This window comes from Mobula hypostoma, chromosome 2 (genome assembly GCF_963921235.1).
Source record: "Mobula hypostoma chromosome 2, sMobHyp1.1, whole genome shotgun sequence".
Lineage (NCBI taxonomy): Eukaryota > Metazoa > Chordata > Chondrichthyes > Myliobatiformes > Myliobatidae > Mobula > Mobula hypostoma.
Genome location: NC_086098.1, coordinates 183,650,269 through 183,794,447, shown reverse-complemented (window position 1 = coordinate 183,794,447; position 144,179 = coordinate 183,650,269). Strand labels below are relative to the sequence as shown.

General features: G+C 42.8%; 2 long non-coding RNA genes across 3 annotated transcripts; one reads left to right on the top strand and one right to left on the bottom strand.

The window, feature by feature from the left end:
* Positions 1–63,253: 63,253 nt before the first annotated feature.
* On the bottom strand, positions 63,254–127,006 carry LOC134360290 (uncharacterized). Its single transcript, XR_010021309.1, has 3 exons — positions 126,891–127,006; positions 87,450–87,635; positions 63,254–64,240 (listed from the first exon to the last, which is right to left on the bottom strand). It is a non-coding gene; the product is annotated as an uncharacterized LOC134360290 (long non-coding RNA).
* Positions 115,320–129,940, top strand: LOC134360284 (uncharacterized). Of its 2 annotated transcripts, none has more exons than XR_010021305.1 (3): positions 115,320–115,434; positions 125,703–125,841; positions 129,550–129,940. It is a non-coding gene; the product is annotated as an uncharacterized LOC134360284 (long non-coding RNA). The 2 variants fall into 2 exon arrangements; XR_010021308.1 differs by lacking the exon at positions 115,320–115,434 and adding an exon at positions 121,601–121,727.
* The last annotated feature ends 14,239 nt before the right edge of the window (positions 129,941–144,179 follow it).

Here is a 144,179-nt window from a genome sequence, read left to right as displayed (position 1 = left end):
GTTTGGCTCACCAGTGTGGGCCAAAGGACCCGCCCTGGACTGTTCTGTTCTATGTTCTATGCTCAATGTTCTATCACAAGGATTCCAATTTGCATGATAATGGAATTGGATTGCTTGTAGCAGGGCTGTTAACTGCACTTATGTTCAAAGTGACATGATTTAATGCTTGCTTATCTTCATTTATATCAACAGGAAATAATTAGAATAGTGATATCTAATTACTGATTACTTCAGATAGGCCTGTCTTTTAATAAGTTAATTTATTTTTATTGTTCTGCTTAAATCTTAAAATTAATTTCAGTTGCTGAACTTGACTGCAGAATTTGTCAGAGTAGACTTTAATGCAAACATTGTCACAGATTACAAGACTTGCATTTTGTTTTTGGATGCAGATGTTAAGTCAATGTCACAGGTACAAGTTTAAGTGTAGCAAGGGTTGCTTCAGGTTTACCCACGAGCTTCAGGAAGCTGCTCAGCTTCAGGAGAAGATTTACAGCTGATACTTAGGTCCTTCTCTCACTGTTAAGGAGAACCACAAGATTGACAAAGACTTGCTTTCAGTTCAGTGCGGGTCTGAAGGGGTTGATGATGAGGCCAATGCCACAGACAGAGAGGGAGTACATAAGGAGGCAGGCAGGTGGGTTCTGGCATCTTTGCACCCTTTTTATGCTGGACCTCCATCTGCTCCTGTTTAGGAGACTCAAGTTACTCAGTGCTTTCCTGTATATTCCTCCTTTGTGCCAGAAGTTCCCAGGGATTAATGCAGATATTATATTTTTGAAAGGTCTTGGCCCAAAACATCAGCTGATCATTTTCCTCTATAGATGTTGCCTGGCAGCTGAGTTCCTCCAGTATTTGGTGGAACGCAGCAGACCAGACAGCATCCATAGGAAGAAGCACAGTCGACGTTTCGGGCCGAGACCCTTCATCAGGACTAACTACTATCTCTTCTTTCAGTTAGTCCTGATGAAGGGTCTCGGCCCGAAACGTCGACTGTGCTTCTTCCTATGGATGCTGTCTGGCCTGCTGTGTTCCACCAGTATATTGTGTGTGTTGCTTGAATTTCCAGCATCTGCAGATTTCCTCGTGTTTGCGTTTTTAATTTCCTCCAGTATTTTATGTGCGTATGATGCTCCAGATGGACAGCATCTGCAGAATCTCTTGTGTCCTGTTGGAAGAAACTTTACTCTGTCCTCTTGTTCTGCACTTTAAAGAATCTTATGGTAAAGTCATTGCAGCCATAAAGACATTAGCTTAAAAAGGTCTGGAGTAGAATAGAGTGAAGGGGAGCTGTTTGGAGAGAGGAGAACAAGCTAGTGAATGCTGACAGATTTTTTTTGTACAGGCAGATAGTGATCTTAGTAGTGGCAATGATTACTCCCTGTTCCTTCTGGTTCCAAAATAAATTTCTTTAAAACTGAATACCCACATTTTGGCGACAGTTTCCGCCAACCCACTACATTGGCTATATCATTATATTAATAGAGTAAATCTCCACTCAGTGTTGACCTTTTTCCAGGAGGTGGTCGCTAGACAAGCATGAGGACCCTTATTAATACATGTATAGTAGCCACCAGCATCGCCTCAATGTTGCCTGCTCCATTGGAGGTATTTACTAACACACTCAAAATTCTGGAGAAACTCAACAAATCAAGCAGCATCTATAAACTGTTGATATTTTGGGCCATGACCCCTCATCATGACTCCCTAAATGTTGATCATTTATTCCCCTCCAGAGCCACTGCCTGATTTGCTATGTTCCTCCAACATTTTGCGTGTGTTGCTCTGGAGTTCAACATCTGGAGAATCTCTTGTGTTTATGGAGGTATTTATCACACCCTTGGACATAGCATGCAGTAAAGTAAAATTGCCAATTTTTGCTAGTGTACTGAGATAGAAGGAAAATGTCTCTGTTGGCCTTTTGATTCCTATTCACTGTAGTTACAACTCAGCAAAGTATTCTAAAACAATGGCTAGCACTGAGCAAACAGATTGTACCCTTGCTAAAATGTTGCCATGAGACATTAGGAACAACAAGAAGTGAAGGAGAATGGAAGCCACAGACAGAGGGGCTGAGTAATTCTCTGCAGAACTGTGCAATAGGCTCCTCATGATAGCAGAATCACCAGCTGATGTTGAGGAGATTGAGCAGCTGCAATTTGGAGTCCTTAGGAATGCAGTTAACATGGGTGGCAGGCTCAGTATTCTGCTTCTCCAGAGACGGGGTGGGGGGAGCACATCATCCGAGAGTCCCTGGACCACCTCCCTAAATAAATAAGAGGCAACACAGGGAAATGGAGAGATTCCACCAGACCCTAGGCTGTGGGGAATGACAGCTGATGCAACATCTTCCAGTCTGCCTATGGTCAAGGAATTTCGGGCATGATGCAAGTCAAGTTGAGTCAGTTCAGGTTTATTGTCATTTAGCTATATACAGGTATACAGCCAAAGGAGACAATGTTTCTCCAGACCAAAGTGGGAAGCACAGTAGTACACACAAGGCACGTATAATACACAATAAATTAGGAAAGTAAGAATAAAATCTACAAATGAATTACACATAGATAAACAAAGAAAAGTGCATAACTTAATATTGTACGGTACAATTATCTGGTGACACTTTGAATGCGATGCAGCAGGGAGTTCAGAAGCCTAATGGCCTGAATAAACTGTTTCCCATTCTGACCGTTCTTGTCTTTATGCATCAGAGTCTCCTGCCTGATGGTAGAAAGTCAAAGAGGATGCTGGATGGAAGGGTGGGATCCTTAATAACACTAAGGGCCGTGCATACGCAGTGCTCCTGATAAATGTCCCCGATAGATGGTAGGGAGACCCCAGTGATTCTCTCAGCCATTCTCTCAGTACTTTGTAGGGACGCTCCCATGCCAGTTAGAGATACAGCTTGTCAGGACACTCTCAATAGTGCTCTTGTAAAATTCGGTTAAGATATGGGGAGGGGGAGCCGCACTTGTGTCAATCTCCTAAGGAAGTGGAGACGCCGCTGTGCCTTCTTATTCAGGGAGGTGATACTGAGGGACCAGGTCCGTCATGTGAACTTCCAGGTATTCCCAATGTCCTGCTCATGAAATTTGCTGTTTGTCGGTCACTGGGAAGAAAGGAATTTTAGTCTTCTTTCATGTGGATATCTTGGAAGAAGATGCAGCTTCAAGTTAATTCACCGGTCTGTGCTCTTGAGGAAATGCAATACATCAGTATAGTGCCACTGTTGACATCGTAATGTCCAATATTCAAGATTCAACAATCAACGTTGTTTTATGTCTTTTCCAGTACATGACGAAATAATTGTGATTCTAGATCCAATGTAGCATTAAAAAAACACAAGAATCAAAAAATAAGTAAATATAAATACAGAGATAGCTCATAAATATAGATTGATTTTATGCCCATAATGTGATACGGGGCACACCGTATCGATAATATAGTGGTGGTGGGGGGTGTGGAGAGTTGGGTTATTGGGTGGGGGTGTTGATCAGCCTTACTGCTTGGGGAAAGTAACTGTTTTTGAGCCCAGTAAGCCCGGCATGGGTACTACGTAGCCTCCCTCTGATAGGAATGGGACAACGAATCCACAGCCAGGGTGGGTAGGATCATCATGATTTTACTGGCCCTTTTCTGGCACGTTTATGTATATATGTCCTTGATGGCAGGTAATCTGGTGCTGGTGATGCGTTGGGAAGTTTTGACTACCTGCTGTAGAGCCTTCCTGTCCACTGCAGTGTGGTTTCCGTATCATGCGGTGATACAGCATGTTAGGATGCTCTCTACTCTGCACCCATAGAAGGATATGGGTACAGATGTGCAAAGTCCTACTCTCTTCAGCCTACTCAGAAAGTAGAGGAGTTGGTGAGCTTCTCTGATTGTGTAAAATGTGTTCTGGGACCATGAAAGTTTGTGCAAGATCTCCAATGCCAGGAGTTTGAAACCATTCACAGATTCCACTGCGAGTAGAATGTTGATATTGATCCTTACCTGATCCGTGTTGCCAAATTCATAATCAGAATCAGAACCAGACTTATTATTACTGTCTTATGCTGTGAAATTTGCTGCTTTGTGGTAACAGTATAGTACAAAGACATTACTACAAATTACAAAATAAAGAACAGTAAAAAAACAATCAATAATGAGGTATTTTTCATGGGTTCATGGACCGTTTAGAAATCTGATGGTGGAATGGAAGAATTTGTTTCTGAATTGCTGAGTGTGGATCTTCAGGCTCCTGTACTTCCTCCCTGATTGAAGTATCAATCCGGGAGAAGGCACAGGAGCTTGAAGACTCATACGGCCAGATTTGGGAACAGCTTCTTTCCAACTGTGATAAGGCTGCTGAACGGATCCTGACCCGGATCTGGGCCATACCCTCCAAATATCCGGAACTGCCTCTCGGTTTTTTTGCTCTACCTTACTTTCCATTTTTCCATTTTCTATTTATGATTTATAACTTAAATTTTTAATATTTATTATCGATTTGTAATCCAGGGAGCGGGAAGCGCAGAATCAAATATCGCTGTGATAATTGTACGTTCTAGTATCAATTGTCTGGCGACAATAAAGTATAAAATAAAGTAATGAGAAGAGACCACATCCTGGAAGGTGACAGTCCTTAATAATGAATGCCACCTTTTTGAGGTGCCTCTTTTTTGAAGATGTCCTCCTTGATGGGGAGTGTTGAGCCCATGACAGAAGTAGCTGAATCTACAACCCAGTGAGGCACTTTGCAATCCTGTGAATTGACGATGGCATACCAGATTGTGATACAACCAGACAGAATGCACTCCACTGTACATCTGTAGAAGGTTGCAAGAGTCTTTGATGACATACCAAATCTCCTCGAACTCTTAATGAAGTAAAGTTGAAAGTACATTTATTATCAAAGTATGTACGTATACATTATGCAGCCTTGATATCCGTCTCCTTTCAGGCAGCCACTAAACAAAGAAACCCAATAGAATCCATTAAAAAAGAAGACTGTCAAACACCCAATGCACAAAAAAGTACAAATCATGCAAATAATAAAACGTAAGCAAATATCATTCAGAACTAAAGTTTGAGAAAGTTAGTTCACAGCCTTGGCCAGTCTTTGTTGCTGTCAGTCTAGTTACAGACCACAGCTTCAATTCAGTGCAGAGATGAGTAAACCTCACCAAACAGCAAGCTGAATATCGGCCAGTCCCTCACCTCAGGCACTGACACCCTGACCTTTACACTCTGGGCCGGTGCTTGAATCGGCCAACTCTTGAGTCATTTCTCGTTCTGAAACCCAGGGCCTACCACTTCAATACACACTTGGGCCCAAGCTCCGCCACCTCAATTTGGCCCACATCCAACCCTTCCAATCTGGCCCAGCACTTAAATCTGCCAAACATCTCGGGCCTGGGTCCCGCTGCCTAGACCCTAGCTCACCTCAGATTGCTGCTTCTAATTGGCCCCAAGCCCACTCCAGTAACGGTCAAACGCTGGCTCATTCCCCACTCTCAGGCCTGGTATTGACTGCCTCAATTCAGCCCGTACACTCCACATCACAACCATCCTTCTCCTTCGAGATTTCAGTTCACACCACAAAAATGCCAGGTTGTATGCTGTTTTGAAAGTTCAAATCCAAAAGGGAAGTTACAGGCTACTGATTATAGTGATCTTTTTCCAGAAAAGTTGGGTTAAATCAAGTAGTTAGTAGTTTTCTTTGCTGCCAATAAGGCTTCACTGTGCTTCACCAGTGCCATCTTAAACCAAAAGCAAGCGAGCTGCTGGTGTGCTTTCTTTGTATCAATGTGGTGGGCCCAGGACAGACCTTCCGAGATGCTGACACCCAGAAACTTAAAATATCGGTGATCACCCTTTCCACTGCTCCCCTGCCCCCCAGTGAGTGTGTGTTCTCCTGGCTTCCCCTTCCTGAAGTCCACAATCAATTCCCTGGTCTTGCTGACGTTCAGTGTGAGGTTGTCATTGCAAAACCGCCTGATCTATCTCACTCCTGTACACCTTTGTGTTGCCATCTGAGATTCCACCATCATATTCGGTGGTATTTATAACTACACTGGCCACGCCTGGTTCAGTTCCAATTATCATATTTTCTGTAAAAGGTTAAAACTATGAGGCTTCATCATTGGGTCAGAAATTGGATGTTTGTTCATAATGGTAGGTTCAACTTAAACCTTATTGAAGGGTCACAACAGAAGAGATGTTGAGCCAATTCACACGCCTCTTTGAAATAATTAACTTATTGATCCTATTCTGCTATTTCTGAAGGAAAATCAGTCTTTTTCAACCACAGTTTACATTACTTAACATACATCTGTTTTTCAGAGTTGAAGATATAAATATTATTTTGATCTACTTGAAACCACACTGCTTTGAAAGTTAAGATCTGGACATTTTTAAAATGTTTTGTGTGTAGTCTGGTTTTATAAGAAGAATGTTTATCAGTCTATTAAACATGTTTTCAAAGAGAAGTTGAGAAGGTTTATATATTTAAAAGTCTGGGGTTTAGCCTATTGGCAAAGTGTTAATGTAAATTTTATGATGCAAACTCTTAGGAAATGGAGGTGACTACAAACAACAAGAAACAAGTTTGAAAAATAATGTATGTGTAATAAATAAATACAATCAGATCAATCGAGATACAATGGACTATACTGGCAATGATTTATAGCAAAGGGCTTGCAGAGATGTCTAATGAACATGCATTTTTAGCTTATGTCTATTGGAACCATATGTCAGCAAGCAATCCAATATATCTATGTTAACTCCAAGAGTACAGTAAAAACAGAGTTCCTTTCCAGAACACAAAGCCAATGAATCTTCCCACTTCTGCTCCCCAATAGTTTTTTTTAGGTCGTCTGAGCTTGAACATCTTGCAATGATGGGAAAAATTGACAGCGCATGTCATTCATGAGTTACATTAAGGGATGGACAGTCAAAGTTTTGAAGAGCTTATTCAAATTTGTCAGATTGAAAGACAGCTAATCTCCTGCGGCATACATGATGATGAATGATGATGATGAGCTTTTACAGATATATGGTGTGAGGTGATCAGGGAATCACCTGGTATACACTGACAGTCAGGATGTCACAAGGATTTAACTATTTGCATCAGGACCAAATTGGTGAAGTTTTTTGAACTCTGACTATGCCTGATGGAGACCCAAATCTCAGTAGCAGTTTCCATTTGCCCAGGTAACTCATCTTATACCCAATCTTGTTTCACTTCAAATTCAGCCCTTTATTCAGGATAATAGAGGCAGCAGAATGAATGGAACAGTCAGATAACCCCTATTCTGGCTCTCCTCTTACTCCTTCTCTACTCTTCATCTGCTCATCACCTCCCTCTGGTGCTCCTCTTCCTTCCCTTTCTTCCAAGGTCCAGTTTCTCTTCCTATCAGATTCCTTCTTCAGCCCTTTACCTCTTCCACCAATCACTTCCCAGCTCACTTCATCACTCCACCCTCACCTTTCCCTTCACCAGACTTCACCTATCACCTGCAAGCTTCCCCTCCTCCTCCCCCCCACACCTCGCCCCCATCTTCTTATTCTGGCCACCCCAACCCCGCCAGACACCTTCCTTTTCCTGATGAAGGATCTCACCCTGAAATGTTGACTGTTTATGCTTCTCCATAGATGCTGTCTGACCTGCTGAGTTTCTCCGGCACTTTGTGTGGGTTACTCTGGCTTTCCAGTATCTGCAGAATCTCTTGTGTTTACGAGTCAGCTAACCAAACTACGGAGGGTAAGGAAATCCATAAACTGAATCTAAGTGCTATGTTGAACCCTGCAACTGTGCACAACCTCTGCTCTCATAGTTTATATTTTGTGTGGCCAAAAAGGCAGCCTAATTACACAAACGGTACTAAATAACATTAGAAATACATTAATCTGGGGAGAGTGTGATTACATATCCCAGCAGAACAATTAATATTCCCCCATTGCAAGTTACATGCTGCAGCCTTTGTTAAGTAAGACCAGAGGTTTTATGAAACTATGCAGGTCCAATGTTTGAATGGCAGTTTGGCAGGAACTTCACAAAAGAAATGTTATTCTATTTTCCTCCTGCTGCTATTGCAGACTGATTACTGATTCTCCGACACATTGTTCTGCTTCTTTTTCCAACATTACACATTTCTTCTCATCAATGTGAACGTCCCGTGAAGTGCCTGGGGACATCTTACTACATACATAAGACAAATGTTATTGTTGATCTTCTCACATTCAGGGAAAATATAACACATAAGGATGGTTTTGTTAACGCTAAACTAAACCAAAATAAATTAAGCTAGAATGACTGCTTTACAAATCTGATTTTTATTTTTGTGTTTTCAAGCACATTCAGCAACGGTCGCTGTCCTTTTAAAAGGATTAAATCATCAGATCCACAAAATGCTGGAAGAACTCAGCAGGTTAGGCAGCACCTATGGAAAGGAATAAGCAGTCAACGTTTCGGGCTGAGACCCTCTTCTGAACTCAAGAAGGGACTCAGCCAGAAACGTCAACTGTTTATTCATTTCCATACATGCTGCCTGACCTGCTGAGTTCCTTCAGCATTCTGTGTGTGTTGCTGTGGATTTCCAGCATCAGCAGATTTCCTCATATTTAAATCACAGCATTTTTGCAGACCATCAAAATAAACTTTATTCATATTAACAAAAATCATATACAAGAATAAACTGTGCAATGCCTTTTCATTGTCAATAATCAATGTGTAACAATGTTTTATTGCATTCCTTAAAACCAATAGGGCTGTTGCCAATCATGTAGCCCCTTGGGGTGGTGAACTACTGACATAACTGAGGGGCTTCCTCACCCAGTCGAGCCCTCACTGTCCAATGGTGGAAGAACCCTGAACTGTAAACACAAAATAATCTGCAGATGCTGTGATCAAAGCAACACTTTCAGTACGCTGGATGAACTCAGTAGGTCAGGCAGCATCAGTTAGAAATGATGAGTCGACGTTTCGGGCCGGAACCCTTCGTCAGGACTGAAGAATGAAAGATGGGGAAGGATTTGAAGAATGCTTGTAGCCTCAGTTGAAAGACCAGTAATTTGAAAGACAAAGGGGTGGGGGAGGGGAAGCATTGACGTCATAGACCTGAAAACAATGGGTAGCAGAAAAAGGAGGCGGAACCATGAGGGAACTGGAGGAGGGGGTAGAGTGAAATAGGGATCGAGGAAGGGAGGGGGAGGGAATTACCGGAAGTTGGAGAATTCTATGTTCATACCAAGGGGCTGGAGACTACCTAGACGGTATATGAGGTGTTGCTCCTCCAACCTGAGTTTAGCCTCATCATGGCAATAGAGGAGGCCATGGATGGACATATCTGAATGGGAGTGGGAAGCAGAGTTGAAGTGGGTGGCTACCGGGAGATCCTATCTGTTGTGGCGGATGGACTGGAGGTGCTCGACGAAGCGGTCCCCCAATCTGCGTCAGGTTTCACCGATGTAGAGGAGGCTGCGCCGGGAGCACCGGATGCAATAGCTGACCCCAACAGACTCACAAGTGAAGTGTTGCCTCACCTGGAAGGACTGTTTGGGGCCCTGAATGGTTGCAAGAGATGAGGTGTAGGGACAGGTGTAGCACTTATGCTTACAGGGATAAGTGCCGGGTGGGAGATCAGTGGGGATGGACATGTGAATAAGGGAGTCGCGGAGGGACCGATCCCTGCGGAAAGCAGAGAGCGGTAGAGAGGGAAAGATGAAAGGGTCCTGTTGAAGGTGGCGGAAGTTGCGGAGGATAATGTGCTGGATCCGGAGGCTGGTGGGGTGGTAGATAAGGACAAGGGGAACTCTGTCTCTGTTGTGGTTGCGAGAGGATGGGGTGAGGGTCGAAGTGCGGGAAATGGAGGAGATGCGGGTGTGGGCATCATTGATGACAGCAGAAGGGAAACCATGATCCTTAAAGAAAGAGGACATTTGAGATGTCCTGGAACTGAAAGCCTCACCCTCAGAGCAGATGCGGCGGAGACGGAGGAACTGGGAATAGGGAATGGCATTTTTGCATGTGGCGGGATGGGAAGAGGTATAGTCTAGGTAGTTATGAGAGTCAGCGGGCTTGTAGAAGATGTCAGTGGACAGTCTGCCTCCTGTACTGTGGTCTTTCCCCACTGAGCCCTTGCCTTGGCATAGAAGACAATGGACCAAATCTAGGAGTTCTATCTTTCAGGGTCTATATAACAGTACAGCATAGGAACAGTTAAAAAAAAAATCGCTGCTGTGTACGCATTCAGCAGGAGATTGGCAGCCAGTTTGTGCAAATGGAGACAGCGCTGCCAACACACCCCTTCTTCTCAAGGTGACAGGAACATGCAGCAGCTTAATGGCCAACGAAACTTGTCTATTCTTCTGTGGTGACGTCGATTGCTAAATATCTTGGTAAAAAGGAGAGACATGCAAGGCTTTATTCTTATCAGCTGGCCCTGGTCAGTGTCCTGCTGTCAAGGCCTGAAGTAATTTATGTCAGAGCTGTGAGCTTTTACTTATCTTCCCCAGTTACTGGCTGGGCCCCGATCAGCCAGTCTGGCTCCTTAGCAGCCCACCCGTTCTTTCCTGCCAGCAGGGATAAGTGGGAACTGGGTGCTGTTTGCACCACTGCCAAGATTCAAGGCTATGGAAAAACAATATCACACAAGCCACGAGCTGTGGCACACACAATCCAGCGCGACCATTTATTTACCTCACGCCTTGTTATTGCCAGTTCGTCAAATGGGGGGAAACAACTGACATTTCCTCATTTTTGTCAAGATTTTCCACCACATGAATCAGTACATAAAGCAAAGCACGCCAGCTGTTAAACTAAAAAATGAATTGCCTTTCATTTCAATTACTGGTTTATCAAATGTTTAACTTACAGTCTCATGCAGCACAGACAAGATCGGGATGCACAACTGAAAAACATGCAATCTCATGCAATGGACGTCAAGCCCTGGCTTTGTATGAATGGTACTGTTGCCCTGTAAAAGGGTGAGGATGGGGTCACTGCGGAGCTATCAAAACATAAAAATTAAAGTAGAGATACGAAAACCTGGAGGAAATTCATCGCAACTAGTCGTGTTAAATGTTATGTCAGAGCCGACAGGACCAGACAAAATGGGGCCCTTTCCATTCTGATTAGGAAACAAAGTAAGTATAAATCAATAGAGTAAGACTCTGCTCTATGCAATGTGATTGGACTGAGAGAGTGCAGGTTAGAGTCAAAGAGTAAAAGAAAAATACGGCACAGACGCACGCCCTTCAGCCCATCTAGTCTGTGCTGAACCATTTAAACCGCCTACTCCCTTTGATCTGCACCGCGACCATTCACAACACAACACTCACAACACTCTCACAACCCTCTGAGTGAAGAAGTTTTCCCTTATGTTCCCCTTGAACTTTTCACCTTTCACCCTTAACTCATGACTTCTGGTTGTAGTCCCATTGAACCTGATGAAAAAGCCTGCTTGTGTTTACCCTATTATATACCCCTCATAATTTTGTATACCTCTATCAAATCTGCTGTCAATCTTCTACATTCCAAGGAATAAAGTCCTAACCTATTTAATCTTTCCTTATGTAACGTACCGTTATATTGGCTCGTATATGTCTAGGGGAAATCCCGCCCAGCACCTGCCTGAACGCTACCCACAGAGTCAGTCGCCGCCCGAATCAACCCCAAACATCAATCATCAGCCAACACACCTAGTAAATTTTAACAAATACACTTTATAGATATTATTAATTCTATGACATTAATATAAATTTGATACAGAGAGGAAAGTAATGGAAAAAAAAGGCGCCAACACTTATCAAAGTCCAAGTTCTTCGCGCGCTACGGTTGGAGCTCAATCGATTCCTGACGACCACCAGGATCCTGTCGACTCAAGGCTCGGGACCACCCAGAGTGATCAACCGGAGCCTTTCCACACGTCCGTGGTCCTCCCCGTCTCTCCTCTGACTCCCCGTCTCTCCACCGTCCTCTCTGTCTCTCCTCTGATTCCCCGTCTCTCCACCGTCCTCCCCGTCTCTCCTCCGACTCCCCGTCTCTCCTCCGCCTCCCCGTCTCTCCACCATCCTCCTCGTCTCTCCTCCGACTCCTCATCTCTCCACCGTCCTCCCCGTCTCTCCTCCGACTCCCCGTCTCTCCTCCGTCCTCACCGTCTCTCCTCCGACTCCTCGTCTCTCCTCCGACTCCCCGTCTCTCCTCTGACTCCCCGTCTCTCCTCCGTCCTCACCGTCTCTCCTCCGACTCCTCGTTTCTCCACCGTCCTCCCCGTCTCTCCTCTGACTCCCCGTCTCTCCACCATGCTCCCCGTCTTTCCTCCGACTCCCCGTCTCTCCTCCAACTTCCCGTCTCTCCACCGTCCTCCTCGTCTCTCCTCCGACTCCCCATCTCTCCTCCGACTCCCCATCTCTCCTCCGCCTCCCTGTCTCTCCACCATCCTCCTCGTCTCTCCTCCGACTCCTCATCTCTCCACCGTCCTCCTCGTCTCTCCTCCGACTCCCCGCCAAAACCCCGTCCACCGTCCTCCCTGTCTCTCCTCCGACTCCCCCCAAAAACCCCGTCCGCCGTCCTTCCCGTCTCTCCTCCGACTCCCCCAAAAACCCCGTCCGCCGTCCTTCCCGTCTCTCCTCCGACTCCCCCCAAAAACCCCGTCCGCCGTCCTCCCCGTCTCTCCTCCGACTCCCCCCAAAAACCCCGTCCACCGTTCTCCCCGTCTCTCCTCCAACTCCCCCCAAAAACCCCGTCCACCGTCCTCCCCATCTTTCCTCCGACTCCCCGTCTCTCCCTCCGACTCCCCACCAAAAACCCCGTCCACCGTCCTCCCCGTCTCTCCTCCGACTCCCTACCAAAATCCCCGTCCACCGTCCTCCCCGTCTCTCCTCCGACTCCCCATCTCTCCTCCGACTCCCTACCAAAAACCCCGTCCGCCGTCCTCCTCGTCTCTCCTCCGACTCCCCGCCTCTCCGCCTCTCCGCCATCCTCCTCGTCTCTCCTCCGACTCCCTGCCAAAAACCCCGTCCACCGTCCTCCCTGTCTCTCCTCCGACCCCGCTTCTCTCCTCCGACTCCCCGTCAAAAACCCGTCCACCGTCCTCCTCGTCTCTCCTCCGACTCCCCGTTTCTCCTCCGACTCTCTGCCAAAACCCCGTCCACAGTCATATGATACAGCATTGTATCCGAAAACAAAACGATACATGACCACCCATTGGTTAATAGCACCCTGCTATCTCTAATAACCCAAGCAACTGTCTAGTTAGAGACTGTCTCAGCATTCCCCAGTATAACATAACAAAAGAAGCCATTTTAACTTTAACAAGAAGATAGACCCCGTACACTTATAACTCAGGTCCTCTACACCCAGCAACATCCTTGTAAATTTTCTCTGTACTCTTTCAAACTTATTTACAACTTTCTTGTATGTGACAAAAACTTCACACGATACTCCAAATTAGCCCTCAGCAATGTCTTACACAACTTCAACATAACATCCCATCTCCTGTTTTTATATTCTAGTCCTTTTGAAAAGAATGATAACATCACATTTCCCTTCCTCACCACAGACTCAACCTGCAAGCTAAGGGAATCCTGCACAAAGACTCCCAAATCCCTCCGCACCTCAGATTTTTATACTTTTTCTCTATTTAGAGAATAGTAAACCCTTTCATTTCTTCTACCAAAGTGCATGACCATGCACTTTCCAACACTATATTTCATCTGCCACTTCTTTGCCCATTCTCCTAATCTGTCTAAGTCCTTCAGTAGCCTCACTATTTCGCCAAAACTACCTGCTCCTCCACCTATCTTCATATTGACTGCAAACTTTGCACAAAGGCACTTCCATCATCCAAATCATTGACATATAATGTAAAAACAATTGGTCCCAACACAGGCTCCTGTGGAACACCAATAGTCACTTGTAGCCAACGAGAAAGGGCTCCCTTTATTCTTACTCTGCCTCCTGCCAATCAGCCACTGCTTTATCCATGCTAGAATTTTTCCTGTAATACCATGGGCTCATAACTTATTAAGCAGCCTTGTCAAAGGCCTTCTGAAAATTAAAGTACACATCAATCAATTCTCCTTTGTCTATCCTGCTTGTTATTTCTTCAAAGATTTCCAACAGGTTTGTCAGGCAAGATTTTCCCTTGAGGAAACCATGCTGACTACGGCCTATTTTATCATGTGCCTCCTAACACCCCGAAACCACATCCTTAACAATCGACTTCAATGTCTTTCCAACCATTCAAGTCAGACTAACAGGCCTACAGTTCCCTTTCTTCTGCCTCTCTCCCTTCTTGAAGAGTGGAGTGACATTTGCAATTTTCCAGTCTTCTGGAACCATTCCAAAATCTAGTGATTCTTGAAAGATCATTACTAAAACCTCCACAATCTCTTCAGCCACCTCTGTCAGGACCCTGGGGTGTATACCATCTGGTCCAGGTGACTAATCTACCTTCAGATCTTTCAGTTTCCAAGAACCTTCTCTCTAGTAATGGTAACTTTACACACTTCATGACCCCTGACACCTGGAACTTCCACCATACTGCTAGTATCTTCTACAGTGAATTCTGATGTAAAATACTAATTCAGTTCGTCCTCCATTTCCTTGTCCTCCATTACTAGTCATAGTCATAGTCTTACTTTACTGCTCCCGGGGGAAATTGGTTTTCGTTACAGTTGCACCATAAATAATTAAATAGTAATAAAACCATAAATAATTAAATAGTAATATGTAAATTATGCCAGGAAATAAGTCCAGGACCAGCCTATTGGCTCAGGGTGTCTGACCCTCCAAAGGAGGAGTTGTAAAGTTTGATGGCCACACGCAGGAATGACTTCCTATGACGCTCTGTGTTGCATCTCGGTGGAATGAGTCTCTGGCTGAATGTATTCCTGTGCCCACCCAGTACATTATGTAGTGGATGGGAGACATTGTCCAAGATGGCATGCAACTTGGACAGCATCCTCTTTCCAGACACCACCGTCAGAGAGTCCAGTTCCATCCCCACAACATCACTAGCCTTACGAATGAGTTTGTTGATTCTGTTGGTGTCTGCTACCCTCAGCCTGCTGCCCCAGCACACAACAGCAAACATGATCGCACTGGCCACCACAGACTCGTAGAACATCCTCATTATCGTCCGGCAGATGTTAAAGGACCTCAGTCTCCTCAGGAAATAGAGATGGCTCTGGCCCTTCTTGTAGACAGCCTCAGTGTTCTTTGACCAGTCCAGTCTATTGTCAATTCGTATCCCCAGGTATTTGTAATCCTCCACCATGTCCACACTGACCCCCTGGGTTCAGCGGTGCCTTATCTCTCCTCAGGTCTACCACCAGCTTCTTAGTCTTTTTCACATTAAACTTCAGATAATTCTGCTCAGACCATGTGACAAAGTTTCCTACCGTAGCCCTGTACTCAGCCTCATCTCCCTTGCTACCTCTCCAGCATTGTTTTCCAGCTGTCCAATATCCACTCTCCCCTCTCTTTTACACTTTATGTATCTGAAGAAACCTTTCGTATCCTCTTTAATATTATTGGCTAGCTTACTTTTGTATTCCATTTTTACCTTCTTAATGACTTTTGTTGGTATTTAAAAGCTTTCCAATCCCCTAACTTACCATTAGTTTTTGCTCTATGAAATGCCCTCTTTTTGGCTTTTATGTTGGCCCTGACATCCCTTGTTAGCCATGGTTGAGTCATGTTAGTTCAAGTTAGGTTGAGTATCAAAATATTTATAAGGCCTCGATATGGGCTAAATGTTGAATTGGCCATGGTTGGCTTTTAATGTTATATACAAGCAGAGTTTTAAGAACTTCCCCATGGATGGTTCCAAGTCCCCCTGAGAAAAGAGGAGGGTTGGGCATGGGGCCAGCAACCCCATCCCATTAAAAAATACAGTGCTACAGAAGTGCCAACAGAAGCTCCAAAGACCTCAACCCTGGCAGAGTAAGGATACACCAAGAAGATGGGCTATACCTGAGGTCAACTTGAAAGATAGGATGAAGGACTCTGGTCTATGCCCCAGTAAGGATGTTGAGCTGAAGTAAGTAAGTAAGAAGTTTTAAGACTTGAAGTCAATTGCATTTTGGCTCCAAAATTTATTACACCAAAGTTAATGGAATGCCTCTCAGAGGCACAGCGTGGTTTACTGACGCTGCTACATAACACTATCCAGTTGTACTTAAATAAATTCCATAAGACCTACGCACAACTTAGGAGTATAGTTGATGACTTATGAATAAAAATTGACACTACAAGAGCTGGTTGGCAAGTAAGAATTCACGAAAGTCGATGAACTGCTGATAGTGCGATAAAATAGAAAATGTGGGAAGCCCTCGGTTTGTCAGGCAGCGTCACTGGAAGGATTTTCAATCTGAAACATTAACTCTATTTCCACATTTGCTTTCTGATCTGCTAATTGTTTCAAATATCTTCTGGTTGAGTATTTTTTTTAATTTAGTTTTATTTAGAGATGAGCAGGTCATTCCAGCCCATCTACCCCACACCATCCAATTACATCCATGTGACCAACTAACTTGCTAACCTGTACACCTTTGGAATGTGGGACGAATCTGGAGCACCCAGAGGAAACCTGTGCAGTCACTGGGAGATCATACAAAGACCTTACAGGCAGTGCTGGAATTGAACCCGGGGTTACCTGCTCTGTAACACAAACACAAGAAAATCGGCAGATGCTGGAAATCCAAGCAACACACACAAAATACTGGAGGAACTCAGCAGGCCGGGCAGCATCTATGGAAAAGAATAAACAGGTGACATTTTGGATCGAGATCCTTCATCCAGCATTTTGTGTACGTCACCCATGCTGCAATAGTTCTATGATAATCACTAGCCTACCGTGCCACTCCTGGGAACTAATTTCCATTTCCAAATAAAAATGAATATGCATTTCCACAATGGGACAGAATTTCAGAAGAGGAGTGGATTGCGTTGCTGCTAATATATCAGGCTTGAATCATTTACATGACAACATGACAACAAAGCACATTTAGCATAACTAGTCAAGACAACCTGGATACATTTGTAGGAAGACATTTGTTTAAAATGTTATTTATTATTTAATTCTTGTTGGCAACAAGCATTTAAAAGTACTTTTGAGTATTTCCCTCAGTTAACAGTTGAGGTCTTGTCAGGTTTGATATCGTAATTCTTGTGTTTTCTCTTATTAGTGCAGTAAGTGGTGTAGTTAGTACAGCCGTTACTTCAAAGCTCCTGCAACCTGGTTTCAAACCTGACTCATGGTTCCACTATTTTGAAATTTGCATATTCTCCCCAGAACCACGTGAGTTGTTAACCGCCACCCATGGCCAAGTTACTTCCAACATCCCAAAAAACGCATAGGTCGGTAGGTGAATTGGTCATTGTCTGAAGATGAGGGGTAGATCTTGGAGCAGCTGATGGTAAAATGGAAAAAATAAAAAGGGCTTTGATGTCTGCAGGGCCTGTTTCTGTACTCTGTAGGTCCGAGACTCTGTGACTGATGCACATCTGCTGAAAATATTTATTTTTTTAAGATATGTAAATAAAAATATATTTGCCATTGCCTCAAAATCCTCCCAATCTGCTGAGGAGGAAACGAAACTTCGTTTTCTCAATCAATGTTGTGACTTAGCCTGAGCAAATTTTATTGGGGATGTGTACAAATATACAGCAGGAAAGCAAATGACGAAAATATGTAATCTGAGTACCTCAGTTGCTTTGTGTGGAGGCTATTGTGAGCCCCAGTGTGAACATCCTGATTCTCATCACGAAATCCTGTGTTCCGTTCACAGCTGGCAATGGCCAATCAAATACCAGCTAGCTAAGGTCATCCTCTGAGCTGCCTTTTAATGGGGGGCCTTGTGATTTAAGTGGTTTCCCTTAGCGTTTTGAAGGGCTATTGTTGCCTGACAGTCTGGTAATGCTGCACTTAGAAACAAGAGCTTGTAAACTCTTGTCCCTTGGTCCAACACAATTCTCCTGAATGATTAATTTCACAAGGCATAGATTATATGTAGGGAGGGTTTTCTCTTTGATGCTTCCAGCAGTCCTATGGACTGATTGTTTTAAAGATTAGCTTTATTTGTCACATGTATATTGGAATATCAAAACATACAGTGAAATGTATCAAATTGAGAGAGTACAGAGGAGATTTACTAGAATGTTGCCTGGGTTTCATCTCCTAAGTTACAGAGAAAGGTTGAACAAGTTGGGTCTTTATTCTTTGTTCTTTGGAGCGTAGACCGTTGAAGGGGGGATTTGATAGAGGTATTTAAAATTATGAGGGGGATAGATAGAGTTAACATGGATAGGCTTTTTCCATTGAGAGTGGGGGAGATTCAAACAAGAGGACATGAGTTGAGAGTTAAAGGGCAAAAGTTTAGGGGCAACATGAGGGGGAACTTCTTTATGCAGAGAGTGGTAGCTGTGTGGAATGAGCCTCCAGCAGAAGTGGTTGAGGCAGGTTCGATGTTGTCATTTAAAATTAAATTGGATAGATATATGGACAGGAAAGCAATGGAGGGTTATAGGCTAAGTGCAGGTCAGTGGGACTAGGTGAGAGTAAGAGGTTGGCATGGACTAGAAGGGCCGAGATGGCCTGTTTCCGTGCTGTAATTGTTATATGGTTATATGGTTATTTGTGCCAAATCAATTTAGCAAGGACTGTTCTGGGCAGCCCGCAAATGTCACTATGCTGCTGGTGCCAACATAACATGTCTACAACAGAATAATCCTAAGCATGTATCTTTGGAATGTGGGTGCAAACCAGAGCAACCAGCAGAAGCACACATAGTCACAGGGAGTCACTGACAGAGAGCAGGTGGGAATTGAACTGGATCATTGATCGAAGGCTGGCAATGTAAAGCCACGTGCTAGCCACTGCACTACTGTGTCACCCACTTGCTTCCTGTGGAATAGAGGAATCAACGACAGCAAAGCAAAAATTTCATAATGTCAGAACACAGCATCATCACCAATTAAAGATGCAAGTATGTTTAAGAAATAGAGGAAAATGGAAGCATGAAAAAAATAGAACCAATCAAATTAATACTGATTCGATGTCTCAAATCAGCTTGATTGTTTGATCTACTGAACTAATTGAAGAACTTAAGAAACAGCAGTAGGGGTAAGCTGTATGGTTCCCAAGGCCTCCTCACCATTCAACTGGAAGTTTAAAATCTCTAGATGGGATTTGAACTCATGACATTGGGATATGAGTCTAGGCTATTTTATTCCTAGTCCTGTAGAACAGATATAAAAATACTACACTCTATAATTCTTCAAACTACATTTTTTTTATTTTTAACTCAGGAAACATTATTGTAGGTTTGGGATTATAAGAATGGTAACATACCTATTACAACACCTACTAATTAGGCTTGTTTCATTTAAATACATGTTTTGGGTTAGTGCAAATTTTTTTTGAACAACTACATTAAAGTGCATTTATGGATCATCTAACACAGCAAGCCAGAGTGTTCCGCAAGAATCTAATTGGAGTTGACCGCAGGGTTATAGCGGCACAATATTGTAACGGCTAGCATAACAATATTATAGCGCTAGCGACCTGTGTTCAATTCCTCTCTGTCTGTAAGAAGTTTATACATTCTCCCAGTGTCCACATGGGTTTCCACCAGGTGCTCCAGTTTCCTTCCACGCTCCAAAGACATACGTTTGGGTGGGTTAATTGGTCACATGGGTGTTGTTGGGTGACACGTGCCCAGAAGGGCCAGTTACCGTGCTGTCTCTCCAAATAAAAATAAAAGTTAAATATTGCATGCATGTCATCTTAATTTTATAATAATTGCCACACTGGATTTTGCCCCAAGTCAAAAAAACTTTGCTTAAAGAGAATGAAGTTCTTTTTATTGTCGATAGAAAACAACAAGTTAATCAGATATACCATTAGATCATGCACTATAAATGATATGTGTGGATTTGAACATCAAAAATGATGGCAGATGCCAGAAATTTGAAATAAAAACAGAAAATAATGGAAATAGCCCCACTCTCCGTCTTTATTTCGGCTGCTTTGAAACCTGCAGCTCAGCACCAAACACCAAAGCTCATTTCTAGGTAAGGTTGAAATGTATTTTGTTTTTAACCAATAAAGAGTAGAGAAAAATTCCATAATATCCAGGAAAATGAAAACATACTGAAAAGCTAGGCATAAAGTGTTTACAGTTACATGAAAGAAATTGTAACATTTGTCAAAAATGTAATTATTCTTTCAATTTATTGAGATACAGCACGGAATAGGCCCTTTCAGCCCCTTGAGCCATGCTGCCTAGCAACCCTTGAACCTGTTTGTTACTACAACCAATTTCAATTTGACTGGGGACTAAAAATCATTCCTTTCTGGGATTAAACAAAATAACACACACAAAAAATGCTGGTGAACGCAACAGGCCAGGCAGCATCTATAGGAAGAGGTACGGTCGTCGTTTCGGGCCGAGGCCCTTTGTTAGGACTAACTGAAAGAAGAGACAGTAAGAGATTTGAAAGTAGGAGTGGGAGGGGGAGATCTGAAATGATAGGAGAAGACAGGAGGGGAGGGGTGGATCTAAGATCTGGAAAGTTGATTGGCAAAAGGGATACCAGACTGGAGAAGGGAGAGGATCATGGGACGGGAAGCCTGGGGAGACTGGAGGGTGGAGACCAGGCAAGCAGTTATAGTGAGAGGGACAGAGGGAGAAAAAAGAAAGAGAGAGAGAAAAAAGGGGGGGGGGGAATATATATATATAAATTAAATAAATAAATAAGGGATGGGGTGTGAAGGGGAGGAGGGGCATTAACGGAAGTTAGAGAAGTCAATGTTCATGCCATCAGGTTGGAGGCTACCCAGACGGAATATAAGGTATTGCTCCTCCAATCTGAGTGTGGCTTCATCTTCACTGTAGAGGGGGCCGTGGATAGACATATCAGAATGGGAATGGGATGTGAAATTAAAATGTGTGGCCACTGGGCGATCTTACTTTCTCTGGCAGATAGAGCGTCGGTGTTTAGCGAAACGATCTCCCAGCCCACGTCAGGTCTCGCCAATATATAGAAGGCCACACTGGCAGCACCGGACGCAGTATATCACACCAGCCAACTCACAGGTGAAGTGTCGCCTCACCTGGAAGGACAGTCTGGGGCCCTGAATGGTGGTGAGGGAGGAAGTGTAAGGGCATGTGTAGCACTTGTTCCACTTACAAGGATAAGTGCTGGGAGGGAGATCGATGGGGAGGGATGTGGGGGGGGACGAATGGACAAGGGAGTCGCGTAGGGAGCGATCCCTGTGGAAAGCAGAAAGGTGGGGGACGGAAAGATGTGCTTGGTGGTGGGATCCCGTTGAAGGTGGCAGAAGTTACGGAGAATAATATGTTGGACCCGAAGGCTGGTGGGGTGGTAGGTGAGGACAAGGGGAACCCTATTCCTAGTGGGGTGGTGGGAGGATGGGGTGAGAGCAGATATGTGTGAAATGGGAGAGATGCGTTTGAGAGCAGAGTTGATGGTGGAGGAGGGGAAGCCTCTTTCTTTAAAAAAGGAAGACATCTCCTTTGTCCTGGAATGAAATGCCTCATCCTGAGAGCAGATGCGACGGAGATGGAGGAATTGTGAGAAGGGGATGGCATTTTTGCAGGAGACAGGGTGGGAAGAGGAATAGTCCAGGTAGTTGTGAGAGTCCGTAGGCTTATAGTAGACATCAGTAGATAAGCTGTCTCCAGAGATAGAGACAAAAAGATCAAGAAAGCAGAGGGAGGTGTCAGAATGGACCAGGTAAACTTGAGGGCAGGGTGAAAGTTGGGGGCAAAGTTAATGAAGTCAAGGAGCTCAGCATGCGTGCAGGAAGCAGCGCCAATGCAGTCGTCGATGTAGTGAAGGAAAAGAGGAGGACAGATACCAGTACAGGCTTGGAACATGGATCGTTCCACAAAGGCTACACCTTTAGTTTGGAGGAAGTGGGAGGAGCCAAAGGAGAAATTGTTAAGTGTAAGGACTAATACCGCTAGACGGAGGAGAGTGGTGGTAGAGGGAAACTAGTTAGGTCTGGAATCCAAAAAGAGGTGGAGAGCTTTGAGACCTTCCTGATGGGGGATGGAAGTATATAGGGACTGAACATCCATGGTGAAACTAAAGCGGTGGGGGCCAGGGAACTTAAAATCATTGTAAAGATTCAGAGCGTGAGACGTGTCACAAACATTGGTTGGAAGGGATTGAACACGGGGGGATAAAACAGTGTCGAGGTATGCAGAAATAAATTCGGTGGGACAGGAACAAGCTGACTGCCGACGGGACATCAACCGTCCTGACTTCACCATACCTTGTTCCCATTCCAGCCTCACTCCTTCCGAACTCTCTGCTCTCCACTCCCTCCGCACTAATCCTAACATTACTATAAAACCCGCCGATAAGGGGGGTGCTGTTGTGACCTCTACCTTGCTGAGGCACAGCGTCAACTCGCGGATACCTCCTCTTATTTACCCCTCGATCATGACCCCACTAAGGAGCGTCAGGCCATTGTCTCCCACACCATCACCGACTTTAACAGCTCAGGGGATCTCCCATCCACTGCTACCAACCTTATAGTTCCCACACCTCGCACTTCCCTTTTCAACCTCCTACCCAAGATCCACAAACCTGCCTGCCCAGGTAGACCCATTGTCTCAGCTTGCTCCTGCCCCATACTTTGATAATAAATGTACTTTGAATCTTTGACTCAATGGCGGGAAATAAACAGTCTACATTTGGGGCCAACACCCTTCATAAGGACTGGAAAGGAAGGGGGGGGCAAAAAGTTTCAAAGGAGCACTAGAGGGTGGTGATGGGCAGGTGAGGAGAAGGGAAGGATTATATTGGAATATTATATATTGAAATGTGGCTTATGGCGATCTCATTAAAAAATCATGTAAACGCAGATAAACAAACACTGCCTTTGGACAAGGTTTCACATTTATGGTGTTCTCTTTGGTTAAGCCATTATTTGGGTGTGGGGCTCACCAGCACCCGGCATTTATTATCTATCTCTAACACTTGAGAAGGCTGTGGTGAAATGATGTCTTGAATCACCATTTTCAAAGCTCATACTAAATAGCTTGATGGGGCATTCCAGCACCAATCTCACTGTTGTACATCTGAAGTCACATACAGGGCAGACCAGGTAAGAACAGCAGATTTCCTCCCCTGGAAGACAGCTGTGAACCATATAGGCTTTTACAACATTTTCTGGAGCTAGTAATGCTTTAAATCCACAATTATCTAATTTAAAGACAGATGGAAGACTATGATCACCCATATCATACAACACAGCACATAATGATGGTGATGATGAATTATCTAATTGACTGAATTTAAATTCCTTGAGTGATTTGCACTCCCATTGTGAGATCATTGGTCTAGTCCTGTCTATTTAACCAGTGCACCAGCACCATAGGTGGGCACTTGTACAGTAGATGAAGCAGCTAAAAGTAATGTTATGGCTTTGAATATTGAAATAAGTAGGCAAACAACTTCCACTCATTGGTATCAATGCTATATTTAGAACAATTCCTGTATTTAAGAGTATGATTCAATAAAACCAGCAATATTCAAGGAGAGCTGCCACAAGAAAGCAGCGTCCTTCATTAAGGGCCCCCCCCCCAACCAGGTCATGCTCTCTTCTTGTTCCTGCGATCGGGAGGGAGGAACAGGAGCTTTAGGTCCTATGCCACCAGGTTCAGGAACCCTCGCTCACCTTAACACTGAGCTGATCACTAAACCCACTATGGACTCACTTTCAATGACTTTACAACTCATGTTCTCAGTGTTATTTATTTATTGGATGTGCAGCTTGTTTTGCTATTTATGTATTTATTTATCTATATACAGTGTGGAATAGTCTTTTCCAGGCAGCAGCGGGAATTGAACCCAGGCCGCCTGTACTGTGAAGCATTGTGCTAACCACTATGCTACCGTGGCACCCAATGATTTTTCATTGATTCTACCGTATTTCTTCATATCTACTGTGAATACTGTGAATGCCTGCGCGAAAATGAATCTCAGGGTAGTATATGGTGACATTCTTGTACCTTGATACTAAATTTACTCTGAACTTTGAACTTTGATATTTTCTAGGACGGGACATTGCTCAAGGTTCAAAACATTTTGGAAATCATTGCAACATTCTTCATTATAAAAGGTACAGTCACTATAAATTCAGTAGCCCAGCCAGTTATCTTCATGGTTCACTAAATGAATCAGGGTTTTGTCTAACTTATTAGGAATATCTCTTATTTGTTCTTATGATGACAGTGAATGGTACCTGACCTTGTTGCAGAAAGTTAGAAACAATTGATTATCAGGGTTGTTATTAGTACCATCAGGAAGGAGGTACAGGAGCCTAAAAACACACATTCGATATTTTTGGAACATCTTCTTCCCATCTGCCATCAGATTTCTGAACCCCATGAATTCATGAACATTACCCTTATTTCTCTTTTGCACAATTTATTGAATTTTATTTGTAACTTATAGTAATTTTTTATGTATTGTACTGTACAGCTACACAAAGGATAAATTTCATGACATACAGTCCTGTGCAAAAGTCATGGGCACGTATATATGGCTAGAGAGCCTAAGATATTTGCACAATATTGTAGTAATTTTATGCATTGCACTGTACTGCTGCTGCAAAATAAAACAAATTTCATGACATGTGTGAGCGATGCCAAATCTGATTCTGATGTGGGTCTCTATTATGGACTGAAAGTGGAAAGGAGGCAAGGAGAGAGGGATCATGATTGGGAAAAGGGGCAGGGAGAAGAGACGGAGCTGGAAGCATCAGAGAGACTTTCTGTAATGATCAATAAACCAATTGTCAGAATCAGAATCAGGGTTATTATCATCAGCATGTGTCGTGAAATTTGTAAATTTAGCAGCAGCTGTTCAATACAATACATAATATAGAAGAAAAAAACAAATAAATAATTAATAAATAAATAAATTACAGTATATGTATATTGAATAGATTAAAATCATGCAAAAAAAACAGAAATAAATAAAAAGTAGTGAGGTAGTGTTTATGAGTTCAATGTTCATTTAGGAATCCGACCGCTGAGGGGAAGAAGCTGTTCCTGAATCGCTGAGTGTGTGCCTTCAGGCTTCTGTACCTCCTACCTGATGGTAACAGTGAGAAAAGGGCATGTCCTGGGTGCTGGAGGTCCTTAATAATGGACGCTGCCTTTCTGAGACACTGCTCCTTGAAGATGTCCTGGGTACTTTGTAAGCTAGTACCCAAGATGGAGCTGACTAAATTTACTACCCTCTGCAACTTATTTCGGTCCTGTGCAGTAGCTGTTTAGAATCAAATGACCCTGCCTATGTCTGCACCCACATCACATCCCTCCCACCCCTGCCACCTATCCCACACCCTTCCCACGGTGCTCCACCCTCACCATTCCCAGCATCCTTTGCTCCCACCAGACTCACTTTCCACTCCACCTTGTACAAATGCCTTAGGCACTCAAGCTCTATATGTGCCAAAACCTTTTGCACAATACTGCATGCCAATGATAATAAACTTGACTCTGATTCTAATTCTGAGCATCTGGCAATTCTTCACTTGAAGAAAGGAGTGTAAAAGTGGTCTTACAATAGGGTTTACACCAAATTTGTGTGAGGCCTCCAATGGTTACGTTCTATTGGGATAAGACCCAAGGCATCATGTGATGTGTAAATATAAACAGCAACTTTCCCCTGCGAGCTCCAGTGTGTGGGGAAATGGGACTCAGAAGGCCGCCAGTGGGCAGGTTGTCCAGGCTGGTAGAAAAGGCGGTTTGGTGCTTGTTGATGTCTGGTGCTTGTTGGTGGCAGCAGCTGGGCAAGGGAGTAGTGTTGGGGAGGAGATGAGACGGGCTGAATTCTGGGGTAGTGGCTGAGTGTGTGTTTGGACACCTGAGCAGTTTGGGGAAATTGGTCACACACACAAAGGCTCAATAGAGAGGGCGAAGGAGCAAACTTAAAGAAAGAAATACAGTACCTGCAAGTCCGACTCCACAGCAGATGACTAGGTAACAAGCACGGTCCTGAATCGTCAGCTATTTACCCCTCTCCATAGACGCTGCCTGACCTTTTGAGTTCATCCAGCATTTTGTGTGTGTTACTCTGGATATTCAGTGTCTGCAGAACCTCTTATGTTTATGATTTCCGACTCTTGATTATGATTTATGATTATGCTTATGACTCCACTGTGAAGTCTCTTCGATGGATGCCTACCCTAAAGGAGTTTAAATCTTCTCTTTAACGGGAGTTCAGTGAGACTCTCTTTTGACCATGTGCTCACCCAAACTTGCTACCACAGCCACATATCCTTCCTGGGAACCTATCTCCGATGCCATCTGCCCTGATGAAGGATCTCAACCTGGAACATCAGCTGTTCATTCCCCTCCATAGATGCTGGCTGTCCTGCTGAGTTCCTCCAGCATTTTACGTTTGTTGCACTGGATTTCCAGCATCTGCAGAATCTCATTGCGTACATGACTAGGTAAGCTTAGTTCTCTTGATCTAATGCTTATTCTAATTACGACACTCTTTAGTGAATGGGTCATGCAACTAAGTGCTTCAATTATGCAAAATAATTCTGGGCTGGCGACGTTAACATTAAATCATTGCACATGTATGGCACTCTCCACCAACACAGAGAAGCCCGAATAGCTTTACTGAGCTCATTACACACGTACAAATATTGTTCCACACAAGAAAATTTCCAGCCCAGTGTTAATAATCATGGTGCACCTGTTCCTGTCCCATGGAGCAAATTAATATTCTCCTGTGAATCCTGATTTACAGGGACCAAAGTCCCTTAAGTGCAGAACCAGTGTCCAAATGGCAAAGAGCCGTGTATTGAACAAACCTGTTAAGCCTGCGTCTGCTGATAGGGTGATTTGCAAGCTGCCTGGCGGTAAGCGCTGCTTGTTTTTTTGCATGGAAGTGCTATGTGGTCACTCTGGTGACCTCTGCTCTTCAACACTGGGCTCTGGTTGTCTGATCGGAAAGGGCAAAGGGCAGAGGTCAGCAGCATTAGTACACAAACCATGCATTCCTGAAACTGACCAGCTCTGTGAAACTTCAATAACTTTTCAAACTGTGTCACAAAGAATATGACTCTCTTTTTTAAATGTGGATTTGTTTGCTTGGATTCCAGGAGAAAGAAATTTAATAGTTGTAATTTGCAAGCTTTAATCAGAATATGGGGCCGCACAATATCGATTAGCCTAACACTATTACGGCGGCAGTGAAAAGGATTCAGTTCCCACCGTTCTCTATAATGAGGTTTTGCATTCTTCCCATAACTGTATGGGTTTCCTCTGGGTGCTGCAGTTTGCTCCTATATTCCAAAGACATACAGGTTAGTAGGTTAATTGGTCAGGTGGGTGCAGTTGGTTGGCATGGGCTCGTGATAAGGCCTGTTAGCATTCTGTATCTGTAAATAGATAAACTTGAGCTATACTCATCTGATTCTCTTTCATCCCTTAATCACTACAAAACCAAAGTCACTTTCCTCCTAAACTGTGGCTTAGATTAATACAATATGAGATTTCATGTTTGTATAAGTTAGATATTCTCATTTTACCTGCAGGCAGAACTGAATAAATTTTGCAGTGATTTTTTATGCTACACAGTTATATATTTCATATAAACTAAGCTCAATAATTGTTATGCAACTAATCCTATTTCATTAAACTCTCATTGACCAATGGGTCTGGCATCACCTTGATAAAATTCAGGTTAAATTCAACTTTAAGGATTTAACTAGATGATGGTTATCTTCTCAGTCCCATTAGGCAGGTGCCAATTTGAGCTGTGCCACCCCTCCTAAAATAAATATTCATTCCTTGTAGAAAATCAGAATAAATCCTCACCTGCATCGCTCTTCAGAGTTCAACAATGTCTCTAAAATGAGACTAGGGTCACTTCCCCACATCTGGCAATGATCAGAGCTTCCTAAAACTCCATGCATGCCAACAGAGCGTGGAGTGAGAATTTAATCAGTGTTACCTTCCACAATTTAATAGCAAGCACTTAGTCACAATCAAAAGTAAAGAAACTAGTTTCAGTGAGGCCCAATAATTAATTCAGTGACTGCCTTCCGTGGAGGCATTGAACAACAATGCAAATTCATAAATATTTCCATTGTTATGCCAAGCTCCATCTCTGTCATCAGCAGTGATGACACCTCCAAGGACAGGTGCACTGGAAGACTTCAACCAGCAATCGAGCTGTCTAAAAAGAGGGAAGTCGAGGTAGTTACAAGTCCTCATTTTATGGTATTCATAAAATAATAAAATTTATAATCAATACCAAACCTCAGGTTGTGCATATTTTCCATAAACAGGTCATGAATCACCTGAGAGCAACAGCTTTTCTGCTTATGTAACTTTTGAACTTTGGCGCTGAGAAACTATTGACGATAGTATTGGTTTATTATTCTCACATGTACAAAGATAGAGAAAAAAGCTTGGCTTGCATACAGATCAAATCAGTACACAGTAGATTGAGCTAGAATAAGGTAAAACAGTAACAATGCAGAATAAAGTGTAAAAGCTACCAAGAAAGTGCAGTGTGGTCCATCTTATTATACAAGAGATCTGCTCAAGAGTCTGATAATAGTGGAATAGAAGCCGTCCTTGAGCCTGCTGTTGGTACATACTTTCGGACATTTGTATCTTCTGCCCAATGGGAGAGAGAAGAAGAGAATGGACAGGGTGAAAGGGTTCTTTAATTATGCTGGCTGCTTTATGAAGCAGCAGGAAGAATAGACCATAGAAGGGTGTCTGGTTCCCATGATATGCTGAGCTGTGTCCACAACTCTCTACAGTGTCTTGTGGTCATCTGCAGAGCAGTTGCCGTACCAAGCCATTATGCATCCAGGCAGAATGCTTTCTGTGGCACATCAATAGAAGTTTGTAAGAGTCAACAGGGACTTGGCAAATTTATTTAGCCTCCTAAGTTTTCTTGACCTTGATATCAATGTGTTTGGACTAGGATAGATTATGGGTGATTTTCACAATTGGAACTTAAAGCTCTCAACCCTCTTGAACTCAATACCATTGATGTAGACAGGAGCATGTGTACTGCTGTCAATGGCCAGCTCTTTTCTTTTGTTGACATTGAGGGAAAGGTTGCCATGACTCCATGCCAGTAACTTCCCTATCCCCTTCCTGAACTTCAGCTCATTGTTATTTGAGATGCAGCCACCAGTGATGTCATCTCTGCAAACTTATAGGTAGAGTTAGAGCTGAAACTAGCCATAGGGAGTAGAGTAGGGTCCATAGACTGGCCCTGACTGGAAACTCATTTGTAAGTTTATATGAAAAATATGAGTGAAAAGGTTATAATTTTCACAATAAAATTTGCTAATAGCCTAATCCCCTTCATAAACATCAAAAACTGTTTAGTCAGTGCCCTTGACAAGTGTGCACCTTCACAATACTCAGAACTATTGACTAACCTGTCCTTCATATAATGTTCCATACCCCCCAATCTGCTTTCAGCCCAATTTAATGTAGGCTTTGAATTCTGACCGTGTCCCTACTTCCCACAACCAAAGTTGTGGGAAAAAAGTACCAAAAGCCACCTTTCTCCTATCATGTTGAATCAATGCACTGAAATTCAAAATAGCCACATCACATGAGGAATCCACCCACTACCATTTTCTGCCAAAACTCTTCAGATCTCAGTATACAGAAGTTATCCCACTCTACGCATACACATTGAATATTGTGTGCACTTATGTTTTTCACTTACAAAAAAGATAAGGCACTAGACAAAGTGCAAAAATGAAAAGAATGCAACTGTGGCCAAGAATTAGGACCATGAAGAAATAGTCAGTAGGTTTGGGGCTGAGATGGTTCTGGGCTGATCTTACATGAATATTTAAATTTATGAAGGAGTTTGATAGGGCCATTACAGAGCTGTTCTCACTTCTACATATCCAGGATTTTCCTTCTGGAAATACAGGTTGAATGTTTACTATTAAGTCCTGTAAGATATTCAGGAGAAGCTTCTTCCCCACTGAGTGGTTAGAACATTATATCTGGTTGAGGTAGATTATATGGGAAAAACTATCAGGCAGAATCATGGGTTGAATCAGTGGCAGTGAATCCAACTGATAACCTGGAGTTCAATTGTACTGGCTCACTTCACATTTCCTTGTTTCAATGTGTTCACATAGATGTCTGGAACCGATGGGACAGTGGATGACCTATAGCTAGCAGTTCAATATCAGATAGAAACCATAGAAACTACAGCACAGAAACAGGCCTTTTGGCCCTTCTTGGCTGTGCCGAACCATTTTCTGCCTAGTCCCACTGACCTGCACATGGACCATATCCCTCCATACACCTCCCATCCATGTATCTGTCCAATTTATTCTTAAATGTTAAAAAAGAACCCGCATTTACCACCTCGTCTGGCAGCTCATTCCATACTCCCACCACCCTCTGTGTGAAGAAGCCCCCCCCAATGTTCCCTTTAAACTTTTCCCCCCTCACCCTAAACCCATGTCCTCTGGTTTTTTTCTCCCCTTGCCTCAGTGGAAAAAGCCTGCTTGCATTCACTCTATCTATACCCATCATAATTTTATATACCTCTATCAAATCTCCCCTCATTCTTCTACGCTCTAGGGAATAAAGTCCTAACCTATTCAACCTTTCTCTGTAACTGAGTTTCTCAAGTCCCGGCAACATCCTTGTAAACCTTCTCTGCACTCTTTCAACCTTATTTACATCCTTCCTGCAATTTGGTGACCAAAACTGAACACAATACTCCAGATTCGGCCTCACCAATTCCTTATACAACATCATCATAACATTCCAGCTCTTATACTCAATACTTTGACTAATAAAGGCCAATGTACCAAAAGCTCTCTTTACGACCCTATCTACCTGTGACGCCACTTTTAGGGAATTTTGTATCTGTATTCCCAGATCCCTCTGTTCCACTGCACTCCTCAGTGCCTTACCATTAACCCTGTATGTTCTACGTTGGTTTGTCCTTCCAACGTGCAATACCTCACACTTGTCTGTATTAAACTCCATCTGCCATTTTTTAGTCCATTTTTCCAGCTGGTCCAAGTCCCTCTGCAGGCTCTGAAAACCTTCCTCACTGTCTACTACACCTCCAATCTTTGTATCATCAGCAAACTTGCTGATCCAATTTACCACATTATCATTCAGATCATAGATATAGATGACAAATAACAATGGACCCAGCACTGATCCCTGTGGCACACCACTAGTCACAGGCCTCCACTCAGAGAAGCAATTCTCTACCACCACTCTCTGGCTTCTTCCATCGAGCCAATGTCTAATCCAATTTACCACCTCTCCATGTATACCTAGCGACTGAATTTTCCTAACTAACCTCCCATGTGGGATCTGAGAAAAAAAACTGTTCCGAAGTTTCAAAGTAAAATTTAATATCAGAATACATACATGTCACCACATACAACCCTGAGAATCTTTCTTCTCCTGCGGGCATACTCAGCAAATCTATAGAACTGTCACCATGGTGGCGGCATTGGGAGCAAGGGTGGACCCAAATACAAGACACATCTTGTGTGGTTAATTAAATTTAGTTTATTGTTTGATATCAGGAGAGAGAGGCAGGAGCAGGAGTAGCGAACTGGACAAGGACTGAGGACTATGACTAGGCTGGAACCAAGGGTCTGGGCTAGGACTCGGAATCGGCTCCCAGAGCTAGAGGAGACATGAAGAGGCTAGGGTATGGACTCCGAGCCCGAGACTGGGCAAGGACCCAGTACCTGGCTCTCGCCTTGGGCTCAGACCCCAGAACCAGGCATGGACATGACTTGGCTAGGGAGAGGAGGAACATGGGAACACAGAGCCTTGGTCTCGGGAGAGCAGGTACATAGACATGGACACATACACAGAACACAGAGTCGGGACCCCTCCTTGGGTACAGGACATAGGACCAACACTCATGACCCTCCGTGGGGCAACAGCAAGACGGCCTGATCTACCCCATGGAGGCGAGGACAAGACACAACAAGACATGACCCCTCGTGGGGCAACGGCAAGACGGCCTGACTTACCCCACGGAGGCAAGGACAAGACAAGACAAGACATGACTCCCAGCGGGGCAACAGCAAGACGGCCAGACTTACCCCACGGAGGCGAGGACAAGACAAGACAAGACCAACACGAATAAACACCAGACAGTACCTATCTAGCTCCGGAGATGGAACTAGACCGAAGTGCAGGCGGGGGCTGCAGACGAGGGCTAGAGGCGAGAGGGGCAGAGAAGGGATTCAGACAAGGGGGTAGGACAGGAATCACAGACCACCAGGGCCAGGACTTGACTCAGAACTGGGAGGCCGCCGGGGCCAGGTCTTGACTTGATGTTTGAATGCCGCCAGGACCAGGACTTGACTTGGAGCCTCCGGGCAGAGGCGAGCTCTCGATTCGGCCCGGGAACAGTAGGCAGCAGTTCTTGATTCTCTCCGGCGGGTTAACTGACGGACCCACCTTGATGAGGAAACTTTGCAGGCTCGTTTCGGCGAGGTAACTGGACTGGGTTGCTCCGGTGAGGAAGGGCGAAATACCGGCATTCGCTTCGGCAAAGACTAGGCTTGCTCCGGCCAGATGACATTGGCACACCGTACCTTTGATGACTTTGCAGACGGAGACTATAAACTACCGGTTCAGCCAAGTGTTAGTCGCCTCTAATCACCAAAGTCGAGGGACACGGGAAAACAGGGAATCAACGGTCCGGATCGTAACATAAACAAGCTAAATTTAAAGGGACCCCGATCCGGACCATGACAAGAACAGTAACTGTAAACAGGATCAGTGAAAGAGTAGAGCATAAAAGATAACAAACTATGCAAATGCAGATATAAATAAATAGCAATAAATAACAACAGCATGAAATAACAAGATAAAGAATCATTAAAGTGAAGTCACTGGTTGTGGGAACATCTCAATAGATGAGTGTAGTTATTCCCTTTTGTTCAAGAGTCTGATAGTTGAGGAGTAGTAACTGATGGTGTGGGTCCTGAGGCTCTTGTACCTTCTTCCTGATGGCAGCAGTGACAAAGGAGCATGGCCTGGGTGGTGAGGATCTTTGATGATGGATGCTGCTTTCCTACGACAGCATTTCATCTAGATGTGCTCAATGGTTGGGAGGGCTTTACCGGTGATGTACTGGGCTGAATCCATGGCCTTTCGTAAGATTTTCTGCTCAAAGCCATTGGTGTTCCCATATCAGGCTATAATGCAAGAATCAATACTCTTTCCACTACACATCTATAGAAGTTTGGAGAACACTGCACCTAAGCTTGGTTTAGACCAATTTCACATCAAAGAGAGAGAAAAGATACTTGGTGAAAGTGTTCCACAACCTTGAGAATCAGAATCGTGGGAATATAGCACAATTCCCACATCTGAAAATGACTCAAACTTAATATTTAAAAGATGCAGTTCAATATCTATCACCTTTCAGAAACATCATGATAGATAATGAAAATAGCCATACAAGCATCAACAAAATCACATGAACAAAAAAAACTACCTGTTCCCATTTCAAGACTATAATACACTATTGTAAGCATTGTTTCACAGGTGAAAGTCCACCACAAATAGTGAAAGTTTCCCACAAATGAAGGTTAATCTCACATAGTATTGTTCCATATGAAGATTATAGGGTAAACCCACTGCTTCCACACTCCATATGAGTACCAAGTTCAGAGAGATCAAAGACAGCTACAATACTGATGTTAATTGTAGATAATAGATTTAGTGAATGTGCCCTATAGTAGGGCTGAAAAGAAAGCTTTTGGCACATTGGCCTTCATAATTCAATATATTGAGTACAGGAGATGGGATGTTATCTTGTTTTATAAAACATTGCTGAGGCCTAATTTGGAGTATTGTGTTCACTGTGTGCACTACTAGAAAGATGTTAATAAGGTTGAAAGAGTACAGAGAAAATTTACAAGGATGTTATCGGGTATGGAAGGCCCAAGTTATAAGGAAAGACTGAATAGGTTAGGACTTTATTCCTTAGAACATAGAAGGTTGAAATTTGACAGAGGTATACAAAATTGCGAAGGGTATAGACAGGGTAAGCACGAGCAGGCTTTTTCCACGGAGGTTGGAAGGTTCTACAACCAGAGGTCATGCATTAAGATGAAAGGTGAAAAGTTTAAGGGGAACATGAGAGGAAACTTCTTCACTCAGAAGGTCAAGAGAGTGTGGAAATCAACTGCCAGCACAAATGGTGCATGCGAGCTCGATTTCAACATTTAAGAGAAGTTTGGATAGGTATGTGAATAGTAGGGGTATGGACAACTATGGTTCCAGTACAGGTCGAAGAGAGTAGGCAATTTAAATGGTGTCAGCAAGGGGCCTATTTCTGTGCTGAATGATTTTATGACTCTAATAACCTGTCTGTACAGTAAATGCACTTATTTATAATTCAGGGAAAATCAGGGAAGATTGTATAATTATTCATTCACCGAATGCTTTGAGAATTTGTTTTCATAATTTTAAATCAATTATTTACCAGACCCAGAAATTAACCTCCTTTAATTTGTTGAAATTTAAGAAAAGTATTGTGCTGAAATACCTCTCAATCTCTTACTTCTTATCAATTAAAATGCCACCTAATCATCTTTAAATCCTGTTAACCAGTTAAAATAAAGTACACTCACAACACGCTGGAGGAACTCAGCAGGTCGGGCAGCATCCGTGGAAATGATCAGTCAACGTTTCGGGCCGGAACCCTTCGTCAGGACCGAAGAGGGAAGGGGCAGAGGCCCTATAAAGAAGGTGGGGGAGGGTGGGAAGGAGAAGGCTGGTAGGTTCCAGGTGAAAAATCAGTAAGGAGAAAGATAAAAGGGTGGGGGAGGGGAAGCAGGGAGGTGATAGGCAGGAAAGGTGAAGAAGAAACACAATGGGTAGTAGAAGGAAGCAGAACCATGAGGGAGGTACTCCTACCATTTGCAATTCGTATAATCTGGGTGAAAATTTCCTGCTGCCCAGAACGTAGAAGAAAGCAAAATACTGTAGCAGCTGTAAGGATGAACTAGGACTGCTGGAAACTCTTAGCATAAACACAAGAAAGGCTGCAGGTACTGGAAATCCAAAGCATCACGCACAAAATGCTGGAGGAACCCAGCAGGTCAGGCAGCATCTGTGAAAGTGAACAAACAGGGCCCAAAACTTCTTCAGAAACTCTTAGTAGATCAGATAGTTTCTGTGGAGAGAGGAAGCGAGTTAATGACCTGCTGGGTACTTCCTAATGATTTGTTTTATTACAGATGTTGGATCCAAACAAAGAGCAATGCATACAGTACATAAAGTTTGTTCCCAAGGGTCTCAGGTACCAAGAGCAATATAAAAAATGGATTAAATGTTCAAATCATCTACTGTAACTCTGATTTTGAATTATTCCATAAAAACAACAAGAAACGGAACAATGGGTTTTCTCTGTTGTTGATTCAAAAATCAAATCTGGAATCAGAGATTGGGTGGCCTGCAAACTTTCATTAAAAATAGGTAGTGTAATCCTGAGATGACAATGGCCCATGATGTTGTGCATCTCTCTAGTTCTGCTTGAGGTCTAACCTTTATGGTAACGTATGGGGGAGGGAGGGGGTAGCTAACTTGTCATGCTAGATATAGCAAGAGGAATCAAAGGTGAAAGGCAGCACTAAAATTTCGCTAATCTATAGTATGTCTTCAGTGTATCCATACAAAGAAAACATGGAGTTAGCAGATGTATGAAAGAGCACCAGTAACTTAAAGCTTCCATTGTTTTACAATGTAAGTATGAATTGACCTTCAACCCTCCATTTAGATAGGAGAGGATCGGAATTTATTTGTGGAAAAATAAGTGTGTCACTTTTCAACTCCCTGTTTTTTTTTCCACTGGCCCTTTAATACCCATTGAGTTGACAGTGTTTCTGATGTTTTTAAATGGTTACCCCAGCATTAGTTCCACTATAAAAGGTTGACCTCGGCAGTACTTAGCACTGCTAGTGATTTGCTGATATATTATACTCGAGAAATTTCATTCATTTTGAAAGGCACTGAAAATTTTGATTCACTCACAGAGTACTAACCAAATGAACTATGCCTGTGATCAAGTATGATAAAAGCAAGTTGTATTATTATGGAATTAATCAACTATTTTAGTTAGGGCAATTAACAGTCAGTAGGCTGTCAGGATAACTGACAAGTGGTCTGCACAAAATAACCTTTGCTAAGCTTTAAACACTTACTGAGTTTTATAAGGGCATGCCAATAAATCCAAAAAGACAGTAGTGTAAAACTGTGGCTGAACTATAATAATACAATTGCAGGTTTGATGTAGGAAATTATATCATGTGAAGCCTAGCCCTGATGTTAAATAAACATTCAATATGTGACTGATATGTTGCTTGAAAATGTGGCTTTTGAACCAGAGTGGATAACTTCACTCTCCCCAACACTGAACTGACTCACTTTTAAGGACTATACAACCCACATTTTCAATATTTATTACCTATGTATTATTATTGTTTATATTCTCTTTATTTGCTTTGCACAATTTATCTTTTGCACATGGATTGTTTGTCTGTCTCTGATGTTTGCAGTTGTTCATTGTTTTTTATTGTGTTTCTTTGTATTTATTGTGAATGCCCACAAGAAAATTAATTTCAGGATAGTATACAGTGACATATATGTACTTTGATAACAAATTTACTTTGAACTTTGAACAAGTAGGCAACACATTTACTTGTTTGAAAGGAACACCTTTCAGCTTTAAATGTTATTGATACCCAGCAACACAAACAAGTAATTACCTGCAGATTGGATGAAAACCAACTTATAAGTGAGTAATAACTAAGTGTGGCAATTTGTATTTATAGAAAATATGTCTTGTAGAAATTATTCTGCACTATTCCTTGAGATGAACTGAAACTGTCCCAATTAATATCAAAGTGTGAAAGGACTGAAAGTGTGAAGCAGTAACTGTGACCAGACCTTGTATGTTTTATTAATGAATCATTGTTCATAATTAAAGTCGAATTTAATTTCAATAGAAGCATTCCTGGTGTTTAACACTCCAGCACCAGATAGAGGAAAATCTATGCCTATTTCTTGCTACAGAAAATTCCATTTTTTTCATCATTGCTGAAAACCATAATTATTTTAAATCGCTAACACCAAAACTCGTTGTTTGTCGATAAACAACCCTCACCACCACTATTTTATCACTTCCTGCAAAGTTACCTGATGTACATATACTCCTGTACTTAATATCACTTTATGTATATACATTCAGTCTCTGTATATAAGCTAATCTTATGTATTTATATTTATTGAGTTTTTATTGTGTTCTTTACGTTTATCATGTTTTTTGATTCTGCATCGTATCTGGAGTAACAATTATTTTATTCTCCTTTACATTTGTGTACTAAAGAATGACAATAAACAATCTTGAATCTTGGATCTTGAAATATCTGCTTTAATTTAAAAATCATGGTGATGGATTTACTTCCTGAATCTTGGAACCACAATTTCAGTGTAGACATGTGTTACTTGGTTTGTAGACTCCACCTCTAACTACAAATTCTCCTGTTGTGAAGGACCTCTCAGCTTCAAAGTATGGGCAAAAAGAATTTCTCTGTAAATCATTAAAATGCAAGCACGAGACAAGTTATCAGCACTCTCCGAAAATTTAAGTTGGTTCCAGACAGACACTCCTTCACCCAATCTAGAGATACACTCCGCTGATTATCAACCACAAGCAATACAAGACTGCCTCCTTTGGAGGAGGGATACCACATTGCACTGTTCAGGATGTAGAAGGATGCCATTACCCAGTCTGGCCTGTCCATGAAAACGGGCCTATCAAAGTTTGAAACCTCAGTTCAATGGTAATGTCAAGAAAAATAAATAGACACTATGCATGTAACTTCAACATTTCCTAATCAAATAAACTAAAAAAAACATTAACCCCATTAAATTTACTTCAATAAAATTAAAGGTATAGTTAGCAGAGTTTCTTCACTGAAATATATGGCATGCTCCCTCTCCAGGACCAACAGACAAGGGCATAGATATCAAACATACTTTGCAAAATCAATATTCATGTTCTTTTAATGAAAGTTCACAGAATTTGCATTCATTGGAACTTTCTTTAAAAAAAAAGTATTTTTTAACTAGACTCTGTTTTACTGAAGTTACTCAGTCTGCTAAAAGACCCGGCAACTGTGGTCTTAATTTTTTGAATAAGTAAGTGAAATGACAGACCGAAGTACGTGGCCTTGGATGAACTTGTAAATAAATTCAATTAACTGACAAAGTTAGGAAGAGTACGAGAGATCAGTGGAATCCTTAAAAGACATAAATTGTCTCTCGAGACAGGTCATGTTAAGAATCTTGTAAATGAATTGTGACCTTGAATGAACAAAGGATAAAAAAGAAATGGAGAATAAATAAAAATGGAGACTGAGGATCTTTTTAACTCATTAATGGAATGTAGAAAATCTCTGGAAGTGCAATGGTAATAAACCATTTTTTTTTATCCCTCAATAGAATAGCACACAAGTCTATTTCACCCATGTCACCATGTGGCTGGAGTAACATTGAGGACAAATTGGGTAAGGACAGCAGATATCTTTAACTAGAAGTAAACCAGCAGGGATTTATTTAAACAATGATCTACCAATTTCATGGTGATCATGACTGATATCTTTGGATAATCAGTCTGTACCTCCAGGTTGCTAGACCTGTAACTTTGTCACTTCTCTCTCATTTCACTGATGAATATCCAAGATACAGACTGAAAATTTGTCTGTAAGATTGATTACTATAAATACTTTGCAGATCCAATGAGTAAATGTTTAGCAACTTGTTCGCGTAATGCACCCAAAGGGCTTTGAGCTTCCCATACTGATAATGCCATATTCTGGAGCTTTGATTTCATTTGATGTGGCTCCATGCCAGGAGAACTGCCTCACCAAAGCTCTCTTCAGCAATAACACAGTTTCAACTCAACATGTTTTGACCTATCGGAACAGTTTACTGAAGGAACGTGTTGAGAACATTTCCTTCAAAACCTCACCCAGAACCTGGCTCTTTAACCAATATGTTTACTATGTTAGGTTCCGTTGATCACACATTTAGAGTCTGTAACTCAGAGCTGGATCAATAGCCTCAGTGCACTAAGTTTTCCAGACCTTGAAGTCCATGAATCCTAGTTTGTTATGTGTAGAATGTAAAACATTCACTGATAAAGGAATTTATTTCCTCTCTTCAAAAAGCCGTGGGGGTGAAACTCTTTGTTATTTCAATTCTCATGGTGTCATAGCGCACTACACCACCAAATGAGGCCTTTGGCCCATCCAGTCCATTCCTAGTTCCATTGACCTGCACAAGGAAGATAGCTTTCCATATTCCATCAGTTCCACTGGCAGCTCGTTCCGCACTTTCACCACCTTCGGAGTGAAGAAGTCCTCCCTCAGGTTTCAAAGTTTCAAAGTAAATTTTATTACCAAGGAACATATGTCACCATATCCAACCTTGAGGTTCATTTTCCTGTGGGCATATTCAGCAAATCTAGTAATTACAACTGGATCAATGAAAGATCAACTAGAGTGCAGAAGACAACAAATGCAAATACAAATAAATAGCAATAACATGAAATAACAAGGTAAAGAATCCTTAAAGTGGGATCATTGGTTGTGGAACATCTCAATGGATGGACAACTGAGTGTAGCTACTCCCTTTTGTTCAAGAGCCTGATGGTTGTGGGGCAGTAATTGTTCTTCAACCTGTTGATATGAGAACCTTCTACCTGATGGCAGCAGCGAGAAAAGAGCATGGCTTGGGTGGTGGGGATCTCTGGTGGTTCTCTTTAAATATTTCACTGTTCTCTATAACATGGTTTTTAAGCCAAGGACCAGTATCATTAAACAAGGGGTCCACAGACCCCAGGTTAGGAACCCCTGCTTTAAAATAAAACACTTTTTCTTTGTCCTTTGAAAAGAAAAATAGATTTGAGCAGAGTAAGCACAGAGTTATAAAAGGAAAATCATGTTTGACTAATCTACTAGATCTCATTTGGGATGTGACTGGTAGACTAGGAAAGGGGGAAGCTCGTGGCTGTGATGGAGTTGGATTTTCAGAAGGTTTTGATTAGTACCCACTCAGAAGATTAATCTACCAGGTTTGAGCTCATGGGGCTGTGGGTAATATTCTTAGATGGAACTGATTATCTGACAGAAGAGTGAGAATACTCAGATCTTTCTCAGATTGGTTAATGTCCCTAGTACAATGATACAAGAATTGGTATTTGTAGGTAATGGGACCAGGTAAGAATTTCAGTACAGAGAAGGATATAAAAAATGCTTAAAAGGATACAGAGCAGCAAAGTAAATGGGCAAGAACATCACAGCAGCAATGTAATGTAGAAAAATGTACACAAAAACAGAAAAGCATAGAAATTTAATGCCGGTGTTCAAAGGTACTTTTGTAAACAAGTCACTGACAACCAAGATACAAGTACAACAAGCAATCAGGAAAGCAAATTGTAACAAGAGAGCGATGGATGGCGGACTCGGACTCAACGAATGAAATCCAAAGGCAAAGTTAAACTCCTATGATTGAGCACTGAGTGCTCAGCATGAGGCCTTTAAGTACAAGCTTTCCATGAAGGAACGTGGCAGGCAATAATTGGCAGTCTGAGTCTTAAAGGAACAGCGGCAGCTAACCAGACCCCAGGAATTGGAGTGATAAAACCTGAATGCCTGCCACTGTTCATTCAGGACCATGACAGAACCCCTTCCCCTCCACGGCCAGCTCCTGATGGCCCAGTGTGATCAGGATAGTGCTGGTGAAAGTCCTTTATCAAAGTAGGGTGCAAGATGTCCCATGAAGGAATATAGCTTCTTTCTTCGGGGCCACATCCTTCCCAATTCATGCCTTTTATCTTGAACAATGCGGGTGTTCAAAAGTTGCTTGTCCGTGCAGGCGGTTTGTCCCTCAACAACTCTGGGAGGCAGAGGAGGTCTGGGAACCAGAGCCAAGGGGCTGGCACTCAAGTGCTTGAGGCTGGATATGTGGAATGTGAGGCAAACCCACATGGTGCTCAGGAACTGAGGATGATAGGTAACTGGGTTTACACTTCGCAGGATTTTGAACAGGCAAATGTAACAAGGGGTCAATTTTCTGTATTCAACCTACATGGGTAGATCTCCAGTTGAGAGCCAGACCCGCTAAACAGAAAGAAGTACTGGTCCCTGTCTTCTCTGGTGGTTGGCCTGTTCTTGTTGTTGCCGTGAATTGGCCAACAACATCTCCCTTGCCTTAACATATTTCTAGTGACAACTCTGGACTAGTTGGTCCACTAATGGAGCCCCCACCCACCCACCTCCACCTCTTGTTCTGAGAACAGTGGAGGAAGATACCCAAATTGGCATTCGAAAGGGGACATCCCGATATATGAATGTCGAGGTGTGTTGTGCACAAGCTCCACCCAGTTCAGGTTGTCACTCCAGGTAGTAGGGTTCCCGGAGGCTAGTGTTCTCTCTAGGTCCTGGTTGACCCTTTCCATTTGCCCATTGGTCTGTGAATGGAACCCGGATGACAGACTGACAGAGGCCCCAGTGAGCTCACAAAAGGGCTTCCGAAACCTACAGTCAAACCAGGGGCCACGATCAGAGACAATGTCCTGGGAGAAACCATGAACCCTGAAGACGTGCTGTAACATGCGCTTGGTGGTCTCTGAAGCCAATGGTAGTTTGGGAAGGAGTGTGAAGTGGCAGGCCTTGGAGAATCTCATAGGCCGTTTTCATAAGAGGGAGAAGGTACCAGTTTCTAACAGTAATCTATTTAACCCCCTACTAGGCAACGGGGTGACCCGTTGGGGCACCCTTTGAGACAAGGGTAGTGCAGTCTGATGTGACCAAAATGAACATTAAATTTTCCTGAATGCTATTGGTACCACTGTGCTTTGGAAACTGAAGTTGAAAACCTCAGTTTATTAAAGAAGAACGACGCACAGCAAAGCAAATATAGCTGTTCCTCATTTAATGTAGGACACTTTTGATGGCATCATTTCTGGTTTATCTGCCTCCCTTGTGGCTCTCGTTGTCATTCTGGAGACGTGCAGCCTCTTCCTCTCCCTTCTCTTCACCTCTTCTGCTGTTTGTTGTTTGTCTCTGACCCTGGAGATGTGCATGCCTCTCCTCCTCTGTCTCGTTTCTCTCATCTTTTTTTTTTGTCCTGATTCTTTGATCTTGGAGTTGTGCGGCCCTGGCCTCATCTGATTCTTGTCCTTTCCCTCTCCCTGCTGCTTCCCGATGACGTTTGGCGTCATCCCTTGACCATAATGTCCCCCTTCCCTTTCCACACGGCATAATTAGGCTGACCATTTATTTTTACCCTAATGCTGGATAGAAGATATGAAGCAGTAACACCAATATTAGATTAAATCCTATATTAGATTCTTCAAGAATAGTTACTCAGAATAAACCCCTGACTCGGAAAGTGAATTCATTGATGGAGGAGTTGGGAATTATAGATGTCTGGAGGGAATTACACCCTACTAGTAAAGATTATACATATTACTCTTTCCCTCATTCAGCCTATTCAAGGATAGACTATTTCTTTATCTTTAATACAGATAGACTCAGGATAAAAAACTGTAATATTGCAACAATTGATCTGTCGGATCATAGCCCAGTCTCTATGTCTCTAATCCTGGAAAGGAAAATGAGGAAAACACTATGGAGGCTAAACTCACATATACTTAATAACCCAAAAGTAATGGAGAGATTAAGGGGAGAAATCAAAGAATATCTAGACCTTAATGACACGGGAGAAACATCACCAGTGATTATATGGGATACATTGAAAGCTGTACTGAGAGGGAAAATTATTTCCATTACTACTCACATGAAAAAAATCAATGCACAAAAATTAGCAGACCTTCAAGGAAAATTAAAACAACTTCAAGTTGGAGATAGCAACAAAAGTAATTCAAATCGAAAACAGGAAATTAGGAAATTGCAAAGTGAAATTGATGATATTTATACGTTGGAAACTCAAAGAAATTTTCTTTACCTGAGACAAAAGAATTATGAAGTAGGAGGTAAATCAGCTAGATTATTAGCATATAAATTACGAAAACAGCAAGCAGACAATACAATTCATAAAATAAAGAATCCAAAGACAAAGCTTGTGGAGAGTACAATAGGGAAAATTCAAGAGAGTTTTGAAACATATTATCGAGAGCTGTACTCCCAACCCCGGGCCCCCAATGAGCCCTATATAGACAGTGTATTGAATTTTTTAGATCTACCTAAACTTACAGATTTACAAAATGAAAGTTTATTAGAACCAGTAACTGTCAAAGAACTGAACGTGGCCATCTCTAGGTTAAAGGCTGGAAAGTCCCCGGGTTCTGATGGGTTTACCTCAGAATGGTACAAGTCCCTGAAGACACAGTTAGCCCCATTACTACTTAACACCTTTAATTGGATCTTGCAGAGAGGAGAAACTCCACCTTCCTGGAGAGAAGCGATTATTTCAGTTATTCCTAAAGAGGGTAAAGATAAACTAGAATGTGGCAATTATCGGCCAATTAGTGTTCTTAATTTAGATTACAAACTATTTACATCTATATTAGCGCGCAGATTGCAAAAGCTTTTACCTGGCCTAATCCATTTAGACCAGACTGGATTTATTCAACAAAGACAAACACAGGACAACATAAGGAGAACTCTGCACATATTAGAACAGGTTAATAAGAACGAGACAGAAACAATGGTAGTAGGATTGGACGCTGAGAAAGCTTTTGATTCGGTTAGTTGGGCATTCCTATACAGAGTGTTAGGAAGATTCGGTTTTCAAGAAAGGTTTATTAAAGTAATTCAGACTCTGTATGACAGCCCAACAGCCCGAATTAAGATAAATGGGGACCTCTCTGACTCCTTCATTTTAGAGAGAGGCACTAGACAGGGATGCCCAATTTCTCCTCTCCTTTTTGCGCTATATATTGAACCACTTGCCCAACTAATAAGACAGAGCAAAATCGTAAAAGGTATCAAGGTGGCAGGGATTGAACAGAAAGTGGCGTTATTTGTAGATGATGTTTTGGTCTATCTGAGTGAACCAGAAAAATCATTTATAGGATTGTTTACACTGTTGGATGACTTTGGGAAAATATCAGGTTATAAAATAAATGTAAAGAAAACGCAGGTTATGTCCCTAAATTATACACCATCCAAAAAATTGCAGGATACATACGATCTTAAGTGGGAAGCTAAATCATTAAAATATTTAGGAATAACCCTGCCGAAGGATCTTTCAACACTGTCACAGGTAAATTATGAGCCATTAATCTCAGAGATAAAAGCAGATATGCATAGATGGAATCTTATCCCCTTTTTAAGTTTAAATTCAAGGATAAATACTATAAAAATGAATATTCTTCCTCGGTTATTATATCTTTTCCGTACTTTACCAGTGGAGGTGGATGATAATCAATTCAGGGAATGGGACAGATGGATTTCCCGCTTCATTTGGCAAGGAAGGAAACCTAGAATTCGATATAACACCTTACAGTTAGGGAAGGAAAGAGGAGGTATGGTTCTTCCTTGCCTGAGAAATTATTTTTATGCCTCACAGATAACCCCTCTGTTATATTGGTGTAATAGGGAATATAAGGCTAGATGGAAGGAAATAGAATTTGGATTAGTTGACAGTTTTCCTCTTCAGGCCTCAATAGCTGACAAAGGATTGATGGCCCAGTTGGAAAAATTTAATAATGCTTGGATAAATCTTACATTAAAAGTATGGCAGAAGGTGGTTAATTCATGTGGAATTAATAACATGCTAAAACTCTTTAGATGGTGTGCATATGATACCGAATTCCTTCCCAACAGAGGAGATAAAAGATTTGAGCTATGGATAAAGAAAGGTCTTACAACCTACCTCTCATTTATAGATAAAAGAGTATTACAAAGTTTCCAAATCCTGCAGGACAAACATGACCTAGAACATAATGACTTTTTTAGGTACCTTCAAATACGAAACTATGTTAACCAGAGTTGTAGATATACAGACCTATCAACAGTAGAATTAGAATTTTTCAAGATTCTGAATTCGGCTTGCAGTTCAATACCTAGTAAATCAGTTTCTCGCCTATATAATGCACTCTCCCATGCTAAAAATGTAAATACACTGTATATTAAAGAGAAGTGGGAGAAAGAAGCGGGGTTGGTACTTTCAGAGGAGGCTTGGGGGAAAATCTGCAGCTTTCAATGGTCCTCGACTAATTCTTTGACTTGGAGAGAACATTGTTGGAAAAACATTATAAGATACTTCAAGACCCCATATCAGGAAAAATATAAAGATACAAATGTGATGTGTTGGAGAAGGTGCGGCTCCAAGGAGGCAAATCATTTTCATATTTTCTGGGATTGCCCTAAATTAAGTCTATTTTGGGAAGGTATTCATAGAACATTAGTTAAGGTACTTAGGTCCCAGATACCTCTGAACTTTGAGACGCTCTATTTGGGACATGTATTGTTCCTTGAACAGAAGGAAGATATAAAGTTGCTGCAGGCCCTCTTAGTGGCAAGTAAGAAATCAATCACTAGAAAATGGCTAAATCCAATACCACCTACATTAGAAGATTGGTACGAAATTATCTTGGAAATATTTAAAATGGAAAAGTTGACCTACTCCCTGAGAACTCAAAAAGAAACATTTTATCAAATCTGGAATAAATGGATTGAATATATAACCCCAATGCGAGCAGACTTTAGATGACTCTCCTAATGATTTATATTGCTCTTCTCATCAACACAGTAATATTGCTAACGTAAGCACCCCTAGTCTAAATGTTTGTTGTTTTTTTTTTGGAAAATAGAGAATTAACACAAGTAAAGGGAAAGATTTGGGAAAGGGATAAAAAAAATGAAAAAATTAAGTAAATAAGTACATAGGGATTGGATAATTATGTCTGCGGGCAGGAACAAGCACGAACAAATTGGGATATAAACACCTACAATGGTTGGTATATAGGCTTGTATGCAACATTTTGGACCAGTGGAAATGGTCCAGAAGGGTTGTATGGAAACTATTATTACCATTTTTCTTAACAACTAATTTCATTACTTAGCCTAATAGGTTAGATTTACCACAGTAATAATTATCTATTTAAATGTTTATTTTGCTTTTATATCATCTCAATGTGTACTTAAGAATGTATAAATAATTGTAGTTTTATACATATAAAAAAATGGAAAAAGTTATATGTGTGAAAAAAGTACATGATAATTGTGAACTCCTTATCCAAATAAAAATAAAATTTAAAAAAAAAGAAATGGTGGAGTGGACATGATGGATTGTATGGCCTACTTCTGCTTCTATATCTCATGGTCTTAAGGCTAGCAAAATGGCATACACCAGAAGTGAATGACAAATAAATTAAAATGGAATTGGAAAAAAAAAAGAAGCAGTAACACCAAAGGATGCTGATTATACTTGATGATGTTGTTGGTGCTCTCCTAAATGGACGTGATATAGTCACTGCTGTCCTTTGACTGCAGCAAAGGGTTTTATGGGTGTCTCGAAGTATGTCATCACAATAAGATTTAATTATCTCTTATTGATGGGTAGCAGTTAGAGCTGTCCCAATCCTGCACATGCTGATGGTGATTAGCAGAATGTGACCCTGCGAAATAGAACTGCCTTGCCCTTTTGCTCTGGTAGGTGTCGCTACTGAGGCTGGCCATGTGCATGTGTCGGGCTGTCGCATCCTGATTTCCATTACGGCGGATAGGGTGTCAGGTGAAAGCCACCCTGTTGATTTTTGGTGAATGAGCAATTTTATAGGAATATATAACCCTGAACTTTGCCTGCATTCGGTAAGTTAGCGCATCTTAATTAGATTTAACCAAAATAAGTGCTGCTGTAATGCACCATTTGCGCTAATTGGAGGTCACAAACCGACAGACAGACAGAGCATGAGAGTTTCAGTAGTATATAGATAGTCTATGCAGGGTCTTAGTCCACCATCCTTCTTGCTGATGAAGAAAAACCCGGCCCCAGCAGAAGATGTGGATAGCTGAATAAACCCAGATTCCAGAGCTTCTTGTATGTAGTCCTCCATGGTCTTTTTCTCTGGGGCCCACAAAGCGTAGAGCCATCCCCAAGGAGGGCAAATACATGGTAGCAGATCGATGGCACAGTCGTAGTCCCAGTGAGATGGTAGAGAGGTGGTCTTTTTTTGCTGAGGAGCTCCAGCAGGTCTGAATATTCTGGAGGTACTCCAGACAAATCAGATGCACTGGAGTTAGAGGTGGAAGATTCAACAGGAAATTTGTGAGGCATGTCGGGAGAACTTTCAGAAGTTAACTTGAACAGTACTTCAGGAGGTGTCTGACGCTCACTTTGGAAGCATTTTCTTTTGCACTGGTTTGTCCAGCCCAAAATGACACCTGTAGTGCAATTGACATTTGCTTTGTGGAATAACAGCCAGGGATGACCCAAAATGAATGGTATTTCTGGGGAGCGAATGAGATGGAGCTGAGATTGATTCCACATATTAGCCAATCTAGATCCTGAGCAGGGATTTCTGGTGGTTGATCTACCCCAACACCAAAGGTCTCCCATCCAGGGCTGGTTGAGATGCAAAAAGGGGACTTTCAGTCTTCTGGATATTCCGAGGCCCAAAGAATTCCCCCTGCACCAGAATCAATAAAAGCATCCAGGGAATGTTTTTGATCTCCCAAGAAAGCGACAAAGATACCACCACTCCGGAGGAATTTGAACCAGGAGTGAGACTAACCACTGTCATATCCCTCCTCCTCCCTACACTGGACAGTCCCGCGAGTTTCCCAGCAGTTTCAGATAAGAGGTTCAATAACATCCAGACCCTCCACAGTAAATGCCGCATCCCCTCTTCCTTTTTCTCCCTTCTCGACTTGAGAGAGCCTGATCCAGCCTACCTGTATAGTTATTGCTTCAGGAGAACAAGCACCACTCACACCCGCCTTTATATCAGCAACATAGCAGTGGAAACTGCAATTAGTTTCTAAGACCAGCAGGTGCACTTGACACACAACCTCTCATGGTCCCTGAGCACATCCGACAAGTCAAGAAAACTCAACAATGCCTCTACTTTCTGAGGAGGCTGAAGAGAGCTGGACTTTGCACATCCGTACTCAAGTCATTCTACAGATACACAGTGGGGAGCATCTTAACAAGCTGCATCACTGCTCGATACAGAAACTGCACTGCAGCAGACAGGAAGACATTGCAATAGTTAGTGAAAACAGCCCACATCACTGGCACCAGTCTAACCACCATCAAAGACATATATAGAAATCTACAGCACAACACACACCCTTCGTCCCACAATGTTGTGCCAATCATGTAACCTACTCTAGAAGCTGCCTAGAATTACCCTACAACATGGCCCTCTATTTTTCTAAGAAAGGTGTCAAAAAGGGCCAGTGACATCATGAAGGATCCTATCCACTCTTCTCATGGACAGTTTGTCCCACTCCCATCAGGGAGAAAGCTGCCAAGTAACCATGCCAGGACTGCCAGACTCAAAAACAGTTACTTTCTCCAAGCAGTAAGTCTGATCAACACCTCTACCCACTGCTTACCCCTTCACAAACCACACCACTACTTTATCATTTTGTGTCCACCACCTTACGTATAGACACTCTAGTACCTAGTATCACTTTATGGACATACAAATATCTATGATTTAAGTTGTCTTATGTTTCTATATTTATTGAGTTTTTATTATCGTGTTCTTTATCTTATTGTGAGTTTTTGCACTGTATTGGATCTGGATTAGCAATAACTTTATTCTCCTTTACACTTGTGTACGGAAAATGACATTAAACAATTTTGAAGGCTTAGTATCACTGACATATGTTGTGAAGTTTGTTGCTTTGTGGTAGCAGTATATTGCAATGTGTGAAAACAGCTAATTTCCAAGAGTAAATGTAAAAAAAAATAAATAACTAGTGCAAAAAGTGAGGTATTGTTCATAGTCCATTCACATATCTGATAGTGAAGGGGGGAAAGCTGTTCCTATAACATTGAGTGTGGGTATTCAGGCTCCTCTACCTCCTCTCTGTTGGTACTAATGAGAAGAGGGCATGGTTCTGGATATTAGTCATAGTCATAGTCATACTTTATTGATCCCGGAGGAAATTGGTTTTCATTACAGTTGCACCATAAATAATAAATAGTAATAGAACCATAAATAGTTAAATAGTAATATGTGAATTATGCCAGTAAATTATGAAATAAGTCCAGGACCAGCCTATTGGCTCAGGGTGTCTGACCCTCCAAGGGAGGAGTTGTAAAGTTTGATGGCCACAGGCAGGAATGACTTCCTATGACGCTCAGTGTTGCATCTTGGTGGAATGAGTCTCTGGCTGAATGTACTCCTGTGCCCACCCAGTACATTATGTAGTGGATGGGAGACATTGTCCAAGATGGCATGCAACTTAGACAGCATCCTCTTTTCAGACACCACCGTGAGAGAGTCCAGTTCCATCCCCACAACATCACTGGCCTTACGAATGAGTTTGTTGATTCTGTTGGTGTCTGCCACCCTCAGCCTGCTGCCCCAGCACACAACAGCAAACATGATAGCACTGGCCACCACAGACTCATAGAACATCCTCAGCATCATCTGGCAGATGTTAAAGGACCTCAGTCTCCTCAGGAAATAGAGATGGCTCTGACCCTTCTTGTAGACAGCCTCAGTGTTCTTAGACCAGTCCAGTTTATTGTCAATTTGTATCCCCAGGTATTTGTAATCCTCCACCATGTCCACACTGACCCCCTGGATGGAAACAGGGGTCACCGGTACCTTAGCTCTCCTCAGGTCTACCACCAGCTCCTCAGTCTTTTTCACATTAAGCTGCAGATAATTCTGCTCACAGCATGTGACAAAGTTTCCTACCGTAGACCTGTACTCAGCCTCATCTCCCTTGCTGATGCATCCAACTATGGCAGAGTCATCCGAAAACTTCTGAAGATGACAGGACTCTGTGCAGTAGTTGAAGTCCAAGGTGTAAATGGTGAAGAGAAAGGGAGACAAGACAGTCCCCTGTGGAGCCCCAGTGCTGCTGATCATTCTGTCGGACACACAGTGTTGCAAGCACACGTACTGTGGTCTGCCACACGTATTAAGGGTTCTTTACAATGTATGCCACCTTCTCCTGTCATCACCTTTTGAAGGTCTTCTGAATGGTAGGGAAGCTGGTGTCCATGATGTACTGGCTTTTTTCCAATCCTGTGCAATGAAGTCTCCATACTAGATGGTGATGCAATCAGTTAGAATGCTCTCCACAGTACATCTCTAGAAGATTTGCTGGGGTCTTTGGTGACATACCAAATCTCCTCAAACTCCTAGTGAAATATAGCCCCTGACCTGCCTTCTTCAAAATTGCATCAATATGTTGGGCCCAGGATAGATCTTCAGAGATGTTGACACTCAGAAACTTGAGGCTTCTCGTCCTTTCCAGTGATGACTTTACAGCCTTTTGGCGATAGTGCACTTACTATAACAGGTAGCCAAAATTCTACATCAAGTAGCCAAAACTGCCCAATGCACCACCGGCACCAGCCTACCCGCCATCAAGGTCATATGCACAAAAAGGTGCCAGAGCTGAGCCAGTAACATCATGAAGGATCCCACCCATCCTGCTCCTGAACTGTTTTCCCACTCCCGTCAGAGGGGAGCCTATGTAACATCCATGCCTGGACCACCAGACACCAAAACAGTACTTTCCCCAAGTAGTAAAGTGGATCAACACCTCCAACCACTTAATCCACCACAACCTTATAATCTCCTGTCATCCACCTTATATACAGCCAAGGGACAGAAATCAATCTATGTATATAAGCTATCTTATGTGCGTACCGTGCATTTAATGTTTTTTTTTTATTTTTGTGCGCTTTATCTTACTGTGCTTTTTTTGTGCTGCATTGAACCCCGAGTAACAATTATTTCATTATCCTTTGAAGTTCAAAGCTCAAAGTAAATTTATTATCAAAGTGCGTATATATATCACCATATATGGCCCTGAGATTAATTTTCTTGCGGGCATACTCAATAAATCCATAATAGAATAATAACCATAATAGAATCAGGAACAGAATTACAGAATAGAAAAGATTACAGGACATGAAACAATCTTGAGTTTTGAATTACAGCTACACACCAGCATATAAACCGCATTCACCATTAAAAAACACAAATTAAAAATAAATTAAACAATTTTTACAAGAAAGTATATAATTAGAACAAAATCAGTCCACTTTAGTGAAAGCTAAAGTATGAAGATTATGAATAGAACAGAATGAAAGAAAAAAAATCAATAAAATATGAAAAAATCTTACGAACTTCAACAGGCTGTAGACAAAGAGAAGTTACCCCTGTCTAAACAATCTTGCATTAGGTATCACAGTCTCAAAACAATGATGGACCATTTAGGACTTAGATGAGGAGAAGTTTCAACATATGGAGAATGGTGAATCTTTGGAAATAAAACCATAAGACCACAAGACATAGGAGCAGAATTAGGCCATTCAGCCCATCGAGTCTGCTCACCATTCCATCAAGGCTGATTCCGGATCCCACTCAATTCCATATACCTGCCTTCTTGCCATATCCTTTTCCGCTCTAACCGATCAGGAAATGATCAACTTCCAAATTTCTGTACCAGAGGTCTAAAAATCTTCCATCTGTGTCTTCAGTGAAAACAAAATTTGATAAATATTTCAAAATTAAGTGAATCAAAAGATATGAGTATAGGAAAATAGTTTCAGGTTGGAAGATCAGCCATAATCATGATGAAGATGGAGCAGAATGGATTGGTAAAATGGTTCACTCTTTATCCTGCTTCTCATGTTCTATTAATCCACCTTCCCAAAGGAACCATTCAGTACATTTATCGATGGGGAGCAATGAGAGATGGTTTCACTGAACTCCCGTCGAAGAGAGGATCTAAACTTCTTCGGTGTAGGCATCACCGGAAGAGGCTTCGCAGTAGTGAATTTAAAAACGCAAACAACAGGAATTCTGCAGATGCTGGAAATTCAAGCAACACACATAAAAGTTGCTGGTGAATGCAGCAGGCCAGGCAGCCTTCAGATCCCACCGTCAGCTTCTGGGCCCTCAGAGGCTCCATCTTCCTCTCACCCCAACCATCCCCTCTCCACTGACACCCCCAGCCTCCCCCCCCCCCCCCACCCCTGATCCGAGTTCTCAAGATTCCAGCCTTGAACTCCAGGCCGGGACTTTATGTGCTGCTATTGTGACTCCCGTCTCTCCTTCCCCCACCAATACTCTGCAATCCCATCTCCTTCAGATTCCATCGTCAGCTCCTGGGTCCTCAGAGGCTCCATCTTCCTCTCACCCCACCCTCCCCTCTCCATTGACACTCCCAGCCTCCCCCCTCCCCCCTCTGATCCCAGCTCTCATCCGTGCCGGGTCTTTACCATCCCCTCCGACCTTCAACTGTCAGAGGCAGAGCGCTCTGTCCTCAGTAAGGGCCTCACCTTTGTCCCCCTTCGCCCACACCTCAGCGAGTTCCATGTTCGCCATGATGCGGAACTTTTCTTCCGCCGTCTCCATCTCCGAGCCTACTTCTTCGGCAAGGACTCTTCCACCCCTACCGATGACCCCTTCTCCCATCTTCAACCCTCCTCTTCTTCATGGACACCCCGCTCTGATCTTCTGCCTGCTCTGGATCTCTTTATTGCTAACTGCCGACGGGACATCAACCGTCTCGACTTCACCGCACCTTGTTCCCATTCCAACCTCACTCCTTCGGAACGCTCTGTTCTCCACTCCCTCTGCACTAATCCTAACATTATTAAACCCGCCGATAAGGGGAGTGCTGTTGTAGTCTGGCGCACTGACCTCTACCTTGCCGAGGTACAGCGACAACTCGCGGATACCTCCTCTTATTTACCCCTCGATCGTGACCCCACTAAGGAGCACCAGGCCATTGTCTCCCACACCATCACCGACTTTATCCGCTCAGGGGATCTCCCATCCACTGCTACCAACCCTATAGTTCCCACACCTCGCACTTCCCGTTTCTACCTCCTACCCAAGATCCACAAACCTGCCTGTCCTGGCAGACCTATTGTCTCAGCTTGCTCCTGCCCCACCGAACTCGTTTCTGCATACCTCGACATGGTTTTATCCCCCCTTGTTCAATCCCTTCCTAACTACGTTCGTGACACTTCTCACGCTCTTAAACTTTTCGATGATTTTAAGTTCCCTGGCCCCCACCGCTTTATTTTCACCATGGATGTCCAGTCCCTATATACTTCCATCCCCCATCAGGAAAGTCTCAAAGCTCTACGCTTCTTTTTGGATTCCAGACCTAATCAGTTCCCCTCTACCACCACTCTGCTCCATCTAGCGGAATTAGTCCTTACTCTTAATAATTTCTCCTTTGGCTCCTCCCACTTCCTCCAAACTAAAGGTGTAGCTATGGGCACCCGTATGGGTCCTAGCTATGCCTGCCTTTTTGTTGGCTTTGTGGAACAATCTATGTTCCGTGCCTATTCTGGTATCTGTCCTCCACTTTTCCTTCGCTACATCGACGACTGCATTGGCGCTGCTTCCTGCACGCAAGCAGAGCTCGTTGACTTTATTAACTTTGCCTCCAACTTTCACCCTGCCCTCAAGTTTACCTGGTCCATTTCCGACACCTCCCTCCCCTTTCTAGATCTTTCTGTCTCTGTCTCTGGAGACAGCTTATCCACTGATGTCTACTATAAGCCTACTGACTCTCACAGCTATCTGGACTACTCCTCTTCTCACCCTGTCTCTTGCAAAAACACCATCACCTTCTCGTAATTCCTCCGTCTCCGCCGCATCTGCTCTCAGGATGAGGCTTTTCATTCTAGGACGAGGGAGATGTCTTCCTTTTTTAAAGAAAGGGGCTTCCCTTCCTCCACTATCAACTCTGCTCTTAAATGCATCTCCCCCATTTCACGTACATCTGCTCTCACTCCATCCTCCCGCCACCCCACTAGGAATAGGGTTCCCCTGGTCCTCACCTACCACCCCACCAGCCTCCGGGTCCAACATATTATTCTCCGTAACTTCTGCCACCTCCAACGGGATCCCACCACTAAGCACATCTTTCCCTCCCCCCCCCCTGCACTCCGCAGGGATCGCTCCCTACACAACTCCCTTGTCCATTCATCCCCCCCATCCCTCCCCACTGATCTCCCTCCTGGCACTTATCCGTGTAAGTGGAACAAGTGCTACACATGCCCTTACACTTCCTCCCTTACCACCATTCAGGACCCCAAACAGTCCTTCCAGGTGAGGCAACACTTCACCTGTGAGTCGGCTGGGGTGATATACTGCGTCCGGTGCTCCCGATGTGGCCTTTTATATATTGGCGAGACCCGACGCAGACTGGGAGACCGCTTTGCTGAACACCTACGCTCTGTCTGCCAGAGAAATCAGGATCTCCCAGTGGCCACACATTTTAATTCCACATCCCATTCCCATTCTGACATGTCTATCCACGGCCTCTTCTACTGTAAAGATGAAGCCACACTCAGGTTGGAGGAACAACATCTTATATTCCGTCTGGGTAGCCTCCAACCTGATGGCATGAACATCGACTTCTCTAACTTCCGCTAATGCCCCACCTCCCCCTCGTACCCCATCTGTTACTTATTTTCATACACACATTCTTTCTCTCACTCTCCTTTTTCTCCCTCTGTCCCTCTGAATATACCCCTTGCCCATCCTCTGGGTCCCCGCCCCCATCTTTCTTCCCGGACCTCCTGTCCCATGATCCTCTCGTATCCCTTTTGCCTATCACCTGTCCAGCTCTTGGCTCCATCCCTCCCCCTCCTGTCTTCTCCTATCATTTTGGATCTCCCCCTCCCCCTCCAACTTTCAAATCCCTTACTCACTCTTCCTTCAGTTAGTCCTGACGAAGGGTCTCGGCCTGAAACATCGACTGCACCTCTTCCTATAGATGCTGCCTGGCCTGCTGCGTTCACCAGCAACTTTTATGTGTGTTGCAGTACATTTATGTTTGGTTTCCAACTTGGATTCTTTCAATTATCAATTTTTGCTTCCCTATTCTCAAAGTCCCAAAACTTGATCTCTGCTTCAAAATATTGATAAGGTGCTTTTAGTTGCTGAAGAGATTCACAGGACATTATAAACAAGTTACAAAGCCAGTTGCACTTGCATGATCTATCTGGGCCAAACATATTGATGCAATTACAAAGAAAGCATGCCAGCAGCAATGCTTCATTAGGGGTTTGAGGAGATTTCCTATGTCATGAAAGACAGTTGCAAATTTCTACAGATGTATCGTGGAGAGCATTCTGACTGACTGCATCACCGTCTGGTATGGAGGCACCAATGCACAGGATCGGGAAAAGCTGCAGAGTGTTGTAAACTCAGCTAGCTCTATCATGGGTACTAACTAACCTCCCCACCAATGAGAACATCTTCAAAAGACGATGCCTCAAGAGAGCGACATCCATCACGACTAACCCTACCATCCATGACATGCCCTCTTCTCATTACTACCATTAATGAGATGGCACTGGAGCATCAAGATGCACACTCAATAGTTTAGGAACAGTTGCTTCCCCTCTGCCTTCATATTTATGAATGGTCCATGAACCCATGAACACTACCTTACTATTTTGCTCTCTTTTTACACTACTTATTTATTGTCGTTTATAGTAATTTTTATGTATTGCACTCTATTGCAGCCACAAAGCAACAGAATTTCATGACGGATGTCAGCAATAATAAACCTGGTTCTATCCTTTAAATTTGAGCAAATCTGGTGACCTTTTATCCATTATTTTCATTTAATTTAATTGATTACGCTTCCAATTTTTTTTTGAAGTTTTAGATTTGATCAGAAAGTCTTTCTTTTTTTTTGGCTGTATCCTCCAAATGGACTGCCCAGTCCCTTTTCTCCCCCTTCTTTTTTTTTTTGATTTTTTTTTATACAGTGTAGTGGGTTTTTTTTCTTCATTCAATGTTTTTTTCTTTCCTTTTCATGAACTGATAAGAAGAGAATCACTGTTTTCTTTTTTGTATTATATATTTTATACTAGCTTAACAATATGTATGATTTTGATAATGTCTATCTTAATCCCCATTTGTATTGTTATTGATATATATATTTGAGATAATTCTCCTCTTGTTTGTATTTATGTCTCTTTTAAATCAATAAAAAGATTAATAAAGAAAGAAAGAATAAATCTGATTCTATGGACTTTGTCCCTATGTCTGTATTCACATCTAAGATGAATTCTGCACTCAAGTTTGAGCAATACTTATACAAAAAGGTCAAAATTTGCAGCAATAGGAACTAAGTGCTCCACTGGACACATGGACTGCTGGTAAGGCGATTTGATTAGTTCAGTTTTTGTAACACTTTAGGCCCTCCATTGGTCAGGGTCAACCATGGATGTTAGGTTCCATCTGTCTACGTGATAAGCAAGCCAAAGTGACAGCAGGCTCCCTCTCTCCATGCAGGTGATGAATCCAAAGGAATAACAGAGACCGTAGCAGTTTGCTATCACTGGCATCATAGGAGTTGCCAGTCAGTTTTTAACTCCACAGAGGACTGCCTTAGGTCCTCCAGCTCTAGATTTTTCCTCAGGGGTTTACACCCAAAGCCTACACCATGAGTGGGAAAAGCCCACAAGGCAGCGGAAGTTAGAGGTCAGAGTTTTCCTTCTCCTAGATGAGCTGCCAACCACGGCTGACAAACCTCATTTGCCTGAAGTGACTTGTTTTAAGGCACCAGTAACCCACCTTTGCCCCTTCTCTTGTCAATAGAAATGGTTCTGCCGGGCTTAGTAGCTAAGCCACACGTAAAGGCCAAGAGCTGAACTTGATTGTCAGAGGCTATTTGAGAGTATTTAATAGATAGTGGGAGCTTGTCCCCATTACCACTCCTGGCTATAAGAATCTTAAGGAACCAATTTGTAACATCATTAACGAAACGTTTCCCATTTATCAGTAGATTTCCCATTCATAACTCCTTGCTGTTGCTGCTCAATTCTACTTATCTTTTTTAAAGGAAAGAGAAAGTGGGTTTTCTTTCAGATGGCACAAAAATAAAAGTTGAATTATCACAGTTCATAGAAAAGAGATCATGTATTCCTTTACACAGGCACCAAAGATCATAAATGTTAATCTTTACAAAGATTCCGATCTTTTACTGATGGCTCTGTCCTTGCCCTCTCTTGACATCTGATGCAGAAGGTAAGACGTCAGAAAGCCAAACATTTCCATAGCATTAACTGATGCCACCCAGCATTTATCAGTGAGGCAGACACATGGTCACACTCCCCAACCTGCTTGTGAACTCAAGTACAGTTCTCTGCAGAAGTCTTGGGTATATATATTTAGCTATGGTGCCTAATATTTTTGCATAGAACTGTATTTGTCAATGTGGCAAAGAGCGAGTTTGGAAATGTGGTGGGAGCAAAGGATGTTGGGAATGATGAAGGTGGAGCAGGAGGGATGTGGGACAGGTGGCAGAAAAGGAGTGCCAAGGACAGTGGGTGACTCGGGTGCAGATACACCCAGCAATGATACATCAAAGTCATTTGATTCCAAAGAATTAGTGTATTGATCATTACAGAATGCCTCCCTGGTGCTTCCCACTCCGTCCCCTCTCCCTTCTCCTTTTCCCAACCATGATTCCCCTCTCCCTGTCCCCTCCCAACTCTCAGTCCACAATAGAGACCCATATCAGAATCAAGTTTATCATCATTCACGTGTCATGAAATAAGTTTTTTTATGGCAGCAGTACTGTGCAATACATAAAATTACCACAGCACCTTGCAATACTCTTAGGGATCCTAGCTATATATATATACCTAAGACTTTTGCACCTCTGTTCTGAGATTTGAGTGTAAAAATCTAACCTGGTATTGCCAAATGAGTGGCACTATTTCTAGTGGATGAGAGAATAAACTCTTGCTTTGACTTTTAAGTGCTATTTCAAAGGAAATCTAATGGTATCCAGTATTTAAAAATAAGCCGTAGCCAGTGTTTATCTTTTCATCAACTTACCAGCATGGATTATCTGATCGTTCTCCTTTTCCTGTTTTCTCGGCGTTCACTTTTCTTGTTAACAACAGTGATGATTAAATGCTTAAGGGTTTCTTGAAAAGAGATATGAGAGTGTCGGTCTTTCCTTTTTTCAGACAGTTCACCGTATGGGAGTTTCACATAAAGTGGGACTCAAAAGATACAAAAATAGGTAAAGGAGCAGGTAGTTTTGAGGAAGTAGAGAGGCTACAGAAGGACTTAGACAAATTAGGAGAATGGGCAAAGAAGTGGCAGATGGAATACAGTTTGAGACTATAATATTGAGATTTTATAAAGCACTGGTGTGAGCACTGGAGTAGTATGAGCAGCTTTGGGCCCTATATCTTACAAAGGTAGAAAGGAAGTGCAGAATCTAGAGAGGGTTCAAAGGAGGTTCACGAAAATGATTCCAGGATTGAATGGTTTGTCATATGAAAAGTGTTTCATGGCTCTGGGCCTGTATTCACTAGGATTCAGAAGAATGACGGGTGACCTAATTGAAGCTTATTGAATGGTGAAAGGCCTTGATAGCGTGGATGCGGAGAGGATGTTTTCTATGGCTGAAGAGTCTAAGTCCAGACGACACAGCCTTAGAATAGGGGTGTCCTTTTAGAATGGAGATGAGGAGGAATTTCTTCAGGCAGAGAGTATTGCCACAAGCAGCTGTGGAGGCAAAGTGTTTATGTATATTAAAGGCAGATGTTGATATATTCTTGATTGGTCACAGCATTAAGGGATACAGAGGGAAGGCAGGAGATTGGGCCTAAGAGGAAAAATGGATCAGCCATGATGAAATGGTGGAGCAGACTCGATGGGCCAAATGGCCTAATTCTGCTCCTGTGTCTTATTGTCTTATAGTCTTATGGTCTTAAAAGATGTTTCAAGAAATGATAACAGAAAGACTTACAAATTGCCAAAACTTGCAGCTTCTGTTCAATCTCCAAAGTAATTTGACAAATGTTTATTAATTTTCGAATACTGCTATTTCTTCTCAGAAAATTTTCCTTTAAAAATGTTTGTGATATGTTATCCAGGTTTATTTAAGAGGACGTGCTTTCTCAGCAACAGAAGATATCAGGACCACACATGAATCTACTTATTGTTATAAATAAGTTCATAAAATCTGTTTAAAAATATGAAATTATTGAGATTTTCTAGCTGTTAACTTGTTTAAGAATTATAGGAATCATCAAAAATTGAGATGACCATTGTTTGACCAGGGACACATTCTCTGAGTTATTTCACATCACATTTTTCCCCACTACTTGAAACAAAATGTAGAATGTCATTGTATTTACGGTAGTGTAGCAATTGGCAGAACACTAGTACAATGCTAGCGAGCCGGGTTCATTTCCACCGCTGTCTGTAAAGGGGTTTGTGCCTCCTCCTCATGACCACGTGGGTTTTCTCCACATGCTTCAGTTTCCTCACATGCGCCGAAAATCTACGGGTTAGTAGGTTAATTAATCACATGGGTATAATTGGGTGCTATGGGCTCATTGGGACAGAAGGGCCTGTTACCATGCTGATATCTAAATTTTTTAAAAAGTAAGCTTTTGGTGGTCAGTTGTTATTTGAAAAATGCAATGACTTTCATTGATATCATGCAACTCCATAGCTTCCAAACTGTTTATGGACTGTGAGGTACGTTTGATACGTGATCATTGTTGTAGAGCAAGAACTGTAGCAGCCAATTTACATACTCGAACCCTCATGGACAGTAATGAGATAATGACCAGATATTGATTGGATTGGTCCAGGACACCGGGGCAAGCTCTGCTCTTCTTCAAAATAATGCATGACATGGCTTGTTGTGTCCAAGTTCCCTCTTTAAGGTCACAGCTGAAGACAACTCCTTAAACACTACAGCCTCACTCAGCACTGCACTGAACGGGCAAGAGTGGATTGGAACATGAATCCAGAGGTTTCTGCCTCAGATTTTTTTTGAAGAAGAAATAAACCATGTTATGAACAGTTACTTCCCTCAAAAGCTGGAAACAATAAGTAAACTGGAATTCCCTCCCTCCACTACATTGAGAACTACATAACTACATCAGTAGTTATCAATGTTGTGACTGTGATCGAAGTCTCCAAGGAGTCACTGAAGCTGGTCTTTATCCATCACAACAAGCAACTATTCTTCTGGAGATACTCATGGTAGAGTCCCCCAAGCTTAAATTACATCACATTTTTATACCCTCAGGATCAATGGTGACAGAAGATGATTCCAGACAGTTTCAATAGTTACAATGACATCATTTACTTCAATATTTTGGGTTGACCATGCTTTCTTTGAATTGCATATCCACAGTTGGCGACTCCTCTGAACGTTCAAATACCTTTGGTGGGACAAAATAACTCCAAGTTTCCTGAACTTATTGATAATGGTGCAAGTTACTTAAGTCCGTAGTTGCCCAGATTACTGCAGGCCGATTAACACAACCCCAATGTCTTAGCGTTTGGCTAACACATTTGCAAATGTCTCATGGTCACTATTTTTCAATCTATATCTCTTGATCTGTGTGCCAGGTTAACTTCAATTTACAGCTTGCAATTTACAGAAAGAACTGAAGACTGGTTCTTTCTTGAATTAATATCTACCATATTCACATAACTCCAAAATACTCCCTAACAATCACTACCTTCTTCCACTCTTCCCTCTGAGTCATTTGTACCATCTCAGACACTTCCCTTTCTGGATTTGGTGGCATGCTGTGCAGCAGTTAATGCAACTCCATTACAGTGCCAGCGACCAGCCATTGAGGATCAATTCCCACCACTGCCTGTATGGATTCATGCGTTCTCTCCACGACTATATGGATTTTCTATGGGTGCTCCAATTTTCCTCCCACATTCCAACTTACGGGTAGTAAGTTTTGGATGTGCCAGAAGCACGGCAACACTTGTGGGCTGTCCCCAACACATATTTAGGCTGTGTTGGTTGTAGTAGCAAATGAAGTATTTCATTGTGTTGTACCCTACTAATCACTCATTTACATCTACTTTAATAAGATCTCAAGCAAGAAATAGTCCAAACTGAAGTCAGCTTGATAATTTAATTACCTTATTCTGATGCTACAAAAAATGATGTAAAAATGTGCTTAATTTGCATTTAATTTAGATTTTCCTTGTCAATACTGCTTATATGATGCTATGTGCTTATGTGATGCTGCTGCAATAAGTTTTTCATTGCACCTGTCGACACATGTGCTTGTGCATATGACAATAAACTCACCTTTGACTTTGATTCATTTTGATTGCTGGTTACAGGGGTTAAGGGCTGGAAGCATGGTGGTGGGGAGTGGTGAGTGGAGCAGGGAGTCACAGAGAGAACAATCCCTGTAGAAAGCAGAAAGGGTGGGAGGAGGGTAAGGGGAAGATGAGATAAGGTGAGGTCACATTAGATCTGGTGGAAGTGGTAGCAGACGGTGTGGTGAAAGGTAAGGAGGTCGAAGGAAACTCCATTGATGTTCTGTCTGGAGCAATGAGGGTGGGTGTGGTGGTGAAAGTAGAGTGTGGAGAATGGAAGAAATATGTGTGATGTCTCTATCAACTGATGGGAAACCATGCTTGCAGAAGAAGAAGGACATTTTAGAAAATGTGAACAGAAGGCCTCTTCTTGTAAATGAATATGGCAGAGAAGGAGAAATTGAGAAAAAGGGATGGCATCTGTACAGACAGCTGAGTGGCAGAAGGTATAGTTGAGGTAGCTATAGGAGTCAGTGGATTTATTGAAAATGTTCGTGGCATATCGGTCTCCTGAGATGGGGACAAAAAGCTAAGATTATTAATGGCGTTATTTGTTAAATGTACAATACTGGGCAAAAGTGTTAGGCACACATATATGTAGCTCGGGTGCCTAAGGCTTTTGCACAGTCATGTATTTGTCAACGTGAAGCGGTTGGCAACTTTGCAAATCTGGTGGGAGCAAGGGATGTAGGGAATGGTGCAGGAGGAGTGTGGGGTAAGTGGTACAGAAAGAATTCCGGAGAGGTGGAGAATGGCACGGATGTAGACACATCCAGCCCTGTGACACCAGGCAAGGTCATTTGATTCCAAATAATTGGTTTATTGATCATTACAGAATGTCTTTCTGGTCCTTCCTACTCCCTCACCTCTCCATTCCCTTTATCCAAACCATGATTCCTCTCTCCCTGCCTCCTTCCCACTCTCAGTCCACAATAGAGATTCATATCAGAATCAGGTTTATCATCACTTACAAATGTCATGAGTTTTTTTTTGTAGCAGCAGTACAGTGCAATACATAAAATTACTACAGCACTGTGAAAAATCCTTAGGCACCCTCAGACTTTTGCACAGTACTGTCCATTGAAACAGCAAAACATACAGTGAAATGCATCATCTGCGTCATCAACCAACACAGTCTAAATATGTGCTGGGGGCAGCCCACAAGTGTCACCATGGCGCCAACATAGCAAATTGTAAACTCTTGCATGGCATATTTCTAAACCATATATTCTATATGCTTATATATTTGTAATCTAATAATTCTTTAGTTGGCATCCACAGGATTTGACCTCTTTAAGGACAGTCAGTGTAGTTTATTGACCACTTATCTTTTTAATTATTTTGTATTTCCTGGTTTTAAAAGGCAGCCAAAAATCCACATAACCTATGGCCTGCTGCATGGATGATGGAATAAGTTCAACCATTCAAAACTTATCTGCTAAGTGACTGGAAAAGCTGTTCTTGGGATTGGCTGGTAGCCAGTGGGGATTTTTTTTTAAGCTGTATGCATCCTTTAACCTAATGGTTTGTGGTGGAGGGTTAAAAGCCAGTTTTAGACAGAGGTACAGTAACTGGGATACTGAAGAAGATGAACAGCAGAGCACTCAAAGTTCAAAGTAAATTCATTATCGAAGTACATATATGTCAGCATGTACAACCCTGATATTCATTTTTTATGTGCATACTCAATAAATCCAAAACAGAATATTAACCATAATAGAATCAATGAAAGACTGCACCAACTTGGGCATTCAACCAATGTGCAAAAGACACAAACCATGCAAATACAAAGAGAAAATAATAATAATAACAATAATAATAAGTGAATAAATAAATAAATAAGTGATAAACATTGTGAACATGAGATGAAGAGTCCTTGAAAATAAGTCCATAGGTTGTAGAACATTTCAATGACGAAGTGAAGTTGAATAAAGTTATCCTCTTTGATTCAAGGACCTGATGGTTGAGTGGTAGTGACTGTTCCTGAAGTTGGTGGTGTGAGTCCTGAGGCTCCTGTACCTTCTTCCTGATAGCAGCAATGAGAAGGGAACATGTCCTGGGCTGTGTGGGTCCCTGATGATGGATGCTGGTTTCCTGCGACAGTGTTTCATGTAGATATGCTCAAAGGCCGGGAGGGCTTAATTCCTTTATAATAGTACCACACCTCACATATTGTTAACTGAAACTGCATTAACCCCCAATATCACATGAATCCACACTCAAAGATTTCTTGATAGCATGAGGAAGTTTCTATAATAATGCGGCAGAAGAGATTGAAGACATGAAATTACATTTTTACATTTTAAATTATTTAGTTCTGATTAATGTACTTTCATCATAATTTCATAATCATAGAATAATGGGATCAGCGGATCAGCTGTCGGGGGCTCTGTACTTAGATCGAGCTCTCTCTTTTTCTTGTTGATGGGGGAGAGTTTTTTACTGATTCTTGAGTTGGAGAACTTGCAAAAAAAACAACGCTGCAGACTTTAACACCATAAATCAGCAAGTTGTTTCTTTTTGTTGGTCTCCCGTCTCACTGTGAAAGGGTGACACCTCTCTGTCCCTTTATTAGAGAGAGAGAGAGAGAGAGAGAGAGAGAGAGAGAGAGAGCCTGTGGTATGTCAAACTGTTGGGTGAACAATTAATTTTTGTTGTAGTGCAGATCATGGTCTTTCTTGGGGGCTTTGCAATAGCTTGCTTGGTGGGTAGAGGGTGTTGATGCTTTTTTTTTGCCGAAGTAACTGTGGGGGGGGGGTGGGTAGTTTCTGCTGTTTGTGCGTGGGAGCAGGAAGTAGGGGAAGGTTTGAGGTTGTAATGTTTTTACTGTCACTCATTCATTGGGGACTCTTCTGTTTTCATGGATGTCTGTAAAGAACAAGAATTTCAGGTTATATATTGTATACATTCTCTGATATTAAATGGAACTATGGAACTATTAAATATCCCATGTGCAACAAAATGCACCCCAGGTTCAAAGAGCTCTACTGGAGCTTAATTTTCTGGAGTTTGCATGGTACAAAATGGGGATGATTTCTGTTCTGTATATTAATCCCAACAATATGCACCGCATCACTTTGAAAACCTCTCTGCTCCTGGTTGTCCACTATCCTCTAAGTGAAACATTCCTTCCCTTTTCAGTTGGAGCTGGTTGGATCGTGTGTCACATGCTTTCTGATTAAGCCTGTCAGAAGAGGCATTAAAGAATCATTGAAATTATGCATTCTAAAAGAGATGCAAGAGCAAAGATTGAGGATATGGATGCACATCATTGAACATAGATAGATAGATTATTATTCCCAAAGGAAATTACAGTGTCACAATAGCATTGCAAGTGCACAGAATAAATAAATGTTAGAAGTGAAGTAACACACTCCTCTGGACATGGTGTTCTGGCAAAAGCTAATCAGACTAAACTCAAAAGTAACCCCAAGGCCTTTTCACAGAGGTATACGTATGAAAATCCTACAGTGTTTATAATTCCCCTGGCTTGTCTCAAAATGCAATGTGTGATCAGCTGTCCGTCATATCTGATGATGACAGGAAACCTGTGCAGGAAAGTTTTTAAAGTGAAAACACTGTTGCACTTGAGCAGTCAGTCTCTCTCCACCTCAGAAGCCCAAGTTCAGCGAACAAGTAGTCGTCACAACTGGGGCCTTTCTTGATTGCAGACAAGACCATGACTTCTTCTGTGCCTTGTCGCGTCCTTCACTCTCCACGAAGTATTGCAGAACCACCTTACTGGCCATTGGATCTCACTGAAGAGAAAATCTTCAGATGCTGGAAATCCGAGCAACACACACAAAATGCTGGGGGAACTCAGCAGGCCAGGCAGCATCTATGGAAAAGAGTACAGCTGGCATTACAGCCCGAAATATCGACTGTACTTTTTTCCATAGATGCTGCCTGGCCTGCTGAGTTCCTCCAGAATCTTGCGTGTGTTGCTCGGATCTCACTGTTGATCTCATCTGCCCAGTCTGTCAGAGCTGACTTTGCGTGCTTGATCATGCATGTACCTATCTCACTGGGTTATCAGGCCCGCCAGCAACTCTAACCTGGTTTAGCCTTCCTGTCAAGCCTCTCCACCAGAGCTTAGCTGCTGTCTCCTGCAAACAGCTACTTGAAGCTGCAGGTGAGAGCTGGGTGAACAGTTAGGACCAAAAGTGAGTGTGCTCCCCCAAAATGGCTACATCTATTTGTAAACCATAATCTGTGGAACCTTTCCATTTCTGTTCTTTTCTTACTTTCCCTTAAATTTTTCCAAAGCATTTGACGTAGAGCTGGTGCAGACAAGACTGTGAATTGTTTTAATGTTACTATTTTTCAGATATACTTGAAAGCCAGATGCAATGGATGACACAGCTAACATAACACTGATTTTAAGGCAAAATTTACCTGAGATGAGTCAAATTGGAGTCACCTGCCTAGCTGGTACCCTCTAAGTGGCCACTGCTGCCTGAACAACACCACTGGCAAGAAAATGAGCATTCAAAAATATTTCTGAGCAGTTGCCTCACATTGAATTGTACAGAATGTTGAGATTGAAAACCACACTGCTATACAACATGGAGTAAGGTCTTTCATAAACAGTATCCTAGTGTCTATAAAAGACAAGAATATAGGAGCCTATTCTACTCCTCAAGCCTACCTTATCATTTAGTATAAATCCTAAAGCATTGGAACAGAATTAGGCCACTCAGCCCATCGAGTCTGTCCCTTATTCCATCATGGCTGATTTGCTATCTCTCTCAATCCCATTCTCCTGCCTTCTCCCCATAACTTTTGACACCCTGACTAACCAAGAACCTACCGACCTTTGCTTTAAATATACTCCGAAAATCCAAGTAAACATCCACAAACTCTCCTTCGTCTATCCTGCCTGTTATTTCCTCAAATAATTCCAACAGATGTGTCAGGCACGATTTCCCCTTAAGGAAACTATGCTGACTTTGGCCTACTTCATCATGTGAAACCTCATCCTTAATAATGCACTCAACATCTTCTCAACCACTGAAGTCAGTTGAACGGGCCTATAATTTCTTTTCTCCTACTTCCCTCCCTCCATTCTTAAAGAGTGGAGTGACACTGCAATTTTTCTGTCCTCTGAAACCATTTCAGAATCTAATGATTCTTGAAAAATCATTATTAATGCCTGCACAATCTCTTCAGCTACCTCTTTCAGAACACTGGGGTGTAGTCCATCTGGTCCGGGTGACTTATCTACCTTCAGAACTTTCAGCTTCCCAAGCACCTTCTCATTAGTAGTATCAACTACATTCACTTCTGCCCCTGACACTTTTGAATTTCTCACATACTGCTAGTGTCTTCCACAGTGAAGACTGATGCAAAATTTTTTGCCTCAATTACTACCTTTCCAGTGTCTTTTTCCATTGGTTCAATATCCACTCTCGCCCCACTTTTACTCTTTCTACTATATATTTGAAAAAACTTTCGGTATCATCTTTGATATATTTTGCCTAGCTTACCTTCATATTTTATCCTTTCTCTCCTTGTGGTTTTTTTTAGCTGCTTTCTGTTGGTTTTAAAATGCTTCCCAATCCTCTAACTTCCCACTCATTTTTGCCCTATTACTTGTCCTCTCTTTTGTTTTTATGCTGTTTTTGACTTCCCTTGTTAGCCACAATTGTCTCATCCACCCTTTGGGATGTATCTATGCTCCACCATCTGAATTGCCCCCAGAAACTCCAGCCATCTTCCCTGCTAGTGTCCCATTCCAATCAACTTTGGCCAGCTCTTCATTCGTGAATCCTTACTTCCCTTTACTCCGTGGTAATACTGACACATCTGAATTTATCTTCTCCCTCTCAAACTGCAGGGTGATTTCTGTGTATTATGATCACTGCCTTGAAAGCGTTTCTTTACCTTAAGCTCTCTAACCAAATCTGGTTTATTACACACAACAACCAATCCACAATTGCACAAGTGGGTACAACCACAAGCTGCTCTAAAAAGCAAATTCATAGGGATTCTACAAATTCCTTCTCTTGGGATCCAGCACCAACCTAATTTTCCCAATCTACCTACATATTGAAATCCCCCATGAACAGCGTAACATGCTTTTTCTATTTCCCATTGAAATTTATATTCCACATCCTGTCTACTGTTTGGGGCCTCTACATAACTCCCATCAAGATCTTCTTACCCTAGCAATTTCTTAACTCTACCTGCAAGGATTCTACATCTTCCAATACTATCTCACCTTTTTCTAAGGATTTGATTTCATTTTTTACCAACAGAGTCACCCCACACCTTCTGCCTAACTGCCCGTCCTTTCAATACAAGATGTATCCTTGGATGCTATGCTCCCAACTATGACCTTCTTTCAGCCATGTCTCAATGATACCCGCAACATCACACCTGCCAATCTCTAACTGTGCTACAAGATTATCTACTTTATTCTGCATACTACATGCATTCAGATAGAACACGTTCAGGCCTGTATTAATCATCCTTATCAATTGTGCCCCATGTTACACTTTAATTCATCCTATTGACTGCATTTTTGCTCTATCATCTGCCTGTTTATCCTCACGGTCTCACTACACACTACATCGACTTGTATTCCATCTGCTCCATCCTCACACCTCATCACTCCAGTTCCCATCCCCCTGCCAACTTAGTTTAAACCCTCCCCAACAGCTCTATGAAACCTGCCCACAAGGATATTGATTTCCCTTGAGTTCAGGTGTAACCTATCCTTCTTGTACAGGTCATACCTTCCCCAGCAGGGATTCCAATAATCGAGGAATCTGAAATCCTGCCCCCTGCACCACTTCCTCAGCCACTCATTTATCTGTACCATCATCCTATGATTATCTGCCCTAACTAGCACGTGGTACTGACAGTAATCCAAAAATTACTACCTTGGAGGCCTTACTCTTCAGCCTATTCCCTAACTCCCTATATTCACAGTTCAGGACTTCCTCCCTCTTTTTACCTACCTCATTGGTGCCAATGTGCACCACAACCTCCAGCTGCTCACACTCCCTCTTGAGAATCTTCTGCAGCTGCTCGGAGACATCCTGGATCCTATTATTTCAGAAGCACCACACCATCCTAGTTTCTCTTTGGTGGCCACAGAATCTCCTGTCCATCCTCCTAACTACCGAGCCTCCTGTCTATCTGAATCAATTTACCTTTTCCCAATTTTATCTCAGCATTATCATCAAGGAGTTCATCCTTTACTAAAGTCTCATGAAGTTACAAATTTCTCTGCCTTTGAGACATGAAAGAATTGGAAACAGAAAATTACCTTTGCAAGACAGATTCTTCTGTGAGAGCTGGGATCTGTGGGTTCCGCATCTCATACAGAACAAGAACGGAAAAGTTCTATTGTGTTCTCAGACAGAGACATAGATTTGAACCGTCCAGCAGTTAAGCATTGGTCATAACTCAATAGTTACTCATGAAAGATGTGGATTTGGTTTAAGGTTTCATTTACTCTTCTGCCTCCGTCAGCACATTTTAAGGTAGAAATTGATCCTCAGTCACATCTGCTAAATGTGAGCCATTCTGGTGCAGGCACTCAGTACATTTCCAATTCACTATTCACTACCACAATATGATTCAATATGCTCTCAAAGGAGACACCGAGACCCAGGGTTTGAAGTTTGTTGTTGTTATTGGCTCATAATTTTGCAACAAACATCGATATATTTAGTGCAAAACTGTGTGCCATGAACAACAGCATGAAGCTTTAAAACCTGGGCCTCTGAACTTCTTTCTACAATTGAATTCTCAACTTCCGTATCAGGAGGTCATAGTCAGTGCAGATCAGTAATACATACTGTATATATCCTGCTTATATATACAGTATAGTTACTGTTTAAGTGATGCTATGTGCTTTTGATGCTGCTGCAATTAATTTTCCATTGAACTATTGTATACACCTGACAATGAACTCAACTTTGTCTTTGAGCCAGGATCAGCCTCTTCTACTTTTGACCTCCATGAACATAATGAGCCAATCCCCCTTATTCTCTGTTGTAACAATTTTTTAATACAAAGTATGAAATGCACTGAACACGTGACCAAGCTCAATTGCTATATTTAATAACTCCTGCAAGTTTTGACTTGCAGCAGGTCAAAGTCAATCCATTTTGCTCGGGTTTCTGTTGTCTGGTACATAAAGTTTTGACAGAATGTAAGATACCTTTCTCCTTGTGATTTTTAATTAATCTTAACTCCTTAACTCCTGTACTCAATACATTGATTTATGAAGGCCGATGTGCCAAAAGCTTTTGTTATAATCCTGTCTACCTGTGACACCACTTTCAAGGAATCATAGATCTATATCTCTAGATCCCTCTGTTCTCCTCAGTTCTCCACACTCCTCAGTGCCCTACTGCTCACCATGTGGGATCTATCCTGGTTGGTCCTCCCAAAGTGCAATGCCTCATATTTGCCTGCATTAAATTCCATCTGGTATTTTTCAGCCCATTTTTCCTGCTGGTCCAGATCCCACCACAAGCTTTAAAGGTCATCCTCACTGTCCACTATGCCCCCCCCCCCCATCTTGGTGTCATCCACAAATTTGCTGATCAAGTTTACCACATTATCATCCAGATCATTGATATGACAAACAACAATGGACCCAGCACCAATCCCTCTAGCTTCTCCTGCAAAGCCAGTGTCTAATCCAATTTACTATCTCATCTTGAAGCAACTAAACCTTCTTGACCAACCTCCCATGTAGGACCTTGTCAAATACTTTGCTGAAGTCCACGTAGACAACATCCATTACCTTGCCTTCATCAACTTACCTGGTAACCTCTTCGAAAAACTCTTTCCGACTGATTACACATGACATACCATGTAGACTATCCCTAATCAGCCCATCTATTCAAACACTTATATATCCAGTCCCTTAGAATACTTTCCAATAACTTACCCACTGCTGATGAGAGGCTTACTGATTTCCTGGCTTATTCATAGTCTTTTTAAACAACAAAATAACATTAGCTATCCTCCAATCCTCTAGCACCTCATGTGCAGCTAAGGATGTTTTAAATATCTCTACCTGGGCCCCTGCAGTTTCTGCACTAGGCACCAACAGAGTCCAAGGAAACACCTTGTAATGCCCAAACACGAGGAAATCTGCAGATGCTAGAAATCCAAGCAACACACACAAAAAATGCTGGTGGAACACAGCAGACCAGGCAGCATCTATAGGAAGAGGTATAGTCGATGTTTCAGGCTGGGACCCCGAAGGGTCTCGGCCCAAAGCATAGACTGTACCTCTTCCTATAGATTCTGAGGCCTGCTGCATTCCACAAGCATTTTTTGTGTGTACCTTGTAATGCCCTGGTGCTTTATCCACCCTAATTTGCCTCAGAACAGCCAACACCTCCTCTGTAATCGGTAAAGGGTCCATGACCTTGCTGCTGCTTTGCCTCACATCTAAAGACTCTGCTTCCTTCTCCCGAGCAAAGAATCCATTGACGATCTGTCCCATCTCTTTCGAATCTATGCATAGGTAACTACTCTGATCTTTCAGAGTACTAATTTTGTCCCTTGCTATCCTTTTGCTCTTAATATATCAGTAGAGGCCCTTAGGATCCTCCTTCATCTTGTCTGCTACAGCAACATCATACCTTCTTTAGCGCTCCCAATTCCTTCTTAAGTATTCTCTTGTATTTCTTATACTCCTCAAGAACCTCATTTGTTCCCACCTGGCTATACCTGCTATGCACCTCCTTCTTTTTCTTAACCAGGGCCTCAATATCTCTCAATAACCAAGGTTCCCTAAATGTATTATGCTTGGCTTTTAATCCAAGAGGCATATACAAGGTTTGTTCTCTCAGAATTTCACTTTTGAAGGCTTCCCAGTTACCAAGTATACCTTTGCCAGAAAACAAGCTGTCCCAATCCACACTTGCTAGATCTTTTCTGATACCATCAAAGTTGGCCCTCCTCCAGCTCAGAATCTCAACCCAAGGACCAGGCCTATCCTTTTCCATAATTACCTTGGAATTGCATTATGATCACTTGATGCAAAGTGTTCCCCTACACAAGCTTCTGTCACCTGCCCTGTCTCAATCCCTAATAGATCTAGTATCACACTCTCTCTAGTTGGGACTTCTATGCATTGATTAAAGAAACTTTCCCGTACACATTTGACAAACACTTTCCCATGCAGTGCTTTTACAGTATGGGAGTCATAATCAATATGTGGGAAGTTAATTTCACACACTATCACAACCTTTTGTTTCTTGCATCAGTCTGCGATCTCTCTACAAATTTGCTCCTGAGTCAGGGTCTCGGGGGGGGGGGCGGGGGAAGGAGAATAAAATTATTATTTTTTTAAATTTGCTCCTCTAGTTCCTACGGACTGTTAGGTTGTCTATAATTTAACACTATTAACTTGGTCATACTTTTCTTATTCCTCATTTCTACCCATAAAGCCTCATCAGATGAGCTCTCCAGTCTGCCCTGACAGAGTGTGACATTTTGCTTGACTAATAATGCCTCCTCTTCCCCTTTCATCCTTCCACTCTATCATGTCTAAAACAGCAGAATCCCAGAACATTGATCTGCTAGTTCCATCCTTCCTGCAAGCCTCACTAATGGTTATAATGTCATAATTCATTGTACTGATCCATGCCTTAAGCTCATCCACCTTTCCAATAATAGTCCTTGCGTTGAAATATATGCAGCTCAGAAAATTAGTCTCACCGTGCTCACTTTTTTGATTCCTGACTATGTACCTAGGCTTAACAACACCTTTCTTCACAACCACTCCACTATCTGTTCTGGTGTTCTGGTTCACATCCCCCCGAAAATCTAGTTTAAACACTACGCCATGTGCAGCACTAGGAAACCTTCCCACTAGGATATTAGTCTCACTAGGATATTAGTCCCCCTCCAGGTCAGGTGCAAACTGTTCCTTCTATGCAGGTCCCACCTTCCCTGGAAGAGAGCCCAATGATCCAAAAATCCGAAGCCCTTCCTCCTGCACCAACTCCTTTCTTGCACATAAAACCCTAAAACATAGGAGCAGAATTAGGCCATTTGGCCCATTGAGTCTGCTGCATCACTCAATCATGACTGATCCTTTTCTCCCCCTTCTCAGCCCCACTCCCATCCTTCTCCCTGTGATGCCATGTCCAATCAAAAGCCTATCAAGCTCCGCCTTAAATACACCCAACAACTTGGCCTTCACAGCTGCCTGTGGTAATAAATTCCACAAATTCATCACCCTCTGTCTAAAGAAATTTCTCTGCATCTCTGTTTTAAATGGACTCCCCTCTATCCTGAGGCTGTGCCCTCTTGTTCTAGACACGCTCACCATGGGAAACATCCATTCCACACCTATTCAATCTAGGCCATTCAACATACAAAAGGTTTCAATGAGATTCCCCCCTCATCCTTCTAAATTCCAGCAAGTACAGGCCCAGAGCTATCAAACATTCTGTGTGTGATAACCCTTTCATTCCCAGAATCATTCTTGTGAACCTCCTCTGGACCCTCTCAAATGCCAGCACATCTTTTCTTAGATGAGGAGCCAAAAACTGTTCACAATATTCAAGGTGCCTCATAAAGCTTCAGCATCACATTCCTGCTCTTGTATTCTAGACTTATTTTGATGACTGCTAACATTGCATTTGCCTTCCTCACCACTGACTCTACCCACAAATTAACCTTTAAGGTGTTCTCCACAAGTACTTTCTGTCGTGGTCCGGTCCGTGAACTCCACGTCCCGGTTCACAGTCCGGTCCGTGGACTCCGGACTCCGGGTCTTCCGGTTGTCCCTTGTTTCAGTTGGGCTTAATCATAGGCACCTGATGCTTGTCTTGGTGCTGGGAATAACCCCAATAACTGGGACTAGTGGCCCTGGGTTCGAGTGTGGTTGCTGATTTGTCTCGTCCATATCCCATCGTTGCCTCGGTGGGGTAAGTCAGACTGACTTTGCTGATACCTTGCAGTTGGATCTGTCCCTTCCTGTCCTTGCCTCCATTGGGTAAGCCAGACTGTCTTTGCCGTTACCCTGAGGCTGGACTGTTCCCTCCCCTTCCCTTCCCTTCTGAAGCCTCGCCTGCTACCTTTGCCTGAAGCCTCGCCTGCTACCTTTGCCGGTGTCCTCACCTGTAATGCCTTCAGGTTCAACTGCCAGGGCAAGACTGGGGCCATGCTGTGTCTAGATAAGGAACTGTCTTTCGTTGGTTGGAACACTCTTTGTGTCCTTACCTTAGCTAGGTAGGTCCGGCCGTTTGCCGCTACCTTGAGTGAGGATCTGTCTCTCAGTGTTCTGTGTATGAGTCCCGGCCCTATGTCCTGCTCCCTAGGAGGGGTCCTGACTCTGTGTAGAGCCCTGGCCCCAAGTCCTGTTCCCAAGGAGGGGTTCCATGTTCCTGTTCTCTCACGACCAAGGCTCTGCATTCCTGTTCTCTCACGACCAAGGCTCTACGTTCTGCATTCCTAGGCTCTGCATTCCTGTCTCCCTCAACCAAGTCAAGACTTCGTGTTCTCGTCCTGTCCATGTGCCTCGCCCAGCCCAGGAGTACCTCACCCAGCCTGGTGCTGGGGTTCCCTTGTCCTGTGATGGGGTTCCCTCATCCTGTCCAGGAGTCTCATGTCCAGTCCTGTAGCCACGTCATGTCCTTGCCTAGTTCCGGGGTCCGAGCCCGAGTCAAGACCCAGGTTCTGGGTCCTTGTCCAGTCTCTGGCTCGGAGTCCAAGCCCAGGCTCCTAGTTCCCAGTTCCTAGTCCTGGTCCTGCTTGCCTAGCCAATGTCCTAGCCCTAGTCTGTGTTCTTGTCCCAGCTCCTAGTCTTCATCCAGTCACATCCCTAACTCTAGTCCTGTCCTGTTCCTAGTACTTCAGTATTTGGGTCCACTCTCAACGACACCCCCTTATGACACTTCCAAGCCCCTTTGCCTCTCAGATTTTTGGATTTTCTCTCTGTTTAGAAAATAGTCTGCGCATTTATTTCTACTACCAAAGTGCGTGACCATGCATTTTCCAACATTTCTGGTCTCACTAGAATGTGGCATGGTTAGCAATCCTGAGGTCACAACCCTGGATGTCCTGTCCTTTACCTTAGCACCTAACTCCCTGAACTCACTTTGCAGGACCACGTCACCCTTCCTACCCAGTCATTGGTACTGATGTGGACTAGGACCTCTGGCTCACCCTCCCACTCACGAATGTTGTGGACTCAATCCGAGAGGTAGCTGACTCTGGCACCCAAGAAGCAATGTACTATCTGAGAGTCGCGTTCTCTCATTTCTGTTCCTCTATCACCACAGCATGCCTCTCCCCCCCCCCACCCCACCTTCCCTTCTTTGCCACAGAGTCAGACTCAGCCCCAGAGTCTGCTGTGGCTTCCTCTGCCAAATCATCCCCCTCAACAGTATGCAAAGCAGTACACCTATTGTTGAGGGGAATGGGCACAGGGCTACTCTGTAGTGTTGCCAAACCTGTATCCACCTCCTGACAGTCACCCATTTACCTGTGTCCTGCACCTTGTGTGCAACTATCTCACTGTCTATCAACCCCCCAGCTCCCTGAATAATCTGGGGCCTCGTGCTTTGATTGGCTGTATCAGACCCATAGGCCCAACGTGAAAGCAAGTCAATTATGCTCCTAGGTAGCAGCCTAAGAGGAACTGGCACAATTAATGAAATTAATACAATTTTTCAGAATCAGGTCTGTTATCACCAGCATGTGGCATAAAATTTGTTAACTTAGCAGCAGCAGTTCAATGCAATACATCATATAGAAGAGAGAAAAAAAATAAATCAATTACAGTATATGTACAGTGAATAGACTAAAAAACGTGCAAAATCAGAAATACTGTATATTAAAAAAAAGTGAGGTAGTGTCCAAGGGTTCATTGTCCATTTAGGAATCAGATGGCAGAGGGGAAGAAGCTGTTCCTGAATCGCTGAGTGTGTGCCTTCAGGCTTCTGTATCTCCTACCTGATGGTAACAGTGAGAAAAGGGCATGTCCTGGGTGCTGGAGGTCCTTAATAATGGACGCTGCCTTTCTGAGACACTGCTCCCTGAAGATGTCCTGGGTACTTTGTAGGCTAGCACCCAAGATGGTGCTGACCTGATTTACAACCCCCTGCAGCTTCTCTCGGTCCTGTGCTGTAGCACACCCCCACCCCCACCCCCATACCAGACAGCTTGCCAGAATGTTCTCCATGATACATCCATAGAAGTTTTTGAGTGTATTTGTTGACACGCCAAATCTCTTCAAACTCCTAATAAAGTATAGTTGCTGTCTTGCCTCCTTTATAAATACATCGATATGTTGCGACCAGGTTAGATCCTCAGAGATCTTGACACCAAGGAACTTGAAACTGCTCACTCTCTCCACTTCCGATCTGTGAGGATTTTTTTTTCCAAATTCATGCTCACAAATCCAAATCCCCACACATTTGTTTGACTTAGCAAGCTGCTACTTTATAATTTGCTAAAACAATGAAAGTGAAAAGTGTTTTGTGGCCAGTAATTTCTAAGCAAGGAATTCCATTTCATACTACTTTTATCACAAAGTCACGAACTTGTCCCTGCAGCGATGCAGGAAGATGAATCAGGAACCCATGGACCCCCTGCAGCAATCCTGTGCCTGGCTCATGCTCAACAGAGGCACATTTTCCACACAACGTTATATTCTAAAAGTTCAGCTTGATTCTTGGATTGTTCATGTTGTTCAGTTGGCAGACAGCGGCTTCTGAGTCAGAATGTTGTAGATTCAAGCCGTACTCCAAAGATTTGAATGCTGAAATCTAGGCTGATACTTCAATGCATTAGTGAAGGAGTACTACATTATCATAGGTGCTATCTTTTGGATTAGATCTTAAACTGGAGTCCTGCCTCCACTCAGAGCTGGATGTAAAAATTCACAGGACACTATTTCAAAGAATAACAGGGAGATATTCTCAGTGTTCTGGTCTATTTTGGTCTATCTGTCAACTTCATTGAAACAAGTCAACTTGTTACTATCGTACCACTGTTTGGGGGAGATTGCTCTCCTTAAGTTAGTTTTCATATTTCCCATATTATATCAGTGGACAATGCTGCAAATTACTTCAGAGGACTGTGGAACATCCTGAAGAGAATTGTAAGTGTATATTATAAGTGCATTTTACTTACTTATACCCATGTGCGGTTAAAATTTAGTATTTTCACTGATGTACAGTAAGTTATGGAGTATCGTCATACAAGTGAATGACTCCATTATGATCTGGGACAAAACGGAAGCAAGCAACAATTGAAACCACATTTTTAATGTTTTACATTGGTTATAATATACCAACCAAGCCCATCCCCATTGCTGTAGTAAATAAAAATATTTCAAAATCAGAATCAAAAGAATCAGAATTATAAAGTACAAAGTAAAAAGTAAACTTATTATCAAAGTGCATACGTGTTACCATACACAACCCTGAGATTAGTTTTCTTGCAGCCATGCTCACTAAATCAAAGAGACACAATAGAATCAACATAAGAGCACGCCAACGGGACAAACAACCAGCATGCAAAAGACAACAAACAGTGCCAGTATAATAGAGGAGGAAAAAAATTATTAATTTCTTTATTTGTCTGTTTGGAATTTGTTTATTGAGATACAATGCAGAATAGGCCACCCGCCCTTTGAGCCACGTCACCCAGCAAACATCGATTTTACACCCTAGCCTAATCATGGAACAATTTACAATAACTAATTAATTGACCAACCGGTATGTCTCTGGATTGAGGAAGGAAACCGGAGGACCCAAAAAAAACCCACGCATTCCACAGGGAGAACATACAGACTCCTTACAGATGACGGCGGAATGGAACTCCGAGTTCTGACGCCCCGAGCCATAATAGCGTTGTGCGATTACTAGCAAACTAGCAACAGAGGAGCTGAAGGAAGTGTGGACAGGGCCAACGAACTTAACCTGTTCTTTAACAGATTTGACATTGTGGCCCCTGCCCATCCCCCACATGAGCCATCTGTTGTCAGACCCCAACCAACACATGTTCCACTCTCCCCTCCTACCCCTCCTGACGGTCCCCCACCCTGCTCTCATGACTACACCCCTTCCCCATACGAAACCACCACGGTGGGCTTCACAGCTGAACAGGTGAGAAGACAGTTGAAATATCAAAACCCAAGCAAGGCTGCAGGACCGGATGGTGTCAGTACCAGGGTGCTCAAAGCCTGTGCCCCTCAGCTATGTGGAGTACTTCGCCATGTATTCAACCTGAGCCTGAGGCTCCGGAGGGTTCCTGTATTGTGGAAGACGTCCTGCCTCGTCCCTGTGCTGAAGACGCCGCGCCCCAGCGGCCTCAATGACTACAGACCAGTGGCATTGACCTCCCACATCATGAAGACCCTGGAGAGACTTGCTCTGGAGCTGCTCCGGCCTATCGTCAGGCCACACTTAGATCCCCTCCAGTTCGTCTACCAGCCCCGACTAGGAGTTGAGGATGCCATCGTCTACCTGCTGAACCGTGTCTACGCCCACCTGGACAAGCCAGCGAGCACTGTGAGGGTCATGTTTTTTGACTTCTCCAGTGCGTTCAACACCATCCACCCTGCTCTGCTGGGGGAGAAGCTGACAACCATGCAGGTGGATGCTTCCCTGGTATCATGGATTCTTGACTACCTGACTGGCAGATCACAGTACGTGTGCTTGCAACACTGTGTGTCCGACAGAGTGATCAGCAGCACTGGGGCTCCACAGGGGACTGTCTTGTCTCCCTTTCTCTTCACCATTTACACCTCGGACTTCAACTACTGCACAGAGTCCTGCCATCTTCAGAAGTTTTCTGATGACTCTGCCATAGTTGGATGCATCAGCAAGGGAGATGAGGCTGAGTACAGGGCTACGGTAGGAAACTTTGTCACATGGTGTGAGCAGAATTATCTGCAGCTTAATATGAAAAAGACTAAGGAACTAGTGGTAGACCTGAGGAGAGCTAAGGTACCGGTGACCCCTGTTTCCATCCAGGGGGTCAGTGTGGACATGGTGGAGGATCATAAATACCTGGGGATACAAATTGACAATAAACTGGACTGGTCAAAGAACACTGAGGCTGTCTACAAGAAGGGTCAGAGCCGTCTCTATTTCCTGAGGAGACTGAGGTCCTTTAACATCTGCCGGACGATGCTGAAGATGTTCTATGAGTCTGTGGTGGCCAGTGCTATCATGTTTGCTGTTGTGTGCTGGGGCAGCAGGCTGAGGGTAGCAGACACCAACAGAATCAACTCTTATTCGTAAGGCCAGTGATGTTGTGGGGATGGAACTGGACTCTCTCACGGTGGTGTCTGAAAAGAGGATGCTGTCTAAGTTGCATGCCATCTTGGTCAATGTCTCCCATCCACTACATAATGTACTGGGTGGGCACAGGAGTACATTCAGCCAGAGACTCATTCCTCCGAGATGCAGCACAGAGCATCATAGGAAGTCATTCTTGCCTGTGGCCATCAAACTTTACAACTCCTCCCTTGGAGGATCAGACACCCTGAGTCAATAGGCTGGTCCTGGACTTATTTCATAATTTACTGGCATAATTTACATATTGCTATTTAACTATTTATGGTTCTATTACTATTTATTATTTATGGTGCAACTGTAACGAAAACCAATTTCCTCCGGGATCAATAAAGTATGACTACTACTACTACTACTATCAGCTACGGTACCATGGCACCCATTATAATAATTATTATTATTATAATAAAAAATAAACAATAAATATCCAGAACACGATTATGGCTGATATATGCCTTGAAATTTGTCATTTGGTTGCAAGACAGAAAAAAAAATTACTTTAAGTTACAATCAATGAATAGTGCAAAGGTGGAATAGCGACGTAGTTGGAAGTCAAGGTGTTCGTGGGGTCAAGGACAATTCAGATACCTAATTGCAGAAGGGAAGAAGCTGTTCCTAAAACATTGTGAGTGGGTCTCTTCTGGTTCCTATAATTCCTCCTTGATGGAAATAATGAGAAGAGGGCATTCTAATATGAATATTTTAATCGTCTTTGACTTCTGTTCAGGGTCTCAAGTGAAAATGTGTGTGTATGCTGTCATTCAACAAGCTTGTGTTACATGATGTTGTTCTGAAGCATGCTGATACTCTCTGCAGAGTCCAAACTAACTTTGGATGGGCAAAAAAAAAAGCCTTAATGATAGGTATTTATTCAGAAAATATACGTTTAAAAAGATACTTGCATGAAAGAAAGCCATGGATTTATATTGTTCTCGAGGACTTCCGGTAGAGCTCATGGAGTGAAGTCGTGTTCTTGACTCTCTCCATTACCTCTTGAGTTTTTTTCTTATGATCAGCTATATTTTAACTAACCATTAAGACATCGACTTTTACAATACTTTGAAACAAACTGGGCTCTTCGATAATCGGATGTTTTTAAGGTCTGCTATGTCTAAGAATGGAAAAAATGGGAAAGACAGCAAACCTCCGGTTAGACCGAAAGGTACCGATCTTCCTCCGACTGAACCACCGGTGACTTTGAAAGCTATATCGGATCTAATTCAAAGGGAAATTTCAACCTCTATTACGGAACTGATTCGTTCAGAAATTTCAACTAATTTCCAGAAAATTGCCGATTCAATCGATAAAATACAATTATCTATTACGGAACATCAGTCAGCTATATTTAATCTTCAAAAATCCACGCAACAAAATGAACTCAAGATGGGGAAAATTGAAGAAACAATTACTATAATGAAGGACTTATATTGTTCTCAAGAGTGATTTTGCTCAGATTATTCCGACCGTTTCCCTTTCCCTGCCACCTAGTCTGGCACATCTCTCGGTCATTTTCTTAACATATGTTTAAAAATGGCTTGTTGCCATTCTTTCATCTAGAAATGGTGATTACTCTGGTAAAGATGTAAAGGGATTACAGTTTCATTTGTAAGGAAACTAGGCTAAAGATGTAAAGAGTCTACAGTTTCATTTGTAAGAAACTATATAAAGGGTTTACAATTCCATTTGTAAGTAACTACTCCCGGCAGAGAACTGCATGATTTTTTGACAGTGGTTGTCAGTGTATGCTATTGAGGATCTCAGAAGCTACATGCATTTTACGAACTCTTTGAGGCATTAGAGCCATTGGAATCAGTCCCTGCCACGGACGTCGATGGCCTGCTCGGAGAAATGACACATTTACTCTGAGCCTTTATTATCAGCTTAGAACACAGAACTGTACATCAGCCCATCAGCGCCGAACGTTATACAAAATTAAATTAAATCCTTTTTGCCTTCACATGATCGATATCCCTCCATTTCCTTCATCTTCATCTGCCTGTCTAAAATTGATTTGACATAGAGAATAATCAGTTCCAAGTGTTTTTGTATCTCACTTGCATGAATCATTCTAGCAAAATTTATGGTGGGTTCTTGTCCTTGACCCCTCTTATAGTTCCCTGTGTTGTATGTCCTTGGGAACCAAGGCTATCTTCCAATACATTCAAATGGCCCAGCCAGCTAAGTTATCTCTGTGTGAGGAGAGATTTGCAAATTTGCTCTTTGAAGAGTCTCAAAGATTGTAAAGCCATCAATAATGGCGATTTGGTATGTCACCGAAGTCTCTATCAAATTTCTACACATGCACCGTGGGGAGAATTCTAACTGTTTTCATCACCACCTGGTATGGAGGTGCCAATGCACAGGAATCAAAAGAGGCTGCAGATGATTGTAGACTCATCCAGCTCCATCACGGACACAAGTCTCCCGACCAGGGAGGACATCTTCAAAAGGCGGTGCCTCAAGATGGTGGCATCATCAATAAGAACCCTCACCAACTAGGACGTGCCCTCTTCTCAGTACTACCATTAGGGAGGAGGAACAGGAGCCTGAAGACCTACGTTCAGTATTTTGGAAACAATTGTTTTCCTTCCATCATGAGACTTCTAATGGTACATGAACTCGTGAATACTACCCTCTGTTCCTCCATGCATCATTTATTTATTTTTATTTTGTATTGTAAGTTATAGTGAATTTTCATCTTTTGCACTATACTGCTGCCACTAAAACAACGAATTTCATGACCTGTATTAGTGCCCAGACTGCTTCTCACTCTGGTTCCGATTGTGAAGCTAACTTGTCATGAGGTGATGATTGTGTGGCATAAGGGAAATTGGTGTCGGATGAAAAAGAAAATCTTCACTATCAACAGAGCAGCAGACTGACAATTGTGTCTGGAAAGTATACTGAACATCAACCTCAGTTTCTTGAAAGGTATGCTTCCATTCCTCTTTCAACATTGTTTTGAAACAGGCACTGCTTTCCAGTGTTAGTCTACTTGGTGTAAACTTGGAGTTTGAGACCTGACTTGTTTCTTTAGACAAACTGTGAGATTGCTGGAGGGTTGTCTCACACCCCACAGACCTGCCACTAATAAAATGTAGCTTCAATGTGATAACAACCGAGCTTTTTAAAGTCACTTGGGTCTCCTAGACAGTTTTCAATCAATACATTCATTTGAATTTCTAAGGGGAAGAGCAACTGCTATTGACACCTTCTGTAACGCCTGAGAAAGATTTTTGCATGGGTGTGTTCAATAAGATTAGAGGAGTTTAGTGCATGTATTAGCAGCGAGGATTAGCCAGACAGGTTTTCTGGAACCCAACATACAGATTTCAGTCTGGTGGTTGCTGGATGCTTGGCATATTCTATGTTGACGTAACAATGTGCTAATAGCACAAGTGTCTCGCAACTTTCTACAGATGTATTGTGGAAAGTATTCTAACTAGCTGTATCACTGTCTGGTATGGGATGGGATGGGGGGGGGGGGTGCACTGTACAGGCTAGATATAAACTGCAGAAAGTGTTGAACTTCTGTCAGTTCCATCATAGGCACTAGCCTCCCCAGAATCCAGGACATCTTCAAAAGGCAATGCCTCAAAAAGGTGGCCTCCATCATTAAGGACCCCCATCACCCAGGACACCTCCTTTTCTCATTGCCAACATCAGGTAGGAGGTGCAGGAGCCGAACAGAATAAAATCAATGATTCAGGAAAAGTGTCTCCCCTCTGCCATCAGATTTCTGAATGTTCACTGAACCCATTAGCTCAATACTTTTCCCTCTCTTTTTGTACTATATATTTCAGTTTGAGGAGATTTGAGTTGTGACCTAAAACACTCGATAACTTCTACAAAGGAGGAAATCTGACAAAATCCCACTGCCACTGAGATAATGAGTAAATTATCTGACTCAGTGAATGAAGAATAAGATTAAGATTTAAGAAAATGTACTGACTAGGACACAAGAAGAAGGTTATTATGGAAGCTGTAGAAGTCGATTGTGCCTCAGGTTATCATTTTGTCCCGTATCCATCCCTACAGCTCAGAGGGTTAACCCAATACACGAAAGTCCTCTGAAACACTACAGCACCAATAACTGCCCTTACCCAACCAAACAACCAGGCCACCACATATACTGTAAACCCTTGTTCTCCCAACCAACCATTGTAGCCTCTCCGTCTTCCTTCAACCCGTGACAGGTGACTTCTCCCCAGCCTCAGCTGCCACTCCAACACCAGCCATCATCTGGATGCTTGACTCAAGTTCCCACTTTTAAATCTCTTTCCACCCAACACCCTCGAAAATTAACACAGGTCCAAACCACCCTGATCTCCTTCAGGAAAAGGGGCAGCCTTTTGTCAGAAGTCAGTGGTGTCAATAGTCACGTCCCTCATGATTTTCTTAGTACTGGGTCCAAAGACAAATATTAACTTGCCCACAGTGCATGAAGCCTTGTGTGTGAAAATCAAAGCCATCTACTGAATATACAGCATTCCCTCAATTCTATAGTGGAGTGTCAGTCTAGATTTATGTGCTAAATTTGAGATTAAAGTAGGCACTTAAATAGGCAAGGCATAGAAGGACTTAGTCCTAACTTGGATAGATGGAATTAGTGTTGATTCAGCATGGATATGGTAGGATCAGAGGCCTCTACAGTACACTCCATAACACTAAAGTGAGGGCTGTCTCTCTGCTTAGAAAACATTCTGAAAAGAGGATGCTGTCTAAGTTGCATGCCATCTTGGTCAATGTTTCCCATCCTCTACATAATGTACTGGGTGGGCACAAGAGTACATTCAGCCAGAGACTCATTCCACCGAGATGCAGCACAGAGCGTCATAGGAAGTCATTCCTGCCTGTGGCCATCAAACTTTACAACTCCTCCCTTGTGGGGTCAGACTCCCTGAGTCAATAGGCTGGTCCTGGTCTTATTTCATAATTTACTGGCATAAATTACATACTACTATTTAACTATTTATGGTTCTATTGCTATTTATTATTATGGTGCAACTGTAACGAAAACCAATTTCCCCCGGGATCAATAAAGTATGACTATGACTATTCTGCATTTTCTTAAAATGGTGCAAGTTTCATTGACTTCAATTTTTTGGGGGGGGCGGTGGTGAAAGGAGCATTAGTCCAACATAGCCAATTATCAGCCTTAAATGGAGCATCAAAAATATAAATGGAAATTGCTTCACTCAGAGGGTGATGCAACTGTGGAATGAGCTGACTGTGGATATGGTAGGTGCAGGTTCACTTGTATATGAATAGGAGAGGATGGGAGCAATACGGTCTGAGTGCAAGAAGATGGCACTGGGTAAAAGAATCAGCATCAGAATCAAGTTCAATATCGTCAGCATACATCGTGTAATTTGTTGTTATGTGGCTGCAGTACAGTGAAATACATAATAATACATTTCTGTAAGTATATATACAGTATATTAAAAAAGCTCCGTTAAATAAATAATATAAAAGGAGAAACAACAAGTAGTGAGGTACTGTTCATGAGTTCAATGTCCATTCTGGAATCGGATGGCAGAGGAGAAGAAGCTATTTCTGACCCATTGAGTGTGTGCCTTCCGACTCTTGTACTTCCTCCCTGTGGTAGCAACGTGAAGAGGGCATGAACTGGGTGATGGGCGTCCTCAATGATAGACGCTGCCTTTTTAAGGCATCGCTTCTTAAAGGTGTCGAATGGGCAGGGAATAATTGACTAAAAGTTGATTTCAAACAATATTTGGAAAGAAAATTAGATGTTTTAGTCAAGGCAACAGAAGGAAGAATCAACAGCAGAAGCTGTTGAAGACTGGGGAGATGCCGTCCAGAAATGAAGGGATAACGGAAACTCAAAGGGTTGTGGGACTGAGGAGGTAGGGAGGGGCTGGGCATGGAGGGATCTAAACTCAAGGAGAGAGAAAAAAAAGTCATGTATTACATGAAATCCTGGATGGAATCAATAAAACTACAATTGCTGAAACTCTGAAGCAAAAAAAAATGGTGGAAACACTCATTAGATCGGACATCATCTGTGATAAAAGAAAAGAAGTTAAGGTTTCAGATCAAATATTCTTCATCAGAAGTGGGACAAGGAGGGAAAAATCAAATCAACTCAAATTTTCATTCTAGAATGAAGGAGATGTCCTCCTTTTTCAAAGAACAGGGCTTCCCTTCCTCCACGCTCAATATTGTCCTGAACCACATCTCTTCCATTTCACACACATCTGCTCTTAACCCATCCTCCTGCCACACTACCAGGGATAGAGTTCCTTTTGTCCTTACCCACCACCCCACCAACCTCCGCGTCCAGCACATAATTCTCTGAAACTTCTGCCATATCCAACAGGATCCCACCACCAAACACAGCTTTACCTCCACCCCCCCACCACCACGTTCTGTTTTCTACAGGGTTCGCTCCCTATGCGACTCCGTCGTCCATACGTCCCTCTCCACTGATCTCCCTCCTGGCACTTATCCTTACAAGCAGAACAAGAGCTACACCTGCCCCTACACCTCCTCTCTCACTACGATTCAGGGACCTAAACAGTCCTTCCAGGTGAGGCGACACTTCACCTGTGAGTCTGTTGGGGTCATATACATTGTCCGGTGCTCTCAATCTGGCCTCCTGTATATTGGTGAGACTCAACGTAGATTGGGAGACCACTTCGTTAAGCACCTACACTCTGTCTGCCAGAAAAAGCAGGATCTCCAGGTGACTGCACATTTTAATTCCATTTCCCATTCCCATTCTGATATGTCCATCCATGGCCTCCTCCACTGTCATGTTGAGGCCACACTTAGGTTGGGGGAGCAACACTTCCAACATAATGGCATGATCATGGATTTCTCGAACTTCTGGTAATGCCCCCCACCCCACCCCCTTTCACCATTTCCCATCCCCTTTTCCCTCTCTCACCTTATCTCCTTGTCTGCCCATCGACTCCCTATTATGCTCCTTCCCACTTTCCTTTCTTCCATGGCCTTCTGCCTCTTTCACCAATCAACTTCCCAGCTCCTTACTTCATCCCTCCTCCTTCAGGTTTCACCTATCACTCTGTGCTTCTCTTTCCCCTCCCCCCACCATTTAAATCTCCTCCTCAGCCTTTTTTCTCCAGTCCTGCCAAAGGGTTTCGGTCCAAAACATTGACAATATTCTTTTCCATAGATGCTGCCTGGCCTGCTGAGTTCCTCCAGCATTTTGTGTGTGTTGTTTGAATTTCCAGCATCTGCAGATTTTCTCTTGTTTCAAATCATTTTTTTGATTGTCATTCAAGCCATACATGGATACAGCCGAATGAGACAACGTTCATAGAAACATAGAAAACCTAATGCACAATACAGGCCCGTCGGCCTACAAAGCTGTGAGAACATTCTTCTGAGGCCAAGGTGCAAAAATATACATCTTCTTTCCAAATAACAAGAAAGGAAAAAAAGAACATAGTCACTTCAGAAAACAAATTTTTGGAGCAAGTTCCTGAGTGACAAGCCCCACATATTGATGGTTCCTGGCAAACCAGCCTGTAATTCCACCAATCCTCCACTGGAGGGCAGCACCAATAGGAGAGGCCACTACCAACCAAGCACAGACGCCACGCTACAACGCAAGCAAGCCCGGCGACTGAGACCTAGTCCTCGCTACTACCAAGGTGACACTGCTGCCTCACTGCCTGTCTCCCCACCAAACAAGTGAAGCAGGCCTGTGGCAATCAATGTCCAAAAGGGTCTTGTGATAGCAAAAGAAACGTCCAAGACAATCAATCATGGTTTCACTGTGTGCCACCTTTGCGCCAACTCAAAGGCACCGACTCCGGTGCCTCCGAGCAGCAGGCAGCAGTACGGTCTCCACCCAGGTCAGCTCTTCCGAACCCAATCCGGCTTCTGCTGTGGCCCGATGGCCTGGCTCGAATCCCCTGGCCCAGTGGCCCGCCTCGACATCCCCAGCCCCACTCAAATCTCCCAGCCTGATGGCCCGGCTAGAATCCTGCAGTCCAATAGGCTGATTCGACATTCCCGGCCTAACAGGCTGACTTACCTCCTCCAAACTGCTGGCCAGCTCTTCCAACACCCCAGTCGGCTACTCCAAACAATGAGCAGCTCACTGATGCGATCGTCCTGCTTACAGATAGCTATTGGAGTAAGGATTAGTCTTACTATGTATAAAAATACATCTAACAAGGGAAAAAGCACATCCGGTGGCCCCCCGAGAGGCCGCTATGTGTATACGCACCACCATGTTACTGGAGAAGATGTTAGTTTTAAGAGAAACACACAAACTGCTGGAGGAACACAGCAGGTCAGGCAGCATCTATGGAGAGGGATAAATGATCACTGTTTCAGGCTGAGACCCTTCATCAGGCCTATAAAGGGAGGAGGCAGAAGGCAGAATGAGAAGTTGGTGAGAGGGGACACAAACTGACAGGTTTTGGGTGAGACCAGTTGAGCGGGAAGGTGGGTGGGTAGGGCATGTGGGGGAGGTAAAAAGTGAGTGGGTGGGTGTGTTGGTGGGGTATGCTGGGAGGTGGGTTGTTGTTAGTTTTAGGTTGGACTCTTTGAATGAAATACCCCATCTTAGAATTATCTGATTTTTCCCTCTGCCCCATTTCTGATGACAGGGTGGGGCCCAGCTGGGTGATGAAGCCCTTCAATTATTGTAATGAGTGTCAACGGTTCTATTGGTCCTAAGGAATGTTATAAAAGACTACTTAATGGCCCTCATAGGAAGCCTAGGGAGGGCAGCACCTCAGGTGAAGGGGCCTGTTGTGTCCATTCCAGGACAGTGCACTCACCTTTGGTCCCCGCCAGGCACTCAGCTCTCCCTGTGGCTCCAAGTAGCTGTGTGTATGCGACAGTGGCCTCACCCCAGTACACCACTTCAACAGGCGGGCTAAACCACGTGAGGGTTGCCGGCGGCCTCGTACCCCGATGAGATAAAGACGTGCAAAGTCAGCTTTGGCAGTCTGGGCGGATGAGGCCTACAGAGAGATCCAACGGCCAGGCATTTCTCAGTTTATTCTTGTAAATAATTTTTGTTATGAATGAAGATTACTTTGATATATTTTATATACTGTAAGTGTACATGATGTTTTAACAGGCTGCCAGATACAATCAGCATTCTCCAAAAGCCCAATAGGATTGTAGAGAGGAGAAGCCATTCCTAGATTGACAAGCCGTGGATCAATAACAAAGCTGATCTATTGGTCGAGGTGGCAGTAGGGATATACAGCTTTAACTGCTAAAGAGAGAATTATATTGATAAAGGCTGAAATGTAGTTCATTACGTTGTCTATTGTGCAGTATGCATTCCAGATGCGGTACTCTACCAGTATGATATTGAATCTACAGCAATGAGGTTTGTTTTACGAATAAAGAATTATTAATAACTTTAATTTTTTTTGCTACTAACCAGAGAGAGATATGTCAGTACTGAATAATATTAGTATCAATGCAAAAAGTCCCACACGTAGTGTGGGCCGAATAAAGATTAAAGATCCCTTTGCTTTGCTCCTCAAATCAAATGAACTGGTCTGACATCTTGCATTTCCCCCTGTGGGCTGTGGGATATGTGAATGTCTCATTAACACAGCCTCTCTCCAATATGGATTCTGCATTCTGTCGTCATCAATATCCGAAGATATGCCTCAAGCCTTGAAGCTGTAGATGTAGCCGAAAAGAATTTCTACTTGTGCCCTCAATGAAAATATTTAATTTTATTTTGAGATGCAGCACAATAACAGACCCTTTTGGCCCAATCAGCATTCACCTCCCAATTACACACGTGTGACTAATTAACATACTAATCCATGTGTCTTTTAAATGAGAGAGGAAACGAGAGGAGCCTAAGGAAGGCCACGTGGGAACGGGGAGAACGTACAAACTCCTTATAAACAGCAGTGGAAATGAACCCGGGTCACTGTCGCTGTAATAGAGCATTACATTTACCACTACACTACTGTGCCTCCTATATAAAAGTCACAGTTACCTTCAATGCCAGATAAATGCCATTATCTGGAAAAACACTGTTTTGAAAATCAAGATGCCAAACATATTACAAAGCCTATGGTCTACAAGGCAACTGGGATTCCTGATATTCAGTTACCCTTTGAGACGTTAACTATCAACAGCAGCCATCTTGAACCACTAGACAAAAATCGCCAAATGGGCCAACAACATCCTAAAGTCGCTCTGACTGGATAAACAATCCAATGTCTGCTTCTGGGCCAGCACCCCCAGTACTGAGGCCTGAACTACCCTCAGCTGTGTCCGGTGGGCAGGCCAGTTCACTGACTCTCCTCGAAGGTCTGCTCTCCTTTCACCAAAATATTTAAGTGTTCAGAGCCTTCCCACATCAGCCCGGTCCCATTTTGAGCCATAACAAGCCAGCAGACTGCTTAAGGAAACTGAGGTAACTTTTCAAGGAGATATTGAGGGTCACCTTGAAGTATTTTCTCTGTCCTTCTGGAAATCTATTTTTTGTGATGAAGTCAGGAGTTTGGTGTTGGGCACTCTGAGCAGCTGACCAGAGTGTGGTCAGAGCCCATTTACAGGGGACACTGACACAGCAGAGGACATCAACAATAGTTCACCTCTCCTGGCAATTCTTTCAGAAGATATGCAAAATTATTTGGTATTGGTAACGGTTTTTTGTTGTCGGATATTGAGAGATACGGCACAGCAATGGCCTTTCCCACCCATCAGGCCTGCACACCTCCATTACACCCATCTGACCATTTAGCCTGCCGATCGCATGTCCTGGGAATGTGGTAGGAAATCCATGTGGTCATGGGGAAAGGCTACAAATTCCTTACAGACAGCAGAGGGAATGGAACCCGAACTGCTGACTCTGTAAACGCATTCCACGCATCGTTTTGTGTTCTCCCCAGATCAGGCCCAGCGTAATTACATTGAGGTCATAATAAGAAAATAGAAACACAGAAACCTACAGCACAATACAGGCCCTTCAGCCCACAAAGCTGTGCCAAACATGTAATTACTTAGAAATTACCTAAGGTTACCCATAACCCTTTATTTTCCCAAGCTCCATGTACCGATTCAGGAGTCTCTTAAAGGACCCGATCGTATCTGCCTTCACCTCCACTGCCAGCAGCCCATTCCACGCACTCACCACTCTCTGCATAAAAAAATTTACCCCTGACATCTCCTCTGTACCTACTTCCAAGCACCTTAAACCTTTGCCCTCTCGTGTTAGCCATTTCACCCCTGGGAAAAAGCCTCTGACTATCCACACGATCAACACCTCTCATCATCTTATAAACCACTATCAGGTCACATCTCACCCTCCGTTGCTCCAAGGAGAAAAGACCAAGATCACTCAACCTATTCTCAAAAGACATGCTCCCCAATCCAGGCAACATCCTTGTAAATCTCCTCTGCACCCTTTCTAAAGCTTCCACATCCTTCCTGTAGTGAGGCGACCAGAACTGAGCACAGTACTCCAAGTGGGGTCTGATGAGGGTCCTATATAGATGTAACATTACCTCTCAGCTCTTAAACTCAATCCCACAGTTGATGAAGGCCAATGCACTGTTTGCCTTCTTAACCACAGAGTCAAGCTGCGTAGCAGTATTGAGTGTCCTATGGACTCAGACCCCAAGATTCCTCTGATCCTCCACACTGCCAAGGTCTTACCATTAATACTATATTCTGTCATCATATTTGACCTACCAAAATGAACCACCTCACATTTATCTGGGTTAAACTCCATCTGCCACTTCTCAGCCCACTTTTACATCCTATCAATTTCCCGCTTTAAACTCTGACAGCCCTCCACACTATCCACAACACACCGAACCTTTGTGTCATCAGCAAATTTACTAACCCAACCCTCCACTTCCTCTTCCAACTTATTTATAAAAATCACGAAGAGTAAGGGTCCCAGAACAGATCCCTGAGGCCCACCACTGGTCACCGACCTCCATGCAGAATATGACCCGTCTACAACTATTCTTTGACTTCTGTGAGCAAGCCAATTCTGGATCCACAAAGCAAAGTCCACTTGGATCCCATGCCTCCTTACTTTCTCAATAAGCCTTGCATGGGGTACCTTATCAAATGCCTTGCTGAAATCTATATTAACTATATCTACTGCTCTACCTTCATCAATATGTTTAGTCACATCCACAAAAAATTCAATCAGGCTTGTAAGGCATGACCTGACTTTGACAAAGCATTGCTGACTATTCCTAATCATAGTATGCCTCTCCAAATTTTCATAAATTTTGCCATTCAGGACCTTTTCCATCAACTTACCAACCACTGAAGTAAGACTCACTGGTCTATAATTTCCTGGGCTATCTCTACTCCCTTTCTTGAATAAGGGAACAACATCTGCAACCCTCCAATCCTCCGGAACCTCTCCCGTCCTCATTGATGATGCAAAGATCATTGCCAGAGGCTCAGCAATCTCCTCCCTCACCTCCCACAGTAGCCTGGGGTACATCTCCTCCGGTCTCAGTGACTTATCCAACTCGATGCTTTTCAAAAGTTCAGCACATCCTCTTTCTTAATGTCTATATGCTCAATCTTTTCAATCTGCTGTAAGTCATCCCTACAATCACCAATATCCTTTCCCGTAGTGAATACTGAAGAAAGTATTCATTAAGTACCTCCGCTATCTCCTCCAGTTCCATACACACTTTTCCACTGACACACTTGATTGGTGCTATTCGCTCATGTCTTATCCTCCTGCTCTTCACATACCTGTAGAATGCCTTGGGATTTTCCTTAATCCTGCTCACCAAGGCCTTCTCATGGCCCCTTCTGTCTCTCCCAGTTTCATTCTTAAGCTCCTTCCTGCTAGCCTTATAATCATCAAGATCTCTATCATTACCTAGTTTTTTGAACCTTTCGTAAGCTCTTCTTTTCTTCTTGACAGCCTCTCCTCTATAAGGCTTATCTACATATTGTGTCAGGAAACCTTCCTGAACACACCTAACAAACTCCGCCCCAACTAAACCCCTTGATGTAGGGAGATGTCAATCAATATTTGGGAAATTAAAATCTCCCACCACAACAACCCTGTTATTATTGCAAACAACAGGAATTCTGCAGATGCTGGAAATTCAAGTCCTGACGAAGGGTCTCGGCCTGAAATGTCGACTGCACCTCTTCCTAGAGATGCTGCCTGGCCTGTTGTGTTCACCAGCAACTTTTATGTGTGTTACCCTGTTATTATTACTCCTTTCCAGAATCTGTCCCCTATCTGCTCCTCGATGTCCCTGTTACTATTGGGCGGTCGAGAAACAACACCCAGTACAGTTATTGACCCCCTTCCTGTTCCTAACTTCCACCCACAGAGACTCGGTAGACAATTACTCAAATGACTTCCTCCTTTTCTACTGCCGTGACACTATCTCTGATCAGCAGTGCCACACCCCCACCTTTTTTGCCTCCCTCCCTGTCCTTTCTGAAACATCTAAAGCCTGGCACTCTCAGTAACCATTCCTTCCCTGAGCCATTCAAGTCTCTGTAATGGCCACAACATCATAGCTCCAAGTACTGATTCATGCTCTAAGCTCATCCACTTTGTTCATGATGCTTCTTGCATTAAAATAGACACATCTCAAACCATCGGTCTCAGTGCATCCCTCCTCTATCACCTGCCTATCCTCCCTCTTGCACTGTCTCCAAGCTTTCTCTACTTGTGAGCCAACCGTCTCTTCCTCCATCTCTTCAGGTCAGTTCCCAACCCCCAGCAATTCTAGTTTAAACTCTCCCCAGTAGCCTTAGCAAACCTCACTGCCAGGATATTGGTCCCCCTCGGATTCAAGTGCAACCTGTCCTTTTTGTACAGGTCACACCTGCCCCAAAAGAGGTCCCAGTAGGAGGGGAGGAGAAGATAGCAGAGCGACGCAGCACACGCGGCAGCTCCAAGATGATATCGTATTTGTCAAGTAGGTTTCGTGCACAATCCTGATTTGATGGAGACAGCCCTGAGAAGCACAGAGGAACATCTGGAGAAACTTCTGAAATGCCCGCTTCGCTGCCATTGCTACTGTGCGATCGAGAATCTCCGGAGGGGAAGGCCCCAAATCGTCGGCTTTGCCTATTGCCTGTTGCCAGGGCCAGGGTCGAAGCGCTCGGCAGAGACGTTTGGTGCTCGGTGTCAGAGGACTGGTCGGAGGCTCGAGGTTTTCGGACGGACTGAAGAGTCGGCTGTGGTCGGGTGCTTCCAGGGTGTTGCATCGGCAAGTTTACAGCACTGGAGGTTCATGGCAGGAAAAGAGTTTCTCTTCCTTCTACCGTCTGCGTGAGATGATGGGACTTTCGAGAGACTTTGAGACTTTTTTTTACCTTGCCCATGGTCTGTTCTTTATCAAATTACGGTATTGCTTTGCACTGTTGTAACTATATGTTATAATTATGTGGTTTCTGTCAGTTTTTTTAGTCTTGGTTTGTCTTGTGTTTCTGTGATATCATTCTGGAGGAACATTGTATCATTTCTTAATGTATGCATAACTAAATGACAATAAAAGAGGACTGTGTGTTCTCATAATCTAATAATCCAGGAATCTGAATCCCTGCCCCCTGCTCCAGTCCCTCAGCCACGCATTTATCCTCCACCTCACTCTATTCCTATACTCACTGTCCTGTGGCACAGGCAGTAATCCCGAGATTACTACCTTTGAGGTCCTGCTTCTCAATGTCCTTCCTAACTCCCTGTAGTCTGTTTTCAGGACCTCCTCCCTTTTCCTACCTATGTCAATGGCACCAATATGTACCACAACCTCTGGTTGTTCTCCTTCCCACTTCAGGATATCATGGGCATGATCAGAAACATTCCGGACCCTGGCACCTGGGAGACAAACTACCATCCGTGTTTCTTTCCTGCATCCACAGAATCGCCTGTCTGACCCCCTAACTGTAGAGTCCCTTATCAGTGCTGCCTTCTTCCTTCCCCTGCCCTTCTGAACCACTGTGCCAGACTCTACCAGAAGTGCAGCCACTGTTGCTTGGTCTAGGTAGGCCGTTCCCCCCCAATGGTACTCAAACAGGAGTACTTATTGTTAAGAGGGACAGCCACGGGGGTACTCTCTAGTATCTGACTCCTGCCCTTCCTTCTCCTGACTGTTACCCACTTATCTGTCTCCCGAGGCCCCGGTGTGACTACTTGCCTATAGCTCCTCGCTATCACCTCCTCACCTTCCCTGACCAGATGAGGGTCATCAAGCAAAATAGCATGAAGAATATAAAGCAACATGCACAAAATGCTGGAGGAACTCAGCAGGACAGGTAGCATCCACGGAAACGAATAGACAGTTGACTTTTCAGGCCGAGACCCTTCCTCAGGACTGAACAGGAAAGGGGAAGGCACCAGAATAACAAGGTGGGGGGAGGAGAAGGAGGCTAGCTAGCAAATGATAGGTGAAGCCAGCTGGGTGGGGGAAGTCAAGGTCTGGAGAAGAAAGAATCTGATAGGAGAGGAGAGTGGACTATAGGAGAAAGGGAAGGAGGAGGGGACCCAGAGCGTAGTGATGGGCAGGTAAGAAAAGGTGAAAGGACAGAGTAGGGAATAAAAGAAGAGGGGAGGGGAGGGAATTTTTGTTTACCAGAAGGGGAAGTCAATATTTATGCCATTAGGCCAGAAGCTACCCAGGTGGAATATAAGGTGTTGCTCTTCCACATATCTTGGCACAAGAGGAGGCCATGGACTGACAAGAGTATGATGTTGCAGTTACAAAGAAATTGCTGTTCAAGAAGACAAATAAAGGGCAGGGGCCACAGTGAGGTAGATTGGGAGATTAGGAGTTGAGAAATTTGTCGTTTAGCATATGAGAGATCTGTTCAGGAGTCTGATACAGAAACAGTGGGATAAAAGCTATCCGTGGGTCTGGTGAGCCACACTCTCAGGCCTTTGTATCTTCTGCCTGACAGGAGAAGGGAGAAGAGGGAATGCCCAAGGTGGAAGGGGTTCTTGATTATGCTGACTGCCTTCCTGAGGTAGTGGGAAGTGTTTCCATCTCTCCAGAGCTTTGAGAGTTTTTGTTATTCACATGTTTGTACGTCATATACAGTTTTAAATAACATAGCTTATTTACACAAATATAATATGTTTACTGTAATAATAAGTGTACACTGCCTCGACAGGTGGGCTAAACCAGGTGAGGGAAGCCGGCGGCCTCATACCCCAGCGAGATAGGGACATGCCTGTCTTAGCATGAGAAGTCAGCTCCGGACGACTGGCTGGATGAGATCTACACAGAGATCCAACAGCCTGGAAGGCAGTACTGCAACACTCTGTGGAGAGCGAAGGGCATGAAAAGCCACAGAAAACATTATAGTCATCCAAGGGAGACCCCGATTTGTGACGCTTTCCCATACCAAGGGGCATGGACTTCCGAGTTTGGAAGAGTGGAGCTGTCCCAGTGCAATGGCTTTTCCACTTTAAAAACTCTCCTGCACAGGTTTCCTGTCATCGTCGGACACAATGGACAACCACCAACACCAACACTGTCGTAACTATTTGAAGAGATGGAGTTGTATTCCACTGTTGGTGGGATGCGACTTTATAGAAGGTCTTAGAGTAAAAAGATGAAAATGTAAACTCAGTTTAAAATATACTCCTTCACAACAGAATGTTTCTGTCTCCCACACTCTTGTGACTGTTTGTGTGATATCGCTAACTCCCTGCCAATTTGCCAATTTGCACTGGGTCATTGGCAGATTTGTGTTACATGACCACAAGTATTTGGAGCTGCATTAGATTATTTGTAACAGCCAAAAATGGCGGGGCGGGGGGGGGGGGGAGAGAGACAGAGAGAGAGAGAGAGAGAGAGAAAGAAAGAAAAAAAGGCACTCCGCAGTCCTATGTACTCTTTAATTTGCTGGCGGGAAGGAGGTATTCCCTCACACAAATACCCACCGATCAGCAAATAGTCCGATGGGGTGGGATGTCTCTGATTTGGGACAACCATCCATACCTCTTACCACAGAACTTTTTATTGGACTGTGGTCTAGTTTTGGAAATGTTCACGCTGAACTTGGAATCCAATACCATAAACTGAATTCTCAAAGCTACACTAAAAGGTGTCTGTTTCCAACATGTTGTCTGGGTTTCCTTTCTTTGAGCGGCCCACTTTTGTGCAGTAATCAGAGTGGTTTGCCTCCAAGACCAGCCTTTTAATAGACATCAGTTATTTTATTGGGGTTAATTTTACAAGTTAACGCTGACAGCTGGAAGCCCTCCACGCAGCGATTTGGGAACATGAGCACACACAGGCCACAAATTTCCAGCCATTAAAATGAATTGGCAGTATGTTGTGAGCACTGTGTTTAAAACTTCCAGTGTCAAAACTGCCAGATTGTTCCTGATTGCAATCTGCTTCAGGAGTTTCTTCCAATTTTGGCCATTATGCAGAACTCCATAAGAACTTGAACTAGGCCATATGGCCCGTCAACTCTGCTCCACCATTCGATCGCCTCTGATATTTTTTTCAAGCCCTTCCAGCGAAACTTCGTATCTGTCTCGGTGTGTGCTCCTGGGAAAAGCCCATAGATCAGACACTTCTCCGTTATACAGCTGCTTGGGATGAAACAAGATAAGGACCTTGCATCCTCCTCTACACCCTCTTAGCAAATCCCCAGTCTGCAAAGGGGTCTGTATTGGGTAAAACGGTGCCGATAAGAGATGACTCATGGCGTGCATATCGGATGGGATTCATCAAATATTCCCATTAAGGACTATGACAGTTGAAATCCACAGTCACGACAATGGGTACTTCAATAAGCAGCATTTGTTTTAAGTCATTAAAAAAAATCTATCAATACTCAAAATTGATGGGCAACAGGTTATGAGTAGAGATGCTCTTTAAGGAAATGGAAGTGGGGACAGCACACATGTCTACAAGTATGAATGAAACTCCGAGGCCTTAGACTTCCACCTACGACTATCCTGCTAGCGAATGTACAGTCTCTGGAAAATAAAATTGAAGACCTCAGCAAGATCGGCGGGAGGAGAGAGAGCAGCGCACCGCACGTGCGCAGCCCTCCAGTGAAAAATGATATCGTATCCGTTAAATAGGGGACGTGGACAATTCTGATTTGATGGAGAGGGACGTGAAAGTACAGAGGAACATCTGGAGAAATCTCTGAAACGCTCATTCGCTGCTGTCGTTACTGCGTGGTCGGGAATCTTTCAGAGGGTAGGCCTCAAAATCCCCGGCTTTGCCTGCTGTTGGCGACAAAGATTGAGGTCGAATCGTTGGGACAGAGATGGCGCTCAGTATTCGGTGTCGGAGAGCTGATCAGAGCTCGAAGTTTTCGGATGACTCAGAGTCAGACTGTGGTCGGAATGGCAGAGAGAGTTCTTCCTTCTCCCGTCTGCGTGAGATGTGGGACATTTGAGAGATTTTGAACTTTTACTGTGCTCATGGACTTCTTCATCAAGTTATGGTATTGTTGCACTGTTGTAACTATGTTATAATTATGTGGTCTTCTCAGTTTTTTCAGTCTTGGTCTGTCCTGTGTTTTGTGATATCACACCGGAGGAAATATTGTATCATTTCTTAATGCATGCATTACTAAATGACAATAAAAGAGGACTGAGTGTCTTCATAATCTAAAAAAAAAGATTGCTGTATCAGAGGGATATCAGGGACTGTTGTGTACCTCACTTCATGGAAACATGGCTATCACCTGTCATTTTGGATGCAGTGCTGCAGCTCAATGGCGTCACCATACTCCACAGGACAAGTCAGCTCAGTCTGTTGAAGGTACAGGAGGTGGAGTATGTTGTGACTCCTTAAGGTTGCTCCTTAAGTGGGGGGGGGGGGGTTGATTGTGGGTATAAGCTCCAGTACCTTTTAAATGGTCCCAATGGCATGCTTCTCAGATATCCTCTGACAACCAGATCCTGGCCTTCACATGTGGCTTAGGTACCAAGGCCAGTGGAACTATTTTTACTGACAAAGATGGGTTACAAGCACCTGAAAACCCTTCGCTTCAGGCACATGTGGCTCATCAGCCATGGCTGGCAGCTCATTGAAGCGAAGGATTACTCTGATCTCAAACTCCTGCTCCCTTGCGGCTGTACTCACTCATGGGAAAGCCCTTGGGAATCAACCACACAAAAGATCTGGAGCTGGAGTCCCTAAGGTAGTCTTACATAGAGTTCAACACAGACTGGCAACTCCTGCGACACATCTGTGCCAAACTGTATCAGTCTCTCATTACCTTTCAATTCATCAGCTACTTGAAGCGGGGGAGCCTGCTGCACGGGCAACAGCTTGTTCTCCGTATCATACTTCCCTGACTTGCATATCAAAACGTGGACAGCTAGGACATAACATCCATGGTCAACCTCATGAGCTCCTCATCATTGTGCACAGACATGGCAATTCTGTCTCAATCATGCTCACCTGACCTGGAACATCCAGCGATCAAATGTCGCTCTTTTTATCGGCCAAGGGACTTTTCCACCATCATCGTGGTAACAGTGTACATTCCACCTCAGGCCACTATCAGGCAGATACTGGAGGAGCTATGCATATCAGCAGGCACAAAACTATACTCCCTGATGCTTCCTTATCATTGCAGGAGATTTCAACCAGACCAGCTTGAAGAAATCTCTGAACAACTACCAAAGTATCAGCTGAGGAGCCAACACACTTAACCACTGTTAAACCAGCATGAAGAACACTTGCCTTACCGTCGCACGCCCACACTTTGGAAAGTCCATTCACCTTGCTGTACTTTTACTCCCAGCATATAGGCAGAGACTAAAGACTGCAGTGCCAGTGGTGAAGGCCAAGCCATGGATGAGCCAAGAGATTTGTAGCCTGCTCGGCGTTAGATCTGTGGCATTCACCGGTGATCCAGAACTACACAAGAGGTCTGGGTACAATCTATGGAAGGCTACTTTAAGATTGAGAAAAACAATTCCGATTGAGGTTAGAGACAGAATCGGGTGCATGTCAGCTCTGTCAGGGTTTTCAGGACATTATTTCCTACAAAGCAAGACCTAACATCATGAATGGTTGTGATGCTTCACTCTCAGGTGAGCGCAATGCCTTTTATGCATACTTTGAAAGGGAAAATAAAAACCCCACCTGCACAAATCCCTGCGGCATCTGGTAATCCTGTGATTTCTGTCTCAGAGGCAGACATCAGAACATCCTTCAGGAGGTTGAATCTTCACAAGGTGTCAAGCACTGATGGTGTACCTGGTAGGGCACTGAAAACCTGTGCCAACCAGCTACTGGGAGTGTTCAAGAACATCTTTAATCTCTCACTGCTACAGTCGGTGGCTCCCACTTGCTTCCAAAGGACAACAATCATACCAGTGCCCAAGAAGAACAGAGGTCTACAGCAGATTCGATCTCATTGGCTCACCATGGCCATGGATTATCAGGACAAATGTAATATCTACTTCAGGCTTTTGTTTATCGATACACCTCAGCGTTCAACACAATCATGCCCTCAGCTCTAATCAACAAGCTCCAAAACGTGGACCTCTGTACCTCTCTCTGCAACTGGATCTTTGACTTCCTCACCAGGAGACCACAGTCTCCTTTTTGCTGACAATCAGCCTGATGCACCTCAAGGACGTGTGCATAGCCCACTGCTCTACTCTCTCTATACCCATGCCTGTGTGGCTAGGCACAGCTCAGTTGCCATCTATAAACTTGCTGACAACATTACTATTGTTGGCAGAATTTCTGATGAGGAGGAGGTGTACAGGAGCGAGATAGATCAGCTGGTTAAGTGGTGTCACAGCAACAACTCTACACTCAATGTCAGTGAGACCGAGGAATTAATTGTGGACTTCAGGAAGGGGAAGTTGAGGGAACACACACCAGTCCTCAGCGAGAAATCAGCAGTGGATAGGGTGAGCAGTTTCAAGTTCTGCATGTCATCATCTCTGAAGATCTATCTTAGGTCCAACGTATTGGTGCAATTACAAGAAGGCATAACAGTGGCTACATTTCATTAGGAGTTTGAGGACATTTGGTATGTGTCCAAAGACTCATGCAAATTTCTACAGGTGTACTGTACCATGGAGAGCGTTGTACTGGGTGGTATGGAAGGGCCACTGCACAGGATCAAAAAAAGCTTCAGAAAGTTGTAAACTCAGCCAGCTCCATCATGGACATCAGCCTCCCCAGCACTGAATACCCTTCAAAAGGCAAAACCTCAAAAAGGTGGCATCCATCATTAAGTACCTCTGTCGCCCAGGCCAGCCTCTTCTCAATCCTGCCAACAAGTATAGGAGCATGAAGACACAGGTTCAATATCACCAGCATATGTCGTGGAATTTGTTAACTTGATGGCAGCAGTACATGATAAATAAATATAGAAAAAAATAACAGTAAGTATATATATATTATATGTCTAATAAAGAGTTAGGTTAAAATAAGTAGTGCAAAAATCATAATTCACTACTGATTTAATTTTATATACTGTATATATTTTGTAATTTATAGTATTTTTATTATTATGTATGGCATTGTACTGCTGCCGCAAAACAACAAATTTCTCAGGCAATGTCAGTGATATTAAACCTGATTCTGTTTCTGAGTAATTAGCTCCTTCCCCACATTTAGAGGGCAGTGTGCATAGAAGACAATCATTTGAAGTGTATACACACACACACACACTCTCTCACAGACAACATACAGACAACAGGTACACACATCCCTGTGGCCTGGCCACCTACAATCCCAGGGAGCACAGTCTCCATCCTCCCTATCCAGATGGCAAACTGGCACACCTTGTGTGTTCCCAGGCCCTACCTCCTCTAGCAACAGCAGAGCTAACACAGGAACCCTTTGTGTGCACAGAATTACGTGGCTGATTATATCACTGTGGGAGCCCACGTGTAACCAGTGCTTTGCCCACCTTGCCTCATTGGTTTAACGCACCTTTTAGGCACAGAGCGATTTCCCTGGCCTGAACTTCCTCCATTTGCTGACTTTAATAACAGGTTTTTCTGCACAGGTAATAAATGCACCACATGACCTAGTGATAACAGTGGATTTCACAGAAACTCCACCTTGCTTTTGTCTATTGACACTGTGCAACAGTGTCTGCCTCAGTTTCCGAACTTAATCATTAAGTCTCTGGGAGCCAAAGCCTGTAAGGAGTGAGGTGCAATCAAATAGGACAGGCCAGGTCAACCCACTTACTGGTAATGTTTAGTTGTGTGTTCATTAAATAACATAGTGTGACTTATCTAGTGTAACGTGCTGTGTAAACTTTTAAATCAATGGCATGACTCTGTAATTATACCCTTGGTGCGTGCAATTGAAATCAAACTGAAAAGGCAATGTCATTTTAGTCAAAGTATTGAAACTGAGCAAACAGTCGTCAAGAGCAATATACTTGAACGGTGCACCAGTGAAGGTGATTTTGAGGTGGGAAGGATTTGGCTCTTCCAGAAGAAGGAATCCTGGACAAGATCCCAGAGTTTTGTTTTAAGTGTTTGTTTAGGATGTGTGCAATGATCCCAGGACAAGTACTTCCATCCTCTTCTGTTCCATAATATGGTTGATACTTTGGGATAATGTCAATCCCAGTTAATACTTATGGCTTTATTTCTAACTAGCTCGGTCTTTATATTGATGATATGAGAAAGGGAAGATAATAGCCTGGCAACTATGGAGGAATTAGGCCATGACGTGCTTAGAGTGGAACAACGAACTGTTGGCCGAAAACGACCTTACTGCTCTTCTTAACTGGAAAGCAGCAAGGAAAGAGCTAAGGCACAATGAATATTGACTCAGGGCACCAAACAGTCTTTCCAAGTGAGGCAACACTTCACCTGGAATCTGCTGGGATCATCCATTGCGTCCGGTGCTCCCGGTTGCAGTGTCCTCTACATTGGTGAAACCCGGCTTAAATTAAGGCACGGCTTCATCCAGCACTTCCGCACCACCCACCACAAGCAGGACTTCCCGGTGGCCAAACGTTTCCCAGTCCCATTCCGACATGCTGGGCTATGGCCTCCTCTTGTGCCAAGATGAGGCCACCCTCAGGGCGGAGAGGCAACACCTAATACTCCATCTGGGTACCCTCTAATTTGATGGCATGAATACTGATTTCTCCTTCCGGTAAACAAATTCCCCTCTCTCCTTCCTCTTCTCCACTCTGACCTTTCACTTCTTCTCAACTGTCTATTACTTCCCCCTATCCCCTTCTCATTCCCCTTCTCCTCTGGTCCACTCTCCTCTCCTATCAGATTCTCTCTTCTCTGGCCCTTGAACTTTCCCACCCACCTGGCTTCACCTCTCACCTTCCAGCTAGCCTCTTTCTCCTCCTCCCATCTTTTTATTCTGACATCTTCCCCCTTCTTTCTCAGTCCTGAAAAAGGGTCTCAGCCCAAAACGCTGATTGTTTATTCCTCTCCATAGATGCTGCCTAACCTGCTGAGTTCCTCCAATGTTTTGTGCGCGTTACTCTGAATATTGAGCCATGGTTCACATTTATCACGTCCACAGGATTAGGAACATAGTCCAGGTGCAGTATGTTCTTCACGAGGCAATTGTCTCAGGATGAAGAATTAATTTGTGCTTCCTGGAAACAAGGCAGTCACCATGCAGAAGTTCTCCTTGTGACTGACACCTTGTACGTTAAAGGAACAGAACACCTTCCTTTTGATGTGAAGGCCGAGTGAGACGCTTCATAAGACCATAAAACCAGAGCACACAGGAGCAGAATTAGGCCATTCGGTCCATCGAGTCTGCTCTGCCATTCCAGTAAGGCTGATTTATTATCCCTCTCAACCCCATTCTCCTCACTTCTCCCCCATAACCTTTGACACCCTTATTAATCAAGAACCGATCAACCTCTGCTTTAAATATATCCAATGACTTGGCCTCTGCAGCTGCCTGTGGCAATGAATTCCATAGATTCACCACCCTCTGGCTACAGAAACTGCTCCTCATTTCTGTTCTAAAGGAATGTCCTTGTATTCTGAGGCCATGTCCTCTGGTCCTAGACATGGGAGCACACAAGTAAATGTCTATAGATAGTCACTCTCTGGACTTCCCGGAAGCCAGCAGTGCTGACAAATCCCAGTCCGAGCTGGTTGACTGGAAACAGGCATTAAAGAGGAAGCTGAGAATGTAATGAACCTTGACCTTCACAGAAACAGCATAAGATGGCACCGCGTATGGCAGCCATGTTGCGAGCTCTGTTCCAACAGTACAGTATACTGTTAATCTCTGCAATTTCCCTCACATTTCTTGTTCAGGTAGCTGACAGTCACATCAGATACAATAGACTGACTCTTCTGAACATCGGGAAGTCAGCATTTACCCACTACGCGCCGCCTTTTCTACATTGGCAACCCCTGCTTTCGTGGTCAATGGCAGGCTCACCTACTACACCGCCGCTACTTTGGAAGCGGCGTCGGAGGTGTGGGAGAAGGGTGAGGTTGAGACGGCATGCTAACCAGCCACTGCTCCCTAGCATACTCCTGGCTAACGTTCAGTCCCTGGACGATAAGTTGTGCGAACTGAGAGCCAGACTTTCTTACCAGCAGGAAATAAAGGAATGTGACGTGTTGTGCTTCGTGGAGACCTGGCTGATGGATGAGATACCAGATCATGCCTCTGGGTTCTCCCTGGTCCAGGCAGACAGGACAAAAAGCCTCTCTGGGAAGAGTAAAGGAGGTGGGGTATGCTTCATGGTCAATAACGCCTGGTGCAACCCCCAGAAAGTGCATGCCCTCAAACCCTTTTGTTCCACTCATCTGGAATACTTGGTGCTGCTGTGTAGACCTTTCTGGCTGCCATCTGGGAAACGGTACCACAGCATAAAAGCCAGGACCAGCAGGCCCTGGGACAGCTTCTTCCACCAGGTCATCAGACTGCTTAATTCATGCTGACACAACTGTATTTCTATGTTATATTGACTATCCTGTTGTACATACTATTTATTATAAATTACTATAAATTGCATATTGCACATTTAGATGGAGATGTAACGTAAAGATTTTTACTCCTCGTGTATATGAAGAATGTAAGTAATAAAGTCAATTTAATGATAATGTAGGCTAAGGGCTTCTGAACTCCACCGCGGATGGTCCCAAGTTCAGCTGGGCATGGGTCTAGCAACCCCATCCCCTAAAACCCTAGTGTTACAGAAATGCCAGTGGGAGATCCAAAGACCTCACAACTGGGGAAGGAAGGATACAACAAGAAGATGGACTACACTTGGGGACAACTTGAAAGCCTGGCCCAGAAAAGAGAACTCTGGAGAGAAGCTGCCAGCAGCTAATGCCCCAGCAGGGGAGATGGTCATACGTAGGTAAGGGCTTCTGATAGAATGCCACAACACAGGAGAACTCCAGCTATCAAGTCTGTTGCTCAGCAGAGGGTCAGTTACACTGCTGCAAGTTTGGCAGTTCACTGAAGTGTCCGGTCCAATCTGCAATTGTCACAGTTTCAGTCAGAAGTGATCACTATCTTGTCAGACAGCATCTACAGAGGGAAATAAATCACTCAATATTGATTTAAACATTCACCGGGTCCCGATGAAGGGTCTCGACCTGAAATGTTGACCATTCACACCTCTCCATTAATACTAACTGATTTGCTGAGTTCTTCCAACACACATCAGAGTTGCTGGTGAATGCAGCAGGCCAGGCAGCATCTCTAGGAAGAGGTACCATTGACGTTTCGGGCCGAGACCCTTCGTCAGGACAGTGTGTTGCTTGAAATTCCAGCATCTGCAGAATTCCTCGTGTTTGCTGAGTTCTTCCAGCATTTTTTGTGTGTGTTATGCAAGACTTCCATAATCTGCAGAACTTATGTCTGTGATCACTGTCTATTCTGCATAAAACTGAAGTTTACATAGTCAGTAGCTACAAAACTGGTCCCTTAATGTTGTCATAGCCAGTCAGGGGCAGGGGTGATCAGTGGGAATAATCTCCCACTACTTATTAAATGGCATATGACTCGAATAGCCTCTGATAACTAAGTCCAGCTCCTGGCCTTCATGTATGACTAAGACCAGTAGAACTATTTCTACTGACAGGAGAAGGGGCAAAGGCAGGCTGCTTTTGCCTTGAAACCAGTCGCTTTGGGCAGATGGGACTCATCGGCTGTGGTTGGCAGCTCATCCAGGAGAAGAAAAACTCTGATCTCAAACCTCTGCCGCTTTGCAGCTACACCCACTCATAGGGAAGACTTTGGGATTAAATCCTAAGGAAAAATCCAGAGCTGAAGTCCCTAAGGCAGACCTACATTGAGTTCAACACTGACTGGAAACTCCTGTGACGTCACTGATGCCAAATTGGAGCAGTCTCTGCCGTTCCTTTGCATTCATCAGCTGCGTGGAGAGGGGAAGCCTGCCACATGGACAATAGATTGCTCTCCATATTGTGCTGCCCTGGGTTGCGTCTCACTTAGACAAAGAGGGTGCAATATCCATGGCCTCACCTATAAATCTGGACACTACATCATCCAAAGTCTCAGTTTTGGAATCTTAACGTCGATTGTACTCAATAGCGAGGAATCACAGGAAGGTCTTCAAACAGCTTGACACCTCGTTCCTGCCTCATAACCTTGAAGAACTCTGCAGCTATGGCCCAAGAACATTTGGTCCAAAACCACCTCCCCCCCACAATGCCTTTTGTACTCGACCAGTTAGTCTGACTCTGTTTCAACTCTGGAGTAGAGTTCTGATCCCGACAGTGGGCAATCTCTCGGCAGCTGTTGCTGTAAACATAGAGTCAGCTTCAGCTCTTACAGACATAAAACATTTCACATCAGTTAGTTTAAATCAACATTGAGTGGATCAGTCTGTGTTCTGCACTTAAAATTTACATCCAGTTGAGATCAAGCTCACATATGCCTTTTCTTGAACAGGGCAAACTGCAGATACTGCAACCTTTTAGCAAGTCAGCTATAATAAGTATTTAATCTGTCAGCATCCATAAAAGGTGTGAATGAACTTTGAAGTTTTATCTTCGGGATGTTTTAATAGTTAATGCTAATGTGACCCTTGTGGTGTCAGTAGGACCAGACTATTCAAGCCCCTACTGTGATATGAACTTAAAACCTCAGCTTGTCAGGTTGAAGGCTTCAGTCAGAGGGAGACATTAGCAAACGTTCTTTGTCACTTTCACACGTTAAATGACTCACGAGCTATGTTCTGTTCTCTCACTTGCCATGGCAACTGCCTCTTTATGCCTATTTCAAGATTATTTATATAGAAAAATTAAATTAACCATATTTAACTCTTAATTAATTAACTGAGGTACAGTGCAGATTAGACCTTTTCTGGCCCTTCAAACTACACCGCCCAGCAATGCCCCAATTTAATCCAAGCCTAACCACAGGACAATTTACAATGACCAATTAACCTACCAGCCAGTAAGTCTTTGGACTGTGGGAGGAAACCAGAGCACCCAGAGGAAACCCAGGCGGTCAGAGGGAGAACGTACAAACTTCTTACGGACAGTGTTGGGAATTGAACCCGGTTCACCCGTACTGGAAAGCATTGTGCTAACCACTCTGCTACCAAGCCACCTACACAGTAAACATAATTAAAAAGGTCTCAAATGAGTTTTCAAATTCTCTGTTTCTTTGATAGTTGGTCAAAGATGTCAAAAGAGTCAATCATTAAGTCATCTTTCCTCACTCGCTCCCACCCACATGGACAAAGGGTGAAATGTTATCCATTGTTCCATGTATGAAAATGCACAGTTGTCTCCTGACAGGAGATTCAACATATATGGGTGGATATAAATAGCATCTAGAACCAGGGATTATCACAACTAAATGAAGAGAACAGAGATTAATTTACCAGCTAGAGAGAAGCAGTTAGTGCCCACTGAAAAATGCACTTCAATTAACTCAATTGATGCTCTTTCCTTGATGTGATTAATTGTGAGGCCATCCCACAGCACACGTTCAGGTCCAACTTCACCATGACACAAAATTAGCAAAAATTGGATAAGTAATAATCAAATTATTCAATTTGTGGCATGATAGGTTGGTGGTTAGCATAACGCTTCATGGTGCCAGTGACCCAGGTTCAATTCCCACTACTGTCCATAAAGAGTTTATAAGTTCTCCTTGTAACTATATGGGTTTCCTCGGGGTTGTAAGGAAAGGTAGAGGAGGCTTGACCCAAAAGCAAAAAACAATTCATTGGTGAGCAATAACTTTAAAACTAGACAGCAAAATAATAAGTCATGAGGGACCACAAAACAAGAGAGAGCAGAAAGTAAACACAACAGACAACCAGGTAAACTTTAGGCAGGGAAAGTAAAGTGAAAGCTAGGAGCAACTGGTAGAGGCTGGCTGGTTCAACAAGTGGACAATGACTGTGGATGGGAACTGTGTGAATCTTATTACCTGGTGGAGACAGGGAGGTGCCTGCATGTGCAGGCTGGGAGGTGTTAGTGGGAGCAGGCCTGACACAGGTGCTCCAGTATTCCTACACAATCCAGAGACGTATAGATATTTAGGGCTAGTGAGTTGTGGGCATGCTATGTTGATGACAGAAGCATGGCGACACTCAGCACATCCTCGGACTGTGTTGGTCGTTGGTGCTAAAGGCATCCGTTAGTCTTGCGAGACCATGGATCTGCGCCTGGAAAGTCTTCACTCTCCAGGACACAGGCCTGGGCAAGGTTGTATGGAAGACTAGCAGTTGCCCATGCTGCAAGTCTCCCCTCTCCCTGACACCAATGTTGTCCAAGGGAAGGGTATTAGGACCCATACAGCTTGGCACCAGTGTCGTCGCAAAGCACTATGTGATTAAGTGCCTTGCTCAAGGACACAACACGTTGCCTCGGCTAGGGCTCGAACTCACGACCTTCAGATTGCTAGTCGAATGCCTTGACCACTTGGCCACATGCCCACGTTGGTGCTAACAATACACTTAATTGTATGTTTTAATGCTTTGGTGTTCATGTACAAATAAAGCTAATCTTTTTCTCTTTAAAAGTAATATATCAACAAAGAAACAAGGCCCTGGGAGTAGATGGATGCCTGCAAAAGTTAGAAGAGAGAAATATCAGTCACAATTTCACATCTTCCACATGTTAGAAGAGGGGAATGACAGTCTTAAGAGGCAAGAAAAGAGACAAACCTGTTTGTAATAGCTACAGCTGGCCTTCTCAAATGTGAACGCCCTCTAAAATTGAACTCCCTTCTACCTCTACTACACAATGGCATGAACACCATAATTCACACCAATGGGTCCATACTTGAGCCAGTCTCATTCAACAAGTCTGCTTCATTGCTGGAGTTTTTCTCTCTCGAGTGAAGGAGATTTAGAAGAGACTTGATAGAGATGTACAAAATGATAAGAGGCATACATTGAGTGAAATAACCAGAGACTTTTCGCAGGGCGGAAATGGCGAATACAAAGGGTCATAATTTTAAGATGACTGGAGGAAATTATTGGGGGGGGGTGTTGTCAGAGTTAAGTTTCCTACATAGAGAGTGATGGGTGGGTGGGATGAGCCTCTAGGCTGGTGGTAGAGGCAGATACATAGATACATTAGAGGCATTTAAACAAACCTTAGATAAGCACATGGATGATTGAAAAATGAAAGGCTATTTATGAGGGAAGGGCTAGAATGATCTGTGAGTAGGTTGAAAGGTTAGGACAACATTCTGGGCCAAAGGGTGTGTACTGTACTGTGACAATCTATGTTCTATGTCCTAACATGTCTCAAAGTAAGTCAAGCAAATTTCAAAGTAAAGTTATTATTAGAGGATGTCCATATATGTTACCATATAATCCATTGAGATTAATTTTCTTGCAGGTATTTACAGGAAAGAAAGGAGATACAGTTGAATTTACAATTAACTATACATGAACAAAGACTAACAAACAACCAATATGTGAAAGCTGAAAGCAAACTTATTATCAAAGTACATATATGTCATTATATACAACCCTGAGATTCATTTTCTTGTGGGCATACTTACTTGGAACATTGTATGCAGCTCTGATCACCACACAATAACGAAAGATTAGAATGTAAAGGGGACTTAACAGGATTGGAGGGAGTTTACTGTCGGGGAGAGACTGGATTTGTTCTCCCTGGAATGCAGAAGGCCGGGGATGAACTGAAAGTACTCGACTGGATTATGAGGGACAGATGGAGTAGATAGCTCAAATTGTCTTCTCAAAATCAATATGGCATAGGCTTAAGGTGACAGGAAAGAGGATTAAAGGAGATCTGAGGGATAAATTTTCCACACAGAGTAGTTGGTATCTGGTAGCTAGAGTGAATTATCAGAGGGGATGGTGGAGTCAGGAACAGTAACAACATTTAAAAGGCATCTTGACAGGTACTTGAATGACAAGGCATAGAGGGATGTGGAACTGGTGCAGGCAAGGGTTGTTTGTATAGATAGGCAGGATGACTGACATAGATGCAGGCTGAAGAGCCTGCTTCTATTCTCTATAAATCCCTGATTCTAGAAAAATGTCCATACTTTATTCCTCTCCATAGATGCTGCCTGACCTGCTGAGTTCCTCCAGGATTTTGTGTGTGTTACTCTGGATTCCCAGCATCTGCAGAATCTCTCCTGTTGTTATTATACAATACATGACTACATCCAATAGAAATGCTCAAAATTACTCAGAATTGTTTCAAACAGAATGAGAAGTGAACCCATCAATGGCCAATTTTCACTCAAAAGAACTCAAAGATCAATTGTCGTATTTTTGGTTGAAGTATGGTATCAAAGCTCATTCCTCAACTTTCAGAGATGCTGTGGCATACTTACCATGCAACTGAACCAACAGCCTGTGCCATGGCTCAACTCTCTCTTGTCAAATGCCGAATTAAATCTTAAAAGATAAAGATTAACTTTATTTGTCGCATGTACATTGAAACATATGGTGAAATGCATTGTTTGTGTCAAATCCAAATGGTAAGGATTGTGTTGGGCAGCCCACAGGTGTGGTTACACCTCTACTATCAATGTAGCGTGCCCACAAATCACTAACTCTAAACATATGCCTTTGGAATGTGGGAGGAAACTGGAGCTCTGAGGAAATCCACGTGGTCATCGGGAGAATATACAAACTTACAACACCGGTAGGAATTGTACCCCGATCAGTTATTGCTGGCGCTGTAGCCGCTGTACTGTTGTGTGTCCCATGGTGAAATAATTAGCAATGAGTACACAATTTAATGTTGTGCACCATTTTGGGCAAACATACTTTATTTGACACAATAACAACACTTTTTGTTTTCATTCATTCTCTCAATAAATAAAAAAACAAGGTAATTATAGTGAACAAATTCCCACAGTTTAGCAACAAGACACTGATTAAAGAGATAACTGACATTAAACAATATGGTACTTTCCAGATTAATATGAATGAATTTGACATTGACATGAGTAGTTAACTAGGGTAGATAAATATGAAGAATTACTCAAAGGTCTGAGTCGCAAAGAAGCCAGATTGAGTAAGGATAGCAAATTTCTTTTCCTGATACACACACGTGAGCCATCCAGTTGCCTTGCCAAGGATTATATTCGTGTCTGAAGATCATTTGTTTGACTTCTAGATCAGAATCAGAATCAGGTTTAATAATTGGCCTTCGTCATGAAATTTGTTAACTTTGTAGCAGCAGTGCAATGCAATACATGATAATACAGGAAAAACTGTGAATTACAGTAAATATATATATATATATATATATACTTGGAGTACTGTGTCCAGTTCTGTTCGCCTCACTATAGGAAGGATGTGGAAGCATTGGAAAGGATACAGAGGAGATTTACCAGGATGCTGCCTGGTTTAGAGAGTATGCATTATGATCAGAGATTAAGGGAGCTAGGGCTTTACTCTTTGGAGAGAAGGAGAATGAGAGGAGACATGACAGAGGTGTACAAGATAATAAGAGGAATAGATAGAGTGGACAGCCAGCATCTCTTCCCCAGGGCACCACTGCTCAATACAAGAGGATATGGCTTTAAGGTAAGGGGTGGGAAGTTCAAGGGGGATATTAGAGGAAGGTTTTTTACTCAGAGTGTGGTTGGTGCGTGGAATGCACTGCCTGAGTCAGTGGTGGAGGCAGACACACTAGTGAAATTTAAGAGACTACTAGACAGGTATATGGAGGAATTTAAGGTGGGGGTTTATATGGGAGGCAGTGTTTGAGGGTCAGGACAACATTGTGGGCCGAAGGGCCTGTACTGTGCTGTACTGTTCTATATAAATAGTTAAATAAGTAGTGCAAAAAAAAAAGATATATAAATGTAGTGAGATAGAGCAACACCTAAAATTACCTCAAATAAATTAATAGTGCAAGAAAAGGGTTTATGGGATTAGGGACCATTCAGAAATCTGATGGTGGAGGGGAAGAAGCAGTTTATGAATCGGTAAGTTGAAGTTCCTACCTGCTTCTAAAGGGCGACAGTCAGAGCAGTGCCCAAGAAGATGGATCACTGGGTAGCATTCGCATCTACCAGAATGGAGTGCATTGAGAGGTTGGTTATGGTTGGACTTAGCTCCTGTCTGAGCAAGGACATGGATCCACTGCAGCTCATCTACCACCTCAACAGCTCTGCAGCAGATCCAATCTCACTGGCTGACTACTAAACTTTGCCAAAAACCTGTGTCAGGCTGCTGTTTATCGATTACAGCCTGAAATTCAACACCATCATCCCCCCAGTACTAAATCTTCAAAACCTGAACCTTTGGACCTCCCTCTGCAACTGAATCCTCAGTTAGACCAGTACCACACTTCTACTGCAGATATAGACTCCCCAGTGGGTAATATTGCCCTTGTTATGTTGAAGTGCTTCATAATATAACTTCAGGGATTCGAAAGCATACATTTTCAACTTTAGAGGAGAAATGCTATCAAAAGTGTAAAGTGAGAACTGTTGCTTTTATCACAATTAATTCACTAAAATTATGGAGCAAATAATCTCCCAGGTTAGAGCAAGTAACCTCAGTAGATAGCAAGAGTTTTGATGAAAAAGACACGTAAAGTGACTATGGAAGGAATCAGCCAGGTTTTTCATTTCCCTGGACTGAGCCATGCATGATCTCAGCTAAGGTTTAGTTTGAGGGGAAGGAATGTAAAGTCAACAGCCAGTTATCACTGGGCTGTCTTCGTACGCCTCCTAGTGGCCAAAATTTGAGAGGACCTGAAACTGAAATAAACAATGGATTGGGAGTGGTGCACAAGATTTAAAGGTGATATTAATCTCCTTTTAGGACAAACACATTTTATTTCAGGAAAATATCACATTAAGCTAATATATTTTGTTATTATTCATTTTCAGGACAAATGAAAAAGAAAAATATGTGGAAATTATATTGAGAAACAAAGCATAATTTCTTTTTAAGTAATTCTAAACAAAATGGCATTTTACTAATTAATATTTATGCTGCTGCTAACGTACTTTCCTCGTTTGAAGCAGATTAGCAATTGGGTGGCCACCTCAGCACCAAAGGATAAGTGATAAAGGATTATATTGAAAGGGCATGTAAGGTTTTGCATTGTAGTATACTGGGTTCAGTCTGAATGGGAAGGGCAGTTGTGTAATTTTGAACCAAAGTTGATACTTGTAGTTCAGTGCTGCTAACAACAACTTTACCTGATCCTATTTGGCTCATCTTACTTTTGAAGTATTAGTGCAAACTTCACACTCCTAATCTGACCCCAGAGACTTGATGCCATAACTTGACTGACTTGGCAAAGTAGGAAGGAAATGATACAGTACTGTTGAGCATCTTACCTTTTAGATAAAACCTTAAACTATAGTCCAAGATCACCTCTTAAGTGAACATGAAAATCTTGAGGTGCTTTTTTGAGGAATGAGAAAGAGCCCCTCACAGTTCCTTATCAATTATTATCCCCCTTTAAAATTAGATTTAAACTTCACATAAAATAAAACTTTAATGTTACTTAAAAATTATTGGGTTATTTTGTCATTATCACATTTCTGTCTCTGTCAGCTTGCTGAGCAAAAAAAAAGACTACTCGTATTTCCTGCTTTACATCTGCAACTGCGTTTCAAAATTAGACCACTGGCCACAAAGCATTTTAGAACATCTTTATTCTGTGGTAATCAGCACTTGATCACAGATTTTGTATTGTTTTTTTCTCCCCTAAAGGACTTCAACAAATATCCATAAAGTGTACTGCCAAACACTAGGCATTGAGATTGGCCGAAATCAGGAAAACTCAATGCATTTCCTTGATCAATCAGAATACAAAATCATTAGTTAGACTCACAGAATTTTAAGGATGCTTGTGTTACAATATTGATTTCAAAGTCAAATTAGAATTAGATATCTACAGAGCATTGTTGCAGGAAAGCAGCATCCATGCTCAGGGACCATCAACCACCCCTCACCCGTCACCACCACCCAGGCCGTGCTCCCTTCTCACTGCTGCTCTCAGGAAGAAGCTACAGGAGCCTCAGCATGCACACCGCCAGGTTCAGCAAGTTATTACCCCTCAACCATCAGACTCTTGAAAGACTGGGATAACTTCACTCAACTTCACTTGCCCCATCACTGAACTGTTCCCACAGCCTATGGTCTCACTTTCAAAGTCTCTTCATCTCATGTTCCCGATATTTTTTTTACTTGATTATTTATTATTATTTCCTTGTTTTTCTTTTGTATTTGCACACTGGTTGCGTGTCCGTCCTGTTGGGTGCAGTCTTTCACTGATTCTGTTATGGTTCTTGAATTTACTGTGTATGCCCACAAGAAAATGAATCCCAGGGTTGTATATAGTCAAGTCAAGTCATTTTATTGTCATTTTGACCATAACTGCTGGTACAGTACACAGTAAAAACGAGACAATGTTTTTCAGGACCATGGTGCTATATGAAACTACACTGAACTACGTAAAACAACACAAAAACTACACTAGACTACAGACCTACCCAGGACTGCATAAAGTACACAGAACAGTGCAGACATTACAATAAATGATAAAAAAAAAAGACAACAGGCACAGCAGAGGGCTTTGATAATAAATTTACAAATTTACTTTGAACTATGTACTTTGTAGCAAGTGAAAAAAAGAAGGAAAGACAGCATAAAGAGAAAGAGTCAAAAAGAAAATGCCAGAAGATTCATTCCTTTATTTTAAAATATCTATAAGGGCTTGGTGGAGAAAGGCCACAGTATAGGGTTGTTATGCTACTGGAGAGAGTTGGGCCAGGTTGGGTGAGGAAGCCCCTCAATGATTGTGTGGTAGTATTGTAAAAAGCATCTGAGATAATTAAAATGTAAACAATTGAGGCCCCCACGTTTGAAAAGATTCTTTTTTAGTGCTGGAGATGTTGTTTGACAGTATTAAGGTTTAGGCAAAGTCTTAAAATTTTCTGATGATTTAAGACACATGCAAAAATTTCACATCATTCTGAATATCTTTTGAACATCTTTATGAGGTGCCATTGTATCACAACTTTCGAAGGAACATGGCAGAATTCTGTGTTTAACCATACATGTGCAGCCTCTAAGTTTGTTACTTAACTTCAAGAAATCTAAGGCAATTAAAGTTGATTTAGCTCTGTAAACTCCAGAACTATTTTAAAAAATAAATTGTGCCATAAATTAGTTATCTAATTTTTACAAGAAGCTGTATTAACTGACTGAAGGGACAATATCTTAGATGCAACTTTCCTTCAATCAGACATACATGATCAGCAGTGTTTTAGTGCAACATTTAAAGGTTGCACTCCTGCCCCAGTATAAACATATAGTCAGCAAGAGACAATATCCAGGATGAAGAAACGCTGCCACTAATTATATCCAAATTCCTAAAATGTATAAAATAACTTAATCTTCCAGACAACGTGCTTCTAGTTTCCTCTGTATAACGTACAGCCAAGTAGGGGCCATTTTCCTTGACAGAATGGAGTGTAATTTCTGTCCAAGTTGCATAAATCACATACTTGGCACTGTTTGACAGAATGGCTTAGGCCTGTGGGTGGGCTGTACAGGACCCACTTCCATGGCAGCTCATTTGTGTCTGTTGTGGCAAAATAAAGGTTCTGAATGATGCACTAGGCTCTGACCCATGGAACACAATTAGTGTTTTTTAAGGTACATTATAAAAGTAACTTCCCCAGAGGAAAATATTACACTCGCTGTGAATCAATCCACTTTTTTTTAAAACTAAACTGGATCAAAAGCTCAAAAAAGCTTGTGATATACATGCTTCAAGTCAATAAATTGAAAACTGTTTGAGCCATATGAATCAGACATGCAATCACTTGACTTGATGTTTTACAAAACAAAATAAGCTGCCAATTCAGCATTGGTGTCGAGAAGTCAGAGGTATACAGCAATGTTGAAACAGTGATAATTAATACTCTGCCTCTGATAAGGTGTTTCTCATAGCATATCAAATAGAAACCAAGAGTTCACTGTATGTCGCTTTAAATTTTTTTCTGAAAGTGATCAATCAACTCTCCCATTACCAACAACATTCACTGTACCTCAGTCGTTCCACTTTAATCAAAGGCAGAAGGGGACTCGGTATTAGAATGCAGCTCCAGAGATCAGAGCAAGACTTGATAATGACTGCCTCGAGATGCAAAGTTTGATTGCATGTAAACTGTGAACGTTAACCTGTGTACTTGAAATGGCCACGTAGAGGTGCAATAAAATCACAGTCTACTCATTTGTAAATGAAAGTCCTTCTTCCTTTTGGTAATGTAACATCAAATTATCAAACGGTTGTAGAAACCAGAGCATAAAACACTACACTCTCTTACATATGGAAAGCAACAGTCAAAACTTGCTGCATGCTGAGATTTTGTTTCATTGGAGTTATTCATTGTATTAATCTGGCAGGTAATGTAGGATATTTTTCTTATAGTATTTTGAATAATTAATCTAAACATTCATGTGCTGTTAGATAATTGGAGCATCTTTAATTTTGCAATGTTAAGCACAGTAAGTGACTGGTGGACTGTATCAAATGAATTGCCTAACAGATAATTCCTTAAAAGATAAGTAACAAAAACTTTATGTCAGTAGTGCAAACATTGGGAGCCTCAGTCAAATGGAATTCACCATTGCTTAGACTGACACCAGACATTATGTGTCAGTGATAAATAGGGAATGGCATCAACTGAGATGCAATTATTTCTCAATGGTTAACACTTGCCTCAGAGTCAGAAGGCTGGGTTTTAAATACCCCTCCGGAAAATGCATCTGAGTATTCCTGTTGGCATTTTAGCAGGGCACTGAGGGAGAATTGCCGTCCTTTAGGGCTCTCATCTCAGCCGTTAATGATCTCCCATGCCTTAACAGATTACATAGTATTTACACATTCTCTTTGTGGGAGTTTTCCGTGTATAAATTGGCTTTTGTACTTCTTGCATTATAGCAATGACTACACTTCAAAAGTACTTTGGTGACTCTGAGGCCCATCGTGTATCCTAAAGTGATAATGGTATAAATCACAATCAGGTTTAACATATCTGGCATATGATGTGAAATTAGTTGTCTTTGTGGCAGCAGTATAATATAATACATAATAATAGAGAAAAAAATACGAATCACACATTAAGTATATATAAAATTGTTAAATTAAATAAGTAGTGCAAAAATTAAAAAATCATGAGGTAGGTGTTCATGGGTTCAACGCCCATTCAGAAATCAGGTGACAGAAGGGAGGAAGCTGTGGAAGCTAAGTCAGTGGGTATATTGAAAGCAAAAATTGATTGTTCCCTGATTGGTCAAGGTATCAATGGCTATGGTGAGAAGGCATCAAAGGTATGAGGATGAGTGAGATCTGGGATCAACCATGATGGAATGGCAGAGGAGACTCAATGGGCTGAATGGCCTAATTCTGCTCCTATGTCTTATGGTCTAATGGTCTAAGCTGTTACTGAACTGTTGAGTGTGTGCCTTCTGACTCCTGTACCCCTTTCTTGATGGTAGCAATGAGAAGAGGGCATGTCCTGAGTGAGGGGGTCCTTAATGATGGAGGCTGCCGTTTTGAGACAGCGCTCCATGAGGACATTCTAGATACTGCGGAGGCTGGTGCCCACAATGGAACTGACTAAGTGCACAGTAGATGGCAAAAGCCACAATATAAATTAAAGCCTTTCACTTCTTCAAGAACAAATTAATCTTTCCTGATGCTGCTAAAAGATAAACTATTGGAAATTTGAAAGAATGTTTTCAATATTATTGAAATAACACCTTGTAAGTGGCTTGGACTGGCTCCTGGGAAATAATATTTAATTAATTTATTGCGGTAAAGTATACGTTTGTTTGCACACAACTCAATAAGCCATGGCATTTTCTTACGGCTAAATTCGTACGAATCCTATTTACCCCGCAAGCCTTCCACCTGAATGATTAGTTACACTCCAGTCAAGAAGATTAGACAGTTTTTAAATTAATGGATCTCAAAGCTTAGACTAAAGATTAAAATGTTACCATGGTCTGAGGTAATTTAAATCCAGTTAATTAAAAACATTGACTATGAAACCATCAGGTTGTTGTTAAATATCAAACAGGTTCGCCAACCCCAAGGAAGAGAAGGCAATTGGCCACTTATACCTTCCCTTATGTTTATGTGACTTCAGTCTGATGTGGTTGGTTTGTAAATTCCTCCAGTATTGCCAGGCAAGCCACTCTGTTCTTTGGGCAATTTAATTCATTAATTTATTTATATATTGAGATATAGCATGGAATAGGCCCTTCAAACCGTACCACCAACCAATCCCCAATTTAACCCTAGTCTAATCATGAGACAACTTACAATGATCAATTAACCGACCAACTAGTATGTATGTTGGACTGTGGGAGGAAACCAGAGCACCTAGAGAAAAGCCACACGTTCCACAGAGAGGATGTACAGAGTCCTTGCAGATGACGTCAGAATTAAACTCCAAACTCCGACCCCAGATCTGTAATAATATCATGCCAACTGCTACACAGCCATGTCCCCTATCTTCCCTTGGGCCAGTGAAGATGGACAATAAATGCTATATACATCCCTTGAATGAATGGTAATTGGTAACTGATTTATTATGTTACATATACAAAGGTACAGTGAAAAACTTAGTTTTGCATGCCATCCACAAAGATCATTTCACATCAGAATTAGAATCAGGTTTAATATCACTGGTGTATGTCATGAAATTTGTTGTTCTGTGGCAGCAGTACATTGTAATACATAATAATAAAGACTGTGAATTACAGTAAAATATAAATATTAATAAGTTAAATTAAACAAGTAATGCAAAAAAAAGTAATGAGGTAGTATTCTTGGGTTTAATGTCCATTCAGAAATCTGATGGGAGAGAGAAAGAAGTTGTTTTGAATCATTGAGTGTTTGCCTTCATGCTCCCTGTGCCTCGTCTGATGGTAGCAATGAGAAGAGGGCATGTCCTAGGTGATGGGAGTCCTTAACAATGGATGCCGCCTTTTTGAGGCATTGCTCCTTGAAGGTGTCCTGGATGCTGGGAAGCCTATGTCTATGTTGGAGATGACTGAGTTCACATCTTTCTGCAGCTTATTTCAATCCTGTGAAATGGACCCCCCCCCCCCCGCCTCCGCCATACCAGACAGGGATGCAGCCAGAGTTAGAACGCTCTCCATGAAATTTACAACTGTCTCTGGTGACATACCAGCACTCCTCAAAATCCAATTGAAATATAGTCATGCTAAAAATTACTCTACATAAAGTTATTTTTCTCTTCATGTTCTCAACAATTACTTTGTTACTTTCATTGCCACTTTACAATCAACTGATTCTATTAGTTATGTTTGTACTTTTTCTCTCTTCCCGTTTATTCTTAAGTAGATTGTTTGTTTGACTTGGTCTTGATACAGCCTTTTTACAAGACCCATAAGTTATCAATAGCTGATTCAGAAACATATTTTTTATAGTCTAAAGCCAGTGCATTCTTCCTAACATGATACACGTGTGGTTGATTAGACATCAACTGTGTGAACAAGGATCACACAGGTTTGCTGTCAACAGTGCCAGAGAGGTTGCTCATCATTGGTGAGGGATGACCTGGGTTGATACAGATAGGAGTATGAATGGGTTTTTCCAAAGGGAAATCAATTAGTTTGTGATTCATCAAAACACTACTCATAATTTGTCAGAGAACTAATTTGTTGAAGAACTAAATGCACAACATATTCTGCGATTTTGTAAAGCCCCTTTGTATTTGTTATTTGCTGGGGAAACTTACAGTGAATTATGATTCACTGAAACACAGCTCCTTAGGAGTGAAGAGCTGACAGTCTGCAAGCTTTGAGTCTGGGCTATGCGTAGGTTTGTAGCAGGACAATGTGTAAGAGTGCAGTGGAACATCTGGATATCTGGATACTAGATATGAGTCTTGATGGATAAAGCATATAGATAGATGATTATCAACACTACAGATTCTGCCGATGCTGGAAATCTTGAAACAAAACCTCATAATAGTGAAGGAACGCAGTAGGTCTGGCAGCACCTATGGAGGGGAATGAACAGTCAATGTTTCAGGCCAAGAGGGGCTTTTCAGGATCTCACAATAGTTGTACAATTAGTCATGATGTAGCTTCTCAGCCCAAAACGTTGACTGTTGATTTGAAGCAATATTGATTCGCTGTCGATTGATTGCTGTTGGACTGAACAGGGACTATGAAGTTGGCTTGTTGCCCACATTGCTATCAATAGGAATGGGTTAATCAGACATCATGATTCCAACATCCAATTTAGTCAAAGTTCAAAGTAAATTTATTGTCAAATTTCATACGGTACTGTGCAAAAGTCTTAGGCACATATACATAGCTGGGTTGCCTAAGACTTTTGCACAGTACTGTATTTGTCAACGGGGAACAGAGAGCAAGGTTGTAAACCTGGCAGGAGCAAAAGATGTTGGAAATGGTGTGGGTGGAGTGTCATGGGAGGGGAGAGGGACAGGAGGAAGAGAAGGAGTGCCAGGGCAGTGGGGGTGGGTGGTATGGGTGCGGACAAACCCGGTCCTGAAACATCAAGCAAGGTCATTAGATTTCAAAAAAAACGATTTATTGATCATTCCAGATGCCTCCCTGGTGCTTCCCGCTCCCTCCCCTTTCCCTTCTCCTTTTCCCAACCATGATTCTCTTCTCCCTGCCTCCTTCCCACTCTCAGTCCACCACAGAGACCCATATCAGAATCAGGTTTATCATCACTCACAAATGTTATGATTTTGTTTTGCAGCACCAGTACAGTGGAATATATAAAATTACTACAGTACTGTACACTATAGGAAGGATGTGGAAGTATTGGAAAGGGTACAGAGGAGATTTACCAGGATGCTGCCTGGTTTAGAGAGTATGCATTATGATCAGAGATTAAGGGAGCTAAGGTTTTACTCCTTGGAGAGAAGGAGGATGAGAGGAGACATGATAGAGGTATACAAGATAATAAGAGGAATAGATAGAGTAGATAGCCAGCGCCTCTTCCCCAGGGCACCACTGCTCAATACAAGAGGACATGGCTTTAAGGTAAGGGGTGGGAAGTTCAAGGGGAATGTTAGAGGAAGGTTCTTTACTCAGAGAGTGGTTGGTGCGTGGAATGCACTGTCTGAGTCAGTGGTGGAGGCAGATACACTAGTGAAATTTAAGAGACTACTAGACAGGTGTATGGAGGAATTTAAGGTGGGGGGGTTATATGGGAGGCAGGGTTTGAGGGTTGGCACAACAATGTGGGCCGAAGGGTCTGTACTGTGCTGTACTATACTATATTCTATGTTCTAAAAGCCTTCAGCACCCTAGTGATATATATATGTGCCCAATGTTTTTGCACAGTACTGTATATGTCGCCATATACAACCCTGTGACTCATTTTCTTACAGGCAATCACATCTACTTGCGGCCAATAACAGTAAATACAACATAATAGAATCAATGAAAGACAGGACAGATAACAACCAATGTGCAAAAAAAAAACAACAAACTGAGCAAATACAGAACAAAGGAGAAAATAATAATTATAAATAAATATAGGCAATAAATATCAAGAACATGAGATGAAGAGTCCTTGAAAGTGAGTCCATAGGTTATGGTAACAGTTCAGAGCTGGGGCGAATAAAATTGAATGAAGTTATCCCCTCTGGTTCAAGAGCCTGATAGTTGAGGAGTAGTAACTGTTTCTGAACCTGGTACTGTAGGTCCCTCGGCTCCTGTATCTTCTTTTTGATGCAAGAAGCGAGCATGGCCTGGGTTATGGGGGTCCTTGATAAAGGATGCTGCTTTCCTGTGATAGCACTCCATGTAGATGTGCTCAATGGTGGGGAAGGGCTGGGCGATATCCATTACTTTCTGTAGGCTTTTCTCTACAAGAGCATTAGTGTTTCCATACAAAGGCCATGATTCAACCAGTCAATAGACTTTCCACCGCACATCTGCAGAAGTCCTCAGAGAATTTGCCATGTAAGGAGCCATTTTGATATAACTTACAAAACTATTGTTGGCTTTTGCTGGCATGGATAACATTTTACACACACAATCTGGGTGCCATGGTAACACAATGTTATTACAGCTTGGGACATTGCTGAGTTCAGCATTCAATTCCAGCACCGCATGTAAGGAGTTTTTACATTCTCCCCATGAACCATGTGGATTTCCTCCGGGTGTTCCAATTTTCTTCCGCAGTACAAATATGTACGGATTAGTGGGTTAATTGGTCACTATAAATTGTCCTGTGATGAGGTCAGTGTTAAATATGTGGGTTGCTGGGCAGTGCAGCTTATTGGGAAGGAAGGGGCTCTTCCACATTGTATCTCTAACTAACTAACTAATATTGTACAATATGAATCCCTGATCAGAAGTCCAGACACTTTGACGGTTGTAGCTCTAACCGTTAGGCCTGTCATGTCCAGTTACCTATTAATCTGATAGAGAAAACCCAGTGTTGCAAACTTGTTTCGTTATTGGCCTACAGTATAATTTATCCAACTGAATCAATAACTAAACACAAACATTTATAAAACCACATGATTTTCAATAGAGTGAAGTGTGCTCTAGTTCTATAAAGTTCTGTGAACACTTTGAAGTCTTATCTTTGTATGAGTTTGGGAATGTTTCTTAAAGAGACAGACTTAATCCTCAGTTAATCTACATTTAGGAGCCAGCAGACTCTGCCAACTGTAAGTCAAGATTGCAGACTCAATTCTTGGTGGTATTGTGCCTTCATTCTTTTGAATTTAATGGAAACTGTTTTTAACTAGTGATTTATATTGTTCTTTTATTTTTATACTGAATTGGCACCTTCCAAAAACACCACCGTTCATGGCCAATAGAAACTAACAAAGTCAAGAACGATAAAGTATTATAATACCTCTTATCGGATTAAGATGAGAATTAAAATAATTATATTTTTGGGCCACTAACTCTGTACTACAAGGTATGTTATATTTTCCTTTTCAAATATTGTTAATTCACTTGAATGCTTCACATGACAGAAGACTGGAGACTGGAGGCTAGAGGCCTGTTCTGGTGTTATAGGACTCCATGTGTGTGTGTGTGTGTGTGTGTGTGTGTGTGTGTGTGGGGGGGGTGGGGGGAGGGAGGAACAGGGCTGTTGATTTTGGTGGTGTTGTTTTGTTGCTTGTGGTATTCTGTGTTGTTCTGCCCAGCAAGGTGGCATTCGATGTCGGCATGCAGTCTGACAACATTTTCTGGCTGCCCCCAGCGCACCCTCAGGTGTGTTAGTTGTTAATGCAAATGGCACATTTCACTCTATGTTTCAATGTACACGTGACTAATAAACTTCACATTGAATCTTAAACAAAAGATGGAACTTGGAATTCAACCGGATTGAAAGCAAATTAATATGATTATTCCCTTTCCAGATTAACTGCTTTCTACCTTCTCCAAAATTAGATGTTAGCCATCCTTTAAAGCTCCTGCGGAGGAAAGAACATAATGAAACAAATTTCTTTACCCAGAGGGTGGTGAATTTGTGGGGATTTGTTGCCACATGCAGCTGTGGAGGCCAGGTCATTGGGTGTACTTAAGGCAGAGATTGATAGGTTCTTGATTGGACATGGCATCAAAGGTTACGGGGAGAAGGCCAGGAACTGGGGTTGAGGAGGAGATAGAAAAAAAGGATCAGCCATGATTGAATGGCGGAGCAGACTCGATGGGCCAGATGGCCTAATTCTGCTCCTATGTCTTATGATCTAATGGTCTAAAAGGTTAAGGTCACCTTGTCCTAAAAAAAGACACCTGTTGCAGGATATCCATAGGTTGTTTGGGAGATAGTTGCAAAAATACATTTAACATTATAATTTGTATTAACGAAAGACTAAATTTACCTAATAATAGCTGTCTATTGTAATTGTACAGGGCGGCGCAGTTGGAAATTCATCTCAACTAAGGAGTGTAAGGCGCTCCTTCCTTCTGCTAGCCTGCAGGTCACCCTGGGGCAAGGTGTAGCACCTGCTTAGCCCCCCCCCCAATCAGAGTCACGGGAAGCCATGGAAGCAGGTGGTGGATGGTCGTATGCGCAACTGGTGCATGTCATAAGTCCTGGTTATGCAACCACTGACGCCAGGCAGACAATCTCTGAAGAGTATGAAAACAACTGGGATCACACGTCTTGTAAAGGCACTGCCCAGAAAAAGGCAATGGCAAACCACTTCTGTAGAAAAATTTGCATATTATACTTCATTTATTTGATGCAACGATCCAAAGGCTAGCTCTATGGATCAAAATCAGAGCCCAACACAACTTAATTCAAACATTAGGACATCTTAATGCTGGTGACCGGTTACATAATAATGCAAATATCTCTGAGATTTGTTTAAGCATATATTTGACTGGCAGTGTCTGAATGCAACAAGAATTTCATCTTAATTCCACTTAATCTAGATTTCATTTTTGGAGAAATGTATCAGTCCATTTTGGTCAAATCATGTCATCAGAACTCTACAAAGATGAGTGGGTCAGATTACCTTAAATGAGGTGTAATGAAGGGAAGAGCTACACTAAAGTATTTCTTACAACAGTTACCTTCAAAATTGTGAGCAATAACCTTCGATGTGATGGACTTAGGGCTGGAAGGCAGAATTAGGTCCAATAGTTATTTTGGTAGCAGGGACATGATGAACAAATGTCCTCCCTCTGTACTATATATCTGTATGAAACGACTCAAGGTGATGGCTAAGGTTCATTTTATTTGGTAAGGACAAACGGGGATATCATATGTAAATGAAGGCCCAAATGCCACGTGACGTCTCCACTGTAACTGTGAGTATCAAAAGCAGCTGCAGAGAGTTATAAACTTAGTCAGCTCCATCATGGGCACTAGCCTCCGTAATATCCAGGATATCTTCAAGGAGCGATGCCTCGAAAAAACAGTGTCCATCATTAAGGACACCCATCACATCGCTCATGCCTTCTTCTCATTGCTGCCATCAGGAAGGAGGTACAGAAGCCTGAAGGCACATTCTCAATGAATCAGGAACAGCTTCTTCCACTCTGCCACCCAGTTTCTGAATGGACATTGAATCCATGAACCCATTTCTATTTTTGCACTCCATATTTAATTTAACTATACAAAGGTCTGCCACTTGGCTCCTTCAGATCATCACAAGTCCCCAACCAGACCGTGACTATGACACTACACTCTCCTCCATTCACTCTGATCACTCCCATTTCCTGACAACTTGATCCATGAACTCCAGGAACCTTGGTTTTCCCTTCCCTGCAAGCAACATCAGTGTCCAGCCTTCCCAGTTCCCGAAATCTCAACCAGCTTTCCATCCTTGGCCACCAATCTTCTTCTACACTGCGGTGAGGATCCACCAATCACTTCATTGTGATTCACCTCAGCACTAAGAAAGGCTTGAACATCCACCAATTACCTCAACAGCTGCTTCCTGCACAAGTATCAACAAGCCCCTTTAGGATCCTTGCACTCTTCAAAGTTCAAACTAAATTTATTATCGAAGGACATATATGTCACTATATACAACCCTGAGATCTGTTTTCTTGCGGACATACACTGTAGATCTAAGAAGCCCAATAAAATCAATGAAAAACCATTCCCAACAGGACGGACAAACAGCCAATGTACAAAAGACAAAAAACTGTGCAAATACAAAAAAGAATAATAATAATACTCATAATAAATAATTAAGCAATAAATATCGAGAACATGAGATGAATAGTCCTTGAAATTAAGTCCACAGGTTGTAGAAACAGTTCAGTGATGGGGCGAGTGAAGGTAGATGAAGTTATCTTCTCCGGTTGAAAAGCCTGATGGGCTATAACTGTTCCTGAAACCGATGGTGTGGTTTCTGAGGCTCCTGTGCTTTCTATGTGATGGCAACAACAAGAAGAAAGCATGACCTGTGTGGTGGGGGTCCTTGATATTGGATGCTGATTTCCTGTGAAAGAGCTCCTTGTAGATGTGCTCAATAGAGGGGAGGGCTTTAGCAATGATGGACTAGGCTATATCCACTACATTTTGTAGAGTTTTCCATTCAAGGCAATGGTGCTTCCATACCAGGCCGGGCTGCAACCAGTCAACGCTCTCTCCACCACGCATCTATAGAAGTATAGAAGTTCCTTCACTCATACACTGGATAATGTCCCTCATGCAGATTGAGGGAATTGCTCTGAGGTGGAGACTTGCCTCCTGAAAATCCTCTGCCCTTTCTCCACCTTGTTTCTCACAGTCGGTGATTTAAATGCGAGCGGTTCTTCTCAGAGGCTAAGATCGACAGTGCTCAAAGGGTTAAGTGCATTTCAGGCACCACAACCAGGAAGTCCTGTACAAACAAAGGAATTCAAACTCTTTCTTGAGAGAAATTTGTACCACATTTATTTTAATTGCTGCTCTTGATGCGCAAACGTGATAAAAACCTGGGAAATGCTTCATGGTGCCCCAGTGCATTGTTGTTCTAAAAGCTGGTGCCTGCTCTGGTCTTTCTGTTCATTGCAGAGTGAGCACTACTGCCAGCTAGACTGCGCAGCCTACAATGAAACGATAAGGTAAACAAGACCCTTCCATTAATAGTTTGGCTTGGCTGAATCCTCTGCATGCACAGGATGGCCTCTCCTTTTTTACTGAGCAGGAAGCAAACTAAACAATGATACCCTATATTCCCTCACAGGTGCCATAGTCACTTCCTGAAGCAGACTTCAGATTCAGATTCAGAATAACCTGTCACAGGAATTTATACGTTCTGCCCGTAAACTTCGTGGGTATCCTCCAGGTGCTCTGGTTTCCTCCCACAGTCCAAAGATGTAGTGGTAAGTAGGTTAATTGGTCATTGTAAGTTGTCCTGTTATTAAGCTAGGGGGGTTGTTGGGTGGTGTGGGCCATTGAGCCAGAAGGGCCTGTTCCACACTGTAACTCCAAACAAATAAATGTACATTAAATATACAGTGAAATGTATTACCAGCCAACACACCCAAGGATATAGCGAGGGTTGCCTGTAAGTGTCATCAAACACTTTGGTACCAGCATAGCATTCCGACAGTGCTGCGCAGAACAACACAGCGCCAAACACAATAGAACGTACCAAGCGACATAGCAACAAAAGCAAAACAAGCCGCACTCCTGCAGCCCACCCGCCCACCACCCATGCACACACGCATGCACCCTTGCGTGCCAACTTTACCAGTGGCTCATTTAACATCTCTGACAGAATCCGTTCGGTTGTTCAATAGTTCCATTTAATGTCAGAGAAACATATGCGATATACATCCTAAAATTCTTGTTTTTCTCAGACCTCCACGAAAACAGAAGAGTGCCTCAAAGAATGAGTGACAGTAAAAATGTTAGAACCCCAAAGCCCCCTTACTCCCCCTGCCATGCAGAAGCAGCAACAAACCAACAACCCTCTCCCACCCACTTCTGCAAAAAAAAAATCAGCACTCTCCAGCCACCAGGCAAGCAATAGCAAAGCCTTCAAGAAAGACCATGTTCTGCAGTACAACAAAACTAATCATTCACCTGACAATTCAACATACCACAGGCTCTCACTGTCCCCAGTAAAGGTGCCCCCTTTCACAGCAAAAGGGGATACACAATAAAACAACTCTTTGATCTGTGATGATAAAGTCTATCATGTTGCATTTTTTCCCCCGAGTTCTCCGACTCAAAAATTGGCAACAAACTCTCCCTCACCAACGAAAGAGAGCGTGAGTGCGTGATTCGCCAAGTACAGAGCTTCTGGCAGCTGATCCGCGGCTCCCGATGTTCCGTTTTCTCGCGTGACACTTCAGCCAGCGGAACTGGTTGAGGATCAGCCCATCCACAGGGCTGCGAAACCTCCGAACCCCAAAGGCACACTCACCTTCTGAGCTGCGTCCTTGGGATTTTGAACAGCGGCCAGTCGTGAGCCGTTGGGAGCTTGCCTCACCACCACAAAGAACCAAAGTCTGAGGGTAACTCCAGGTCAACAGAACCCCAGCCACCCTGAAACGGGAAAAGGAGAGACACCGAAGGTGGAAATTAATCTGTTTCCACAGATGAGCTGGAAGGAGTCGCTGTTGAGCGCCATCGTGGCTCCGCCTCTCGTGTTTCTGTTCATGACCCTAGTTTGGATGAAACAAATCGACTTTTCCTCATGGACTCTGGGCCAGGAAATGAGCAACATCACCCCCCACATTCTGTCTAGATAATTATTTGCTAGAAAGGGCAGCATGGTAGCGTAGCAGTCAGCATGATGCTTTACAGTACCAGTGATCACGATCGGGGTTCAATTCCCGCCGATATCTTTAAAGGGTTTGTACGCTCACCCCCTGACCACATGGCTTTCTTCTGGGTTCTTTGATTTCCTCCCACATCTCAAAAACCTACGTGTAAGGGTTCGTAGTTCTGGCCAATGCTATGTTGGTGCTGGAAGCATGGCAACATTTGTGGGCTGCACCCAGCGCATCCTCCGACTCTGTTCGTCATTGACGCAAAGGACGCTTTTCACTGTACGTTTCGATGTTTCAATGTACAGGTATTAAATAAAGCTAATCTTTCATTTCTTAAAACTACAAAAATGCAAAGCTTTCCAAATTGCTGTAGATTTGTCTTCACATTTCATGATCAGAGAATTGTACGCTTCAGCTCATTCCCAGCGCTTCTCTGTTACCATGTGAGCACACAGTAATAGATCAATATGTGTAATGAGATAAAAGGTAGTGCAGATACGGGAATCTGGAGCAACAAACAATCTGCTGGAAGAACAGCAGCTTCAGTGGGAGGAAAGGATTTGTCAAAATTCTGGTCCTAATGCAACGTTTTGACCCAAAACGTCACCAGTTCCTTTCCTTCACTGATGCTGCTGGACCCCTGAGTTCTTCCAGCAGATTGTTTGTTGTTATCAATGTGAATATGTGGCCCTGGTAGGGAAAGTGGGGAAGCTGAGGAAGATCATAGGACGTAAAACATAGAACATAGAACCTTTATTGTTAACAATGACCCTCAGATCCACACTCTCCCATATAAGAAAAGATGTTCTCCACATCCACACTGTCTAGACCTTTCACAGTCTTGTAGAGTTCAATTAATTCCCTGTCAGTTTTCCAATTACCAACAGATACCAGTTTAGCCTGGCCAACCTTTCCTCATAAGACCACCCACCCATTTCAGGTATTAATCTTGTAAACATTTTCTCAACAATTTCCAATACATTTCCATCATTCTTTAATAAGGAATCAGAATCTGATTTATGTTCACTATTTATATGATATGAAATTTTGAGCAAAATTTCAAACTCTGTTGTTCAAGATTTCCAGGATCTGCCAAAATTCTTGTGTTTATGATGTGAAGTGTATTGTTTTGTGGCAGCAGTAAATCATAAGTTACTATAAATTACAAAGATAAATAAATAGTGGAATAAAAGGGAGTGTTCAAGGGGTTAGGGAGAACATTATACACTAGAATCCCTTGATCCTTCTGCAACTCAGACCAATGCACTGTCTGGCTATTGAGATAAGATGCTGCTTTCTGAGTAGCAGGGTGGAGAAACGTCTCTACCAAAGGAGGTGTAGGGCACTCCTTCCCTCTGCTAGCCTGCAGGTCACCCTCGGGTAAGGTGTAGCACCTGCTTAGCCTTTTGATCAGTGTCACCTGAAGCCATGTGAGCAGCTGGTGCACATCACAAGTCCTGGTTATGCGACCACAGACACCAAGAGTGGTCTGAAGAGTATAGATCATGGCTGGAGTCACCCGTCTTAAAAGACACTGCCCAGAAGGCGGCAATGGCAAACCACTTCTGTGGAAAAATTTGCCAAGAACAACCATAGTCATGGAAAGACCATGATTGCTGACGTTATATGATATGGCACATGATGACAATGACAGCTGTTTTATTTTCCTGCCAGGTTGTACTATTTCACATTTCCTACATTATCCTCTATTCTCCAAATCTTTGCCCATTATCTTAACCTACCTATCTTTTATTGCCACCCCTTCCCGATATCTTCTTCCCTTCCTGCCTATTTTACGTCATCAACAAATTTATAAACAATATTATATTATATTTTTAAAAGCCAAGGCCTCATAATCCCTTTAGATACCTGACAATTAGCAATTATTAAAAGATCTATTCTTGTCTAATCTCTGTTTTGTGATAGGCAGCCAGTCTTCTATCCATGCCAATATATTACCTCCTACGTTTTGAAATATTATCTTCCACAAAAATCTTAGATGCGGCATCTTATCAAATGCCTTCTGGAAATCTTAATCCACCTACTGGTTCTCTTTTATCCACAGCGTATGTCACCTGTTCAAAGATCTCCAATAAATGGCTTAAATTTTATTTCCCTTTGACAAAACCATATTGACTCTGCCTGATTATCTTGAATTTTCCAATGTGATCTGCTATATCTTTAATAAAAGCATCTAACATTTTCTCTGTGACAGATATTTACTGTTCTGTTTACTGTTTACCTGTGCTGTTACTTCACACGCATGTTCAATCATACCTTATTTGTGGTAATATTTTGTTTTATCATAAGGGAAGAAGATCACTCTCACTGGAGGCTGGAACTACGCAGAGGTCTAAAAAGAGGAGAAGAGAAGCTGAGGCTGGCTGCTGAAGAAAAGTGCTCTCATCGGAAAAACAGCACAAGACAACGCTGGAGGACAGCGCCTTCAAATGCAGTCGCTGCAGCCGCGACTGTCACTCCCGTGTGGGCCTCTACAGCCACAACAGACGCTGCTCTAACACAGACTGAAGCAAGACTTTCCAGGCGCAGATCCGTGGTCTCGCGAGACTAACGGATGCCACCACTAGCACCGCCATTTTGTTTTATGTGCTGTGCGTGATGTATGTATTATGAGTGCTCTATGGTGCAGAGAAACACTGTTTTGTTTGGTTGTATATAGTCAGATGACATTAAACTTGAACTTGAAGCCCATAGTTTCCTGCTTTCTGTCTTTCTTTCATTCTAAATAAGAGAAATACTATTTCTATTTTGCAATCCAGTGAGACATAAACATTGCATTCCATGCAGACTGTGAGCACGCGTGCTTTGAAGGACACTACCAGAGATGAGCTTAGAGCTGTTGTATGTGCTGACTGATGCGGACTGCCAAATGAGATGTTCCTGTACCTGCAGAATGAGCCTGTCTCCATTGGATGTTATCCACCAACTCATCTGCAGAGAATTAGAAGACCACAATCTGAAAACATGAGGCAGGACCGGGCTGATGACTGACCATACTCCTGAGACGTTCAGATTTAGAACCAGGTTTATCATCACTGATGGATGTTGTGAAATTTGTTGTTTTGTGGCAGCAGCGCAATTCATAAAAAATGTTACAATAAGAAATATAATAGATAGATAGTGCAAGAGAGTACGAAATAGCGAGGTGGTGTTCATGGATTCGTGAACCATTAGAAATATGATGGTGGAAGGGAAGAATCTGTTCCTGAAATATTGCCTGTGTGTCTTCAGGCTCCTGCAATGAGAAGAGTGCATGACCTGGATGGTGAGGGCCATAAATGATGGATGCCCCCTTCCTGAGGCACCAGCTTTTGAAGATGTCCTTGATGGTTGTGCCTATGATGGAACTGTCTCCACAGCTTTCTTCAGTCTTGTGCATTAGCGTTTACGTAGCAGATGGTGATACACCAATCAGAATGCTCTTCATGATACATCTGTAGAAATTTGCTTGAGTGTTTGCTGACATATCAGACCTCCTCAAACTCCTAATCAAGTATAGCAACTGGCATGGTTGCTTCATCATTGCATCAATGTGTTGGGCTCAGGATAAATCCTTTGAGATGTTGACATCTAGGAACTTGAAGCTGCTCAGACTTTCCATTGCTGACCCCTCAAAGGGGACTGGTATGTGTTCTCCCAATTTCCCCTTCCTGAAGTCCACAATCAATTCCTTGTTCTTACCGACATTAAGTACAAGGTTGATGTTGTGACACCTCAACCAACCGACCTATCTCACTCTTGCATGCTTCCTTGTCATCATCTGAGATTCTGACGACTACAGATGTGTCATTGGCAAATGTATAGATGCCGTGTGAGTTGTGCCCAGATCCACAGTCATGAGTGTGGAGGGAGAAGAGCAGTGATGAATGTTCCTGCTGTTAGCACATTGTTAAAGGTTTATCCCTGCTGCTTAATTCACTATTCAGGACAGATTTGTTCTGTCACTTAACCTCCTGTTTAGTTGCACATTCATGGAGCCATTCCTTAACACTATAACAAAAAGGGGTTTATTTTGCCTAGAGTTTGTACGCAGTCTTTTGGAAAAGAGAGCAGTATTGAATATTCAAAGTGGTTCTGCTAGTTGGGATGTTCTACCATTGGAACTATGTAATTCCATAAATTATCAATATAAGGGACTCTACCTATATTCAAAATGTTCAAAATTATTATAGTAATTGAATATGTAGTTAATCATTTATTGTTATCTTTGTGTTGAAGCTCCTTTGCATAAATATACTTGTGCATATGACAGTAAACTTGACTTTAACTTTGACTTTGAGTTGAATGGTGTGTATGCATGCCCGTGTCGGTGTGTGCTTTAGGTATGCGAAGTAAATCTTGGCCTCCAGACCTCTTGTCCTTGCCTTTGAACCAAGGGCTCACACTATGCAGCAGTTGGTGAGCAGGAACCACATCACATTAAAGAAATTCATGCACAGTTCTCAAAACCGGCAGTTCATCCACAACCTGGAGAAATCGCTTTAGAAGAAGGAACGAAGGCACTCCGTTGAACAGCAGACAAAGCTAACCAAATCAGTGAAAGCTAACTTTAAAAAAACGTGTCCCAGTGAAAACAAAGTAATTTCTCCTGTAAATTGAAGTGAACGAAGCATAGTTACATCTAAATTGTATGAATAAAAATGAATATCAGTGATTGGCAGAACATTGCTCACATTTGCAAGATTCAAGATTCAAGATTGTTCAATGTCATTTCCAGTGCACAGGTGTAAAAGAGAATGAAATAATTGTTACTCCAGATCCAAAATAAAAACCTGATAAGATAAAAAAAAACACAATTCTGACTGAAACTTCTACTCAAAATCATTTGCAAAATGTGGACTGCAAATATTTCTCTGAATTAATTCATTGTTTTAGAATGTGACTTCAAAAAATACATTACAAATATCTTTGTTATCATTAAGTGTGGTAACTAAGTGAAGTCTGTTAACAAAGCTGAAAATAGATTCACTTCAGAAAAAGTCATTTTAATCAGTTACTGATCTGCTACCTATGAGTCAGCCAATTTCATAAAGGGAGTTTGAGAACCAAGCTCATAGCATGGAACCAAACTGGGTAAGGTAAAAAGATTTCTTTCCATGTAAAATATTGGTAACCTGGAGTTTTTAAAAACAACTGTCCAATTGTTTCACATTATCAAGTATTGATGCAAGTTTTTCTAAATTTCTAGATTTACTTAGTTTGTTCAATTTAAATTTCCTACCTGGCATAGTGGGAGTTGGAACTTACACTCAGTGGCCAGTTTATTAGGTACAGCTGGGCACCAGTCCATAAATGCAACTTTCTAATCAGCCAATCATGTGGCAACAACTTAATGCATAAAAGCATGCAGACATGGTCAAGAGGTCTAGTTGTACAGACCAAACATCAGAATGGGGAAGAAAAGTGATCAAAGTGACTTTGATCATAGTATGATTGTTGGTGCCAGACGGGGTGATTAGAGTATCTCAGAAACTGCTGATCTATCTCCTGGGATTTTCACACACAACTGTCTCCAGCATTTACAGTGCAAAAAACAAAAAAAAAAAAATCCAGAGAGCTGCATTTCTGAAGGTTAAAATGCCTTATTAATGACAGAGGTCAGAGGAGAATGGCCAGACAGGTTCAAGCTGACAGGAAGGCAAATGGTAACTCAAATGATCACATTTGATGTTCAGAAGAGCATCTCCGAATACACAACACAGCAAATCTTGAAGTATATGGGCTACAGCCCCAGACAACCATGAACATGCAATCAGTGGTCACTTTATTAGGTCCATGAGATGCCTAATAGAGTGGCCACTGAGTGTTTATCTACATATCATCAGTCAAGACTTGTTTCTAGTAACTTTCATATGGCCACAACTATCAAACACCTGTAACATATTGGTTTCCTTTGGAGTTCCCTGCTTATCCTTCTCAGTCTCTGGTGAAAACATCAAGGCAACTTTGGGGAAATGGCTTCCACAGAAGTTGCAATTGAAGAGGTTACATGGAAATACACCCCTCATTGCTTTGGTACACAGATGCAACGCTACTGTTTCCAGAGCAAGTTTCCAGCATAGCAATGGTGCAATGGGCATTTAGGGTCCCTTAGTTACATTGAGATAGCACTCAAAACAAAACAAGAACAACATCAAGACTGCCATACAACAGCAGAATTTCAATCCCTTCTATCTTATCACATCCGCCTGATAGTTATTTGAATCTTATTTCTTCTCAATATGATTAATTCTTAATATTGCTCTATTGAAACCAGGACCTGTTCATTATCATTTTATAGTATATCTTGATGGTATAATTTCCTTGTAATTAACTCTAGGTTGTCATTTGTCAGACATAGTGATTATTCCCTAGCTGTTAATCTTTCAGCCTAGATGTCACCAAGTCTCTATTGCCAGAAGTATCTTGGTTATCAACATTCCCTATGGCAACCATTATGTCAATAACTAGCCAAACAGAAGGAACACGAAACGAAAATAAAAACATTGTCCTCTTTCCTCCCACTCCCTCCATAAGTCATGCACAATCTGCCCTATCATGAGCTCCATTCCATTCGTTAATCTCCTGTGGAAAAGATTTGAAAATTCCATCCACGTCTCCAAAGATAACCACTTCTTATCTGCAACCTACATTATTAGTCTCAGCCATTACAGTACGAATAGTTAATTTAAACCCTACTCCATACTTCGAACTCACAATCATAGTCAATGTACCAGTACCCAATTTAAGGCATGCTGCATATTGGGAGCAATACTGATTGGGCACAAGTCAGTGAGAATGTTTGAATGTTTTAAGGACATCCATGAAGCACTGTATGTAGCAGATCATGATCATGCTGTCTGTGTGTTCTCCCTGTGACCATATGGGTTTCCATTCCAGTTTTGTAGGCCAGCCCTGGGATGGATGAGCTAGGCTGTACTGAACCTGCAGACTCTGTCACTGGTGAGGAGAGATGACCGTAAGACCATAAGGCAAAGGAGCAGAGTTTGGCCATTTGGCTCATTGAGTCTGCTCCACCATTCCATCATGGCTGACTTATTACCTCTCTCAATCCCATTCTCCCACCTTCTCCCCATCAACATTTGATGCCCTATCGAACCAAGTACTTAATATGACCATAAGACACAGGAGCAGAATTAAAAGCAGGAAATGCCTGAAAAGGCAAGTGTGAAAAAAAACCTGGGAGTTAGTGTGCTCTCTCAGTCTTGTCTGCTGGTTTCTGAGTGCCATGCCAGATGTTCCTGCACCATTTCGATTGGGCCAGGTCAGGAACTCCCATACGTCAGTGAGAAGGTTAGAAGGTTTTAAGAACATCCATGAAACACAACATGTCGTAGATTATGATCATGCTGTCTGTGTGTAGTTTGCATGTTCACCCTGTGACCAGCTGGGTTACTTCTGGATGTTCCAGGCTCCTGACTCCTCCCACATCCCTACGATGTGCCAGTTGGTATTATTCATAAGGGGGTTGAAGAGCAGGGAGGATAGAATGGGACTAGTGTAGGATTATTCCAGTGCTTTAGTGCTTGATGGTGGATGCAGACTGAGTGAGAATGCATTGGGTAATGATCTGATCTGTATGATCAGATTGCAATACAAGCTTTTCTATGTATCTCAGTACATGTGACAATAATAAACCAATTCCAATACCAGATCTGATAATCTCCGGATTATTCTTATTAATACCCAAACTTTTTTATCATCACACAGCAGTATAATAAATTTTCCATTAAACTTCCTGAGTTTAAAGGGTATGAATTATAAAAAGGTGTCCCTGACTCCAGCTCTAGTTGCAGACCCCGTACACACTATTCTACCCTATGCCTTATGCTTTATGGTCTTATGGAAACAATTCTAGGATTAGAAACAGTATTTTGTTTTAAAAGGGAAAAGCACATATAGCTCTACAGGCTGAAATCCAACAAAGCATGAACTGAAGAAAAGATGGTAAATGGAAAGATAGCAGGAGATCCAGGAACAAGGTGATATCCGTGACCTGGGTGGATTCTTCAGTGCGTGAAGGCTATTCATGGCCCAAACCCCAAAGCAGAATGAATCTCATCTGTAGGATGAATAAGAAACAGTTTAATAGGCATTGTTTACACATCAGAACCAGGACCTTAAATGCTGGTTGTTAACACAAAAAGAAACATTTCACAGTATGTTTTGATGTATTTATAATAAATAAATTGGACTCTGAATCTGAATCTAAATCTTGGGTTAACAATCTACATCACACAAATAACAATTTTACTGAAGTATACAAGAAGACAGGCATCATAACAGATATACACATGGCAATGGTCTTCCACCAATGTGAATCACTTTCTATCTCTCAGGAATCACCTGTCAGTGAAGGCAGACATCAACGACAGTATTGACCACTACCTCTGGTACATTAACACAGCTTTCAATCACAATGGGGGGAAAAAGACTTTAAAACCCTGACCATGTTTGGTGTATTGGCATTGGTATATTTTTGTCACGTGCACCAAAATACAGTGAAAAGCTTATCTTGCAAACTATTTATGCAGATCAAATCATTAAAGAATGCACTGAGGTAAAACAAGATAAATCAATAAGAATGCAGAACAAAGTGGAAGAGCGACAGAGAAAGTGCAGTGTAGTTAGATAATAAGTGCAAGATCATAACCATCTATTGAGTTCTAGTGATCTTTCCCCTCCAGAATGTTTTATGTACATACAATCAGTCTAAGCCTATAACCACTATTTGTATAATGTGTTTTATAGGATTGCTTTTATATTTATTGTGTGTTTCTTGTTCTTCGGGCTTATTGCATTTTTTGTTCATTCCGAATCAGTTCCAGGTCAACAATTATCACGTGTTGAAGAATGACAATCAACAGTCTTGAATCTTTCACGTCATGGACAACCCACAGTGCATGCCTCAAAGCTCAGGGGAAGCAGTAGCAGTGATGCCTTCACAAAATCCCCAGAACCCAGGTAAATGAAGAGCAGGGTCCCTCCCAAGTGTCGTGGCTCCAAACATGCTCAGCCAGTTGTGGACAAACAGCAGGATCAACAGCCCTTTCCCCAAGTTCTATGAAGGCAAGGCTGTTCCAGGAGGACAGCAAAAAAGGATGATCTCAAATTCTCCTTGAGAAAATAGATCATTCTCACTCTCTCATTACAATCTCAGGCCAGTAACTGCTCAGAACAGGGAAGGAGAAACTGTGGAAGTATTGTTACGCCTCAAGGTACAAACAACAGAAGGAGCGCACAATATCTAGAATTCACCTCCCACCCACCTCTTATCCCACCCAGATCAGTGTCTGGGAATCCCCAAAGTCGTCTGTAGTCATCTGAGAACCCACAGAACTGGAGTGAAAGCAGATCACCCTGGCCTCAAAGTGTCAGCTAAAATGAACAGGCAGAGGAGAAGATCTCACCTACAGGGAGAGGAAATGCCATCATACCAACATCTTTGGATTTTATATTGATATCCGTTTATTTTTGATTTTATTTATTTAGACAGAAAATAAATTATTTAGACAGAGTCCATAGGGGGGAGGCTGGTTCCTGTGATGTGCTGTGTCCACAACATTCTGCAGTTTCTTGCAGTCACATCAGAGCAGTTGCCATATCAAGACAATTTTTTTTTTAATTTACAAAATATACTTTTTCAAAACTAACATTATGTACAATAAACCATTCAATGACTGTCAATCCTTTACAGATGTTTCCATTACGGTCTACACATTTCCACACTTAGCCACCCACGTGACACTCGGTTGTTCCATTTTTCCACACCATTGTTGAGGGGTATACCCGACCCCTCCTACTCCCACGGGAGAAGAACCCTAAACCGTGGTCCTTCCCCACCGGGCCCTTGCTGTGGCTGCACCAAGTTTCAGTGCGTCCTTCAGCACGTACCCCTGCAGCCAAGAATGTGCCAGTAGGCAGCATTCTCCCACGGACATCTCCATGTGCTGGGAGATCATCAAGTTTCAGGCTGACCAAAGAGCATCTTTCACTAAGTTGATGATCTGCCAGCAGCACCGGATGTTGGTCTCCGTGTGCGTCCCTGAGAACAGCCCGTAGATCAGAGAGCCCTCTGTTACGCAGCTGCTGGGAATGAAACGTGACATTAGCCCGTCCATCCTCCTCCACACCTTCTCTGCGAACTCGCCGTGTGCAAAGAGGTGGGTCACAGACTCCTCCTCACTGCAGTCCTCCGGTGGGCAGCGGGGTGTGGAGACGACGTTCAGGGCGTACAAGAGGGATCTGACTGGGAGGGCCCCTCTCATCGCCAGCCGGGTGAGGTCCTGGTGCCTGTTGTTGAGGTCTGGCGATGAGGCATGTTGCCAGACGAACTGGACGGTCTGCTCAGGGAACCACCCCACTGTGTCCATCACGTCCTTCTCCTGCAGTGCCTGCAGGACATTACGTGCCAACCACTGCCTGATGGCCCTGTGGTCAAAGGCGTTCTCCTGGAAAAACTTTGCTACGTAGGACAAGTATGCCGGCAACGACCAACTGACTGGGGCGTTGTGCGGGAGTGGGGCCAGACCCATCCTTCGTAGCCAGGGCAACAGGTAGAACCTGGGCACATAGTGGTACTTGGTGCCCACATATCTGGGTTCTACACACAACCTGATGCAGCCACACACGAAGCTGGTCATCAGGGTGAAGGCGACATTGGGAATGTTTTTGCCCCCATTGTCCAGGGACTTGTGCATGACGGCCCTTCTGACCCACTCCATCTTGGATCCCCAGACGAATCTGAAGACAGCTCGGGTGATTACTTGTTTCATTTCAAGCAGGAAGTTTTAACAACTACTTCAGTCTGATTTTGAAATTCGTTGCTCAAGCTCCAGTGATACCACTTTCAAATTACAGTAACACCTATCAAGAGTTCTCCACGTAAGCTTGCACACATCTCCCTCTAGTGGAAGATATTGTGAATATATCTTCCGATCTATGAACTAAAAAATCCTGGTTGATTTCAAAGTTCAAATTAAATTTTTTTATTAAAGTACATATACATCACAATTACAACCCTGAGATTCATTTATATGGGGGCATTTGCAGCAAATACAAGGAACACAATAGACCGCACCCAACAGGATGGACAAAGAACCGATGTGCAAAGGACAAGAAACTGTGCAGATACAAAGTGAAAAAAACTAAACATAGGAACAAGAGTAGGCCATTAGCCCCTCAACCCTGAACCATCAGTCAGTGAAATCATAACTAATCCGTGATCTAACTCCATTCACTTGTGTTTAACCCACAACTGTTTAATAAATATGACACTCTACAAACCTCTGATTTAAAATTAGCAACCATTTCATATTAATTGCAGTTTACTCATGTTAATAGAATTCCTTATTTCTGATCTAGTGAACTTTTGTGGTATTGTTTGTAGTTTCTAACTATCCCAACAGCTACGAACATAAACATTCTCTCTCTAGATCAGGGGATCCAACCTGGGGTCCATGTTAATAGTTAATAGTAGGGGTCAATAGCATAAAAAAGATTTAGAATCCCTGCTCTATATGTCTCAGTATTTTCGATATTAAATTCAGATTTCTAGAAACCATAGTGTTTAGTACTTTGTGTGCAACCCTGTATTGCATCACTGCAACTGAATTCTAATTATGTGGATTGATCAGAAAAGTCTCTCATTTGCTTTTAATTCAAAATACATAATTTAACAATGTCAAATAAAACAATCCTTAAAAAAGTCACCTTTATATTCACAAAGGAGTATAAAAATCAACATGATATTTCTGGGTTTTAGTGATGTAAAATTACTGTTGAAGATTACTGTTGCAATTTATGATACAATCTCTGACTTTTCTATGTTTCATTCTGACATCACACTCAATTTTTTAGATGTTCAGTATATCAGGGAATAACTTGCAAATATATTCAGAAAATAGTACCAGGACATACTACAATGACACATAACACGAGAAAATCTGCAGATGCTGGAAATTCAAGCAACACACACAAAATGCTGGTGAACGCAGCAGGCCAGGCAGCATCTATTGGAAGAAGTACAGTCAACTTTTCGGGCCAAGACCCTTCGTCAGGACTAACGGAAAAAAGAGATAGTAAGAGATTTGAAAGTGGGGGGGGCGTGACCCGAAATGATAGGAGAATACAGGAGGGGAAGGGATGAAGCCAAGAGCTGGGAAGTTGATTGGCAAAAGGGATACAAGGCTGGAGAAGGGAGAGTATCATGGGACGGAAGGCCTTGGAAGAAAGAAAGGGGGAGGGGAGCACCAGAGGAAGATGGAGAACAGGCAAGGAGTTATTGTGAGAGGGAAAATGAGAGAGAGAAAAATAAATAAATAAATAAATAAATAGATAGATAGATAGATAGATAGATAGATAAATTGATAAATTGATAAGTTAGGGATGGGGTAAGAATGGGAGGAGGGACATTAACAGAAGTTAGAGAAATCAATGTTCATGCCATCAGGTTGGAGGCTACCCAGACAGAATATAAGGTATTGTACCTCCAACCTGAGTGTGGCTTCATCTCGACAGTAGAGGAGGCCATGGATTGACATATCGGAATGGGAATGGGACATGGAATTAAAATTTGTTGCCACTGGGAGATCCTGCTTCCTCTGGTGGACAGAGCGTAGGTGTTCAGCAAAGCGGTCTCCCAGTCTGCCTCGGGTCTCGCCAATATATAGAAGGCCACACCGGGAGCACTGGACACAGTATATCACACCAGTCGACTCACAGGTGAAGTGTCACCTCACCTGGAAGGACCGTCTGAGGCTTTCAGCAAAGTGGTCTCCCAATCTGTGTTGGGTCTCACCAATATATAGAAGGCCACACCAGGAGCACTGGACACAGTATATCACACCAGCTGACTCATCTAAGTCATCTAAGTCAGGGGTTCCCAACCTAGGGTCCGTGGACCCCTTCGTTGATGGTGGTGATCTGTTACATAAAGAAGGTTGGGAACTCCTGATCTATGTTGAATACTAAACTATGACAATAATTTATTTATTTGTTTGTTGATTTGTTGATTTGTTGCTGCTCCACAGAACGTACCTTCAGATTATGCATTCACAGGTTCTGGAGTGCTGTGATGCGACTTCACATATAGTTCCAGAAGGCATTCAATAAGGTGACACATAAAAGACTTATCCATAAGGTAAGGCTGCCTAGAACTGTGGGTGAAGTATTAGCATGGATAGAGGATTGGTTAACCAAAAGAAAGCAGAGAGATGGGATACATGGGTGTTACTCAGGTTGGCGATCAGTGGTTAGTGGTGTGCCACAGGGGTCGGTGCTGGGCCCGCAAATGTTCACAATGTACATTAACGATTTGGAAGAGGGGACCAAGTGTAGTGGATCTAAGTTTGCTGATGACACTAAGTTGAGTGAAAAAGCAACTTGTGCAGAGGATAGGGGGAGTCTGCAGAGAGATATAGATAGGTTAAGTAAGTGAGCAAGGGACTGGCAGATGGAGTACAATGTTGGTAAATGTGAGGTCATCCACTTTGGAAGGAAAAATGGAAGAGCAAATTATTATTTAAATGGTAAAAAATTGCAGCATGCTGCTGTGCAGAGGGTCTTGGGAGTGCTTATGCATGAATCACAAAAGGTTGGTTCTCAAGTGCAGCAAGCTATTGAGAAGGCAAATGGAATGTTGGCCTTCATTGCTAGAGGGATTGAATTTAAGAGCAGAGAGGTTATGCTGCAACTGTACAGCGTTCTGGCGAGGCCTCACTGGGAGAACTGCATGGAGTTCTGGTCTCCTTACTTGAGGAAGGATATACTGGCTTTGGAGACGGTGCAGAGGAGGTTCACCAGGTTGATTCCAGAGATGAGGGGTTAGACTATGAGGAGAGATTGAGTTGACTGGGACTGTACTTGCTGGAATTCAGAAGAATGAGGGGAGATCTTATAGAAACATATAAAATTATGAAAGGGATAGATAAGATAGAGGCAGCAAATTTGTGTCTACTGGTAGGTAAGACTAGAACTAGGGGGCGTAGCCTCAAGATTCGGGGGAGCAGATTTAGGACAGAGGTGAGGAGGAACTGGTTTTCTCAGAGAGTGGTGAATCAGTGGAATTCTCTGCCCAATGAAGCAGTGGAGGCTATCTCAGTAAATATATGTAAGATAAGGTTGGATAGATTTTTGCATAGTAGGGGAATTAAGGGTTATGTGGGAAAGACAGGTAGGTGGAGATGAGTCCATGGCCAGATTAGCCATGATATTATTGAATAGTGGAGCAGTCCCGATGGGCCAGATAGCCTACTCCTGCTCCTATTTCTTATGTTCTTGTGTTTTTAAATGGCATTAACAATTTCTGTGGCGATCCATTTCTGGAACAGTTTGGCATTAAACACGAAGTTCTGCAAGTTTTTACTTTTGCAGACCATACACCATTATCCATGTTATGAGTTGGAGGAGACTCCTTTTTCCATAGCCATGACTAACTTCTTGCTGCAACAGTGATTACACTTTAAATGCATTTTATTAGCTTGAGAGTGTTTTGAAAGAACCTAAAAATACCATGTACAGTGTAAGTGTGCTGATGTCCTTAACATATCCATGTACCAAAACCAGGAAGTATAAAGAAAAATTTAAAATGTCAAAAATATGAAGTATGAATGGACTGCATTGGATATACTCAGCAGGTCAGATAGCATCTGTGGAGAAGGAAACAGAATGAATGGTTCAGGTAAACACAAGAAAATCTGCAGATGCTGGAAATTCAAGCAACACACCCAAAATGCTGGTGGAATGCAGCAGGCCAAGCAGCATCTATAGGAAGAAGTACAGTCGACGTTTCAGGTGGAGACCCCGGTGTGTGTTGCTTGAATGGTTCAGGTAGATCTATTATTACCCAAGACTTTAAAGACTACATTTTTTCTTGTCCTTGCTGCTGAAAGAGGTTTTTGTTTCTGTGCAACTTTACCTGCTAGAGGCTTCCTGAAGTCTCAGGCTCAACCCCATAAATCTCCTTGATTATATACCAGTCAACCCCCTCCCTGTTCCTTTGCCACATGTATGCCTTTCCACCAGGGGTCACCAGAGAGCAAATATCAAGTCAACACACGAAAGTGCTGGAGGAACTCTGCAGGCCAGGAAACATCCATGGAAAAGAGTAAACAGTCAACGTTTCAGGTCAAGACCCTTCATCAGGACTGGAAAAGCAGATGAGAAATCAGGGTAAGAAAGTGGAGGGAGGGGAGGAAGAAGTACAAGGTGGTAGGTGGCAAGTGAAACTGGGAGAGGGGGAGGGGGGCTTCCATACCCTCTCCCCAGATGTAATATGCCTGGCCTGTACAAACACTCACAAGGATTGGCAGCATATCAACAGAAAAAACAACTATTTCTGTAACTTCCAGTAATTTCTCCTCCTCCTCCTTTCTTTTTCCATTCCACATTCTGGTTCCCCTCTCATCCCTTCCATTCTCTTCCCCATCACCTCCCTTGGTACCCCTCCTCCTTCCTTTCCTTCCACTGACCTCTCCTATCAGATTCCTTCTTCTTCAACCCATTACCTTTTTCCCCTATCCCCCTCCATCTGCCCCCTCACCTCATCAATCACCTGCCAGCTTGAACCCCTTGCCCTCCCCCACCTTCTTCTTATGGTTTTTCTTCCCTTCCTCTTCAGTCCTGGTGAAGGTTCTCAGCCCTAGACATCAACTGCATATTCCCATTCATAGATGCTGCCAGACCTGCTGAGATCCTCCAGCACTTCTTGTGTCTTGCTCTGGATTCCTGGCCTCCGCAGAATCTCTTGCGTCCACAGGAAAAATAAGCACAAGAGATGCTGGAAACCCAGAGCAAAGAACACAAATGCTAGAGGAACTCAGCAGGTCAGACAGCATCTATGAACGGGAATAAACAATTGAAGTTTTGGGCTGAAACCCTTCATCAGGACTGGAGAGGAAGGGGGAAGAGATGTAATAAGAAGATGGGGAAGAAGTATAACCGAAAAGGTAATAGGTGCATTCAGGTGAGTAGGGGAGGATTTAAGAAGCAGGGAGGCGATAGGTAGAAAAGGTAGGGAGCTGGAGAAGAAATCTAATGAGAGGAGAGTGGACCATGGGAGAAAAGGAAGAGGGAGAGAGACTGGTCGTGGTGGTTGATAGGCAGGTGAGGAGATGAGAAGGGAGCCAGAGTGGAGAAAAGAAGAAGAGGGAAAGATGACTATAAAAAATCAATGTCCATACCATCAAGTTGGAGACTACTCAGACGGAATCTGAGGTGCTCTTCCAACCTGAGAATGTCCTTATATTGCCAGCAAAGGAGGCCATGGACCAACGTGTTGGAATAGAAATTGGAATTAAAATGCTTGGCCACCAGGAAATACTGCACTTTGTAGATTGTGCAAAGGACTTCAGTGAAGTAGACCACCCATCTACATTGGGTCTCACTAATGTAGGGGACACCGCATCGGAACCACTGAGTACGGTACCCAACGTAGATGGGATAACTGCTTTGTCGAGCACCTTCACTCCACCTGCAAAAAGCAGGATTTCCTGATGGCCTACAACTTTAATTCCAATCCCCATTCCCATTCCAACATGACGGTCAATGGCTACAATGAGGCTACTCTCAGGGTGGAGGAGTGACACCTCATATTCTGTCTGGGTTGCCTCCAACCTGATGGCATGAACATTGATTTCTCTAACTTGGAGAAATTTTTCCTCCTCTCCCTTTCCCTTCCCTCTTCTTCTTTTCCCCACTCTGGCTCCCCTCTCACCTCTCCTCTTTTCCACACCTGCTTATCACAATGCCTTGGTGCCCCTCCTCTTTCCCTTTCTCCCTTTGTTCTTGCTTCTCTCTTATTGGATTCCCTCTTCTTCAGCCCTTTACCTTTCCTACCTATCACCACCCTGCTTTGGACTTTCTGCCCCACCCAACAGGCTTCACCTATCACCTTCTAGCTTGAATTCCTTCCTCTTCCC